Source organism: Biomphalaria glabrata, chromosome 9, assembly GCF_947242115.1.
Source record: "Biomphalaria glabrata chromosome 9, xgBioGlab47.1, whole genome shotgun sequence".
Lineage (NCBI taxonomy): Eukaryota > Metazoa > Mollusca > Gastropoda > Planorbidae > Biomphalaria > Biomphalaria glabrata.
The window spans coordinates 40,838,677-40,965,357 of record NC_074719.1 but is presented as its reverse complement, the minus strand read 5'-3'; the positions used below and the strand labels follow the sequence as shown (position 1 = coordinate 40,965,357).

General features: G+C 37.5%; 1 protein-coding gene across 3 annotated transcripts; it reads left to right on the top strand.

The window, feature by feature from the left end:
• Positions 1–15,115: 15,115 nt before the first annotated feature.
• On the top strand, positions 15,116–104,240 carry LOC129928294 (uncharacterized). 3 transcript variants are annotated; one of them, XM_056042057.1, is made up of 5 exons: positions 15,116–16,088; positions 52,243–52,360; positions 53,062–53,172; positions 96,715–96,840; positions 99,646–104,240. In XM_056042057.1, exons 2-5 carry the CDS (start codon positions 52,293–52,295, stop codon positions 99,977–99,979), a joined length of 639 nt encoding a protein of 212 aa, XP_055898032.1. In that variant the 5' UTR covers positions 15,116–16,088; positions 52,243–52,292; the 3' UTR covers positions 99,980–104,240. The 3 variants fall into 3 exon arrangements, with proteins under 3 accessions (XP_055898032.1, XP_055898033.1, XP_055898031.1); XM_056042058.1 differs by having other exon boundaries at positions 15,117–16,088; positions 52,264–52,359; positions 53,067–53,172; XM_056042056.1 differs by having other exon boundaries at positions 15,117–16,088; positions 52,264–52,360.
• Positions 104,241–126,681: the final 22,441 nt, after the last annotated feature.

Genomic DNA, 126,681 nt, shown 5'->3' with positions numbered 1-126,681 from the left:
AACAAACAAAATGTAGGCTCAAGGCGCTGTAATAACATTACAAACACAAACACGACAATAGAAATCAAAAACTAATCTAAAAAAGTTTTGAACAAGTTTGTCTTAATGTTTTTCTTAAAAGTGGTATAGCATGTTGTCTGTCTGAGATCAATGGGAAGTGAGTTCCAAACCTTTGGTCCGTGCACTGAAAAAGCCCGCAGACCGTAGCTTTTGAGGGAGAAACGTGGCACCACTAAAGCGTTGAAGTCCGTTGAGCGCAGGGCTCTCTGGGGGACATACGGAGTAACCAGTTCTCTAAGGTACAAGGGCATCTCATTGTTATATAAACACTGATGACAAAGTGTGGCGACCTTGTAATCGATTCTAGCTTTCACGGGAGCGTGCGCTAGAGCGTAGTAGCAGAATCTTGACTTGTTTTTCTAAGTACTATTCGTGCGGCGTTGTTCTGTATACGTTGCAGCTTGGCTATTTTGTCATCAGGTATACCTGCCAGCACGGCGTTACAGTAGTCAAGGCGGGAGAGTATGAATGCCACAGCTAGCGTTTTTGTTGACTCCGTTGTTAAACATGGTCGGATCTGGCCTAATCTGCGCAGCTGCAGATAAAGACCCTTGCAGAGCTGACTTATGTGTGGGTCGAAAGATAGTGTTGAGTCAAAGAAAACTCAAGATTCCGCACTACATGTACATAAGGAAGCTGGCAGTTCGTGATAAAAAGAGAATCTGTGCTTTCAACTTTTGAGACGTTGTTCCGAGTGCCAATCTTAATTATTTCTGTCTTGTCTTCGTTATCTTGAGCTTATTTTCATTATTTCAATATTTTTATTTTTATTACATCTGTCCAAAACTTAACTAATTAGTTAATCATTTAATCGTTATGAATTAATTTTGTTTTATGTAGGAATGTGTGATAGTAAGTGTATGTGTTTTGAGTGGCTGGTAGTGCAGTGTGTGTGCCTGTGTATGAAATGACCAGTGGACCTTGAGTGTACATGGTTGAGTGAACAGCAGTGTGTCAGGACTGTGTGTAAAAGGAAGTCAGTTTTAGAGAACAAGTGGCTGGGGTAAAGAGCATAAATAAAGACTAATAAAAGCATTGTGTTTATTGAAGCTCATGTTGTTTTAGTGTCTATTAGACGGTGACAGATGGACAGACACTCCACCCGCCACAACCGCTGGAATTAAATGGCAACGTAGCAGAAAATTGGAAAAGGTTCAAACAATCCTTTCAGATATATTCGATAGCAAGTGGACTGGATACAAAAAGCAGAGAAGTCTATGACATTATTGCATGTGATCGGCCAAGAAGCAGTGCAAGTCTATAACACTTTCCAATGGACGGACAATGAATGTAATGAATGTGAGATTAGCAAGTCCTTCCACACACTTCACTGCATTCTTAATAAGTTTGAGAAGTACTGTCTACCAAGAAAAAATGTTACCATTGAAAGACATGTTTTTTTTTCCAGCGATCTCAACTTGAAGGAGAGTCATTTGACAGCTTTGTCACTGACATCAAACTCAAGGCAAAGACATGTGAGTTTGATTTGCTTAAAGATCCCCTTATAAAGGATAGGATAGTTGATGGCATAAGGAATGAGAACACCCGAGCAAGACTTTTGAGAGAACCAGATCTAGACCTTAACAAGGCAGAAAATATATGTCGGGCAGCTGAGGCAACTGAATGGCAGCTTAAGCTCATGAATGAAGAAAGTGGGGTACAAGTTGTGAATTCAGCTACCAATGTGAGTTGTAGCTATTGTGGCAAGGAACACAGACCACGTCAGTGCCCAGCTTATGGGGAAACCTGTCACGAGTGTCATAAAAAAAGGTCATTTCTCGTCAGTGGGCAGATCAAAGCCTGTAAAATATAGTGAAGTCAGAAGGTCGAGATGACTCCGTTGAGGAAACATTTTTCATCGGCAGTATTGGCTCTCATAGTCTAAGCAACGAATGGAACTCACTCATTACTGTTGAAAACAAACAAGTCACATTCACGTTGGATACTGGAGCACAAGTCAATATTCTCCCATACAGAGTCTTCAAGCAATTAAAAAGAAAGAAACTTCTCAAATCAACATCCAGACTTACTACTTACAGTGGAGAAAGATTGAAGGTTGTTGGCAAAGCCCACATTAAATGTACTAAGGGAAGGGTAAATAAGCATTGCACAGAGAATTATATCATTCACTTACATTTCTTAAATAAGAATAGTCTCCGAAACCTTCTATTTTTATAAGTACTTGGATAGCTTAGTGGCTAGAAAGTCAGCCTTCCACCACGGTGGCTTGAGATCCCGAGTTCGAATTAGCACTTGTTTATATTTGTTTGATTACTATGCCTCCCCACGCATGACCATTCACCTTTCAAGCCTCATAATTTCTAATTGATTTCCAGAGAAAGGCTAATTGGTTTGATGTGCAGACAAAGATTGCATCACTCCTATCACTCCTGTAATATATATTGCGGGGCCCTGTATATATTGTAAGCACAAGATTAGGAATTAGGCGCGAAAAGTAATTTGTTTCATCGAAAGCGTAAAGTTTTGCTTAGCAACTATGACGTGAATTGTAAAAACAAGGCTGGGATTTGAAGTGTAACGAAAGTAACCACAAAATACTCTTGGCAGCTCTAGGGACATGTCGGCTTTAGTTTCTGGAGTAGATATTTAGCCTAGCTAGATTCAACACACAAGACACAGCGCTGAGGCTCCTAACAGTATAAAACTTAATTTGTAAAAGAAATCTCAAAATCATTTTTTTAAAGTGACGGACATGTTACAGAAACTAATAGCGGTTGTCCCCCTTTTGGGAACACTAAAAAAAATGTTCTAATCATTATTAATTCAGAACTCGTGCTAATTAAATTTTGTTTCTCGTCAATTTCTTCATTTAAATTTGCTTTTACCCGATCGTTTTTTGTTATTCATTAAAATAATAGTTCTTCTGTTTATGTTCCATTAAGCTAGTAATATTTTCTCTTGTCAGAGTGCTCGTTTCATTCTATTTCTGTTCTAAAGGACAATCTAGTTGTTCATTTTCTATTCCCTGACATCTTTTAGTAAGCGCCGAAGTGACATGATAAAATGTTTTGATTAATACAACTACTGACCCGACTGAAGTAAAGATCCATGAGTTTGATATAGCTGAAACTATAACAATGATGTGAAAAGATTTAGTGTTAGGGTGTGTTTGAATAAAAGTGTTGAAGCATTTCTTTTTAGCATAATTTACAAATAAAAAAAAATAAAAAAAAAAAAAACAAGGTTACAGAGACAGTTTGTGTGAAACACAAACTCAAAATCGGCCCCCGAAGTGGTCCACCTAGAGTCTTCACCAGGATTCGAACACGGGACTTTCTAGTTCCAAGTGCTTTACCCCTCAGCTATAGCATCTCCATATATTCATTTAGTGAACACTTATATTTCTTAAAATAATAATTATTCACCTTATCCATACATTCAAAATTATAACATGTTACATTGTAGTAAAGAAAAATTAAAAAAGGTTTATTCTTCTTACAAAATTGGATAAGTTGGCAACAAGAAAAAAACAAGGTTACAAAGACAGTTTGTGTGGAAACACAAACTCAAAATCGGCCCCCGAAGTGGTTCACCCAGGCAGGTAAAAAGACTGGTATCAGTATTTTCAGAAAGAACATCAGAATTAAATTCGATCAAAGACAAATCTCCCTTTAGTTGAGTATGGTGTCTGGTGTTACTATGGCACGTAGTAGTTCACGCGATAATATGAAAAATTACTTATTAATTGTTGTTGTTCAACTTATATGCATACTAAATAGATTTTTTTCTCTTTAAAAAAGTAAAAAAAAAAATTTCCTGTAAATGTAGTAGTTAGTATGATAGAACTTACAAATCTTAGCAATACAAATGTAAACATAAAAAGCTTTTTTGACAAAAAATAAAAAACCGTTTGCATAAATGTGTTTAAAATATGACAGACAATAACCTCCCCTACTAAAGAGCCCTCAGTGTTTGTTACTATTAATAGTGAATAGTTATAAATTGGTGTATTTTTATGAAAAAAAACTGCTTGCATAATAATTTTAAAAAATTAGATTTTTCGCTTTTAGAAAAGAAAAATGTAGCCGTTGCATCAGAACTTTGAATGAACTAAGAATATTATGATGTCGGATTTTCACTATCTTTTCTAGTTTACGAGATCTAAACGGGACGGAAGGACAGACGGACAGACAGGCCACACAAAACTTATAGCGTCTTTTCCCCTTTCGGGGGCCTCTAAAAGTAATTCTTGACCTACTTTAAGCTACAATTGTGTACAAATGACTACAAGACTTTCCTCTTGCAAATAAAAATTAATATCTCCATTGTCATTTGTCATACAAACTAGATATAGTAAATTATATATCAAGATCTAGCCCCCCCTGGGCCCCCAAATGATGACGAATTCCTAGCTACGCCCTGGTTCCAACATTCGCCATTCCTAAGCTCGAATCTGTTTTGGATGCTGTTTATGATATTATTTATAAAATTTAAAAAATCTAAATCAACCACAGGCGGACAATGATTATGCCTGCACTGGATTTGAAGACAAGCTTTATTAATAATATTATTATTACTATAAAATAAAATGTGATTTTAAACGTCTCCAAAACTGGTTTGTGTGTTAATGCACAAATAATAATGAATAATGCGAATGTCTACTATTCCGAAGATAAAGGATAAGTGCAGTGTTTCTCATGACTATGCAGCTGCGACCTGCATATTATTTCACATATAGTGCAGACAAAGCCGTTGCCTGTCTTCAACAACGGAGTAGGGATAATGTTTTTACTTTCCCTCCCCCCCCCCCACGTGTGTGTATGTATGTTTGTAAACGTAATTAATCTTCATTACATTCTTATTCTTCATTTTTTCGGTCACTATTTGTAGGTTCTTCCTAGATTTAGTGATAAGACAGTAGACACCCTACCCTTGCCAGCTAGGCCCATGATAAGTATGATGATCAACCTATCTTAAGGTATAAATTACCACGGTTGAAAAGAGCGATGGTAAATGTCACAAAGTCTAGAATTACACCGTGAATAAGACCAAACAGAACAGACTTTGTTTTATTTCATAACCTTCGGATGTTTCTTTAGAAGTGAAGATTATCCTGTTCCTGCAGCAGTGAAGATTATCATGTTCCCCGCAGAATTGAAGATTATCATGTTCCTGCAGAAATGAAGATTATCATGTTTCCCGCAGAAATGAAGATTATCATGTTCATCGCAGAATTGAAGATTATCATGTTCCTGCAGAAATGAAGATTATCATGTTTCTGCAGAAATGAAGATTATCATGTTCCTGCAGAAATGTAGATTATCCTTTTCCTGCAGAAATGAAGATTATCTATTCCCCCCAGAGAAATGAAGATTATCATTTTCCTGCAGAAATGAAGATTATCATTTTCCCCGCAGAAATGAAGATTATCATGTTCCTGCAAACATGAAGATTATCGTGTTCCTGCAGAAATGAAGATTATCATGTTCAAGTCTCAAAGCTGCAGCAGGACGACAGAGGATGGAAAGCTGACAGTGTTTAAACTCGGTGACATTGTGACGACCGCCCAATCCCCCTGGATTTGCCTGTGGCTGGACCTGTCAGTGGCTGTACTGACTAACAAGGACAGATGCAATCCATTTTCACTTCACTCTTTATCAAAAAATATTTCTTTTCTTTATCTCAATCTCGCCGTCTGAGCTAAAAAGGAAGTCTGCTGTTTTTATGTCCAAGCCATCTGTCTACGCGTGTCTGTTTATGCTTTTAAAAAAAGACATAACAATTCATATACAGTGCAGTGTTCCGCTAACTTATATACAATATACAGTTTTTGCTATTGCCACAATTATCGATGTTATTAATGCTGGAGTTTCTGGCGAACGTATTGATTCTTCCCCCGGGTGTCCACTGCGTGGCGTTGAGTTCCTGGTGATTAGCAGTTTCCTTTTTAGTCGCCTGGGTTTAATTCTCTTTTTCCCCCTTTTTTTTCTCTTTTCAATCTCTTTTTGTCTTGGAGTTCCAGATGTTTCTCACATTCTGTGGGAATCTTAATCTTGCTATTCTGGTCTTTTTGATAGTGTTTTGTTATGTTTGTTTGATTCTCTTTAATGCCATCTCTCTCTCTATCTTAGTCTTTCTTTCGCGCTGTTTCTTTTCTCTCTTTTTCTTTCTTTTTGTTATTTTTCCTCTTCTTTTTCTATCATTTCCCGTGTCTTGTTTTTCATCTCATTCTTTCTTGTTTCTCTCTTCCCTTTTTGCGTCTTATTTCTCATTTTCTGGACTATGTAAGACTTTACTCTACTTTTTAAAGAAGTCGAATTTCTTAGAATTGTCCGATTAGGAGATTCGGTGCTACTTACAAGTTTTATGCTAATTGTAACTAATGAACTTGAGAACATATTTTCACTTTGAAACCTTGTAACTATTAGGTTTATCTAGATAGATACTTACTTTCTCTTTACCCCCCTCTCTCTCTCGCACTCTCTCTCTTTCTTCTATCTTTCTTTCTCTCTCTTTTTTTCTCTCTTTTTCTCTCTCTCTTTCTCTCTTGTTCTCTCTCTTTTTCTCTCTTTCTTTATCTCTCTTTCTCTCTTTCTTTCTCTCTCTTTCTCTCACTTTCTCTCTTCCTTTCTCTCTTTTTCTCACTTTCTTTCTCTCTCTTTCTCACTTTCTTTCTCTCTTTCTCTCTTTCTTTCTCTCTCTTTCTCTCTTTCTTTCTCTCTTTCTTTCTCTCTTTTTTTTTCTTTCTCTCTTTCATTCTCTCTATTTCTCTCTCTTTTCTATCTCTTTCACTCTTTCTCTCTTTCTCTAAAAGACGGAGATAAAAGGTAGATACCATATTCTATTTTTGTTTTCTTTCTTTTTCTTTCTTTTTTCCCTTCTTTCTTTTTCTCTCTCGTTTTCCAATTCCTCAGACTATATTATTATTTCGCATTCAACGTAATAACACCCTTTACATCCTAGCCACTCTCTCTTTCGTGAGACACATAAGACAATGTGAGGCAAGCTGGTAACTAAATCTCTGAGCTGCAATTATTTCAAGCAAGAACTAAAATTATTTTATTGGAGAAGAGGGGGGGAGAAATATTTCACTAGTCAACTCGTCAAAATTGTTCTAAATGCGAATTTCGAGAAGACAAAAACAACGTAGGTTACTGCCCTGACAATAAACTCTACGCACTAAAGATGGTTTAAGTAGCCTATATTGTATACTGTTATAGACATACTAACTTACAAGACTCAAAAAAGCTATGTCTGTATAGTATGACTTGAGTACATGGAAGTAATGAAACAGTACACATTTTTACATTGTGAACTTGATATAATCTATCTATCTTCTATCTATCTATCTATCTATCTATCTATCTTCTATCTATCTATCTATCTATCTATCTATCTATCTATCTATCTATCTATCTATCTATCTATCTATCTATTTAATTCTCTTCTTCCCTAAACAGGTCAAACAAGAAGTAAAGGAAAGACCACTCTCTTATTTCTGCGGATAGTCCCCCCACGAAAAAAACAAGAGGGGGGGGGGGGAGAACACGTTTTCACAGCTCGCTACGGATGGCTGCGCGCTGGACTGTCAAACCCTGCCCGCTCCCATCCCATGCGGGAGGTTTGGACTAGGAAGTAAACTATCGTCAACTCTGAAGTAACATCCGAAACTTGTAAAACATTTTACAAACTCTAAATAGCAGGGCCGGACTTATGCATTGTGGGGCCCTACTCGAAACGGATTTCGCCTGGCCAAGTTCGGGTAGGGAAGTGGACAATAAGTGAAATTTAAGAGTTTGTATTAGAAAATAATTACTTTACGAGCCTTGTGTTTAGCAAAGTCATACAGTATATCATAATAATTCTGTTTCCCACATATATCCCGCTCAATAGCAAGAATTACCAAATGTTTCAATCTATCTTTGAGAATTGTTGACTTCAAGTAATTCTTCATTAGTTTGAGGCGCGAGAAGCTTCTTTCACCTGATTAAACAATTACGGCAAATGCATAATGCCGTTTTTATTAATAGCGCGTAGGAATGACGTTTTCCATATTGAATGACACCCCAAAATGACAATTTTTTTAATGTATTTCCGTATATTTTAAGGACTTTTTCGTATATTTTGCAATTTCGGGAGATTTCCAGGAGCTCCTGTTACATCGACAGGAGTGCGCGGGAAATCTGTTTTAAGTTATAAAATGGTTTAATTTAATAATTTATACACCTTGAATTAGCGCGGGTTCCATGAAAGTGCGGATCCTTCGGTCACATAGTAACCTAGTAAGTAAATAAATCACTCTAACGTGTCCATTTGAGGCTGCAATTTGTCTTTGAAGACTTCTGTACAGATTATATCTACAGACTTAATGTGTTCAAGATATTCTCTAGTGAGTCCCGTTGAAACTAATATAGTCCAGTATAACCTCAAAATATTGTCCAGTATGGACCTAAACGCATTCCAGTATAAACTCAAACATGTCAGTTATATTCTATAACAGCGGTTCTCAACCTTTTAAGGTCGGCGACCCCTTTTAGAACCCCCCACTCTACCGCGATCCCCTAACACATACACACACAGCAATAGAAGAATAGACAAAATGCAATCCATATTTTCGATGGTCATTGGCGACCCCTGGCAAATTGTCAATCGACCCCCAAGGGGGTCGCGAACCACATGCTGAGAACCCCTGTTCTTTAATGTATATGCTTCAGTTTATAGAGTAGATTATTTTAAATATAGATCTGTGCACTTTAGTTAGCGGCGGTTACGCTCTCACGTGACTACACAGAACGAGAAGCATCGGGAATTATCTGATATAGTTAGATAGGATGTGTGATGGCTGAGTGGTAAAACCCTTGACTAACGAACCGGTGTCCTGGGTTTGAATCCCAATTTTAATTCAGGGTTTTTATTTTATGATCTTTGGGAACCTCTGAGTCCACCCAGATCTAATGGATCCCTGGCATTATTTGGGAAAAAGTAAAGGCGGTTGGTCGTTGTGCTGGCCACATGACACCCTCTTTAACCGTGGGCCACAGAAACATATGAACTTTACATCATCTGCGCTATAGATGGCAAGATCTGAAAGGGGAACTTTACAAGTAATAAATAATAACGGCTTTAGCGAAAGGTGACAGATCATCCCACGGTATAAATAAACATAGTTGGAACTCTTCAACGAGTTATGTTTAAAACATCGTTGTCTATATCCGTTAGTCGAGAATGTGTCAAACTCGTGTCTAAAATACAGCAATCATGAAATCAGCGTAGTCAGTAATCTTGTTCGCATCAAGATTAGAGTCAAGCCAGGTAAGAGCCTCACAACAGATAAACACATTCGTCGAACAAGACTCTCACGTCTCTAGTATAGTTCCTAATGTGTGCCTTAGGCAGTAACATTCCATGTATAAGATATAACCTGTGCAGTAGTCATTCGAACGTGTGTGTGGGGGGGGGGGGCAACACTTTTACTTGCCGAGTATAAACTTTAAAAATCAATATATTTTCATCAGTGGCCAGAAGTCAGCAGATTATCTTGTGGCTGCCAGAAAATTATAATTTACTGTGGGTTTTTTTTTGTTGTTGTTTTTTTTTTGTATGATTGAAACATATAAATGAGTTGTATGACAGTTTCGTTTTGAATTGAGAATTTGAGGTTCAAATCCCGTCGACTGAATAAAATTTTTAATTTTTAATTTGGATTTTTGAAGATTTTAATTATGATAGATAGATAGAGATAGAGATAGATAGAGATAGATAGAGATAGATAGAGATAGATAGAGATAGATAGAGATAGATAGAGATAGATAGTTAGACAGACAGACAGACAGACAGACAGACAGACAGATAGATAGATAGATAGATAGATAGATAGATAGATAGATAGATAGATAGATAGATAGATAGACAGATAGATAGATAGATAGATAGATAGATAGATAGATAGATAGATAGATAGATAGATAGATAGATAGATTGATTGATCAATGTCACCATTGACCACCACTTAGTTAAGCCTGCGACCTTTTAATAGCTACGACTTTTATGGGAAAGTGAAGGCGGTTGGTCGTTGTGCTGGCCACGTGACACCCTGCTCATTAACCGTTAGCCAACATAACAGATGATTTTAAACTAAGCTCTACATTTTGTTATTTGTTACAAATTAATTTTTTTTTAATGTACTAAAATGAAATGTTAAGTCTGTGTGCAGCTGTGTTCAGTACTTAACCCATATCCTACTTTGTACACTGGCAGTGTACGTTTTTCAAAAACTTATATAAAAAAAAATATTAAAGTTTTTTCTATTTTTTCTTTTGTTTTCGTTTAAGAACATGTTTGTCTACATTTTGCCACGTGCTGTTTGACTTTTACAATTGCGTTTTAGTATTTTATTGCGCTTGAAAGTGACAACATTGTCAAAAATTGAAAAAAATGAAACCTGTTCGGAAAATGTAAGTAATAACACATTTATATAAATATTTTCAAATAAAACTACTTGATTTAGAAACATAAAGTATCCTAGTATTATAATTAATTAATAGATTTAACATTTATAGCGTGGTCTTTTCAAATTTTAATTTTTTGTAACGTACACTCCCAGTGTACATGGCAGGATATGCCACTGTAGGAATCGATTACTGATATATGAATCGAAATAAATCAAGACTTCATTTAGAACATAGATATGTTTGTTTTAACCAATATTATCATATATTATTGCTATACATAATGGATACCCTTATAATTGCAAATTTTAGAACTAATAATGATGATTATAAGGTTATTATTTGAAAACATATAAACAATAATATAATAATTCCTTTTATATATTTTCTTTGTTTTGTTTTATTTTACTTCATGCAGTTCTCCTAGGCTATAGTATTTTAACTGACTATCTTATCTACTTAGAAAAATATTTGTCCCATTAGCAAATTATAATCCTATTGATGTATGTTTTTTTGAAAAAAAAATTATAATAATAATTATAGATATTTATAATATTTTTTTAGGGTCTCAAGTAAATATTAACAGTTCACAATGTCATCATTAAGAATCAAGATGAGAACCTGATATCTAATGTGATGTTGCTTATTCAGGCTGTCTTGAAGTCAACCAATTACTCTGCAGGCGTTTGGGTGTAATTGTTCGGGTGTATTCCGTGTAGTTGAACAATATAGACAGGAATAATTAACATCGGTTTTTTAACAAGTGAAGAGATGTAGTCAACGATGATGAACAATTGTACATAGGTTTATTCTGATAAAAGGCCACAGTAGAAGTCTCTGTCACTAAACACGTCGTTACCCTGGAGTGTTCTATCGCTAACTGATTTTCCGGTCTCTAACCCAACATATCCCAAACGTCACTAGTCCCGTTCAATATGCGTCATCTATGGTGCGTCGCTAAATAACTAAACTATAAATAAGGTGTCTAATACTAATAGTAAATAAATAAATTAGACAAAAGCATGATTGAGTTTCAATGACATTAGAATCTTATAATTTGTTATTAGGTCCTTGTGTTATATCATAACATAATATGTTTACCTCTATGACACCGTTATTTATTATGTATACTTATTTTTTTACAATTTAGTCACAATTTAGTATAGCTAATTAGCAGAGCTAATATCACAAGGGAATTAAGTCTATAGACTTTATCAAAGCTAACAAACTTGAAAATGCCAAAACTATGACTGCGACCCAATGAAAAGAATTCGAAAAAAATGGAATTTATGATTATTACATAACTGATAAGCATATGAATATACGAATATACGAATATACCAATATATAAAGTATGTTTGGTTCAACCGCACTTCAAATATTAAAATCTTTGCTTATGGACATGATCTTTGAATATCTCACTATTGTAGTATTATTTGTTGTTGTAAAAAATATAGCTGGATTGTACTGGTTAGTAGCATATAATGTTGTACATTTGATGCCTATTTTTTTACTATATTGTTATAATTTTTAGTAAAAAAAAAAGCATTAAAATATACTTTTTTTGCATTAAAATGCTTATTTGTGTGTTTTTCAATGTTATTAACTAAACTGTTTTCACTTAAAGATTGTAAAAAAAAAAATATTATTTTTTTTATATAATGTTCCTCACGGGGCCACTTCCTGCCACGTACACTGCCAGTGTACATCTCACAGAATCGTTACTATATGGAATTTTTCAAAAATTCTTTTTGCAGTGTCTTAGTTTGACCGATAGAAATTGATATTTAATAGAAAATTTATATTTAATACAGTAATAAAGTTTTGGTAGTTAATGGGTTAAATAAAGGCCACGTCTGCCAGAATAGAACCGTTATACACTGCCCACCGTGAGAATCACTTCTGCTCCACCGCTGTCCTCCTGTCAGGTGAACGAAACAACTTGTGTTTTGTTGCTGTGGTGGTGGTATTGTTGTGTTCTGACACTGTATGATGGACCCAGACTTTGTCCGACGAAGCAGATTTGAAAATCCGAATCGATATTTTCATTTCTCTGATTTCTCTGAGATATCTCGTTGACACGGAATCGTATTCGCTATTTTAAACCACGATACCTTTCATTTGAAAATGCGTTTTTTTTACTATCGCGATTTTTTAATATAGTTTTTTTTTTTTATTTCGTTGACTTTGATTTATGACCTCAATCTGTTAATCATCTTTTGAATGTTAATTCAGCCATTTTATTTAACCACCACAATTTCAAATCATTTTGTTCTTGATAAATAGTTATTTACTATCTTCTACCCGCCGGCAACGCTCGCTATTCCAAACCCAGTTATACATATAAATGAAATACAGAGATAGTTTCTCGACCTTTGAAAAAAAAATAAAACATAGTACTTCAAACAACAAAATTAATAGTTTCGTTCATACTTTTTTGCAGGGCAACATTTGCAGATTTATACATGACCAGTTTACATGCATAAATTCGGTCTGTTAAATGCCATGATTTAAATTTGCTGTTATTAATTTAAATATCATAGTCTATGTAAAAGCAATGATAGAAGGTGAAGCAATGGTGGCTAGTTTCTCGTATAAAGTGTCTAAAAAAATGTTTCGTGACCGTCACATTGACCTCTGACCTTTGAGTATGCGTTGCCAACGAAGTGTAAACAAGAAGTTATTGAATTCTAGTAGTTTCCAGTTTCTATGCAGTAGAGTAAATAATAGGGATAACAATTATTGGTTTACAGTACCAAAAATAAATATGAAAATTATTATTTTGATTTCTGAGTTTATGACATGGGAAATTAGCATATATAAGGCTCCATTTTGTTCATATGCATCAAAATTTATGATAAGTCTACTTATTGTTAATCTAATATTCTATTTAAATTAAAAGCTGTATTATGGCTTGATATATATATATATATATATATATATATATATATATATATATATATATATATATATGGGCGCTGTGACTGAGTGGTTTTAAATTAAAAGTAAATTAGTAATTTACAGCAAAGTTATCGCTCTTTGAAAACGTCATGAAAGAAAAACAAAATGTTTTTCATGTTACTTGTTATTTATATGAGTGGTTAAGCATAAGCTTTTCCCTTCCGAACATAGGGTCCTGGGTTCGAATCTCGGTAAGGGCTGGTATTTTTTTAACTTCGAGATTCCATTGATGCTCTTGACTCCACCCAACTCTAATGCGTACCTGACTTTAGTTGGTCACATGGCACCCTGCTTGTTAACCGTTGGCGAAAAGAAAAGGATGACCTTAACATCATCTGCCCTATCGATCACAAGGTCTGAAAGGGGAACCTTTTACTTTTTTACTTTCATCATATATATATATATATATAATATATATATATATATGACCTGAGCGGTAAAGCGCTTGGCTTCCGAACCGGGGTCCGGGGTTCAAATCCTGGTGAAGACTGGGATTTTTAATTTCGGGATCTTCGGGCGCCTCTGAGTCCCACCCAGCTCTAATGGGTACCTGACATTAGTTGGGAAAAGTAAAGGCGGTTGGTGCTGGCCACATGACACTATCGTTAACCGTAGGCCACAGAATCAGATGACCTTTACATCATCTGATCCATGGACCACAAGGTCTGAAAGGGGAACTTTACTTTACTATATATATATATATATATATATACGTAGTGTGCAGAATCTTTTAATACTTTCAACTAGAAGAATCGAAATATTTTATTTGGAAAGTGGAATTTCGTTGTGCTATCACCAAAATAACAATCTCCGACATTCAAATGAATAATAAATCATCAGCTATAACTTCTTGGTCTTTAAACATAACTTCTGGGTATTTAAACATAACTTCTGGGTATTTAAACATACACCAACCACCCAATTTCCTTGTAACAACGTAAAATTCGGTATACTCACTGGAGCTGAGAGCGGACAAGTGAATGTCATCAACAGTCTCAGTCATATTTCAGAATGTTAAAATGATCTTGAATAAACAAACATTTTTTTTTGGTTAGGAAACATTTAACCCATTTATTTAGTCGTATATGTCATGAATAATTTATCTAGTGAAACCATGGAGAAGTTACCTTTACCTTTACCTATCCCTTAGTCTGTTGGACCGTTGGGGCACCAGGCGAGACTCGTCGATCGTCTTTCTCCATTCCTCCCTTTTTTTTTTTGCCTTGTTTAGAACCTCTCTCAATGGCAGGCCCGTCCATTCTTTAATGTTGTCCTCCCATCGCTTTTTCTGTCTGTCTCTTCTTCTTTCCCTGGCAATGTTCCCTGAAGGAAGGTCTTTGCGAGCCCCGTAGATCTTGTAATGTGGCCAAAGGTTTTAAGCTTTCGTCTTTTCACAATAGTTAGCAGGTCGTCATGGGCTCCGATCGCTACAGTAACCCTGTCTCTGATTTCTTGGTTTGTGATGCGGTCTTTGAACGTGATGCCTAGGATCCTTCTGTAGAAGTTACTGATCGTTTATCTTGAACAATGTTGCCGTATAGTAAATAATAAAGTCAATAAACCGAAGATTCAGTTTTACTTCCTTTCTATATGATTTCATTTGTTTCACAAAACGTACAGAAGTACTCTTAATATAACAAATAACATCTCTCTCACTCCCTCTCTCTCTCACCTCCTCTACCTTTCTTTCACTCCCTCTTCCTCTTATGCCCCATTCCCAGTCTCTCTCTCTATTTCTGTTTTTTTCTCTTCTCATCTCTCTCTGTCCTTTTTCCTCTCTCACTTTGCCTCCCTCTTTCTTATACTCCTTCTCCCTCTTTCTCCTTTAACATCTCCCTCTCTCTTTTTCTCTCCCTTTCTCTCGCCCCCTCTTCCTTTTCTTTTTTTTTTCTTTTTTCTCATTATGAATATACATCTCTCACTCCCCAAACATGGTCTGTCACTCCTACACACACACTCGCTCTCACATACGCATTCGCTCACGCACACACACATCATCGCTCACAAAAACACACTAGCTCACACACACTCGCGCTCATGCACATGTATGTCCTCACCCAATCCTGAATTCCCCATGTAATTGTCCTACCTTGAAGACTTCAGACTCAAGGCACGCCATCTCGAAGACAACAACGACGACAATCGATAATTTGAGTTCACTCTCTTCGCAAGCCCACCTCTCTCTCTCTCTTTCTCTCCACCAACTTCTCCTCCCTCTCTTCTTCTCTTCCTCCCTGGCCTCATCTCTCTTCCGCTCTCTATCTCTCTCCCTCCTCACCGTTATGTCAGTCTCATCTCTCTGCTCACACGACAAAAGGGGCCAGAGAAAACCAGTGACACTCGGGCTGTCAGTGATCTAGTGACATGACAATTTAGTTGCCTGACTAAGACAGAGACCGAGAGACAATACAAGGACAGAAAGACGCCAAAAGGGAAGAAGAAACCCAATGCTTTCAATGAAATGAAGGCCGATGCTTTGGGTGTTCCGCTATGCTAAAACTTTATCGCCTATGAGCCAATGTTTCATTTTGTGTACAGCTATTAGCTGCAGTTTTGTGCGTGTGACATTGTGACAGTTGATGGTGTAGATGTGACAGTGACACTGCTTGATATCACATGATTGTCAGGACACATTTCATATACACTTTAATCTAAAAGGTAAGATGTTGTATTTTTTTTTCATTTACTCTCGACTATAAGTACTTGACATTAGTTGGGGAAATGTAAAGGCGTTTTGGTTGGTTTGCTTGCCAAATGACATCCTCGTTAACTGTGGGCCACAGATGACTTTTACATCATGTGCCTTATAGACGGCAAGGTCTGAAAGGGTAACCTTCAGTTTTTTTTTACTTCACGACTTCAGCTAATGACAATGCGTATGTGTTTTTGCTTAATGCCCATAGCTGAGCATTAATTTTTAGCGACCCCCGAAAGGGGAAACGACGCTATAAGTTTTGTGTGGCCTGTCTGTCCGTCTGTCCTTCCGTCCCATTTAGATCTCGTAAACTAGAAAAGATAGTGAAAATCCGACATCACAATATTTTAGACCATTCAAAGTTCTGATGCAACGGCTACTTTTTTCTTTTCTGAATGCGAAAAATCTAATTTATTCAATCACTTATGCAAGCAGTTTTTTCATAAGAATACACCACTCTTTACTAGATCTAGATTCTATATATATTCTATATTCTAGATATAGTCTAGACCTATGAAATAAATAGAACGCTTATGATCAGGATTAGTAGGCTTACTAGTGGGTAATAGTATAGGCCTATGCTGTTCTTATGGGAAACCTGTTAGGTTGTGCAGGCTCATTTTTTTTTTATTTCTTACTACGTCTACTCCAATATATTAATCGAAATTGTTGGGAAGAAGTAGGTATCTTGGAAAAAATAATAATAAAATCTCAAGATATATCTTGGAGCAGTGGCGTCACTAGGGGGAGGGGGTGTGAGAGTGCGGTCCGCATCAGTCGACACCATTTTGGGGGGTGACAACCAACTTGGAAAAATTATAACTTAGTAAAAGCAGACACATGGGAAAAGATAATAATCAAATCTCTAGATATATGCCCAAATATGCCTAGACACATTTAGATGGTAGTGATACAGCACAACGTTATACCATTTCTGTCTTAAAGTGTAACAAAAGAAACCTGTTCATATGATGTTATGTCTGTTTATAATTTCAATTAAATATTATTGTCAAATTTGCACTAACATTTGAATAAATCAATAAAAGTAGGTAAATAGCTCACTGTATTGGTTCAACAACAACAACAAAAAATAACTAGCAATAGTGTTGATTGGAACATATTTCAAGAAAGTTTGATGGGGAGGGGTGACATCCTGAGCTATCGCATTAGTTGCCACCAACACTGTATCGGGAGGTTTCCATGCTGATCTTAGGTGTCACTTCACGCTACCCTACTTACTCCAGAAGAGTTAGAAGATTCTTATCAAAGACTTCGTGTTGCACTGTTTGCTTTTATGTGAAAATAACGCCAAATTTTTAAAATTTCTTTAAACGATCAAAACAAGAATATGGCTTGAGCATATTTCTCTTCCATTGGTGAATTTGATTTGATTTGTTTAATATTCAAATTGTGCGAAGCTTTGAGGAGATAAGCCCAATAGAATTAGGTCGTTCTATTAACAAAAAAATGTAAAATAGGTTTATAAAGCCTTCTAATTGTTTCAAGTATTTGAAAAGCTAGTTACTAGCTTGTAGCTTCCCATCGTGGAGGCTCGAGACTTCGAACTCAAATTCAGACTAGAGCAAACGTTAAAAAAATAATCCATTTTCAACATTATCTTTATCAACATGTTTAAAACTTGCCAACTGCTCTCAGACTGCATTTGCAAACATTCGTCGCTGACAGGCTTATCATTGAGCATCTCTACTACTTTCCATTCCAGTGGCGCTACAGCCCATGGAGACCCCTGGCCTGCTTTAGCACATCTCTCCATTCTGATCTATCCTGGGCTTTACGTCTCCATGCCTGGACTTTAAGCTTTTGTAGATCTGCCTCTACGTCATCGAGGTCTGCCTTTTGGACGCCAGCTTTTGTTTTTGTTTGCTGATGAACAATCTTTGTTCCTCTGTTCTCTGACAATCTTTCGAGGTGACCTGACCAACGTCATCTGTTCTCTCTTTTATTTCCGTTACTTTGGATAGGTCTTCACACAGCTGATATATTTCTTGGCTAGTGCGAATCCTCCATCCGGTTTCCTCATGTATGGCACCCTGAATTTTTTCTGACAAGTATTTTTATTACTGCCAAACTGAAACAAAATTTTAAAAAGTATAAGTAAGGTTCCGATCTCAGACCTTGCGATCTATGGGACAAATGATGTATAGGTCATCTGTTTCTTTAGCCGACGTTTAACGAGCAGCGTGTCTTGTGGCCAACACAACGACCTTTACTTTACCCAACTAAAGTCAGAAGTTGGGTGGACTCAGGGGCGTTCTTAAATCCCAGTCTTCACCGAGATTTGATCCCGGGACCTCCCGCTTCGCAAGCCAAGTGATCTACCCCATATCCACCACGTACACCGAACCACAATTCAACGATAATTAAAAGTTGGCTTTTTAAATAAGCCAAAATTGTAACTCGAACTGGACACGCTCAAATCAACATTAACGTGTTATCTAAGTTGACAAGAATACTAAGTACATCTATGCTGGCAAACCGTTGGGTTTATTGTGCAATATATATAAGCAAAATCAATAGTGCTATATCTCTTGTCTCCCCTTTCCCTCGAACTCAGACAGAAATGTTGATGATAATTGCTCTAGAGTCTCAGATTATTGAACAGACAAATGTTTAACAAACACTTTTTTATGAACGCACAGGCTGGCTAATAAACGCTAGGTTTGAGCCCGGGACTATCGTGATAGCTATAAAAACATACGTAATTCTAATAAATCTAATACATATCTAATATATAAAACCATTGTCAGGTGTATGTATGTATGTCCCGAAAAGAAATCAAAGTCGGATGCTAAATCTTGATTATACTTGATCCATCTTCCTTAGGTACCAACTATAAACCTAAGATGTTACGTAGCCCTATCAAAAGGTAGAGACGCACAAGAAAGTACAGAGTATAAAAAAAAATACTAGATTTATCTCAATTAAAGAATTAAAAACGGTTTCAAATTGGGTAAAAATATTTTCACAGTCTATTTTTATTTTAGTATAAAAATTAAATAGTGTTAAGAGAAACAGTTCGCCATGTATAATATAGATCTGATTCCAAAGTTTTACTCTCTTAAAAAAAAATATGTGTACTCTATCATTCACTTTTTGTTGTCATTCATAAAAAGATTCCTTCTTGGTATAAAATCCTACCCAACGCCGCCCCTCGTCCCGGGGGGGGGGGGGATTGAAAGAAAAGTTCAGGGTCAGCCGAGGTTGAACTCTGTAGTTTCCTGTTGTCCAAATTCGGCATTTCAATTGCCCCCGGGTGTTTGTAATTAGGTCATTTCCTCTCAATGGGAAAAGAAAAAAAAATGGGGTTTGGGGGTTCAGACCATATTCCTAGATAGAAAAAATAGATTTGATATAGATCATAATTACCCCTGACCAGGTATGAGTGACAGTCGTGTTGCCAAGGGATGTGTTATTAGTGTTACCATACACCTGCAGGAGTAAAGGAGACTAAATCCATATATACATATCCACATCTCTCATCATTAAGTAGCATTTATTCCCCTTATTTCAAAATCAAACAAAACAAGCAAAATAACAAAAAAATACTTTAAAAAAAAAAAAAAAAAAAAAAAAAAAGCTTATAATAGATTTAGACTAACAATACAAAATCTGTGCGATTAGAAATATTTTTTTCATCAATTTTTTTTGGTTTAGTGCAATTTCAAGTTTGTAGCGTTCTCAATTCCCTATCATCCTATCACTTCTCTGGGCCAGTTTAAAAGGGGTAGTGGGAGAAAGAACATGTTATCTGGGTGATCGCTTTTTAAATGGGTTAAAAAAAACACACACACACAAAAAGTAAGACCTGAATTCGACCTTCCCAGGCTTCTCAAGCTAACGCGGTAACCACTCTGCTGGCGAAGAGTCATATGAACATGGAAGATTGCATATCTAGTTATCTATTGTTTCTATTCCATGTTAGTGTTCAGTCAGACGACACGCTAAATAAAGAAGACTAATTCAGCTTACACCACCACTATTTCTATCCCTTGTTTGAGATACCAAACAAAATACTTTATTGCCAATAGTTTATTAACTGATTGGTTGTTCTCTTTCTTATTGACCGTTGTGTTGTAAGGTAATAGAAATAATTGTGCAAAAATCTTAACTTGATCAGAGAATAGGAAATGAGAGAGAAATCATAGAGTGAGTTGATATAAGCTTTGTAAATATAATTAAAAAAAAAAATCAAAGCTTATATAAAAGAAAGAACTGTACATTTACAGTCATATATCTCAATACTGTAAAATTTATTTCCCTTTTGAATATCAAAACAAAATTTTTCATAGTAAGTAATTAAGTACTTAAGTTGTTTTTTTGTTATTAAACTGTTTCATGTTTTGTTATGGTCAATGACTAATTGTGCAAAAATTTAACTGTCCCGACGCAATAGAACCAACTATGAATGTTTTCATGAAATAGTTGATAGTAAAGTAGTAAGATCCCCTTTCAGACCTAGTGGTCTATAGGGCAGATGATGTAGAGGTCATCTGTCTCTGTGGCCTACGGTTTATGATGATGTCATGTGGCCAGCACAATGACCAACCATTTTTACTTTTCCACAACTAATGTCAGTTACCCATTAGAGATGTGACGGCCAAAGATTCCGATATTAAAAATCCCAGTCTTCATCAGGATTCGAACCCTGGACCATTATTTGTTGTTTTGTGAGCACCCTGAGTTTTATAGAAAATAAAAGTAAAAAATAGTATGATTCCAGACCTAATATTCAATGAAAAATTAGCTGAAATGTTAAATTCTAAATATGTAAAGCTATTTTTTAAAAAGAAGTATATTCATATAGGTAATACTGTCTTTTTATTCAAAAGTAAATAATTACTATACAATTTTACGTTGTTTTTTTTTAATACGCCACCTCATTGCGTTTGTATGTGATTATTATTCTCACATTTTGTTGTGCTGTGTTGAAAGTTTGAAGTGCAGTTAGGTACTTACATAATATTTTACTCATAAGAATTCGTCCTTGCATATGGAATAAGAAATGTGCCTTTATCTTTGTGTCTTTCTGGGTATTTTTATTATTTTGTGTGTTTTTATTTGTAATGTATGATTAAGTGTTTTCTGTAGTATTGCTACTTTACATTTGTTGAGGCGCTGTTGCTGAGCGGTAGAGCGCTTACTTTCTGAACTGGGGTCCCGAGTTCGAATCCTGGGGAAGACTTGGATTTTTAATTTCAGAATCCCTGGGCGCCTCCGAGTCCACCCAGCTCTAATTGGTAGGCCTACCCGGCATTGATCGGGGAAAAGTAAAGGCGGTTGGTCGTTGTGCTGGCCACATGATACCCTCGTAAACCGTAGGCCACAGAAACAGATGTTCTTTACATCATCAGCCCTATAGATCACAAGGTCTGACAGGGGAACTTTACTAACATTTTTGTCTTCTGTCTTGGGGGTTTAATGATTTTGCTAACGGTGTCACTGTTATTAAATGTCAATATTCATTTGTTCTAGACTTCACGGTTCATTTCGCTCCCATTCTGGGATATATGTGCTGAGTTGGCGTGTTTCAAACAGAGGACGCACATTCTAATATTGGTCTAATAGGTTGAATAGAATTTTTGTTTTAGGTACTTGATTGCTTTTTTATTAATTTCTCGTAATTAATCTAGAATGAGTTGTCTGCTGTCTTTAAAGCTGCTGTTTGATTGTTTTACATGTTTCGGATGTTCCTTCAAAGTTGAAGATAGTTTACTTCCTAGTCCAAACCTCCCGCAGGACGACGGGGGATGGGAGCGGGCTGGGTTTGAACCCGGGACTATCGATAAATCCTAACGACAGTCCAGCGCGCAAACCGCACGACCAGGCTGCCATCTTTATCTATGTATATAAACTGACTTAACATTTACGTCAGTGCGAGGTTGGTTTCCGTTATTTAAATTAATTTGCTACAAGACAGCGTCTTCTGTTCCGACCTGGTTCCGTCCTCAAGGGCCCTCAGAGATTTCACAAGCCATTAAAGGAAACGTCGTGTCCACGTCGTCTTTCTGTAATCTGGCCACGAGTCTCATTTAAACCTGGCCAGTAAAGCCGCTAAAGCTTGCAGAAGTGGCCAGTTAGGCGCATGGTTAAATCTGCCACCAAAACGATATCGATCTCATTTCTATGAATAAAATGGAAGGAATAACATTTTGCATTGTTGACAGTTTATTTATTTATCTGGCTTACACGCGCAGCTAACACTTTGATTCAACCAGAAGATATAATGTGAAAACAATTCTACATTTAATTGTCATATATCTTTAAAAGCTTTATGATCTATTGTGCCAGATTTGTCAGTAAGCCTACTTTAACCATTGTTAACTCACTTTTCCAACATAATTAGATCTACTCTCGGCTGACAGAAGCGTGGGTAAACATAGGTTGGCATAGCGACATCGTGTAGCGTCGTGGCCCAGAGGAAAGGAATCCAATTATCTACACTGGCTAATGGGGATCAAATCGAAGCTGTAATCGCTGAAGTGGCGGAAACCTCACAACTCCTCAAGTAGACAAACTTCCGCTTTGATATAGTCTGCTGTCAGGTCGTCTGCTATTTTAACACTCCCCATAGCTATAACATTTTTACTTAACAGGTATCGATCTCTTTGCTTATATTTTAGTTAACAGGTATCGATATCTTTGCTTATTCATAAGAATATATCTCAAGCTATTTTTAGTCATAGGCGTAGCTAGGATGGGAGAAGGAAGGGGAGAATTTTAACCTCCCCGACCGGCCCTTACTTGAGCGGGGCCCCCTGATGAGTGTTTTTTACATTAAATATTAAATATTAAGCAAAATGCAGGGGCCCCAAAGAGGTCAAGCCCTCGGGCCCCAAAATGATGGCGAATTCCTAGCTACGATACTGCGTTTAGTAGTTATGCGTGTCGTATCTATACGTATCGTATCTATGCGTTTTGAATGCCCACTTATTGTGTGTAGTATATTTGCGTATCAAAACAACTTGTACCATAGCTTTGCTTATTGTATCTGTTTTCCTATTATTCGTGTCGTATCAATTCGTATCATATCTTATTGTACAACAGCTATGCCCATTTATTTGTTCCCATGATTTATATTGTTTATTATGGCCGGAACATCCCATTCGTTTCGATTTTTTTATATTCAATCAATGGGCCACATATTATCTAGCCCCTTAATTTATTTTTTAGCTCGAGAATTAGTGTATTTGTTACCATGAAAATATCGTCTCTCTCTCTCTCTCTCTCTCTCTCTCTCTCTCTCTCTCTCTCTCTCTCTCTCTCTGAAACCCCCATTTTTTCTAAAAATTATTTTTACCCTGCCCATCGTAATTTCTCCAACACATACTTTTGACTTGAACGCCAATAGCGGTGTTTAGCTTGCGAATCTGTTAAAAACCGCGTCCTAGTGAGAGCGTAGAAGGTGTAAGGAATCCCTTTTCTACTTTACGAGATCTCTTGATCAATCAGTCATTCAATAAATGTAAAAAAAAAAAAAGTTTCGATCTCTGGGGCTCATGATGTTAAAGTCATCTGTTTCTGTGGGCCACGGTTAAAGAGGGTGTCATTTGACCAGCACAACGAACAACCGCCTTTACTTTTCCCCAACTAATGTCAGGTACCACACTAAGGCTGGTTGGACTCAAGGCGCTCGGAAGCCTAGCGCTTAATTAAACACTCAGCCACAACGCCCCTCCGTCAGAATAATAAAAATCGAATACAATTAATTTAATCAAATTGATCTTTCCTTATACATTATATATATATGTATATATATAATATATACACGTATTGTTTGTATTCTTTCTTGTTAAAGAATTCTTACTTATTACATTTTGCATTCCCATATGATAACCTGTTTATGTATTCAAATATATATATGTATGTATGTATGTATGTATGTATGTATGTATGTATGTATGTATATGTGTGTGTGTGTGTGTGTGTGTGTGTGTGCGTGCGTGTGTGCGTGTGTGTGTGTGTGTGTTAACATATTTGTGTGTGACTTTCTGTGAGTTGTGATGCTGGTGTTCCTTTCTACCGTACTGTCCAATCAGACTTTAATGCTGGTTTTGATAGCGATTGTCAATAGACATTGTTTTTGTTTGGATTTTCATTTAGTTGTGTACAACCAGAGATATCTGTTCCAGTCTCTCTCACCCACGCCCCAGACACTTATCATCATATTTACTTATAACTCTTAAAACTTATTATCAAGGTTATGAGTTGTTGTTTTTTTCATCTTTGCAATTTTGAACTGCGTCCCAAGGGGGACAATCCGCCTTTGGTTTTGTTATTGTCTGCCAGTCACACTGAAATCTTATAACTAAAAGCTTTTTTTTTTTTTTTTTTGGTACAAAATTGAGATTTTACTGACATCTGTTTCCTAATTAGTAGAGAAGCTGCAACTCTTCTAAGCAAAGTTTTGTTTTTGTTAGTGTTTTTTTAAGTAAATATCAAATTTTTTATTGTTTTTGTACTCGTACACCTTTTTTAAAACAAGATTTTAAAGTGTTATATTTACACTTCAAAAATTTAGGTAAGCTCAAGGACGGCGGCTCTGCATGTCTGCCTTTATGTAAGTTAAGAAATAATTGGGACGGATGGGGTTGCATATACCTCTCGACTCCCTAAACAGTTGGTCCTGAGTTCGAAAGGTTTAGTCGAGGTTTAGTTCCAGTATAGAATTTTAGAACTATAAGCTCATGATGAGAGCTGAATGAAACTTAATTTAAACCAGTCCCATCACACACTGTTGTTGTAACTATGTCCCGCGCAAAGCCCCGCATGATCTCGCGCAATACTCGACGCAGGACAAGAAATGGCTGTTTAAATAGATAGAAGAGCCCCTTCACGCACAACGAAAGAAATTAGTAACTCTGGCGTTATGGAACAAGAAGAAAGAGGCGTCATTTGTTGTCGTATGGTAACTTAGGAGTCTGTCGCCGTGAACCGAGAATAACACTTGGATACATGCTGTTGGTGCTGCACTGTGGATAGGCAGAAGGAACTTAGGAGTCTGTCGACGTGAACCTGTTTGTGCAGTCACTCGACATGTATGGTAGCCATGAGGCACTACGTCGGACGGCTAAGTTTCTTGCCAGAGCACTACGGGAGGACTAGTCCTTATTGCTCTGATTTTTCAATAGGAGTTCTCTCAGGTCGCCGAGAACCGAGAACAACACTTGGATACATGTTGTTGGTGCTGTACTGTGGATAGACAGAAGGAACTTAGGAGTCTGTCGCCGTGAACCGAGAACAACACTTGGATACATGTTGTTGGTGCTGTACTGTGGATAGGCAGAAGGAACTTAGGAGTCTGTCGCCGTGGACTGATAACAACACTTGGATACATGTTGTTGGTGCTGTACTGTGGATAGACAGAAGGAACATAGGAGTCTGCCGCCGTGGACTGATAACAACACTTGGATACATGTTTTTGGTGCTGTACTGTGGATAGGCAGAAGGAACTTAGGAGTCTGTCGCCGTGGACTGATAACAACACTTGGATACATGTTGTTGGTGCTGTACTGTGGAGAGGCAGAAGGAACTTAGGAGTCTGTCGCCGTGGACTGATTACAACACTTGGATACATGTTGTTGGTGCTGTACTGTGGATAGACAGAAGGAACTTAGGAGTCTGTCTCCGTGAACCGAGAACAACACTTGGATACATGTTGTTGGTGCTGTACTGTGGATAGGCAGAAGGAACTTAGGAGTCTGTCGCCGTGGACTGATAACAACACTTGGATACATGTTGTTGGTGCTGTACTGTGGATAGACAGAAGGAACTTAGGAGTCTGTCGCCGTGGACTGATAACAACACTTGGATACATGTTGTTGGTGCTGTACTGTGGATAGGCAGAAGGAACTTAGGAGTCTGTCGCCGTGGACTGATAACAACACTTGGATACATGTTGTTGGTGCTGTACTGTGGATAGACAGAAGGAACTTAGGAGTCTGTCGCCGTGGACTGATAACACCACTTGGATACATGTTGTTGGTGCTGTACTGTGGATAGACAGAAGGAACTTAGGAGTCTGTCGCCGTGGACTTATAACAACACTTGGATACATGTTGTTGGTGCTGTACTGTGGATAGACAGAAGGAACTTAGGAGTCTGTCGCCGTGGACTGATAACAACACTTGGATACATGTTGTTGGTGCTGTACTGTGGATAGGCAGAAGGAGCAAATAAATCTAAGAATTGACTCAGTCTTCAATATAAATAAACATCTGTCTTACTCTTTTGTTGAGTTGAACTTTAAAAAAAAATATTCTTATATTCGGGAGATGAAAAAAGACAACAGGAAATTTAAGTTTAGAATGCTTTCTAAATATGAAAGAAAAAAATGACTTTCTTATCTCTTTTCCAAATCGATGTCACTCTATGCGGGTCCGCCCATCAACACTCCCCCTCCTAGCCACGCCACTGAACTGAACATACGATGAAGTGTTCTACTGTAAATAAGTATCACTTTCAGTCTCACTTTGTAATCTTGTATCTTCTATTCCAGTTATAATGACACTCATTTCTCGTCCTTGCCCTTTACATCTGCTATTACCTGGAGGCCTGTCATTTACGTAAGGTCGTGAAGAAATACGAGTTCAGCCTAGAGTTATGACAATAATCTACCGCCTTTTTTATGGGTCAACGAGTTCACAATAAAACAGCTAGACAGATTTTCGATTCCGTTTTTGCCAGTCCAAGTTTGAATATTTAAACACAATGGTGTGATAATGGCATATGTTGGAAAGGTCAAAAGGCGTTCAAAAGTCATGGCTGCCATGTTAAACAAGATCGATGAATTTGACATTTTTGCACTGAGAAATTGTTTGTGTATCCATTGTAGAGTTAGCATGAAATAAACTTGCAATATATAGGAAGGAAGTTGAAAACTTTAATTCTGTCGGAACGTCACTAAGCCAGACATGGTCCTTAGGGTTACTAGTCTGTTATGCGTTTCAGGGAAGCATTAGTGGTATAGATTACATTATTTAGCGTTCAGAATCCGACTACAAAGAAGCCCCGGACAGCATGTACATCCCAGACCCCACACCCTGCTGACTCCGACCCTAGCCAAATGAGAACATTAAAGTAACGGGCTAAATCCCAAAGGGATGACAAAGGGTTATTTATAGTTACAGGAAAGGGGAGATAAATAATCAGTGCGTGTTATAAATCAAAATTGTTTGATTTTGTATATTAATTACAGTGAAGATATTAGAAAAGAATAAATACATCTGACATTTAAATGTCACACTAAAGTGTTAATCTTCTAGAAAACCAATTTATCGTATGAAGTTGACAGCAACTAATCTATAAGTAATTTGTTACTATTGTTGACAATTGTTGTATATACAGTTTCTTATTTATCTTATAGATAACAATTATGAAATTTAACCTTAAAATTGAAACCATAAAATTCAAAACTCACAGACCCCACCCCAATCATGCACATTAATCAGTGACTTAAACTCTGCTAAGTCGTTAGCTTTCCAGATTGATTCAGGCAACCCATTCCATTATCTATTGGCACTAAGGAATAAAAGGGAACTTGTACGAACTTGTCCATGCAAATGGAATAAGAAATGTGCCATTGTTTTGTGTCTTTCTTATTTGAAATATGTTGTTGTTAAAGCAGCACTCCCATGATCCTTTCAAGATACATCTAGTTTTAAAGATGATCATGCCAATGCCTAAGCCCGAAGATATAAGATGCGTCTTCTTTTGAAGATATAAGACTCCCTTTAAGATCAAAAAGATATTAGATGCAGCTACTTTTGAAGATGATTATGTAGATAGCTTATCCCGAAGATATTATAGCACCGTCAGGAATGACAACGGGTGGGATTTGAACTCTTGACCATTGTGACAGTCCGAAGTGCATACCATCCTCACAGGAGACAATTCTGAACATATAAATAAGCGAAAAATAGTTAGAGATTTTGTTTTCTGAACATCGCAGTTGTATTTATTGGTTGCTTTCCATGTGTAGGTCCTTAAGGCTTTTTTTTGTATTAGCTAGTCATGTAGATAGAATTAATACCATGTGAGTGGGTCTAGTCTCAGCAGTAATTTCACTCCCACACGAAACTCTGTATCTTCTGGCTAAAGAGTGAAAAGAGGATTAATGTTAGGTGCTGGGGAGGGGGTGTATAAAAGCTACTGTCACGTGTGATACGCGGTTGCTTGAGAAATGTAAACATTCTAGTAGCTTCTAGTTTCTACCCAGAAAAAGTCTGTATCTTCTGGCTAAAGAAGAGAATTGGTTTCCTGTCCCAGAAAATTTCGGGGTCGGCGTGGTGGCGGATTATTAAAGCTCTAGGCTCCCGAACAAAGAGAACGTGGCTTTGAGTCCCGTAGAAGACGGGGATTCGAATTTCCAGATTTTTAGAGCTCCCCGGAGTTCACCCATCTTTAATTTAAAAAATAATAATAAAGTTCCCCTTTCATACCTTGTGATCTATAGGGCGGATGATGTAAAGGTCATCTGTTTCTGTGGCCACGGTTAACCAGGGTGTCATGTGGCAAGCACAACGACCAACCGCCTTTACTTTTCCCCAACTTATGTCAGGTACTTATTAGAGCTGGGTGGACTCAGGCGCCTAAAGAAATTAAATAGCCTAGTCTCTATCATGATTCGAACCCGGTACCTCTGGTTAAAAAGCCAAGCGCTTTACCACTCAGCCACCTCGTCGCCTTTAATGGGAACTTAAAATGAGCTACGGAACCATAAAATATATAAATATATAAATCACGATTGAACTTCACGTGCGAACGACAGCTAATGTAGGCGTGGTATGCGTGAACGACCGAGTGTCTCTGTACCCTATGGGTCTTAAAGCCTTGATTTACCAGTTGAATGACTTGTTGATATTTCTGATTAATAGTTTTGAAGAAAGGTTAAACAAAGAGAAAGATTCGCAAGACAAAAACAAATGTTTATTCACGTGATCCACATGAAGATTAGAACCCAATTTAATTACATTTTAAAAATAATAATTCTGTCAATATGATCTAGATTCCGATCTAGAGAGATAAAATGTTTTCAAAGGGATTTTCATAGTTCAGTTAATCACCCTTTATTTACATTTTAATTACAAAGCTTACATCAACTCACTCTGTCTGCGTGTCTGGTAAAAAGTTTGTACATGTTATTTCTCCAACACACAGTCTCGGATCAAGTTGAAATTTAGCACAATTATTTCTTGTACCTGACAAAACAAGAATCAATAAAAAAAAATTGACAAATTAGTAAATTTATTTAAAAAGCGATCACCCAAATACCTCCTTATTTCTCCCCAACCCCTTTCCAACTTGTCCAGATAAGCGATAGGATGATAGCGTATTGAGAAAGTTAAAATCGTGAAATTGCGCTAAACAAAAAAAAAAAAAAATACAATAGGCAAAAATATTTCTAATTGATTTATTATTGTTAGTCTACATATTTTAAAAAATTAATTACATGACTGATTGAAATCAATTGATAGAACTACGCTTAATATAAGTTTGTTTTTTAAAGTATTTTTTTCATTTATTTATTTCATGAAAGCATGTTCCAAAAAGCAAAATTTAACTTTAAGAGATTATGTTTTTAAATATTTAGCAGTCAAACCACAGTTTTTAATGTGTGGCCAAGTAGCTAATAATTGTTTTCCCAAAGAATCACAGAAACTGTTAAATTTCTAGGAAAATCATTAGAGCCGTATTCTAAATACCCGACCAATACAGAAACTGTCAAAATTATAGGAAAATCCCTAGAGCCGTATTCTAAGTACCCGACCAATGTCCATGCTCCAGTTCCACCCATGAAGAGTTTGCAAACTAATTTGATGAATGTAACAAAAAATACTGTTTTCAGTAACAATGTTATAGAGTCCTAAAATTTAGGGTACAGAGACCAACACGTGACCTACATGTTTTGTCAAACCTTACTCCGTTGTTGTGTCAAGGGTATATTTTGAAATCCGTTTTGGCAGTCTGGTGTGGCATTCACTGTACGCACAGAAAGAAGCGCGAATTTATATTGAACTGAACGACGTCAATGTATGAATGGACTCGTCGAACTAAGGAATCCCAGAATTCTCCGGGGAAGTAAACTGAATTTCACCGTAAACATGGACAAATATGGCAGCACTCAATTACCAGCTTCTCTTTTTTTTTGTTCAAGTCATGACACCCGAGCATAAGAAGTTCTGCGATTGTTGTTGTTGAGGCGCTCAGTTACTCGCTGTCGCCCACGTACCAGCGCAGGTCTCCTGCTCGCGTGGGAGGTCAACCTCCCAACCTTCACCCCCACAGCTGAACTAATGATGAGTTCTTCAGATCGTCAACAAAGTCTTACCACAGGGTACTGGTGACATTGAGGGGAGCGGGGTAAGGGGGGCGGAGGAGAGGGGAAGATTTAACTCTTTCTCTCCTAATCGACGATATCATCGTCGATTTTGACCTCATAAAATTAAATTAATGTTTAATTTTTTAAACTTGACTTTGAACTATATAAAAAGAGCATGCATTTTCCTTTAATTCCAGACCAAATACAACATTTTCTGATAACAAACAACAAAGCTATTGAAGCCTAATCATAACAGGGGTAGTGAAATAGTAATGAGCAAAATGAAAAATTCCTCCCAAAACGTGGAAAATTAATTACGGAGAGAAAGAGTTAAATAACTGGGCGGATGATGTGGGGTGCCGAGTGTTGAAGGGCGTAAAACAAAAAATTGAAAAATTATTTAAAAAATAATTTTAAAGCGTTGCAAGATTGTTTTTTGTCTCTGCGTAGGCCGGTCGCTGTTACGTAGAAAATAACGGTTGGCAGAATGATAAAAATCAGTTTGTTAAGTTCAAAATTTTATATACTAGTCATAACTTTCTACTTCACCAATCCGTTAGTCTGTGACATCGTGGGGGGCACCACATAGGATCTGTCTACGCTCTGTCTTTCTCCATTTCCTCTCTGTCTTTTTGCCTTGAATAGAATCTCTTTAAAGGACAGGCCGGTCCATTGCCTGACACTTTCCCCCCCCCCCACCCATTGTTTTTAAAACGTGTCATACCATTTACTTGTTGTACAGCTATAATGGGCTGATGTAATATTGCAGAGTACTACACAATATTGTTAACTGTGATGAGGTAGGCCTACTGACTACTGAAGTGTGAGAGTCTAAGGCAGCTCACCCCAAAAGTAAAACAGTTGATATAGTTTATTTAGTAACGAATGTGAGGCAAAGGTTAATTCACATTTACGGAGTCGATTGTCTCTGTGAAGTCCAGTTTCAGGCCTCCTGCAGTCGTAGAACGACTATGGTTCATCTCGAACAATTTTTCATGTGACTGTGGTGCCCTATTTTGGAGAGACACTCCCTGCCAGATATATTGCAGGTTAAGGTTGCTTTCGCTTTGGTGGCGGAGGAGCCGATCATTTTTCGTATGACACGCTTCTCTTCCAGACCCGAGGCCAATGTTTTTTCACTGTCCATAGCTTTCTCGGTCACTGTCTCTCTCCATCTAGTGCGGTCTAGGGCTATGTCTTGCCAATGGTCAGTTATTAATTTACTATCCTACCTAGTGGCTATAATAACTCACCTAACGTAAACACACCTCGTCTTTGCCATTTATTTTCTTTTTCATTAGTGCGACGCGTTTTTTTTTAAATTAAGTACATAACAATTTAGAGTACAGGAAAGATATTAAAGAGTTACTAAGGGAATGGGGAAATGTATTCTACTTCTAGACATAAATACCAGCACATATAGAACTAGAAGAAAATGAAAAGACTGACACACTTGCCAAGAGTGGGAGAACAAACGCACAAGTAAACATTGCACTCTATCCAGAAGAAATGAAGAAACTAATAGTTAATAAAATAAATGAGAAATAGACAAGCTCTCATCCGAATCACAAGAAAGATGATGCCTATTATAAGCTATCCCGACAAGATCAACGTCTAATTTTTCGTCTCAGGACCGGACACAACAGAATGAGACAACATATGTTCCGAAACCTAAATATCGAAACTATCAAAGTGCCCTAGTGGAGTGTCACCTAACAATGTTGACCATACCCTCCAGAACTGCTCTCTTTACCAAGAGGTCCGTACAAGACACTTGCCCTAAAACAGCCCAATAGAAAGAAAACTATATGGAGAGCTCCTGATTTAGAAAACACTGCGCAGTTCATCTCACTTACATTGTGTGTCTTGCTTTTGTGTGTCTTACTTTGTATGTCTTACCTTGTGTGTCTTACCTTGTGTGTGTCTTACTTTGTATGTCTTACCTTGTGTGTCTTACATTGTGTGTCTTGCTTGTGTGTGTCTTACTTTGTATGTCTTGCTTTTGTGTGTTTTGCATGTGAAAGAACCTTATTTTGATTATAATTTAAACTTTAAAAAAGTAATAATTTAAAAAAAAAACCTCAAACTTTACGAATAAATCAAATTGCATTGGATGGTACTGTCATAAAAAAAAACGTGTCGGTATGGTGCATCAAACCCCCGGCATCCGTGTTATTAGCTCGACTCTTTCTTTCCAGTATCGCGAACTTTTTCATTCATTCCTTCATCCTTCCTCCACCAATGAAAAGAATGTAAGATAGAATTGATAGAAGATACTTGGGGACAGAAGTGCATCAACTAGAAACAGAAATTGGAATAAAATCTGGTTCGGTCACATGGTAGAAATAAATGATAGTGCAATGAAAGTAATATGCATACTTAAGATTTATACATAATAGTGTTACAAAAATGTGACTCCCAACCCCTTCTGTTCAAAGTTTTTATGGCTATTTCTTTTTCTTTCTAGGCCGTGTCAATAATATTATAAAAAGTTAGTGTAACAATTTAGAAATTCGAAAGAATGAAATTATTCGTATCTGAAATGTTCTCATTTCCTACCTTGCGATCTATGCGGCAGATGATGTTAAGGTCTATGGCCAACGGTTAACGAGCCAGGGTGTCATGTTTTACTTTTCTTGTTTTACTTTCTCCAACTAAAGTCAGGTACCAATTACACTCTGAGCTGCCCCAAAAATCCCGAAATTCAAAATCCCAGTCTTCACTGAGATTCGAACCCAGGACCCCAGTTTCGGAAGCCACTCAACCACCCCATTCATATCTGAGCAATACTATATTTACAACTTCATTTATTGTAATTAAATCCTAAACAATTAAATTCCAAATACTTTTATCTGTCTCTTTAATCGTTGTAAACGCTGGATAGCACTTCCATAGAACTGGCCTCAGTTAACAAAATGTATGTAAATATATATGTAGAATAATATAAGTAATCCAGACCAACAACCCGTTGTATTTCGTTTGTTTGTTGTTGTTGTTTTTATTTTGCCAATAATACATATCCCAAACAATTTAACAAGACCCGCGACAAGAGTCCTTTTGACCAAACCGAGGACCATTTGAAACCACTGCCGCAGAACATAAGAAAGCAGCAGTGGCTCCCCTTCATTTCGGTGATGCGGCCCGCAGCAGGCTTGCCCGAACTCAAGGTGGCTCACCACTGTTCTTCACCAGCTTGTGAAAGACCTTAAATAGGCGAAACGACTGGATAAAAAAGACACACAAATAAGCGATGAAACGAAATAGGAACTGTTTTAATTTATCAGCTTAATTGTTGATAAAAACGGCTTACGTGTCTTTCGCAATTCTAATGGATGCAACTGTAGATGTCCTTGTGTGAATTAATAAAACTAATTTTCCCTTCGTTAGCGCTTCGTAATCCCAATCATGGAAGCTTAAATCAGACAAGGGGACATTACCTCGACCTTACAGGCTATGGTTAAGTTCTAATGAAACTAAGGAAACCAGAGTTAATGGGTCAAAAATAGATGAAATAAGATATATGCTATTTTAAAGAAATACTACAATTTTTTTTTACGCGTTTCTTTATAATGGAAGTCAGTGTTTCCCAAACTATGTTCAGAGGAACCCTGGTGTTCGGCTAGGCCTGAATAGGTGTTCATCGAACGGCTTGAATAATTAACTACTAGGCCACCACGTGAATTGATGTCTCTAAAAAAAATAAGCAAAGTGTTTCGCTAAATACTCAGAATGAGCGAAGTGGTCTGTTAAGGCAAAATGTTTGGGAATCACTGGTCTAAGTAATCATTTCATTAGATATCTTGTATTTCTACATGCTGTTATTTCATACTTAAAGTATAATTCTGGTGCTATCATTTTCTCTAACTCAGCCTATTTAGTGCTAACAGCCTTTCTGTGCTTTCTTGTCTTCCTGATGCAACCTTTCAGACGCCATTAGTTTTTCAGCTGCTATCAATGTTACAGAGGTCATCTTCTGCCAGCCGCTTTTCTCTATGCCAGTGAGTGCGAAATGGCGCCCGAGTTGATCTTTATATCGCTTACGGGAGGGGGGAGGGGAACACCACCATTGCATAGTCCTCCTTTAAGATCGCCTTTGACAAACAGGTCGTCTCCCATGCTGGATAAGTGTGCGATCCAGAGACGCTGTCGAATGGTAAGTAGTTCTTCTTTACTGTCCCCACACCTGCCTCCTTCAGAACATGGCTATGAGGTAGTCTTGCCAACTTATGCCTATTATGGAACGAAGGCATCTTTGATGGAAGCGTTCAAGAAGCTTCAAATGCCTTCTATTACTTTATTGTGTATATAGGGATATTTAAATATACTATATCTTGTCATTGCGTAAGTGGTAATGCATATAATTACTCCATCTATACTATAAAGCATAAAGTAAGGCGTATGTGTGTATGTATGTTCCGCATATCAAAACAGTTTCACCAATCTTGATAAAACTTGGCATACATGTTCCTTGGGTACTCACTGGAACCGTGATCTATGTATAGTAGCCTTAAAACAAACTTAAGTCCCTCAAAAAAAATAATTGCCCAACTCTATTACAATTTCATGGATCTAGGCAATGTTTACATTAGAGAAAATCGAAAGGATCTAGATCTAATTTTAAGAACTACACTTTGCACAGATAGTTTTTTACTTTGACACATAAAAATTACATTTTCATTTCATTATTTAATAAAGTTAAGCTTCAAATTTGTCTTACAAAAAGCCTTTTTACATAAATTCGTTAATTATATCTGCGAATTTAGAAGTCCTGACGTGCATTCTTTCATTAGACAAGACCGAAATGTTACACATCTCTCTATTCCTTACTTTTAATTCAACTCTAAGATGTTAGAACTTCTCTTCGAAAATATAGTTTTGTACTTTAACACGTGTACGTAATTATAGGCCATTCATTTCATATTTTAATAAAATTAACCTTCAAATTTGAATTTCTAAAGCATTTTTTTATACATTCGTTCGCTGCGAAGCCGTGTTGAAATACATTTTAATACTTCCATTCATGAGTCGCGTACATCTAACAGCCGTTTCATTCATTCCTTCATTAGAGAAAGAAATGTCAGCATGCGCAGAGCAAAGGCGCCACGCACGCGCAGAACGAAATCTATCCACGCCAATATTTAACTCTAGATCTAATTCAAAGATGATAAATCTACTTCATACTTTAACACATGAACATACAAAATAAAGTCCATTCATTTCATATTTTAATCAAATATATGTAGGCCCACAAACAAATGTTTTATTTGAAAAAATGGATTTAGGTCGATAAACTATTTTGATAGCTCCATTCATACTACTTTACATCCACGCATTCGCTTTACTTATAACATTATTATTTCGTTTAATTGTTTCCAAAACACTCTCAGTGACTATATCGACAGCGATACGCAAATTAAGACCAACGTGCCGCGGGTAACATATGGCTAGTTTCCTATAAAATGCTTCCTAATAGCATGCCTTAATGTGTGGCTTAGATATTGTGTTCGGTGGAACTTTTTTTTTTACTCAAAATAGTAATGGCGAAGGTGAGTAGCTGGTGCTTAATTTAAGCCAGTATGCTTCTAGTAGGAGTGAAAGCTATTAGCCATGGCTGACTACCCACCTAGGAGAAGGAAAACTCTGAATTCAAACCTCTATTGCATTGCAGCTAATCCCAAACCTGGGAAAGGCTTCGGGCGGCAACCCTGAAGAAAAATCTGGAGCCGGCGACCCTTAGGCAGCTTGCAGCACTCGGTGCTACATCCTGGCAAACCCAGCGACACCGGCTGATCCAAAACTGTATCGGCACTTGCTGTTCCTTTATACTTGAGATACATTAGCTGCGTGGAGGGAACTGAAGTGTGGGCGACAACGTTCCGACCACAGCTAATGCCAATACGTTCATCTCTTTTCCATGACTTGATTCATAGCCGCTTCGTGACTGAAGGAGTCCGTAGTACATTATATTTAGTTACACAACATTTATTCGCCTCTTATTTCTTTTTAATTTTTTTTTTTAAATCCCATTCCTCTGTCAGGTGGGCCTTGAATTCAGAGATGGCTGTTTCCGGCCCGCACACGTCTACCAATATCTACTTTCTTCACGTTCGTATAAGGCTTTGAATTCTCTCCAGTTGGTTTCATTTCTATTTTCACATAAATCCGAGATGATCTAGACCAGTGTTTCCCAAACTTTTGACCTATGTGTACCCCTTTTATAATTTTTGTAATGCTGAATATCCCTCACCCCCCCCCCCAACACTTAAATTTTTTAACATAACCTAATAAATGGGTATTTAAAAAATAAGCATAGTTAATGAGTAGCAACGTGTACCATTTCCAAAGTCTTCCTGTGCCCCCTGGGGGTACGTTTACTCCACTTTGGGAAACATTGATCTAAACTTTAGTATTGTTTCGTTTCTTTGCAAACAAAGATTTAAATAATTTTTTTTTCTGTAAACGGCTTCGAGATGGTGACAGCTACAACTTGGTTGCTGATTGGCTGAGACCTCGGGAAGACAGATCACGTGTTCACTCTAAAAATAAAGACCAAGAAATGAAGAGAACAGAACAAAGAGAAAAAAAAAAAAAGAACGTGGAAAAAAAAAATCGGCGTTTTTGATTGGAAGACGAGTCTGGTTATATCCCGACTAGCAAATTGATGTTATTATTAGAAGTCATTTTGTTTAGAGAGTTTGTTAACAGTATTCATGGTCTTAGAGATGAACTGATAGTGTTTATGACTTGAGGCCCAGGTAATAGAGCATTGTTTCCTTGAGGCTTGGAAGATAGATTTTTTTAAATACAAGGGGTAGACCGAAATAAAATTGAAAAGTTGGTAAAAAGATACAGTTCAAATCCCAATCATATGATATCTTAACAACGACATTTTCTTAAAACATCAATCGCCCAAGGTCGTTCAATAAAAAAACCAACTTGTCGTTATTATAGCTTTTGTCTTGCTCTTTGTCAGTGGATTGTTTGGGGGTTCCAATGCTGATTCTTTTTACAGCTTAAGGCCATTATGCTAATTATTCACAACGAGAAGGGGGGAGTTTCGGTGACAACTCATAAAAACAGGAGGCGCGGTGGCTGAGCGGTTGGCTTCTGAACCGCGGGCTCCGGGTTCAAATCCTGCTGAGGACCCTAATGATCGCATGGACTAAAAGTGGACAGTTACTTTTGATATCTCTTTGTCCACTCGTCCTCTCCTCTATCATTTTCTTCTTCAGAGAAGGAGTAGAAACACTCGTCTCCAACCCCGACTTCACCTGGGCAAGCTCCTTAACCTCAATCTTAATAATCCGGACGTACGTCAGACATTGTGAAACCGTCTTTCCTCGGCGTCATGACAGCCGCTGACAGTTTGACCAACATCCAGATGATGTAACGTCATCTTAGTTCACTCCCGTCTGCTATCCATACTTGACCTCTTTCACGTCAGATAGAAGAGATTGACGTCTTGCTTTCAGGTTGACAATATTTCTTAATGACAATCTTATCATAGAATAATGTCGATCTTAGCAACATCGCTTTATAAGACTCATACAAGTGCTAAATATTTTAATAGACAAATTAATGCATTATACATTTACAAAAAGCCCTGATTTAATCACTCATCACTCTCCCACTTGCCGTGGTGGAAAGTTTAACCTGTTAACACTTAACTTTGGTTTAGGACAAGTAAACTTTCATGACCGAAACTGCAATGATTAAAGTTATCATATGGCTAGGCTTTATTCGCAATTTCGACCCAATATGTTTTTGGAAGGCGACATAATACAAAATTTGCACTTCCTGTTTTAATAGCTCAAAAACTCCACTTCCTGTTCGATACAGCTTATAGGCCTAATCTTAATTCTACAAATTTACTCTTTTTCTTTAACTCTTTCTCTCCGTAATTAATTACCACATTCTGATGGAATCAACGTTTGTATCGTCGGTTAGGAGAGAAAGAGTTAAACCATGTAGATCAGTGAATCTCAACCTTTTTTTTTTTTAGCTCGGCGACCCCCTAATACGATTCTCCAGTTGGCGTCGACCCTTTAACCATAAAATTTGTTTCGGCCTTGAATGTGATTTTCTAACGTTATTAAATCATAATCAAATTTTTAATTTATGATGTTTTTAAGCTTTATATGACAGACAATCATTGTATTAAAAAAAAATGTGTGCTTAAATAACTAAAAGAGAATTACTGTTGTGTTCATGGGTTGTTTCGTCATGAATATATTTTCACCGGTAACATGGACTAGAAAACGACTACGAATTATTATTTTTTTTTTTGCAATTAATGGTTTCAAGACCAGTTTAAATCTTCACCAATAAAATAATGTTTGATTCAGCAAAGCGTTTGAAATAAGAACTAACTTTCAATGGAAAAAAAATGTGTCTACCTTCAAGCAATGGTGTTACCACTCACTAAAGGTGCCCTCTGTATCGTCTGTATTTAAATATGTTCCCCCCCCCCCCCCCCAATTTTTATTTCATTTAATTGGTGCTTCACGATTGTTTAATCATTTATCTTCTAAAGTGCCAATGTGAGTAATATTCCTTTACTGTGTACATTAGATTGTACTTGAAGACCATCTCTGGTACAAATCTGTTTGGTACAATACGTAAGTTAGGACCAAAAAGAATTTTTTTTTCAATGTAAAATTAACGAAAAACCAAAATTTCCGATGGTCTTAGGCGACCCCTGGCAAATGGTCATTCGACCCCCAAAGGGGGGACCCCTGATGTAGATCTAAACAAGAAGTCTTTAGCATCTTAAGTACTATTTTATCACGACTATCTTCTTTTTAAAGTAACATCTGTAATTTATAATGAAAGATAAGTTCTAGATGGACATATATTATAGATCTAAAATTAAAAAATTAACACATTCTCAAATTTCTCTGTGCTCGTAGAAATGATGCTAGAAAAAAAAATGATTTGGACTTGCAAGTTACTTGTGAACAAATTGCTGCAAAATTTGACCGTATTCTTGTTTCAAGTTAATCTGTAGGGCTCTCCATAATGTTGCTGTGTATTTCGTCGTAAATTTTGAAATGTTTTTAAATGAAAAAAATATTTTCTCTGGATTTAATTGTTCATCGTTTTGTTTTGCTGTCTTCATAACTCGGTCAGCGTTGAAGTCACGTCTTTCACACACATTCAAACCACAGACACACACACACACAAACATCCACACCCGTCACACACACACACAGAACTCTCCGCGAGGTTGTCCATAATAGATGTTAAACATCGAAAAACACGAAAACTATGCGGTCTGAAATCTAAAATGTAACGTAGTTAGACACAACAGCAGCTTTATGTGTATGTCTTGGTGACTGTTTGGACACTGACCTTTTCTTATGAACCATGGCTCTTCCTAGGTCAGAAACTTGCTCTTTGTTTGGGGTTCCTATGCTTATTCACAACGTTACGCCATTAAATTAACTGTTCACAAAAAGTACGCTAATGATTGCCCAGTTCACTATCATTTAACTTTTTTGTTTTCTTTTCTTCCACCCGGTACTGTGCTCTGTAGGATTGCTTATTAAATAAGTATTTATGAGTTAAAAGATGCTAACACTTAACGCAACTCTATGCCGTCTCCTCTCTAATATATCCATCTGTGTTGTTGGCCTTCCAACCAGCTGTGAAACGACAATATTCCAACTCATTATATAGTTCGTCCATCGTGGTTCGATGATGACCACTTTGTCATCCAGGGGGCTGAGGGCTTTGCACTGGGGTTTTATGCCTTCTCATGTGGCTGGAGAGACCGGAATGTTCGGCTGCACACTGGGCAGGTTATTCCAGCTGTAGCTAGTGTCGTTTGCCTTGCTTTTCTTCTCTGGCTTTTTTCTTCAGCCAGCGTGGTTCTCTTTTCCTCGGCAACCTGTGCGCCAGTTTTCACAGCGCGACGCCATGATGCTCTGTCATGTGCCTTTGTCTTCCAGTTGGCTGGGTCTATGCTGAACGCCTTCAGAGAAACTTAGAGGTGAATGCCTCGGAACGGTGTCACTTACATAAAATTTCCTCCCTCTCTACGTAGCTGATGTATCAAAAGGAACAGCAGGTATCCGATACAGTTTTGTTCGGTATCGTAGTAGCTTCTGACAGGGTGTGTGTGTGTGTACTGCAACTACCTCACCGTCGCTGTCACCTGGTTTTCTTCTAGGTTGACTCCTGAAGCTATTCCCATGTTTGGGTATAGTCACGAGGCAGCTGAGCTTTACTTCTCTTAGGTAGGTCGCTAGCAAAGGCTAACGAGTTGTTCCTTCTTCTCGAAACCTTTAAGCTGTCAATGATAACAGTTCCGCCGGACACAATATCTGATCTACACTTCAAGGCCAGGATTGCATTGATTGTCAGAGGCGTCTTGAGACAAAGTCATTGGAAGCGTTTTATAATGTATTGGAGCGCTTATGTTCATTACCACTTAGGCCAATAACTACCAAACTTTACATCCACCTGTGTGTATGCTTACAAATTGTGAGAACTCCATGATTGTAAGAAATACAGACCTTTTGCTGTAAGCTAATCACTTAATGAGTACTGTCGCTTACCATGAAGCAGCTATAGCATTAAGTTTATTTTTAGATTGTATATTTGCAGCGCAAGGTCATGGTTGTATGTTTTTGACAAGTTTATTGAAAACGATGACTGGTTTATCGTAAGCTTTAAAAAAAATAGTTTGGACGTTACTAGAATGGGGGCAAGAGGTAGTATATAAAGACTTCCATATTCAGTTTCGATAGAGATCTGCCACAAGAGTGAATGGATTTAGATTCAATTGTATTTTAGATTTAAATAGTATGTATACTACTAAAGTGACACCTAGTTCCCTAATAAAAAAAAGTGAAGTTCCCTCCTCAGGCCTTGCCATATACAGGGAAGATAATGTAAAGGTCATTTGTTTTTGTGGCCCACGTTAACGAGGGTGTTGTGTGGCCAGCACAACGACCAACCACCTATGTTTTTCCCCAACTGATGTCAGTTACCCAGGAGAGCTGGCTGGAATCAGAGGTGCACAGTAGAGTGGACTAAGAGGTGCCCAGTAGAGCTGTCTGGACTCAGAGGTGCACAAGATCACGAAAATTAAAAACCCCAGTCTTCACCGGGCTTCGAACCAGAACCTGCGGTTAGAAATCCAAGCGCTTTACCGCTCAGCCACCACACCTCTTCCAGAATAAAAACTGTATTTATTGTTGAGGGATCTCAGTTTTAAATTGATAGTTTACATTTGTATCTCCGGCATATTGTTTGAGTTTGTTCAGTAATTGTTTAAAAGGAAAGAACTATACACAATTATAACATCAGAAAGGCATTGTCTGACCAACACTGTCTCATCATAACATCAAACAAGACATGGTGACAAAAAGTATCATGACATCTGGCACTTAAGCCTACCGTCACATGTACAAAAGAGTGCAGTTTATTATAGCATGATAGAGGCTATTACATTAAGACGGCAAATATTTTACTCGCTATTCGAGGCTTACCATTCGGAGGCGGACTTGTCGACATTACTCTCAGTGTCCGCACTGCCTCTCCGCCCCTGAAAAATAATACTATAAAAGGCATATAGTGTCGAGAACCTTATAACACATGCCTTGTTCTATCTTAATTGTGGAATAGTGCTCTCAGTGGGAGACAACGCAAGGAAAAAACAATGGCTTTCTTGAGTGATTTCCCTTTGTTGAATCGCAAGATTGAAATGGAAGTTTCCTTTCTTATACCCCGCAGTATGAGGCCTTGAAAGGGGGAGAGTGAGAGAGAGAGAGAGAGAGAGAGAGAGATGGATGAAAAGAAGTGGAGGAGAAAGAGGATTACTCTGTTTCGTGTAAATTGCTTTCGTGACCAGGAAATGAGCGAGTAGGAGGAGGCAATGAAAATAGCATAAAGCTTCACAAGAAGAACTGGTAATAGAGGAGACCAGGTTTATTACACGGCTGGGTTCTTTGTCAAACTCAAGATGGGTGGAGGAAAAAAACAACAAAACCCCAAACTTTGAGTCATCACGAACATAGATAACTTGACTTATGACGGGCAGTCATGCCATCTTTGGGGAGATCTCCTTAACGCTGAGCAGAGTCTCACGATACGTTAATTACAAGATTTAGTACCAACTTTTAGTCTGTACAAATTTCTTGAATACGAGTGGGTGTAAGTAAAGTTCCCCTTTCAGACCTTGCGATCTATGGGGCAGATGATGTGAAGGTCATCTGTTTCTGTGGCCAACGGTTACCGAGGGTGTCATGTGGCCAGTACAACGACCAACCGCCTTTACTTTCCCCAAATTATGTCAGGTACCCATAAGAGCTGGGTGGACTCAGAGGCGCCCAAAGATCGCGAAATTAAAAATCCCAGTCTTCATCATGATGCGAACCCGGTACCCCCGGTTCGGAAGCCAAGCGCTTCACCGCTCAACTATCGCTCCCCCCCCCCCTTCCATGTGTGGGTGTATGATATATCAATGGATTAACCAATAGTACGTTGTGAAAACACAGTAAAATATTAGCATGAAACTAATTTTGTCAATTATAAACTTCATAAATCTGAATTGGTCTTTTAGGTATCATACTTTTGAACTGACATTTTAGACATCATATATTTGAAGTGACCTTCTAGACTTAATAGTATGCACCCTTAGTTCAAGAGCGATTAAAATAATAGTAACAACAAGAAAAAAAAAAAAAAAAGATTTTCAATTAAATAGATTCATTTCTCTCGGAATCGGAGTAGGGCTATAGTGGACGATTACCCCCCTTTACTGCTAACGGTTTGACCCTCATAATATTATAGTGCATTCAGTACAGCCGTATCAAGTAACCATTAGTTTAAATGCCACCATAATCGTTTAAAAGTCACGTTAGTTCTTCCTCTTGTTGGCCTCCTTCAGTCGTAACGACTCTGGTTCATCTCGTCGAACACTTTCTCAAGTGACTGTGGAGCCCTATTTCGAGAGACACTCCCGTCCAAATACATCGCTGGTTAAGGTGGCTTTCGCTTTGGTGGCAGAGGAGCCGGCCACTTTTGGTATGGCTCGCTTTTCTTCCAGAGCTGAGGCTCTTATGGATGGCTGCCTGGTCGTGCGGTTTGAGCGCTGGACTGTCGTTCAGATTTATCGATGGTCCAGGGTTCAAACCCTGCCCGCTCCCATCCCCCGTCGTCCTGCGGGAGGTTTGGACTAGGAAGTAATTATCTTCAACTTTGAAGGAACATCCGAAACATGTAAACATTTTACAAAACATATGTTTTTCATTCTCCATAGCTTTCTTGGTCACCGTCTCTCTCTATCTAGTGCGGTCTTCCCAATGGTCAGTGTCAATGTAAACGGTATTCAGGTTCCGTTTTGTTACCTCTAGCTCTTCATTACGACATTGATTTACAACAGTGGCGACATGCATTCCATGCGGACTGAAGTATTACATCCGTTCCTGCCTTCGCACCGCTCTGCACCTCATGACACAGTCAACGCATACGAGAGTGTGAAATATCGGTGTGAAAGTTCATACAATACTTCACAAAGAAATTGAAACCTATGATCACTTTTCTTATTGGCGTTTCTAGAAAGTGAAAAAAAAAGGAAAAGAACTAGAAAATTACTCGTCAGCGCAGATCGATTGGTCACTAGTGGTCACTAGTGGTCATCCTAGTAATCTCCGGTAAATACGCACCTAATCGAAGTCCACCGTCCACCGTACCGTTCAAGGAGACATTTATTCCATTTGGCCAAGCGGAAGAGGATCAATATCATCTGTCAGTTACTTAATAATTAAGGGTTAAGTATTTACGAGTATCTGAGCTCGGTAAGAAGATTATCAGGAGCTGGAGTTGATATTCATTGGCGGAGGCATTGACAGAAATTAGAGATCTAGAGGAGTGTGTGTGTTTATATTGTTACACAGTTACACTACTAAAAGAGAAGTATATATGTGTGTGTGTTTATATTGTTACACAGACTCACTACTAAAAGAGAAGTATATATGTGTGTGTGTGTTTATAATTATTATATTGTTACACAGACTCACTACTTGAGGTATATGTGTGTGTTTATATTGTTTTACAGTCTCACTACTATAAGAGAAAAGTATGTGTGTGTGTGCACTAGCGGAACCAGAACTTTGGAGTGGGGGGGGGCGATTTTTTTCCAAACCCTAACCCTTACGCCCAGTAAACCCTAACCCTATGCATAAACGTGTGTACAGAACACACACACATACACACACACACACACACACACATATATATATATATATATATATATATATATATATATATATATATATGTATATATATATATATATATATATATATATATATATATATATATATATATATATATATATATATATATATATATATATATAAGCAGCATTTCTCAACCTTCGGCGAAAAAGTGGGGCAACGCTATAAGGTTCCGTAGTGGGGTTTGGGGCAAAGCCCCGACGACAAAAGCATATTCTTGTATTCTACACTGTAGAAACGCATTCTCCTGACTTCTAAAGCTTATTATTCATCAATGGAGTTCGGGGCGAAGCCCCGACGACAAAAGCATTTTCTTCTATTCTTCACTACAGAAACGCAATCTCCTGACATCTACAGCTTATTATTCATCAATGAAGTTCGGGGCGAAGCCCCGACGCTAAAAGCATTTTCTTGTATTCTTTACTGCAGAAACGCATTCTCCTGACATCTACGCTTATTATTCATCAATGGAGTTCGGGGCGAAGCCCCGACGACAAAAGCGTTTTCTTGCATTCTTCACTGCAGAAACGCATTCTCCTGACCTAAAGCTCATTATTCATAATATTTAAAAAAAAGGACCTTTTGAATAATATTGTACTTGAAAGATATTCTAATATGAATTTATAGGCCCTTAAAACATTGCAAATAAAATCGATTTGTTCCTTGAAAAGATAAGATACCCCACATATTTAGATTTTGTCTTTGAGGATCGCCGCCGAAAAAAAAATTATTCGATAAATAATATTCAATAACATTGTAGTATAAGTTGTGAGTTATAGTCCCAAATTTATTTAACTAGAAAAATATCCGATTGAGTAAAGGTTGGAAAAAGGCGACTGTAAATGTATTTTTTTTCGGTTTAGAACTCATCTCAATCATGATTCTTATACTGAAAAATAAATTTCGTTTGAATTCTAACTTTCCAATGCAAAGTCTTTCTTAAAATAATTATGATAAATTCATGTGAAATTACATAAACTCTGGAAATGGGAGGGGCGGTAGAATGAAAACGATTAATCCTCGCTCCTTTAATAATTTCTGCTAAAGATTGCATTTGGCATTAAAGAATAAAAAAAAAAAAAGTAGGGCGACTCGATATAAGAATTTAATTTATAGTATATATAAATTATATTAGTGGCAGGTTTTTTACATTTTGTAATTTCCAAACTATAACACTAAAAGAAAAAGTATTGGTTTGTCCGATGGGGGAAATGCAATTGCATATATCGCCCTTCCCACCTGGTGCAACCTTTTTTCATTTAAATTTACTAATGATAAAATTTGAGATTAGAGTATGGTACGACATAATATACAATGAGTTTACATATCAATACGTAGTTTATATTATATAGATATTCAACTAATTTTGTTCACAAACTATGATTCTCCATAAAAATAGGACCGCCCCCCCCACTCAGAGGGCTAGAGTGGGAAGGGCAGTACTTGCAGTCGCCCTCCTCCCAACCCCACCGAATTGACCAAGATACCAGAAAGGGAGTGACATAAAATTTATAGATTAATTCAACAAATTTTGTTCACAAACTATGATTTCTCCATAAAAGTAGGACCGCCCCCCCCACTCAAATGGTTTAGGTGGGAAGGGCAGTACAGGTATTCGCCCCCCCCCCCAAACGGTAAACAGGGAACGACATAATATAAAGATCGGTTAAAATATCAATAACAAGTTTTAATCATATAGATATTTAATTGATTCTGTTAGCAAGCTGTGATTTCTACAAATAAATTGGACCGCCCCCCCCACTCGAAAGTGTATGGGGGGGGGGGCAGGATTGATACCATTGCCCCCTCCCGACCCCACCAAATGGGTCAACATACTAGAGGAGGGGGCGAAATAATAAAAAAATAGGTTGAAATATAAATAATTAGTATATATTATTTACATAAGTAATAAATTTGTATACAAATTGTGTGAATTCTATACTAAAATTCGTCCGCCCCCCCTTCGGGGGGGGGGGGTCGGCCAAGTGGGGGGGAGGCGATCGCCCCTACCGCCCCCCCCCCCTGGATCCGCCAGTGTGTGTGTGTTTATATTGTTTCACAGTCTCACTACAAGAAGAGAAGTATATGTGTGTGTGTGTGTGATTATATTGTTTTACAGTCTCACTAATAGAAGTATATATGTGCGTGTGTTTGTGTTTATAACGTTACACAGTCTCAATACTAGAAGTATACATGAATGTGTGTTTATATTGTTTCACAGTCTCACTATTAGGAGAATATTACATGTGTGTGTGTGTTTATATTGCAGCACGGTCTTACTTTGAGGCTTGTGGGTGTAAATTATTTATCATAATTGTAACGTCTATTATTTGTATATCTCAACGGTGTCTGGCTGAGCTACACATGGCACTTGACCAACTGAGAAGGTTTGGGTTTAAATCTCTGAAAACACAATTTTTTGTATTCTTCCAAATTTCATTGATGATAGTCGAAATTTCTGAGTGGAATGTAAATTAAAAGAAAAAAAATACAAACAAAATTTAAAAAAACAAAAAACAACTTTAAAACAAACAAAGCTTATATAATGGAAAAAAAAAACTGCACATTTACAGGAATATATCTTAATAATGTAAGATTTGTTTTCCCTTTTCTATATAAAACAAAATAACCAATTACAAATAATTCATTTATTAATTGTTTTTTTTTTTGGCATGTTTTGTCAGAGACATTTAATAATTGTGCAAACGTTTGTTATTGATTTGAGACTGGGAAGTCAGAGAAATAACGTGTATTCAATTTAAACCAGACAGAAAGAGTTGAAGAAGCTTTGTAACAAGCAAAATAAAAAAAAAAACTTTTTTTAAAGATAAAGCTCATCTAAGGGAAAGAACCGCACGGCCTTATATATATACTGCAGAAATAAGTTCCCTTTTTATATATAAAAAAAAGATTAATAAATTATTAGTAAATGATTAACTAATTGGTTCATGTTTTATTGATTCATGTGTTTTCATCGACTATGAATAATTATGCAAAATTTCAACTTGATCTGAGAATGGGAAACGAGATAAAAACACGTGTACAAAACGTAATAAGGGAAATAACAACGTATACAGCCACATCTCTCAAGAAGTCGCATTTATTTCAATACCAAATCTAATTAATAATAACCAACAATTAGTTCATTCGGTTATGTACATTTGGATTGATCCCAGTTTTTATAAGGTACAACTGATAATTGTGTAAAGTTTCAACTTAATCTGCGAATGGGTGTGGGGGAAATAGCGTGCATAAATATTGTACCAAACAGACAGACAATTGATATAAGCTTTGTACAAATGTGAATAACGACTGTCATAAAGAAAGTTTGAAATAAACCAGCAAAGAGGAGACTATAATGTGCGATTTATACAAATGTAATATTATCTCCCTTGACAGCGCCATTAAATTAATTGTAATCATTCTTTGATGAACTGAAAGCGCAAGTATAACAAGGTCATGATGTCCTAATATTTGACATCCTAGCTCTAAATGTCAGCCCACGCCTGGAATCTGGGGAACATGTAAAGATGTCATGGTGACATTTTATGACATGTTATGACAAGACAAATGAATTTTCAATTATATTTTTATAACTACTATGTGTAGTGTGTGTGTGTGTGTATCTAGAGGCTGGTGAAATTTTGAGTAGGATTACAGTAGATGAGATGACAAAGGAGGGGGGGGGAGGGAAGAAAGGCTGGGGGAAATCAAAGAGGGGGCAGGCGGAACCACGTGTGCTAATTGTGCGGTGATGGCGGTAGTTGTGAGTTAAGAGATACATTTTTAAATATAATTTGTTCTCAGCAGCAGACGCCTTGACTAGCTTGGTCACGTTCATAGAATGCCACAAGGTCGCTTACCACAAGACATTCTGTATGGTGATCTAACAGAAGACAGAAGAGCCATTGGTTGTCCACTTTGACTGTGATTCTATAAATAGATTTTTTTAGAAATGTTTAACTCAAGCTGGGAACTTGTATTTCAAATCAGAGTTTGTAAAGGTCAACTACTGATCAAACTCCGAGTTCCGCTGACATCTCAGATCTATTCTTATTAAGCCAAGTTCATACAAGTCCTCAGAAATCAAAGACCTTAGAAAGAAACCCATTTCCGCTCAGTGGTCATGAATTTTTAATCGTCAGAATCGCTTTCTAGTATCCCACGACACTGACTTCTTTTTGTATCATACTTCATTGATCAGCTTCGTACTACCTTAAGTTTGTTTTCAAGGGGAAGAATTCATTATAAGGGGACATAATTATGCGTCGTAAGGGATTAAGGAAGGCATTGTTTAGCACTCTTCTACCGTTCTGTGCTTCGACATTACATTTCTTTAAAAGAGTCATTATATTTTATATGCTTTGATTTTTACAAAGCTGATATCAACTCACTCTGTCTGTCTGTCGGTCTGTCTGGTAAAAAGTTTGAACATTCTTTTTCTCACTTTTCCCATTCTCGGATTAAGTTAAAACTTAGCACAATTATTTATTTTGACATGAATCAATAAAAACAAAAATTAGTTAATTAATAGTTGGTGATTAATTAGTTTGTTTGATATCAAAATAAAGGGAAATAAATGCTACTTAATGCAAGATGTGGATGTATATTAGGATTTAATTCCCTCATTACGTTTGACCTTTTTTCTTTCCACTTTCCAATCTCGGATCAAGTTGAAATTTAGCATTATTATTCATAGTCAATAAGAATACAGGAATCAATCCGAATAAAAACTAACAGTTAATCATTTAGTAATTAGTACTCATTTTTATTTTATTTAGTAGTATGGGATTAACTCTTTCTCTCCTAAAAGACGATATCATCGTTGATTTGACATCATTAAATTAAATTGTTTGATTTTATAAACTTTAATTTGTTGCTATATAAAAATAACATGCCTTATCCTATAATTCTATACAAAATTAAAAAAAAAATGCTGATAACAAACGAAAACGTTATTGAAGTTTAATCATAACAGGGGAGTGAAATAGTCATGAGCAAAATGAAGAATTCTGTCAAAACGTGGACAAATAATTACGGAGAGAAAGAGTTAAAACCCTTCGATTTTCAGTAAATAGCAGTATTTAGCGGTTCTTTCCCTTAAAAAAAGGTTAGTTTATAAAAGTATTCTATTTTCTATCGATTGTTTCTTTAAAGCTTATACTACTTATATCTACTTAGTAACAGTGGTTAGTGCAGTACAATTCTGAGCGTTCTTGGATTGTGTGCGTCACTTGAAAGTTTAGCACAGTTTTTCACAAAATTGATATCAACTCCTGTTTCTACACGTTATTTCTCCTACACCCAATCAAGCTGAAATTATTTAACAAATATTTCTTTTACCTGACAACATAATAATCAATAAATAAAATTGATCAATTATTTAATAAGCTATTGGTAATTAATTATTTTTATTTGGTACCTCGGGCAAGAAATAGTACTTGACTGATGTGGTGGTATAAGTTGAATTAGTTTTCTTTATCCTTTGTAGGTCGCCGATTTAAAGTCTGAAGCTAACAACAGATAATTATATAACCTTTTTTATTTCTATAAGCGATTCGCTGACGTAGTGGTTAGTGTATTGGCATGAGGAGGCTGAGGAAGATTAAGCACTCGAGTTCCTATTTCGGTCGTTCTTTTTTTATTGATGCATTTAAAAAGCGATCACCCCGATACACCCTTCTACCTCCCCTTTCAACTGGTCCAGACAAGTGATAATGTCATATCATATTAGGGAAAGGTGTTTGCAAGATTGCGCTCAACAAAAAAAAAATTGTTAAAATATTTGTAATCGCACAAATTAATTAATGTTAAAGTTGTAACAAATTTTATTAAATGACTGATCCAAACTTATTGATACAACTACGATGAATATAGGCTTTGTTTTTCAAAAAAAGTATTTTTATTTATTCAACGTAAGTATTTGTATTGGTGTCAGGGGCGGATATGGTGAGAGTGAATATTTTATTTCTTTGTTGATATTTTGGTATGTTTATATACTTCCAGGCTATGAATGTGAACAGACTGCACGTGTTATGTACTGAATGCTTTAGTTTTCCTTGAATGTTAGAGAGAGTGCGATAGTCAGTGAGGTCTTGTTCCCTGTCCAGGAAGGTTGGACAGTTGTTTCCTCGACTGGTGTTTGTGTGGTTAATAGTTTTTGAGAGTGTTGCTGTCATTTTGTATTTTTTTAAATATTAAACTTATTATTATATTCCTGGATAGATGGAGTTTCTTTGTGGAGTTTATTAGTAGTAATTAATTGTTCGTAAGTAACCCCTTGAGCCAGGTGAGAAAAGAACCTGACAATTGGTATTTGTGTGATACCATTGAGTCCTGTTTATACCCTGCGGGTATTTCGTGACGAAATAAAACTGAATCGATGTTATGAAAAAAGCACAAGAAGAAGCATATTTTTTTCTCATCACATGACTCACACCAAGTAACAGATCGCTTACACCATCTCGCTGCGACACCTTCTTTGTGGAAGCGGAAGGAGAAGGTAAATATATAAAGAAATTCAACATTGTATCTGCTAAACAGAGGAAGTAAAGTGTTTCACCGAACTGCTGGGAAACATCGCCTTATGACGAAACTTATTCACTGGTTCATTTCCGGTCAATACTCTTGGGCCCATTCACAGAACGCTGACCACATCACTTCCCTTCACTGTCCAATACACATGGGCCCATACACCGAACGCTTTCTCCATTTGCGCTTTCCCGACTGTCCTAGAAGACAATCCATTTAGCTTCAGTTGCTTTTCCGCCACGTTCTCGTGGTCTTCACTTCTGCTCTTTCGCTTGGGTCACCAGAACCCGGAAAACACAAGGTCGTGTCATTGACCTCAGACGGAGGTTAAAAAATCGAAATGATTTTTTTTTCGAAACTAGATTAAAAAAAAAAAAAGCAATTGGATTTTTTTTTCATGACTGACAACCCTAGATATAGTTGTTTTTTTTTGGTGAAATTTACTTGCGTTAAATCACAACCCCCTAGTAATTACTCTATTAAAATGACGAATTGAATATCAGGTATAAGGCTAATCGCAATTGAAAAAATATTATAGAATGATTGTTTAATGCAAAGGTTGGATTAGGAACTGTACATGGAAAATTTGTATTTAACTCTTTTACTCCGTAATTATATTCAATGTTGCGATGGAATTCTTCATTTTATCATTTGTGTTTTGTTTTTTAACCGTTATGATTTAAGCTTGAATAACTCTCTAGTTTGTTATCAGAAAGTGTTTTATTTGGTCTAGAATTAAAGGGAAATAAATGCTCTTTTGATATATAACAAAGAAAAAGTTTATAAAAATCAAAACATAAATTTCATTTAATGAGGTCAAATCAACGATGGTATCGTCGATTAGGAGAGAAAGAGTTGAAAGTCCAAATGCTCGTTAAATACGTTTAGAGTATCTTTCCTCCACTTCGTAGAATTTTGTTTACATACATTGTAATATTGTAAAATCACCCCAGAGAAACTAGGGATCACTTTACATTTAAATAGTCACATCTTATTATTTACAGATCCTTGTTACATTGTTCCAGGTAATCTTTGGCAATATTCTTTTGAAGTTATGGCTGGGGACTGTGTCACCGGGACTGAGTGTACAGCTAACAGCAATACAACAGCAGCTGCTACCAGTAAGTACTGACTCCTCGTAACCACTCGAACACTGACTGTAATCATAGACCCTATCCCGAGATGATTACTGACTAGTTCTTAGCACTGACTCTAATCATACACTCAATCCAGAGATTATTATTGACTAATTCTTAATACTGACTAATCATAGACCCAATATTGAGATCATTACTGATTAAGTCTTAGCACTGACTCATAGACTCAATCCCGAGATGATAATTGACTGATTCTTAGCAAAGACTAATCATAGTCCCAATACCGAAATGATTATTGATTAATTCTTACACTGACTCTAATCTTTAAATCCCACCTTGAAAAGTTTTGTCTGACATTGTCATTGGACAACAAGTGAAAAAAAAATTAACCAGTGAGAGTCCATTCATTATCAATTTGTGTCCATTTACCGTGTGCAACCCACGATGACCTGCTGACTACAGCTAGAGTACCGACATTTGACCTACATAATTTGTCACATTAAATCATTGTCATCCGATAGGTTTATTTAAGTCCTGGGTACAATAATAAGCTTGACTTAAATGGCTGGTCAGTGGTTCACTCTGTTAAAAGTTTTCTAACTTCAATTTCGTCCGACAAATTAAATTCCTTTTCATGTTATGAACTTTTTGTATGTTTGATATTACATTAGAGATAAGACAAAACTATGACAAAAATATCTGTGAAATATTTTTCTGTTTTTCTGGCACAGATGGGCTGCCGTACTTAATTCTGATCATCACTCTGGTCCTGTGCTCTATCCTTCTGGCGACAATTGCACTGATCATCATAGTCGTAGTTACCAGATACAGGAGAAAGTAAGTATCAGTAGGTGTAGGCTCGTAATCTTTTTAATAGGTACTTACATCCAGTAGCGTAGGTAGGTGCGGGCGAGAGCTGCGGACGGCACAGGTGACAACCAACTGTGGTTCTACCAAAGTAATAGTAATAATAATAAAAATAATTTTAATAGCTTGTTAACAAATATAATGTCGGCTTAAGTCGTTAAAAGAACATAATAAACATATACAGGATGGCTGCCTGGTCTTGCGGTTTGCGCGCTGGACTGTCGTTCAGATTTATCGATGGTCCCGGGTTGAAACCCTGCCCGCTTCCATCCCTTGTCGTCCTGCGATAGGTTTGGACTAGGAAGTAATTATCTTCAACTATGGAGGAACATCCGAAACATGTAAAACAAAACAAAACAAAAACATTACAAATATAAACACGAGAGCTGAAATGATAAACTAATCTAAATGAGTTCTGAACAGTAAGTAAAAAAAATAGTAAAGTTTCCCTTTCAGATCTTTTGGTTTATAGGGCAGATGATGTAAAGGTCTTCTGTTTCTGTGGCCTACGGTTAACTAGGGTGTCATAAGGCAAGCATAACGACCAACCGCCTTTACTTTTCCCCAACTAAAGTCCGGTACCCATTTAGAGCTGGGTTGACTCAGAGGCGCCCAACGATCCCGAAATTAAAAATCCAAGTCTCCGCCAGGATTCGAACCCGGGACCCCGGTTCGGAAGCCAAGCGCTTTACCGCTCAGTCACCACGCTTACACCTAATCTAATGAAGCACGTGACTTGTCTGACCCCAAAAGAGGGCAAGTTCCAAACATTTGCTCCATGTGCTGAAAAAAAAAGCCACAAACCTTTTTTTTTTCGGTAGGGGGGGGGGGGGGGGGGAGGGGGGGAAACGGCTAGCATCTCTAACACCATGGAGCACAGGGCTCTCTGAAGGATATATAGAGTGATTAATTCTCCAAAGTAATTGGTAAAACCGGAACTATTTTTTTAAGATAACATTTTTTTAAAGATTTGACATTATATAGATACCCGAATAAACCTCAGGACTTTTAATGGATATGAAAGCTTTACTTAGGAAAGCTTTGGTAAGCTGTGATTGTGGTTGGGGTTGACATCATTGGCTAGCCACAATGGGGTGGCACCAACACATGTAACGCCTCTGCCTAGACCAAGACTCATCCAGTACTTATATACGTTTTGTCTAGGTTATACTCCTATCAGCCCTAGCGGTGACTGGAAGAGAATTAATAAAATGGGGAATCTGTTTGTTAGCGCCGCTGGGGAGGCACAAGCTAGGCGCCAGAGACCACATCGGATGTTGCCCAAAACATATGACTTTAGCAAAAGCAGAGAACTGTTACAAGAAATGAAAGTAGCTAGATAGTAGAGGTTTACAGTGCTGCCCAACCTTTTTAGCCGCTAAGCACAATTCTGACTCATGTCACACTGGCAACATCATTACGAAAAACAAAACAACAATTTTTGACATTAAGGACTGTAGAGTCGAGGTGTCTGAGTGGTGGGAGACATAGCTTCTAAATTGGTGTCTCGGTTTCGAATTTAGTGAAGACTGGGATTTGAGTTTCGGGATCCTTGGGTGCCTCTGAGCTCACGCAGCTCTAATGGGACATTAATTGGGGGAAAAGTAAAGGCGTTTTGTCGTTGTGCTGGCCACATGACAACGAAGTTAACCGTGGGTCACAGAAACAGATGACCTTTACATTATCTGCCCCATAGATCGCAAGGTCTGAAAGAGGAATTTTACTATACTTTTGTAATAGTCACTGTGGGCGGGGTTTTGGAGGGGCTGAACTGGGCCGCCTCACAGGTCATGTGGAGGCTTCATGAGATCATCGCACTGGATGACACCAACCTAGCAAGAGTATGGAAATATTATCTCCCTTTATTTAACTAAGGAGACGCTGAGCGGTAAAGCGCTTGGCTACCGAACCGGGGTCCGGGGTTCGAATCCTGGTAAAGACTGGTATTTTTAACTTCAGGAGGGGTCGAACTGTCCACCCAGCTCCAATGTGTACCTGACGTTAGTTGGGGAAAAGTAAAGGCGGTTGGTCGTTGTGCTGGCTACATGACACCCTCGTTTACCGTTGGCCACAGAATCAGATGAACTTTACATCATCTGCCCTATAGACCACAAAGTCTGAAAGGGGAACTTTTATTTAACTAAACATAAAATAGAAACATTATCTTCCCCGGTAGATGTAAAAAAATAGTTTTCGCCTCCTAAACATTAATGAAACACTGGACTATTTACTTATGCCTTTTTTTTTTGTGCGTGAGTTCCGGGTGTGGGTATTATGGGACGAGCGAGAGAGTGGGGGGAGGGGGGGGGTTGGGTTTTTTTTTTTTTTTTTTGACTAGCGTCATTATCACTTACCACATGTGACCCATTCATCTTATCGGGTGGTTATGTCCTGTGAACAGGCTGTCTCCATATGTTGTCTTTCGGCTGCGTACACCCTTGGGGCATAGGGGACATTGTGGTCAAATTTATTCTCGGTATAACGCCTACTCTGACCATCGATTCTTTCGGAAGATGAAGAGGGGACACTCGATCTCTCTATTTTTCAACTCACTGTCTTTGTCTCTGTCTCTGTTTTCAGTTTCTCTGTCTTCTATCTGTCTTCAGTCTGTCTTCAGTCTGTCTCCATCTCCCTGTCTGTCTATATGGCTCTCTCTATATATATGTCTTTCTGTCTGTCTGGTAAAAAGTGTGTACACGTTATTTCTCCCATACCCATTCTCGGATCAAGTTGAAATTTCGCACAATTATTTATTTTACACTCAAATACAAATATCGTTACAAAATTGTTTATTGTACCTAACAAACATGAATCAATTAAAATTAATCAATTAATTATTGATAATTAATTATTTTGTTCCATATCGAAGACTTCACTTAGAAGACGATGCGCAAAATTTTCCTGAACATTAATTTATTAAACCCTTGAGTCAATAATGCCTTACATTCGGAAATTCCCGAACGCAATAGTTTACTCTTGACCTAGATCTAGTTCTCAAGCCAAATTTAAACGTAATTCTTTTTTTTTTTATTTGAAAAATGATAACGGTCAAGCTAGAGTTTTCCCAGTGTGGCCAACGGGCTACTAATTCTTTTCTCACAAATAGACATCAACTGTTAAATTACTAAGAAAGATGTTAAAGCAGTTTTTTTTTTTATCAGAGTCCACCCACCTCCCGCCCTACTTTCCACTAAGTTCTGACTTGATTAGAGGTAGTGTAAAAAAAAAAAAGAGCTTTTGAATTTACGTGTATAAAGTCTGACCAAGTAAGAACCGAACCCAAACTGTTCACTTTGAGATTGTGAACTCTTTCATGCGGTCTTGTGGACACAGTCTGTACCAATCGTTATCATGTTATTTTTAGAAAGGAACTGATCAACGCTTATGTCTGCTTGAGATGGCATGTGTGTGTGTGTTTGCGCGTTCCAAACCAAGTTATTTCTCTCCAGTTCGCCCTCAATCTCTTCGTCCCAGTTAGTGGCCATGAATTATGCAAGGGCTGCAAGTTATTGAAAGTTTCTGCTGCGTTCATCGATCACGCGGGCTTTCGCCTGACCTTGAACTTTTCACATCCTACAATGGTGTCAAGGTCTTCGTTCAAGCCCACGTGCCCTAATTTCAATAGCTTAATGTCAGTGTCTTTATTTTATCTTCGAAATTCTGCTGGACTTAAGCGGTGCAGAGAGAAATATACCTCTATTAGACCTAAATAAGGTCCCCCGAAATGGTAAAGGTTTCCTATTGTTATGAATTTAGGAGATCTTAAATAAGAACCCCTTCTCCCCCCCCCCCCAAAAAAAAAAATCATTAGAAATAGGTGTACATAAATTACATTTCTTTGATCTTCATTATCTGAAATTTAAATACGTTTTTGTTAGAAGGTAAGCAACAGTCAGAGGACGCTAACAAAACAATCATAGAATAAAATGTTCTTCACAAAGATTTAAAGTAAGAAAGTCAAGCTTCCCTTTCAGAACTTGCGATCTATAGGGCAGATGATGTTAAGTTTCTTTGGTCAACGAGCAGGGTGTAATGTGGCCAGCACAACGACCAACCGCCTTTACTTTCCTCATCTAAAGTACTAAAAGTTCTGAAATCCAAAATCCCAGTCTTCACCGCGATTCGAACCCAGGACCGCAGACTCAGAAACCAAGTGCTCAACCAACCCCACCCATAAAAATATTTTACCCTAAGAATTGACTTTAAAGAGTCTCGTAGAAAAGATTTTCACCTTTAGCCATTTCATTCAATCAAAGTGGGGGGGGGGGGGGGATAACGTCTACTTATCGAAGGGGACGATATACAATGGATATACCTAAATACTGAAGGATTAATTTCATAATCAATTTGGTATTAAAGAAACTAGTTACGAGTGTTAAATTGACTAGTACGTTTTGTTTTGTTTTTTATTTAAATTGATTTATGTAATCGTCTGCTCCAATGATTAATTGTGCACAGGTTCAATTTGATCTGAGAATGGGTGTGGGAGAAATAACGTGTTCACATTTTTGTACCAGACAGACAGAGTGCATTAATATACGATTTATAATGAGATTAAGATAAGATAAGTTTATTGATCCAAATGGAAATTCACTTTAATAATAATAATAATAATAATAATCTTTATTGTCCGTATGGAAATTTGTCTTACAATTTGTGCATTACACCAAACGAAAAACATTATAACTATAAGAAACCAAAATGGCCATTCACACCAGACTCACGCATAATTTACATGTGACAAAGTTTATATCAGATTGTTCCTATAACTGTCCACACCAGCTGAACTATTATGACAATAACACCGTAGATGCAAAGACGAACAACAGACACACACACAAACACACGACCAGCGTTTTATAAATTAGACTTCTATGTACTGCTCGGTGACCTTAACTCTTTCTTTCCTAACTGACGATACCAGCGTTGATTCCACCAGAATGTGGTAAATAATTACGGAGAGAAAGAGTTAAAACACCCTGTTTGAAAGTGGAATAAAGATTTTTAAAGTCTTTCTGTTTAAGACTTAATGAAGAGGAGACGACCACTACGTCCAGATCTGATGTGACTTTGGTTTAATGGGTGCACAGAGTGTACAAGACCATCTACTTTAATGTGTCATCAGCTTAGCATTGTGCTAGATCTATTTTCATTAGAATATTTATAAAAGGGTAAAAGGTCTACAACATAAATACTGCCCAAGGGCCTCCACACCTTTAAATCCGGCCCTTGGACTTCAAATGATGTTAAACAATGAATGCGACAGAAAGCAACATTCAGACAGCATGCAAACATCAAGGCGTCGAGAAGCTTTAAAAAACACACAAACACACGCGTGCACACATACACACATCCCACTATAATGACACTTCCGATCAGCTGGTATCCTACCACCAGCGGCAGTGTAGCCAGTATTGACGGGCAGTTTTTAGTTTGTGTTGAGATGAGAAGAAATATTTAAAAACAAATAAACAAAGAAAACAGAGTAAACAAATAAACAAAGAAAACAAAATGAAAGAGAAAAGGGGGTGGGGCTTGGGGAAGTCAGAGAAAACTGCTCAGCAAGGGGAGAGAGGAAATCAATATTTGTTGGAGTTTTGGTTTAATAAAAGAGAGAGAGAGGGGATTGAGAGAGAGAGAGAGAGAGAGAGAGAGAGAGAGAACGGGGGGTCGGGAGAGAGCGAGAGGGGGAGGAGAGAGAAAGAAAGAAATATTAAAGAAAAAAAGTAATAAAGAAAGAGAGAGAGAGAGAGAACAAGGAGAGAAGATTGGGGGGGGGGGGGAGGATGCAGTTCAAAAAAGATTGTATGTGTGATTTGATTAGTATGAGTGATTGAACTCATGACAGAGATAGAGAGGGTGTGTGTATGGGGTGCTATGCATTTATAAGCAACACGCTGCACTGATGACAAACGGAGAAGGCTTTAAGCAGACGACATTTAATGAATAAAGAGGGGAGGGCATTGGTGGGAATGACTCACTTGCTAAAAAAAAAAAACACGCCCAAATCTCTCTAATGGAATACATTGTCGGAAACCAAAGCTGATTTTGTTTACTCCTGAGCTGTTATTTCCCATTCACGCATAATTATATATTCTAAATTATTATTTTTTCTTAAACTTCGCAAACTCTAAACAATCAAAACTTGATCCAGTCCATGTTTTTTTGTAATGCTGCATGTTTCTCGAGGAGTTATCTTCCATGTCATAAAGAGCTAAAAAAAAGAAATCCACAAGTTTAAGTAGAAGGATTTGAGCACATAGAAGAACGTCTAGTTCTATAGAAAGACAACGAGAAATGAGACTAAGACTAAGACTAAGACTGCTTTATTGATCCTTACGGAAATTTGTTGTGATTACAAGGACTCGTTTCTCATATAAAGACAACACAACAGAAAAATACACATAAATACAACAGACAACATAAAGAGTTCATTCAGCGACTACACACAGGTATCTTGGTGCATTTCATGTTCCCTGATCAATGAGTGGCGGTGATGGAGTCTGACTAAGTGAGGTACGAACGAGTTTTTGTATCGCTCTGTACCCTAATACATTCGATGATTTTAAATACTGTGACTCCATTATTAACGATCCCATTAACAAGTCAAAGTGTATTGGGCTGTAGCTCTAGATCAGTGGTTCCCAAACTTTTTTGTCTCGTAGACCCCTTGCCATGTTTTCTGATTTTCGGTAGACCCCCTGCTTAACTTATATTGCATTTTTGCACATTCACAAACTCATTTTTTAAACTAATTTCTAACTGCAGTGAGTCAAAGAGTGAAAAGTAATGTAAAGCTACATCATAAGTTAGAGAGATCTATCTTTTTTACAGATATAATTCAATTTTAAACCTATTAAAATAACAATTAATATGTATTGCTGGAATCACCATGCACATTGGAAATGTTTTTTTTTGTGTTTTATTTTGTATGTTCATCATCCGTTTCTACGGCTATTGTTTCATATAGGAATTCTTTGTTCTATGAAGTAGTCCTTCAAACATTAACTATTAATTTATTAATTTGCCTTATGTATTATTGTAAAAGAGTTTCTCATGTATTTCTTGATCTTTCACGTTTGGCTCAAATATTGAGCCTGCGGAGCTGTTTTCACTAACAGGAGAAAGGGCGGCGCATAAACCAGTAAGCTTCGGGCAGGAGGAACTCATTAGCCTTGGCTTGCAGCCTACCTAGCCGAAGGAAAATAGAATTCAAACCTCTGCTGCTTTGCAGCTATACACCCAAACATGGGATAGGTTTCGTGGGTCAGCCCTGGGGAAAAATATGGAGCTGAAGACCATTAGGCAGTTTGCAGCTTTAATGCTCATCCCACCGATGTGCCCTTGAAACTGTAGTGTTACTAAAAGAAATTCGTTTCATAATATCAGATAAAGGTTTGTGTAAAACAGTTTTTAAAGCTACTTCAAGGGCTGGTAAAATCAATGTTTTATCTACAGTGTTTTCCGTATTTGACTATAGGTAAAGAGATCTTGTAAAATGCTCACAAACCACCATCTTTTCTATATGATGTTGAAGAAAGATTTTGTGAGTCTATTCTGAAATTTTTTCTCACTTTTCTCTTTTTATCAGGGTGACATTGTCTCCAATAATCCTCGTGTGTAATTGGTTTCAAATGGTCATAAAAAAGCTCTTATTATAGACAACCGCTTATTTAACAAGGAAATAAATAATCAACCCTTTAAAATCAAGATTTCTTTTTGTTAAACATTGGTTACATGTAGACAAAATTATCTATTTAAATAAGTATTGAAATTAAATACAACTATTTTACTTTTGAAGATCGGAACGGATATTTATAAATAAGGTATAAATCATTTATAAGTGTTTGAAATAGTTACATTAATGGGGTGTGAACATTAAAGTCATAGACCCCCATGGACATCTCATAGACCCCCAATTTACTTTTTCACTTTCGTAGACCCCTTGGAAGTCTTCGTAGACCCCTGGGGGTCTATATAGACCACTTTGGGAATCACTGCTCTAGATCGAATTCAGACCTGTAGGACTATATTTTAACCTTTAGATATTAGTATTTTTAGAAATAAGCCAAAAATAAGAGTAATAAGACAAAAATTCTGCCCCGGGGCCTGCGCATGCTGCTCTTTCAAAGTTTTTCACTTTTAACACAAGAACATATACAATATAGTAAATTCATTTCATTATTTAATAAAATTGACCTTCAAATTTGTGTTTCAAAACATTGTTTAAAAAACTATAGATGCGACATATATTGTAATAGCTCCATTCATACACCGCGCACAATTAGCATGCGCAGTGTAAAGATTTGAAACCTCAGAAGGTTTCAGATGAGGCTCTATATGGGGGATATTAAATGTACTAACATAAAACACTAAATTAATAAGCTAATTGTGCCCTTCCATTCACTCTTAAGCTGATAGATAATGATTATATACTGAAAGTAAATGTAGTCTACCTAATTTAAGTAAATGAAAGTAATTTAAATATGGGTTTATAACTATATTAGGCATCTTAAATTTAATTACAAGTCTTTCTTTTGGATTTCGTTGTATGTAGATCAATACGAGTTTAAAGTGTTTTGTTATTGAATAGGATACTATGGTATTCATATTTCTTATATTTTAATTCGAGACATGAGTAAAGTTAATATAGTTAGAAGTCCCTAGATTTTGATCTGAATATTTTTTTTTTTTTTTTTTTAAGGTATGAATATTTCTTTTTTTTTATTTTTTTTTAATATGTTTTTATTTGTAGGTTAATCAAACGCAAAAACAGGATATCGACAACAAAAAAATTATTGTTGCAGGGTAGTTATATCTATTGTTTTTGAGTTATTATTCTGGTTTATTTGTTTATAAATAATTCTCTCACATTTTCCTTACAAATATAATCAAAGTTTAGCTTCATCGACGATATAATAAGATTTCAATTACTGCCTTACCTCTAGAGTCTAGATAATCACAGACCGATTTAAAGGAACGAAACTAATTATAATGTTGCTCATTAACTAGTGAGCAGTGGTGTAGCTAGACTTGGGAGAGGAGGGGGGGAGAAATTAAAAATCTTCTCGGGCCCCCACTTGAGTAGGCCACTAAATGAATATTTTTTTGGGAAAAAAAATTACGCAAAATGCTGGGGCCCCCATATAGTTCAAGCCCCCCCCCCGTCCCCCAAACGATGGAAAATTCCTAGCTACGCCCCTGCTAGTGAGTGTTAATCAGTTGTCTGTAATTAATAGGGGTGCACCGGATAGTACTTTTTGATATCCGACCGGAGCCGGATATGACCGGATAGTAAAATTTGATATTCGGCCGGGGCCGGAGCCGGAGCCGAATACCTAAGTGTCTTGTAAATAGCTTGTATTGCTGAGCATTTTACGAAACTGTTAAATAACATACCTATATTTGTTGGTATTATTTTTTTTCCTTTTATATACCTTATTGTTTTAAACTCTGTTACTGATTGATTTATTCAAGCTTAACAGTATTTATAAACAAAAATTAATCTGTATAGCATGTACGAGGCCACCAACCATAAAGGCTGTGTGTTGGAGGGTCAATGTAAAATATGTTAGTATATATTTAGCTAGTTACTAATGTAAATCTCTCATCTGGCTTGTATGGTGGTTGGATGTATGTGTTCAAGAATTTCTGACCAACAACTGGTCATCAGACTTGTAATTTTAAGTCCAAAGACTGATTCTGGTTCTGGTTTCAAGGGCTTAATACTGATAGCTGTTAGTTAATAGTTGGAATCTGAAGCGTAGTAGGTCATATATTTATTAATCCATTTGCTGCAAACGATATTTTATTAACAGCAGGAACATCTATTATACCTACTCATAGCCTGAGCCTTAAATGTTGCGAAGCATAGATTTAATTGTAGTCTGTAGGCCTATTATTGGTATCTATGTTTAGATCTACTGTTATATAGATCTAAGAAAATCAGGAAAATCAACTATAGAAGAAAAAAAAACTCATTCACACCCTCCGTACCAAAAAAAAAAAAATAAATAGACTCTGTGTTCGACTGATAGTAACAATCTGGTCAGATAGACGTAGTGAGCCTACACATGTAGTCCTAGTGTAGTGTGTATAGATGATGGTGTTGACCATCACGCGTTTTTGTTCTTGGGCATTCGCAATAGTGTTTAGTGTGCAGGCGAAAAAAGATAACACATTGGCATGGTCAGTCAAGCATAGGCCTATAGATAAATTATATCTGTACCTTAGTTACAGAGGTCAAGTGTTTCTTAATATTCCAGCATATTTTTTTCTTTGTTTGCTAGATCTAATTGTGGTGCTTTAGATCAATTTATTTTCTGCGATGTTAAATGTTACTGTAAGGTTTTCCTTTGTACATTAAGTCAATAGATTAAAACAATGATATTAGTTTTCTTTCTAAAAGTTTTAATACAAGGGGAAAAAATACATACACGCACACATGCACATATTTGTTTTATTTTATTGTGCAACGAACGTGTGTTCAGCGCCCTAAATGACATTTCTCTCCAAGTAAACAAACTTAGTCTCATTAACTAGTCACCTCTAGACAGTGTAAATATTTCTCAACAATCTGCGTTAATCCATTCTGGCTTAAGAATGGTCAATGTCTATCAAAACATTGTCATGGATTAAACAAATAAGAAGTTGAGCGTGTTGAGTCTCTTGAGCCCTCCCTTTAAAGATACCCCTGGTCAGTGTCTGTTTGGCTTGTAGTCCAGCCTCCTAATTGAGACTTTAAGTAAACAAACTTATTGTCCCTGCCAATAGTATAAAAGGTGTGGGTTGTGGTCCAGACCCTTGATTGACAACCTATCTCATAATAAACACACTCATACCAGAGTAACCTTATGGAGATTTGGCTTGTAGTCCCGCCCCTAATAAAAATTCTTCTCCAAGTAAACAAACTCAGTTCCCTCATAAGATGTGACCTCTAGAAAGTGTCAACACGTTGACATCTGGCTTAATGTGGTCAGCTGCCTATCTGGGAACTCAATGTTATGGACTAAACAAACAAAAGGAGGTGGGGGTAGCTCATCTCTACCTCTGGAGATATACCCGCACATCTAGACAATCAGCTTGACATAGTTAAGAAATACTACATGGTTACTAGACCACTCAAAGGTCAAGACAAGCTTTTAAAGTGTGCCAGACATCGCTGCTACGTATGTAATACGAATTTATAATGTAAAGTCTAGTCCACCCCCCAATAACAAACCTAGTTCCCTCGTGTGACCTCTAGAGAGTGCTTACGTCCATCGTATCTGACTTGGGTTCACCTGTCAATCAATGAACTCAATGTGATGGGCTAAACAAATAAAAGGGGGAGGGAGATGTTCATCTAGAAATATACCTGTGGCTCTTGTAGTTCAGCCCCCCCCCCCAATAAAGATTAACTACTAAGTAAACAAACTCAGTTCCCTCGAAAGGTGTGACTACTAGAGAGTGTCAATACGCTGACATTAAACCTACGTCCATCGTATTTAACTTGTGGTTACCTGCCTATAAATAAACTCAATGTGATGGACTAAACAAATAAAAGGGGGTGGGAGTTGTTCATCTCTACCTCTGGAGATATACCCGCACAGCTAGACAGACGTCTGGTCAGCATGACGTAGTCAAGGAATGTAGCATTTTAACATGTTAACTAACTTACTCAAAGGTCAAGACAAATTGAAAAAAGTGCCAGCCATTGCTGCTCTGTATGTAAAGCGCATTTATGATGTAAAATTTCATCTCTATTTATATTAAGTTATTAACATGCCTTGTCTTTTTATAAACGATGTTTGGTGCATATTCATAATGGCTCTATTTTTAAGCACATTATTTTGTTTTCATATAAGCATTAATACATTCTATAACAGACAGTAATGGAACGAGGTCCACTTTATGCATATTAAATAGGTGTATTTTTTACTATCCGGTTTACTATCCGGTAGTGATATCCGACCGGAGCCGAATAGCACCGGATAGTAAAAAATGCCGGATAATCGGCAGAGCCGGAGCCGGAGGGACTATCCGGTGCACCCCTAGTAATTAACATCTAAGCTTAAAACAAATCTACTGACCTTCCATTCATTAACATAAACATGGAGCAGACATTGCAGCACGTCGCCAGAAGAGGATAAATTAAAGCAAGACTTTTGGGGGGGGGGACTTGTTACAAATGAAATGAGGTTGCTTGTAAGACTACCCCATGTTACATATTAATGGGGATTGATTCTAAAAGAGCACCCCACTCAATATAACAAAATTTTTATCAATTAATTTACCTATTAGCGGGTATAGCTAAAAATATTCAATTAGAATTATAGCTAGATTTAGGTATTTAGATCAAAAGGTCAGTGTTAAGTGTGCTGGCACGTTCGTCCAGAGGTGTGCTGGTCCCTTCTTGTACTGCCTAGGTTATTAGGTATAACCTCCAGGTATACAATTCAACTAATGTATGCAACAAAAGACTTTACAAAGTCGCAGGTAAACATATTTACAAAGTTTATTTACATGAGAAAAATAAATGGCCATCAACTCACAGGCCGACACAACAAAAAGTAAACAAAAGATACTCAAAAATAATATGGCACACAGCCCTAGTCATATGTTACATTATCATCACATTCTGGTTATCAAAAATACAGGTCACAGGCCTCAGGTCAACACATGACCACTTTTGACCACTGGGTTACAAACTTCCGGCTTACACAGCCAACTGAAGGTCACAGGCCTCAGGTCGAAACACGACCACTTTTGGCTACACTATGGTTACAGGCTTCAGGCTTACACTAGCCACTTTTAGCCAAAAAAAAACAACAAAATGGTCATGATGAACTATAGGCTTCAGGGAAATCTATGAGCCTACAAGCTTCACAGAATCCCACCTATAGATCCGTTTGGTAAAGCCCATCTGATGATTCAATACGGGTTGAATCCCTCAGAGACAAGGCTATAAAAATATGTAAAGTCCATCTGATGATTCAATACAGGTTGAATCCCTCAGAAAAAGGTTACACAAATATGTCAAGTTTGGGAGTACCCCAGGATGCAGAACATCAGGGTAAAAAAAATATACTGCCTGGAAATCATTTGGGGCTATATCTATTAATAAATACATTATATAAAATACAATAATACTAAAGACATACTTAGCCCAAAGATCTCCAGAGCAGGGCACACTTCTCCGAGTACCCCATGACACACGACCAATAACAGAAAAAAAATACTATTCACAACACAGGTCCAGTGGTCAAGCTGGTAACTCAGGAGCAAGTGGCAACTAAACACAGTTTGCAAGGCCTTTTATAAACTACATAAGGGGAATCACTCCTAACTATACAAGTAATCAAAAATAGTTATTTCCCCATTATGTCACAGGACTGAAGACAATTTTTAAGGAAAACAAAATGACCCAGATTTAAAAAAAATAAATTTACACAATGTTTATTGCTTAACATTTAAAAGCTTCTAAAGGGCTTCAAGCTTGAATATTTTGTCTCAACACTCGCACGCGGTAAGATTAACTTTATTCTAAAGTTTTAGATTAGGAAGAAGCAAATTAAAGCAAGCAAAACATGAATAGACTTCAGTTTAATTGTGGTTTTAATCCCATTTCGTTTCTGGTTATTGATCAGGACCCCATGTTTACAAGTGCCCAGAAACTATTTCAAAGGTACGACTGGTCTTGTAAACGAGGAAACTGCTTGCCCTCTACGGATACAGGCACGCCATACAGAGCACTGCCAGATACCTGGAAATTTTTTTTTTATATACAAGAATGTATTCCTTCCTGTGTTTTCCTTCTACCCACCCTTGAAGAGTCTGTTATCAGAAGCTAATAGTGAAACTAATCCTAAGGCTTGTCTTCGAGTCCGAGGATTAATAAATAAAATGCAGTATTTCCCGTGGCTAGGCAGCCCCAGCTATCACCTACATATTTGTGACATCTAGCGTGGTCGATTTTTTTCGCCGTTTAAATCTGTCCTCAGCAGCAGATTTTCTTTTGGTCTCAAATGTGTATCCCGCGGCCTTTGTAAGTGACCTCCAGCTGTCTCGTTCTGAAGCCAACTTCAACAAGTGCTCTTTTCTATGTCGTCAGTTAAAGCAAGTTGGCGCCTAAGCGTTTCCGTGGGACACCTATGTAACGTCGACCACCTTTCAGCTTACCAAAAAAGACTGCTTTTGGCATACGTTCGTCCCCCCCCCCCCAGCATAACTGTTGGACCATACGAAGTCTCTCTACATTCTATACCGTCGACAGGAGTAATGGGCTGGATAAAAAATGATTTCGATAAAATAAAGCGACATTTTACAAAAGTACAAGAGTGAGAGAGCTTTCGAAAGAGAGAGAAAGAAAAAGAGAAACACAAAGAGAGAGGACAGAGCGACAGAAAGAGGGAACGAGAGAGAGTAGGGAGGAGGGATGTATGTTCGTATGGAGGTAGACGGGAGAGTCAGAGAGATGGTCAGAGTGAGAGAGAGATGAACGTCAGAAGTAGAGATCGAGAGAGAAAGAGATAAATTAAAACATAGAAAGAAAACAACGGGGAAAAAAAAACTCATAATAGAGAGAGTGTGTGTGTGTGGGGGCTGCGTGTGTGGAGAAGGGATGGGAGACAGTGCGTCATAGAGGTGGTCCTTGAGTGAGAAACCTCTTGAAGGACCACACGACAGAACAGAGAAAATACATCATAAGATTAATGAATACAAATCAGCAATATTTCAATGGAGAAACTTCGTTTTATTCAAACAATAGATTCCTTTGAATGCCTGCGTTGTGTAAACACAAACAGAGAATTAATCACATAGACTTTAAATAATAGCTATTGAAAACATTCGTCTGACAGAGTGGCATTATAGCAACAATAACAGTTCCTCATTATTAACATTGATGAATTTCTCTCCAGAAATCACGTGGAATCTATTTGTGGAACACGGGATCTCACACTGCGTTGAACTAGATCACCTGTTTTAAGTTGTACTCTAGTTCAATCATATCAACCCTAATTCTTTTATACTACAAGCAAACACAGAATATAAAAATAACAACAATAAAACTAAAATAGCAAAAATACATAAGATACTGAACTATAACTCCCAACCATCTAACTTCACCCTTAATAAATACTCAAAAAGGCATAAAGATAAAAACATTTTTCCAAAGATAAAAACACTTTTCTTATTCTATATACTTCCCTAATGCCTAGAGCATGGCACAAGTTGTCTAAATCACCAATGAAAACCGACTTCGCAGATTTTAAGTCGATTTTTCATTTATTCTTTCGTATGGCTCAGATATTGGGTCGGGCGGAAGTATTTTTACTAACTGGAGAAGGGGCAAAGGCAAGTAACTGGTGCCTAAACCAGTAAGCTTCGGAAAGAAGGCGGCTCGTTAGCCTTAGCTAGCTACCCACCTAGGAGAAGGACTTATTACCTCTGCTGCCTTACAGTTATTATCAAACATGGAAAAGGCTTAGGGAGTCAACTCTGAGGACAAAGCACACAGTACTAGACCCTGGCAGAACCTTCAACGACGCTGATGTAAACTGTCTCGGCACTTGCCGTTACTTTAGATCAGGGGTTCTCAACCTGTGGGTCGCGACCCCATTGGGGGTCGATTGAAGATTTGCCAGGGGTCGCCAAAGACCATTTGAAAAAATGGATGTTATTGTCTATTCTTCTATTGCTGTGTGTGTGTGTGCGGGGGGGGGGGGGGTCGCGGCTAAGTGGGGGATTGTAAAAAGGGGTCGCCGAGCATAAAAGGTTGAGAACCGCTGCTTTAGATACATCAGCTGCGTGGAGAGGATTAGAGGATTTGGGACTGCTGTGTGAGCGACAACGTTCCGACCATAGCTTATGCCCAGGCATTCATCTCATTTTTATGAGGTTATCCATAGTCATTTCACCATGGAAGGAGGAATTTAAAAAATAAAACTCTCCATTTATATTGAAAGCTCCTCCTTTGCGCGTAAAATTACTTTTAAGCGTTGATTATAAAGGGGACTAATACCTGGTACTGAAGTCCTTCGAAGAGCGGGCCTGCAAAGCATCCACACAATCTTGATGCAGTCCCATCTAGAAGACTCCCACATCCCTAAACGACTACTGTATGGCCGATTAAGGGAAAGAAAGCGCTCACAAGATGAACAAAGAAAACACTTCAGGGACACCCTCAAAGTTTCTCTGAAAACTTTCAGCATTGACCCAGCCATTTGGGAGACAGAAACACATGACAGAGCATCATGGCGCCGTGCTGTGAAAACTGGTGCATAAATTGCTGAGGACAAGAGAACAACGCTGGCAACAGAAAAGCGTCAGAGAAAAAAAAAGCAAAGCCAATGATACTAGCTCCACCAGGAATAACCTGCTCAGTGTTCAGCCGTAGCTTTCTGGGCTCACATGGGTCTCACCAGTCACATGAGGAGGCACAGAATTCCAGTGCAAAGCCCACAACGACAAAAGTGGTCATTATCGAACCACGATGGCCTAAGGCTTCCTTCTGTGTCGAAATAATCTCTTTATGTTACAGTTTTTCATTTCAATTTTCCGAAACTCCTTTCCCTTAGCAAGCCAATCTGAGCCAAATTTTATTTTCAGTCTACAGAAAGCTGTGTTGTTAAATGTAGATGTAGTGGGAAAGTAATTAAGCCTAAATAAGAAAAAAAGAAGTAAAAATAGGGTAAAATGTTTCATAATTATTAGATATTGCCCTGAGTTGTTTTTTATTGGGTTTTTTTTATTCACGTTCTTTTTTGGTTTGGTCCTATGACTCACTATCAAAGTCACTCTTCAAGGTGGTGGGAGCACGAAGAAAGGGTCTTCCAAAGAAAATCTGGCAGGATAACATAATAGAATGGACCGGTCTCTCTTTTGATATCGTGCTAAGAACAAGCTGCTGACCAGGAAAAGTGGTGGGATTTGGTTACGTGAAGTGTCACAGCACCCCCTACGACGAAATTCAGGGGACTACTCTGTAGTACGGTCAAAATGTATGCATTCTTCTGTTCTACTGCCACTTCTAGATTGATTTTTCTATCACAAATATTCCACTGAGAAAGTTTAACACGTGCTGAGAACCTTCAGTTTGAACTTTTAACAGATAACAAATGACTCTCAGCGTTATAATTACATGTTATTCATAACGTCACCCACCTCATAAAGCCGCCCACGTTCTACGCTTTATTATTGACCCTTTTTTTTTCAAGCGGATACATTCGATTATCTGCTCCTGTTTTTCTGTCCGCCACTATACAACTCTTTAGAAGGATTTTCTTTCGGACAAAGAAAGACGCACGCAGATCTAGATCTAAATATATGATAATTAAAGCCGGACGTATGACAAAAGATATTTTGAGAAATATGGCCGCATTGAGCGAGAAACTAGGATTTATGAAAATAGGTTAATATTTCTTCAATAACAAATTTAAACAAATAACACTTTTTTTTTTTAATTCGCACCAGACATAATTTTAGGTGATGTCTTTTACCAAGTGGAACTAAGATATTTTTTTTTAACTACGTCAGGATTGTGGTTATTGATAGTTTGTAGCTCATAGCTTTAATATTTTTGCAGAAAAGATTGAAACTCTTTTAAACTGACTGGGGTCCGCTAATGAGTTTGTGTTTCGACACAAACTCTCTTGGTGATTTGTTTTAAATTCCTCTGCCGTTATAGAAGAATCATGGGAATCATAAGAAAGCAGATTTCTTTTTGTAGAGTTACTTTCATCCCCATCATTGCATCGTTCCTTTAAAATGAGAGAATTTCTGAAATTTCGATGCATGAATTTGATTGGCTAGTGCTCACTCATTCATTGTTGTGCATGAATTTGATTGGCTAGTGCTCACTCATTCATTGTTGCGCATGAATTTGATTGGCTAGTGCTCACTCATTCATTGTTGTGCATGAATTTGATTGGCTAGTGCTCACTCATTCATTGTTGTGCATGAACAGTAGAAGAAGGTAAAACAAGAAAAACATTTTAAAAAATATATTTTAAAAGCCTATACGAAGTGTCATTGTATCAATTAGTTTGGTTCAGACGTGTATTTAAATTTGTAATAGATCGTGACCAACAACAATAAACCTGTGCGATTACAAATACTTTTACCAATGCTTTTAGCTTTCTCAATACGCTGTGAGCCTATCACTTATCTGGATCAGTTGTGAAACAAAAAAAGGGGGGGGGTGGAAGTAAAGGGAAGTCTGGGTACATTTTTACTGTAATAGTTCTCTTTTTAAGCATTTATATATAAAAAAATAAGGTTGGGGGGAAAGACCTGAATTCGAACTACTGACTCAAGCCTCTTCAAGCCGACATTCTAACCACTCTGCTAGTCAGGTTCGTTTGAAAAAAGTGAATCTATTGTTTGTTTTAAACTTACATTAAAGCGGTGGTATAAGTTGAACTAGAACCAATCATACTTTGTAGGTCGCCTCTTAAAAGCTAATAATTCATAAATATAAAGCCTTCTATTTTCATAAGCAATTCACTGGCAGAGTGGTAAGCGTATTGGCTTGAGGAATTCAGGTAATTTATCTTTTTTTTTATAGAGGCATTTTAAAAGCAATCACCCAGATACTCCTTTCTCTCCACCCCCCCCCTTTTTTTTTTTCCAACTGGCCCAGGCAAGTGATAGGATTATGGCATATTGGGAAAGCTTAAAGCATGAAATTTAGCTTTAAACAAAAACAATTGGTAAAAAAAAAATATTTGTAATCGCACAGATTATTAGTCAAGATCTATAGAAAATTTAATTACATGACTGATCCAAATTAATCGATAAAACTAAGATTAATATAAGCCTTTTTTTTTAAAAAGTCATTTTAAAATGTTTTTCTAGTTAAGATGAAAACGCCCATGATTGTTACTGATTTTTCTATTTAAATGGGGAGCATCGCGCTGACAGATTCGGGGGAGGGGCACAAAAGGGCGGCTTTAAAGTTCAAACATTCACTCGACGTCCTCCCCCCCCCCACACACACCCACACATTGTACTGTTGGTTTAAATGAACTTTACACAAATACTGCATTAGGGCATGCTAGGCAACCCAGACGATTACTGCTTGAAGGTTAATCAAGAAAAACAATGTGACATAGTCGCCAGTCCTCACATTTCTCTTCACTCCATTGCCCTGAGGATAGTTCCTTCCTCCATTCACTCGATACTCCCTTCCTCATTCCGTAATGTATTAAAAAGTAAAGGTTCGTCTTTCCGACCATGTGTTTAGCTAATATACAGCTCCTCTCGGTGGACAATGGTGTCCCGTGGTCAACTCAACGACCTGCTGCTTTTACTTTCCAGCGTCTAGATGTTGTCAATTAAATGTTTTGGTGGACTCGCGAACCCATAAGACTTTAATACCTCATTATTTACCGAGATTCCAACTTGTGACATCTCGGTTTAGGTTTTAACCACTCTACCCTGCACATACAAATGAATACTAAGATCTGCTTCTAAGTCTAACCTTTCGGATTCACCTAGATCAGTGTTTCCCAAACTTTTCACCTATGTGTACCCCTTTTATAATTTTTGTAATGCTTCGTAACCCTCACCCCCCCCCCACACACACACACACTTTAATTTATAAACAGAACAAAAAAATGGGTATTCTTAAAAATCAGCATAGTTAATGAGATGTAACGCGTATCCCCCCTCCAAAGTCTTCCCGTACCCCTGGGGGTACGCCTGCCCCGCTTTTCACAACACGACCTAGATTGTTTAGTTCATCTTTTATTTCCATCAAGATTTGAACCCCTGCCAAGCCCAAGACCAGCGTGGTGTAGGTGAACATGTGTAGCAGTTTTAATAAGCGCTGGCCGTAGTTGAGCTGTTGTGATGTCGTTGTCGTTGTTGTTTCTAGAATCTAGATTCAGAAAAGTTTGAATAAAAATAAAATAAACTTGAAAGAGCTTACAATGGGTCAAGTTTCAATGACCTCTATATGAAGGAGGATGACGTAGACATCATGTGACTTTACGAGCACGGGTTCACGAAGGTGTCAGCAGGATATCGCAATACAAAAACTGCTCTTACTCTGCTCGGCGAAAATTGTCTGGAAGTCCCAAAATGCCCTACTTATCTTATTTTATATTATTATCTTATGAAACACAGACGTTACTCCGAAAAAGAAGATGGTTACGTCCTACTCGTGTTCCTAGGTCAATCTAGGCGTGCATGTAAATTAATGTCTGGATTTAAAGTCATTTCTTTAGCTTGGGTTTGAACTCGGGATCTTTGGAATGATATCTCTCCCACTCCGTTTGGCTCTATCTCTATTACCTTTGCTATTTTTTTCCTCTTTTTCTTTTCTCTCTTGCTTCTATTTCTTTATCTTTCTTTGATTCTCTAGCCCAGTCTCATTCGCGCTCACAGTCTTACTGTCTTACTTTCAGTCTCTTTCTTTCTCTCTTTCTTTTTCTCCTCTTTTTTTCTATATCTCTTTTTCTCTCATACTTTTCACTATCTTTTCTCTCTGTGCCTCTTCCTAAGTCACTGTCTCTCTCTCCTTCTCTCTCTCTCTCGCTCTCTATCTTCCTTCTTTTGATCGACCTCTTGTCTCTCTTTATAACACTCTTTTTTTTTCTTTCATTCTCTCTCTCTCTCTCTTTTCTCTTTCATGTTTTTGTTTTTAAATGTTTTGTTATGTTCCAGCTGAGAAAATCAATGACAAAATTCATTGGAAGTCAGAAAAGGTCATTGCAATTATTTATCCCAATCTTCTTCATCAAATCCACCGTCCTCCCCTCCCCCTCTTCCTCTCAGAGACCCCCCCCCCACCACCCTCTTACCACACATTCTCATTTAAACCACAAATACACATTTTCCCCCCAAGTTAAGCCTCCCATAAACCAGCACCCACTGAATTCCAATTCCAGGGACGGCCTTCTCCTTACATCCCCCACCCCCCAGAACGTCTTCCCGCCTGTTCTCACTAGGTCACCCAGTGACAATGTCACATAACAGCTCTGACAAAGGTAATCTGACATGACAGCATCCATCTATGGAATGTCGTTTGGTCTCTAGTCCTTCCTAACTGCCCTGGCCTCCCACGCGATAAAAATAAAATGGCGGACTTAACTTTTATTTTTCTTTTTAGGTTTGTTAAAATCATTATCAAGTGGATTTTTTGTTGTTGTTCGATATTTTCCTTCTTCAACACGTAGATACACACACAGTCACGTAGATACATAAGAGGGCTGTACTCTACACACACACACAGTCACGTAGATACATAAGAGGGCTGCACTCTACACACACACTCACAGTCACGTAGATACATAAGAGGGCTGCACTCTACACACACAGTCACGTAGATACATAAGAGGGCTGCACTCTACACACACAGTCACGTAGATACATAAGAGGGCTGCACTCTACACACACACTCACAGTCACGTAGATACATAAGAGGGCTGCACTCTACACACACACTCACAGTCACGTAGATACATAAGAGGGCTGCACTCTACACACACACTCACAGTCACGTAGATACATAAGAGGGCTGCACTCTACACACACACTCACAGTCACGTAGATACATAAGAGGGCTGCACTCTACACACACACATTCACGTAGATACATAAGAGGGCTACACTCTACACACACACACAGTCACGTAGATACATAAGAGGGCTGCACTCTACACACACACAGTCACGTAGATACATTAGAGGGCTGCACTCTACACACACACAGTCACGTAGATACATTAGAGGGCTGCACTCTACACACACACTCACATAGATACATAAGAGAGCTGCACTCTACACACACACTCACAGTCACGTAGATACATAAGAGGGCTGCACTCTACACATACACAGTCACGTAGATACATAAGAGGGCTGCACTCTACACACACACAGTCACGTAGATACATAAGAGGGCTGCACTCTACACACACACAGTCACGTAGATACATAAGAGGGCTGCACTCTACACACACACATTCACGTAGATACATAAGAGGGCTGCACTCTACACACACACAGTCACGTAGATACATAAGAGGGCTGCACTCTACACACACACTCACATAGATACATAAGAGAGCTGCACTCTACACACACACAGTCACGTAGATACATAAGAGGGCTGCACTCTACACACACACTCACATAGATACATAAGAGGGCTGCACTCTACACACACACACAGTCACGTAGATACATAAGAGGGCTGCACTCTACACACACACAGTCACGTAGATACATTAGAGGGCTGCACTCTACACACACACAGTCACGTAGATACATTAGAGGGCTGCACTCTACACACACACTCACATAGATACATAAGAGAGCTGCACTCTACACACACACTCACAGTCACGTAGATACATAAGAGGGCTGCACTCTACACATACACAGTCACGTAGATACATAAGAGGGCTGCACTCTACACACACACAGTCACGTAGATACATTAGAGGGCTGCACTCTACACACACACAGTCACGTAGATACATTAGAGGGCTGCACTCTACACACACACTCACATAGATACATAAGAGGGCTGCACTCTACACATACACAGTCACGTAGATACATAAGAGGGCTGCACTCTACACACACACAGTCACGTAGATACATAAGAGGGCTGCACTCTACACACACACTCACAGTCACGTAGATACATAAGAGGGCTGCACTCTACACACACACATTCACGTAGATACATAAGAGGGCTACACTCTACACACACACACAGTCACGTAGATACATAAGAGGGCTGCACTCTACACACACACAGTCACGTAGATACATTAGAGGGCTGCACTCTACACACACACAGTCACGTAGATACATTAGAGGGCTGCACTCTACACACACACTCACATAGATACATAAGAGAGCTGCACTCTACACACACACTCACAGTCACGTAGATACATAAGAGGGCTGCACTCTACACATACACAGTCACGTAGATACATTAGAGGGCTGCACTCTACACACACACTCACATAGATACATAAGAGAGCTGCACTCTACACACACACAGACACGTAGATACATAAGAGGGCTGCACTCTACACACACACAGTCACGTAGATACATTAGAGGGCTGCACTCTACACACACACTCACATAGATACATAAGAGAGCTGCACTCTACACACACACAGACACGTAGATACATAAGAGGGCTACACTCTACACACACATTCACGTAGATACATAAGAGGGCTGCACTCTACACACACAGTCACGTAGATACATAAGAGGGCTGCACTCTACACACACAGTCACGTAGATACATAAGAGGGCTGCACTCTACACACACACACACACACAGTCACGTAGATACATAAGAGGGCTGCACTCTACACACACAGTCACGTAGATACATAAGAGGGTTGCACTCTTTACACACAGTCACGTAGATACATAAGTGGGCTGCACTCTACACACACAGTCACGTAGATACATAAGAGGGCTGCACTCTACACACACACTCACAGTCACGTAGATACATAAGAGGGCTGCACTCTACACACACAGTCAAGTAGATACATAAGAGGGCTGCACTTTACACACACAGTCACGTAGATACATAAGTGGGCTGCACTCTACACACACAGTCACGTAGATACATAAGAGGGCTGCACTCTACACACACAGTCACGTAGATACATAAGAGGGCTGCACTCTACACACACACACACACACAGTCACGTAGATACATAAGAGGGCTGCACTCTACACACACAGTCACGTAGATACATAAGAGGGCTGCACTCTTTACACACAGTCACGTAGATACATAAGTGGGCTGCACTCTACACACACAGTCACGTAGATACATAAGAGGGCTGCACTCTACACACACACTCACAGTCACGTAGATACATAAGAGGGCTGCACTCTACACACACAGTCACGTAGATACATAAGAGGGCTGCACTTTACACACACAGTCACGTAGATACATAAGTGGGCTGCACTCTACACACACAGTCACGTAGATACATAAGAGGGCTGCACTCTACACACACAGTCACGTAGATACATAAGAGGGCTGCACTCTACACATACAGTCACGTAGATACACAAGAGGGCTGCACTCTACACACACACAGTCACGTAGATACATAAGAGGGCTGCACTCTACACATACACAGTCACGTAGATACATAAGAGGGCTGCACTCTACACACACAGTCACGTAGATACATAAGAGGGCTGCACTCTACACACACAGTCACGTAGATACATAAGAGGGCTGCACTCTACACACACAGTCACGTAGATACATAAGAGGGCTGCACTCTACACACACACACACACACACAGTCACGTAGATACATAAGAGGGCTGCACTCTACACACACAGTCACGTAGATACATAAGAGGGTTGCACTCTTTACACACTGTCACGTAGATACATAAGTGGGCTGCACTCTACACACACAGTCACGTAGATACATAAGAGGGCTGCACTCTACACACACAGTCACGTAGATACATAAGAGGGCTGCACTCTACACATACAGTCACGTAGATACACAAGAGGGCTGCACTCTACACACACACAGTCACGTAGATACATAAGAGGGCTGCACTCTACACATACACAGTCACGTAGATACATAAGAGGGCTGCACTCTACACACACAGTCACGTAGATACATAAGAGGGCTGCACTCTACACATACACAGTCACGTAGATACATAAGAGGGCTGCACTCTACACACACAGTCACGTAGATACATAAGAGGGATGCACTCTACACACACAGTCACGTAGATACATAAGAGGGCTGCACTCTACACACACACACACACACACACAGTCACGTAGATACATAAGAGGGCTGCACTCTACACACACAGTCACGTAGATACATAAGAGGGTTGCACTCTTTACACACTGTCACGTAGATACATAAGTGGGCTGCACTCTACACACACAGTCACGTAGATACATAAGAGGGCTGCACTCTACACACACACAGTCACGTAGATACATAAGAGGGCTGCACTCTACACACACACAGTCACGTAGATACATAAGAGGGCTGCACTCTACACACACAGTCACGTAGATACATAAGAGGGCTGCACTCTACACACACAGTCACGTAGATACATAAGAGGGCTGCACTCTACACATACACAGTCACGTAGATACATAAGTGGGCTGCACTCTACACACACACAGTCACGTAGATACATAAGAGGGCTACACTCTACACACACACACACACACAGGTAGAACTACATAGCTACATTGGAAATAGGGAAATAAAAAGGAGGTAAAACATTGAAATCCTATTAGTAGTGGAAATAAAACTGAGACTAACTTCGAATCTTATCCACGTTTTAAAAAAAAATTGGCGAGCTAGAAATGGAAGAGAAAATTGGAGAAAATAAATGGGGTGGGCGGTGGGCGCTAATTGAGTACTGAAAGTGAAAAACAAAAGGAGACTGAAGGGGGGGGGGAGAGAGTTCTTGCTTGAGAGGGGGGGGGCAGTGAGACTCTTGGAAGAGCACGAAAGATCAAGTGTTTGTTGAAATTTTTAGATTTTTAAAAGATGTAACATCGCTGGCGCTCGCTATCTTACTGTCGCTCTCTCTCTCTCTCTCTCTCTCTTTATCTCTCTCGTGTGCTCTCACTCTTTTTCCCTCTCTCTTGTTCTCTCAATCTCTGGCTCGCTCTCTCGTCCTCTTTCTTGTTTGCTCTCTAACACTCTCCACCCGCTCTTATTTCTCCTGGTGTGATAAACAGAGTCTCAGGACGACGTCGTGACGTCATTGCCGAGATGTTTTTCATTGTTTCTAAGTTGTTGTTTTTATTTTTCATTGTTTCTAAGTTGTTGTTTTTATTTTTCATTGTTTCTGGGTTGTTTTGTTTTTTTATTTATGTTTCTGTTTTTCCTTTACATTGTTGCTTCTTTTTATTAGTGTTAGTATTTTTTTATAGTATTTTTTTTTCAAACCAAAGAAAGGCTTTTAAATTATTGAATGACGTGATTCCATTTTAGTATAAATAGCAGCCTCTCCAAAACCCACAATGGAATGGTAGTTAGATGGAGCGTATATTGTTGAATTGAGTGTTCTTCTTCTTCTTCTTCATCGTTCTCATTGTTATGTTAGACCAATACATGAGATGAACTGCGCAGTGGTTTCCAAATCAGGGAGCTCTCCATATAGTTTTCTTTCTATTGGGGTGATTTGGGGCCAATGTCTTATACGGGCCTCTTGGTAGAGAGAGCAGTTTTGGAGGACGTGGTCGGCATTCTCTGGTGATACTCCACATGGGCAGATTTCACTGGTTGTTGAATTGAGTGTTTCGAGATCATTCGTAACGTGTTTAATGGGCGCATGAAGCCCATTTCCCCTCCCCCCCCCAGTGGGCACCCAACATTAGTTGGAAGAAGTAAAAGTAGCTGGAGTCGTTGTGTTGGACACATGACACACTCGTTGACCGCCGGAAATTTATTCGCTAACGTTTTTTAAACATACAACTTAATAAAATAAAAGAAATAACGAAAAATAAAATGTTCTATAGTCGAAAGATAAAATGTTCTATAGTCAAAAAATAAAATGTTCTATAGTCTAAAAATAAAATGTTCTATAGTCGAAAGATAAAATGTTCTATAGTCGAAAAATAAAATGTGCTATAGTCGAAAGATAAAATGTGCTATAGTCGAAAGATAAAATGTGCTATAGTCGAAAGATAAAATGTGCTATAGTCGAAAGATAAAATGTGCTATAGTCGAAAGATAAAATGTGCTATAGTCGAAAGATAAAATGTGCTATAGTCGAAAGATAAAATGTGCTATAGTCGAAAAATAAAATGTGCTATAGTCGAAAGATAAAATGTGCTATAGTCGAAAGATAAAATGTGCTATAGTCGAAAAATAAAATGTGCTATAGTCGAAAGATAAAATGTGCTATAGTCGAAAGATAAAATGTGCTATAGTCGAAAGATAAAATGTGCTATAGTCGAAAGATAAAATGTGCTATAGTCGAAAGATAAAATGTGCTATAGTCGAAAGATAAAATGTGCTATAGTCGAAAGATAAAATGTGCTATAGTCGAAAAATAAAATGTGCTATAGTCGAAAAATAAAATGTGCTATAGTCGAAAAATAAAATGTGCTATAGTCGAAAAAAAGAAAACAAATATTTCGCATTCAGAAATGTTTTGATGTTTACACATTTTGACATGTTTCTTAGTAGTATTTAAAGAAAATTATTAGCTTTGTGTGTGTGTGTGTGTGAAAGAGAGATAGATAGGGAAAGAGAGGGTGAGAGGTAAGAGAGAAAGAAAGTGAGAGAGCGCAACGAGACAGAGAGAGCAAAGAGAGAGAGAGAGAAAGAAACAAACATGAATAGAAAGAGAGAAATGAAAGGAGAGATATGGAGATATATATGTTGATTGAGAGAGAAAGAGATCGGCAGAGAGATAGAGAGAGAGAGAGAGAGAGAGAGTTTTGGATAGAGAGACTGAGAAAAGGAGACAGAGAAAGACAGAAAGATTGGGAAGAAGAGAAAGACACACATAAATCAAAGTGAGAGAAAGTACGGATAGAGAGTCATAGAAAGAGATAGAAAGAAACAAATAGAGAGATAGTGAAATCAAAGAAGAAGAGCGTAATATATAGAGAGAACGAGAAATAGAGATAGTGAAAGAGAGAAAGAGAAATGGGGAAGAATCTAATGTTTCTTGTGCACTATTTGCATCTCTCTAGTGTTATTCCAACGTTCAAATGACGTATGACACATGACATGTCAACAGACAACAAAAGAAGACATCTCCGGTTTTGTTTACCTGTTTCAAAACGTTTGTAAATTATTATTTTTTAACCAGCCACTCATTTCACTTCACTAGCGTCTCTCCACTTCCCATAAATTCACGTCTGCTGAAGGCACATACAAAAAAAAAAAGATTATCCTAAAATTTATTTTGTTCCATCTTGATAGAATAAAAAAAAAACAGATTGAAATCAAAGAAGCATTGTCTCCGTGGACAAAAACACAGAACTTCATTAAAAATATCCACAGACAGTTTATTTTTAATTATAGCCAATCCAGAATCATGTTTACTTTTTGGGGTTTCAAGGTTTGACCTTGACCTAGACATGTGTAGTGGGGGTGTCGGGCTATAAATATGCTCGGAGCTGATATGTTTGAGTGTGTGGGTGTTTGGTTCATTTCCGGTAAGATAAAAAAAAAATATGGAAAATATATCTGAACGAAACAAACGGTTTCAAAACTATGTTTTCAGCAGCATCGCTAGTATAGTGTTACGGGGTTCGGACCTCACCGGGTGCTATTTGTCAGGGTTCTTAATTTAATATATATATATATGCTGCTGCTGCTTGTCTCTTGTTCTTGTTGTGTTACTTAACTTGGCTCACTAGGGGTTTCTTGAATATGAAATAATACTTGCTTGGTACCTTCTTGGTTACTCAATTATAATTCAATACTTGCTTAACTCAAATACGAACACTTAATATACACCAACTCTAACTCCTTATATTCACGAATATCGATAATATTTTAATACTTAATAAAGCACACAATTATATCACTCTTATGAAATAGTAATACACAAAACACCAGTCCATCTACTTATAAATATATAAATGCATAAATACCAGTCCAGGAAGTAAACGTCCAACCTTCCTGGACCGGGAGCAAGACCTTACTGACTAACACATTCTCTCGCACATTCAACGAAGACTAATTCATTCAGTTCACAACACGTGCAACACTTCGCATTCATAACAAGGGGATATAACAATCATACCAAAATATCAAACTAACATTCATTCTCGCCATACCTCTCCCTGACACTATTCAGCTGAGAGCATTCGATATAACGATGAGTCTGGATTCAGTAGGGTAAGCACAACGGACGAGCATTGCCGAGCAAGCTTCAAAACGTTTCTGAATATCTATAAATTTATTGGAAAGTTTATTTTGGGTAGCATGTGATTATTACCATGGTACCATTAGTTAACCTTTTCTGGTGACACCAACCCTTGCATCGCCTCTGCCTGTATTATAAGCAGTCTTGCTGGTTTTAATAGTTCAATCCTTTACAAAGAAGACAGACTGTTTATCAAGTAAATGTGGTTGATTAGGCATCAATAATCATTATTGTGAATGCGGATTCTACAAAAAACAAATGTTTGTGACCATATTTTAAGAAATTCACCAGTAAATTACGCCCCTTGGTGCACCTTTCCTTTTTGGTAAAATAGTGCAACGCGGGCTTTAGTTGAAACAACAAAATGGCTCAAACAGAGAATGACGTCAGAAAGACAGCAGCAGACGAGATTTTAGGCCACCATTTTGGTTGTTGAGGATTTTAGTTTTTCTATAAAGTTTTAAGATTCATAGATGTCAACTCCTCATTAAATATTAGGATTTATTTGTATGCTAGTGGTCCTACTGGAAATATAGAATCTGATTTTAGATTTAGATCTAATCGGTAGAACAATCATCATAATCATGATCATTATCTTGGCCTGTGGTGGTAATGTTGCCACAACTATGAATCTAGCAACCAAAGCTTTCCACTCCTCCCAGACACTGGAAGAGACTCGATTACCTTGGTCAATCTGCCTTTCTTCTAGTTAGTTTGTCAGCCTGTCGCCGAACGTAAACATGAAGGATCATCATGACCAGTGAATCGATTGTTAGTGTGAGCTTTAACCAATTCACTTTTTTTGGCATTTGACAACTTTAAGTACATTTCTCCGGTTTTGTTTACGGTAAAGACAAGCGAACACTCCTAGGTAAATTTCAATTCATTTTAAATACAGATCTCTTTTGAAGAAGCATGTATTACTCTGGTGTCGAAGAAGTGATTCCTTATTCCATAAGCAAGGACAAATTCCTATAAGAACTATTGACTGAGTTATAACATTTACTTTACACGATCCACTGACTTAACACGTAGATACATACATGAAGCAATACTTCTTTATTTTTAAACAAGAGTATATAAAGTATAGGGTTTAATAAAGGGAAAAAAGTAAAGTTCCCCTTTCAGACCTTGCGATCTATAGGGCAGATGATGTAAAGGTCATCTGTTTCTGTGGCCCACGGTTAACGAGGGTGTCATGTGGCCAGCGCAACGACCAACCGCCTTTACTTTTCCCCAATCATTGTCGGTTACCCATAAGAGCTGGGTGGACTCAGAGGCGCTCAAAGATGGGGTAAGATAAGATGTGGGATTATTGCTTCTACAATTTAAATTAGTGATGTTAAATTGGTGAATTTTCTACAGTGCGTTTGTATTGCTGAATACTGGTTCACGGATTCTTGGCTGCGCTTGTAGGGCTACGTTGTATCAGTACATTAATGTCTAGAACATTGTAATCTAGAATTACTCTTTTGTAATTCAGGATTTCGATACATTTTAACAGAATAATCTCCACTTTGTTTAACTTTCGATTCTTGAGATCCGGTTTCCATTATATAAGCAATTAAAATTCATAAACATAGGAAAAGAAGAAATTGGAATATGGAGAAATGTAGTAAGGTAAATTTAAGAAAAATGTAAAAAAGATGAAAACAGACATTTTAAGAGAAATTTTGAAATAAAGAACTAACTTAACACATAAAATAAAGAACTAACTTTACACAAGAAATAAAGAACTAACTTTACACATGAAATAAAGAACTAACTTTAAAAATGAAATAAAGAACTAACTTTAAACATGAAAGATCACTGTTATCAATTAAATAATAAAATATATTCTTTGTATTATAACCAAACGATCTCAGAAATTTGAATATCCAGTAGTAAAAATGCAGACCAAATTATCGTAAACATTTTTAAAAAAACATAGTTTATCAACATTTCCTATTCTCTGCACACCGGATACGGTAAAAAAAATCTTGCTAATTAAAGTTATTTGCTCTACTAATCAAGCTGCAGACGCTGTCATAAGACTAGAGCACCTGGCACTTAACATCCTTTAATAGAGGTAAATTTGTGGTAAGAAAAAGTCTATACATGTAGATACAAATTAATGAAATATAGCTTGGACTACCAGTAACGGAGATGACAGTTGTGTTTTTTTTTAAGCGAGCATATAATATTGGTTTAAATTTTTAAAATTTCCGCATTGTCTTCCCGTGTATAGAAAATTTTACTCTTACGGGGAATAATCAGTGAACTAGATGTAGTGCCTTGTTCTCCAGTTTCCTGGTATTTCTGAAAGATGATGAATTCAGCTAGAAATTGAGATGGAAACCAAGAAACTGAATCGTAAAATGCAAAAACATAAAAACTAACTATTAATAATCTAAACACTACTATATTTCATAATACAAAAAGTGTGTATTTTTTGTGAATGTTTCCACAACCCGTTGAACCCAAGATACCTATCTATTCCTCACGAAATGTAATGTGTCCATTCAAGTATGTCGCGTTTTTCTCATCATAGTAGACTAAACCATTTTACAAAGCAAAGTAGTATAGCTAGTAAGCTTTTAGGTATTAGGAATTAAATTTCAACCATAATAATAACAGATAATTCTATCTATATGTTTCTAAGAGATTTTCAATACATGCGCTGCATGTGTGGATTAGAATAAAAAAATTAGCATCTAAGAAACAAAACAGCTAAAATCCTAGACTGCTTATAATCTTCAATTTTACTCACGTAATCAGTTATTATCAATTTACTATCTTAATTTGTATTGCTGGTCACCTACTTTTAAGAAACCAATTTTTTTTTTCTGACATTAATTTATGATTTATCTTATTGTCCATCTTAAAGTTGTGAGATTAAAGGAGGCGCGGTGGCTGAGTGGTAAAGCGCTTGGGTTCGCTTTCAAACCGAGGCCCCAGGTTCGAATCCTGGCGAAGACCAGGATTTTAAATTTCGAGATCCTTGCGCGCCTCTGAGTCCACCTAGCTCTAATGGGGGCCTGACATTAGTTGAGGAAAAGTTAAGGCGGTTGGTCGTTGTGCTGGTCAGATGACACCCTCGATCGCAAGATATGAAAGGGGATTTTACTTTATTTTTAACTTAGCTGTAAGTAATTTCGTAAACCAAAATATAACATAATAGCAGGGCAATGTTCTCATAACGCCATAAATGTATCTACTTCAGCCGGGTCGTTGCCCTGTAGGATTACAATGTATAAACACATCTGTACCTAACTAAGCCTGTTCATCGTCTCGTAGGATTACGTTGTATAGACATAAGTGCGCCTACCTAAGCCTGTTAGTTTCCTTGTAGAATCACATTGTATAGAAATAAATGTATCTACCTAAGCCTGATCATTGTATTATTACAATGTATAGATCAAACTGGGTGCTTATATCACAACTTTAAGACCCTATGATTGTTGCATCATGTCTATACATAAATATAAAGGGACAAGTGTAAGGCTTCAATCCACAAGCATATTCATATGTGCATTGTACTACTATAAAGAAAAGTCGACGAAGTGATTCTAGGGCCGGCCTTCGGCATAGGCAAACTAGGCTGCTTCAGGGGGTCTCCGATTGGTGGGGACCTCGCACAGGATTCAAATTTTATTTTATAAAAAAAAATTGCGAAACATGGATTAAATCTCAAGTATAGCAGGACTTTATGGCTCTATGTCTACTAGCTCGCTCAAAGTCTCTACTATTATTCAAAGTTTATTTACCAATATTTAGATCTACTTGCTATACTCCATAAGTTAGAAGACATTTGTTTCTTTCTTTCCGGTGGAATGTCGAAACAATATTTCTAGTCCGGCGATTATGAAATGTCCATAACGAAAATTCGTGCCTTCAGCGATTTATGAATGTAACTTACTTGTTGATTTAGATATAGACAAAGAAAGTTTTTTATTCATTGCGTATCTTTCGCCTTTATTTTTTTTTTCTATTTCCTTTGGATCCGCCCTATTCACTTCGTCTAGGGACCTCCAGTTACCTAGAGCCGACACTGGTGGTTCACTAAAACTGAATACAATAACTTCAAGTCTATCATGAGAAAATTATGTTGATTTAAATTACATGGCACAAAAACTGTATAGAACACGAGTCGAAACAAGAGTCTCTCGTTCAGGTTGAAATGTAATTCATTATAGAGACTTGCCAAGACATCAAAGCCTAATTACCTGCATAATTGTTACCCATTAGAATTATAGGAAATTTTTTGTGTTCCAATGCAAATAGCTTTGCCAAATGTGAACATAACAATTAGAGAGAAAAAAAAATTATGGCCAGAAAGAAAAATCTAAACGTTTTACTGAGCATTTGGCATACACATTTTGTGTAAATAGCTTATTTGTGTAGCCTAAATAGCTTATTTCCAAACAGACAATAAATGTGTGTATAGCTTGTTTAAACTAAACCTACTTGGACAGCAAATCGGATGAGTGGACGAAAACCTTGTAGTGGCGTGTCTATATAAGACTTCTCTTCAATCATCTGAAAGTTTTCTTTAAGTTACATTTAGCACTGATCTTTTGGAATAGATATTGTACATCTTTTATATTGTTTTTTTTATATTGGTTTATGAATATATATATAGTACACTCAATTCTTTCCACATTTGTTTTATATGCATTGCCTCTCATCAAGTCTTACGAGCTAGATCTTACTTAATGAACTGAAGGTGTACAAACAAATAGGGATATTGTGAAGGGTGGAGGTGTTAGCCTTGAGAGCAAAGCGAGACTTGACCACGATGACGTCATTTTGGGGAGATTCGATCTTTTCTTTCTCCTAATGGTCCTCGTTTGTAGTGGACATTTTATTAAGGAACTTTTGATTGCCCATCTTACTGATGCTCCTTTCAGACATTGCGATCTATGGGGCAGATGATGTTAAGGTCATCTGTTTCTTTGGCCAACGGTTAAAGAGCAGGGTGTCATGTGGCCAGCACAACGACCAACCGCCTTTACTTTTCCTAATTAAAGTCAGGTACCCATTAGAACTGGGTGGACTCAGGGGCGCCACTAACGTTGTTTACATGCGAAACTTAGAAAGAACGCTATACATCAGAATATATTGACTTGAGGCAGACAAATAGTGGACCCTTTAGAAGAAGGACCTTTTTGGCGCAGCCGTATTGGAGCAGTCCTCGTTTTTGACACGAGCGTCCCAGGAAACTTTCAGTACATGGGATCTCGATGAAGGATTCCGTGCTGCCAATAGACAGATGACAAATACAAACACGAGTCAGGTCCAAATGAAAATGTCCTTGTCTATAACAAGATTCTAATACGAGCCCCTTTTGTTAAACAAAGATTTTTTTTTTTTTTGAATTCCCTAACATTTCAATAAATTGTATTGATAACGAAAGAAAAACTTGCAAATCAAGACTTAAAAGATTTTTTTAAAAAGTAACATTCAAGAAACTAACGAAACAAAATCTCTGTTTTTTTTTTCTCTTTTGTTTCTATTTTTTTGTAGACGACACAAAACATGGAATGAACCAAAATCTTATGTGCCAATCAAAAAAATATGAATCTGTCTTATTCTTACTTCGTAATAAAGTCTTTCTTTGAGACTCAGGACAAAGTGTGACTTAGAAGGAGAACAAGAAATTCGGAACAATTATATTTCTTACTATACATACATATTTCAACTATTTAGTTTCCTAAAGAACATGCCTGTTTCAGGCAAATTGTACCTCAGTTTGATTTTCTAAACGGACAAATCGTACCTCAATTTGATTTTCTAAACAGACAAAGTGTGCCTCAATTTAATATTTTAAACGGACAAATTGTACCTTAATTTAATTTTCTAAACGGACAAATCGTACCTCAATTTAATTTTCTAAACAGACAAATTGTACTTCAATTTAATTTTCTAAACAGACAAATTGTACCTCAATTTAATTTTCTAAACAGACAAATTTACTTCATTTTATTTTTCTAAGATGTTTTCTTACAGACAAATTGAGCGTCAGTTTAGTTTCTCAAAGAAGACAACACTAAACACCAAGTTTAAAAAAAAAAAAAGAAAACCTCAGAAATTCTGACCAACTTGAGGTGATACATTTTCACAGTCTGTGAACTCTTTTCACTTAGTGGTGGGATCGCATTGCCTAGGACAGGGTTTCCCAAAATTTTTTCTTAAAAAGAAACTTCGTCTATTCTGAGTATTTAGCGGCACATTGTTTTAGAGCGGTTAATTCACGTGGTGGCCTATTAGTTAATAATTCCAGTAGTTCTTGGAACACCTATTCAGGCCTAGCGGAACACTAGGGTTTCCGCGGAACACAGTTTGTGAACCACTGGTCTAGGACCGGCTTAGAAGGTTGTAATCCAGTATTTAGCTCAGTCAGACCTCCAGACATCAGAACTCGTAACATTTTTTTTTCGCCTTATCTCTTCTACCCACCCCCCCCCCCCTCCTAAAAAAATGAAATAAAAAAAAAAAAAACTATAGTTTATATCAATTTTGAAAAGTTACTGGATAATGTTTTAAAGAATACAGGAGAGGAATAGGACACACATTTTTTTTTCACTAATTGGTTAAACATTTTAAAATAGAAAAGATGAATAATTTAGACCTTCATATGAAAACGTCCACATTACCAGGGCCGGCCTTGGATAGTTGGAAGCACTAAAGGATGTGAGTTCCATGGTCCTAAATGAAAAACAAAAAAATAAATAAAAAGAAACAGCGAAAAAATAAAATTATGTCATTTATTTAAAAACCTGAACGTCTCTATATCTAAATATACAAATAACTGAAATTCATTATTCATACATCTCAGTTTCCGTAGTAAAGACGGACTTAGCTAGTAAACATTGAGTCATAGTGCTCTACTATGTGTGAGATCTGATCCATATTTCGCAATTTTTTCTCTAAATTTTTTTTCTAGTCCAGTGCGAAACCCAATCATTGGAGGCCCTAGTTTGCCTGTTTGCCTATGCCTGAGACTGGCCCTGACATTACTATTGTTACATGATGTAGTTTATATAATTCACCATAACATTGAAAACATGTGTGATATTTGTTCATTGTAAAGCTGTCCATAACAAACTTATAAGTTAAAATAAATAAATAAATAAGTTAATAAATAAGTAATAATTAAGCAAACTGACTAAGTGAGTTTGTGTTTTCAATATAACTGAAATGTAAACATTGAACAAGCAAAATATAAAAATCCTTTTTTTAAGAAAACAAAGCTTATCTAAGGGGAATAACTCCTCACTTACCATTGTGTCACTCAAGAATGTTCAAGCTATTTCCTTTTTTGATATGGAACAAATTAATTAATTAACTAATTGGTCAATTTAAAAAAAAAATTGATTTATGTTTTGTTATGTAAAATATTTTGTTTTAAAGTTTCAGCTTGATCCGAGAATGGGTGTGGGTGAAATAATGTGAAATTATTTAAGGGGATTAAACACAACATATTTAGCTATATCTGTGAATACTACAGGATTAATCTCTCTTGCTGTTATTAAATATAATCAATAACCAGTAACTGATTGACTTTTTTGGTTATTTTTTTTTATTAATTAAGGCATTGACTATGCCAATGATTTATTGTGAAAAGTTAAGACTTGACTCGAGACTATTTTGAAAGAAATAACGTGCACAAAATTATTACATGACAGACAGACAGACAGAAAGCCAACTAAACGTTTGTAGCGATGTTTCACACTTCGAACTTAAGATATTGTCCTTTTGGGCGTTCGCTGTTACTGAAAGTAAATAATTCTTTTATATATAGGTTAAAATTACTTCTTGACAATATTGCTCTTTTGTTAAATTAAAACGATGGTAAAAATGAAAATAAGAAGAGAATTGATCTGTGAAGTTAAAAAAAAAGTTTCAAAATAGTTTTTTGTGGATTTATTTTTTAAAAAATTACGTGTATATCTATTTATAGCCCTAGGCAAGTCCGTGTGTTGGCATGTCATGTGACAAGGAGGTCACAGCCGGACACCGAGTTTGAACTTTTTTTTTTTATTTTCACTAAAAGGTTTCCTAGGTCACGTGGGACGGAACTACGTGGGGCGATGTTTCTTTCGGTTGTCTTCCCTTCTTTTGTCTTCAATAAGGTTTCTCTCCCATTACTTACGTACCATATATTTATAACATCTTCAGAAAATGAAAAAAATAGTAACAGTTTCTACATAATATGTTCTTCAGTTATATAATGATCTAAAGTACTATAGCGTCCATTTCCTTTTAAAGATGGAAAAAATGTCAGCTCCCAGTCAGCTCTCAGTCAACTCCCAGTCAGCTCCCAGTCAACTCTCAGTCATCTACCAGTCAGCTCCCAGTCAGCTCCCAGTCATCTACCAGTCAATTCCCAGTAAGCTCCCAGTCAACTCCCAGTCAGCTCCCAGTCATCTACAAATCAACTCCAAGTCAACTCCCAGTCAACTCCCAGTCAGCTCCAATTCAACTCCCAGTCAGCTCCCAGTCAACTCCCAGTCAGCTCCAATTCAACTCCCAGTCAATTCCCAGTCAACTCCCAATCAGCTCTCAGTCAATTCCCAGTCAATTCCCAGTCAATCCCAATCAGCTCTCAGTCAATTCCCAGTCAATTCCCAGTCAATCCCAATCAGCTCTCAGTCAATTCCCAGTCAATTCCCAGTCAGCTCCTAGTCAACTCCCAATCAACACCAGGCAAGTCCGTGTGTTGCCATGGCATGTGACAAGGAGGTCACAGCCGGACACCGAGTTACATAATGTGTCCTTTATTTATATAATAATCTAAAGTACTATAGCGTCCTTTTCGTTTTAAAGATGGAAAAAATGTCAGCTCCCAGTCAGTTCCCAGTCAACTCCCAGTCAGCTCTCAGTCAGCTCCCAGTCAATTCCCAGTCAACTCCCAATCAGCTCTCAGTCAATTCCCAGTCAACTCCCAGTCAGCTCCCAGTCAACTCCCAGTCATCTACCAGTCAGCTCCCAGTCAGCTCCCAGTCAACTCCCAGTCAGCTCCCATTCAACTCCCAGTCAGATCCTACTCAACTCCCAGTCAGCTCCTAGTCAATTCCCAGTCAGCTCCCAGTCAATTCCCAGTCAACTCCCAATCAGCTCTCAGTCAATTCCCAGTCAATTCCCAGTCAATTCCCAGTCAACTCCCAATCAGCTCTCAGTCAATTCTCAGTCAATTCCCAGTCAGCTCCTAGTCAACTCCCAATCAACACCTAACGATCATTTCGACAGAAGATGTTGAGTTCAACTGCTTCTAATCTGGGCAGAGGCGTAGTGAGTAAAACATGCGCCCGGGGCAAGGTACTTTATTGCCCCCCCCCCAAAAAAAATTTTCCATGAATATCACATAGAAATATAGGCTGCGCCGCCCTTAGGATGTCCCCCCCAGGGCATCGTGCCCCATTTGGCCCCCCCTTACTACGCCCCTGAATGTGGGTACTATGAGGTCACAACAAAGACAAACCATCTCTAGTTTGCACTACAGTGATCAAGATCTCATTAACGTTTTACTGATCACATTTTGACTAAAGATTTAAAACAAAAAAATGAACATAACTGCAATCACCAATCGAATAGCGCTCTTCATATTTCAAAATTTAAACGTGAAAGGGCTGAATGCGCAAACAAAATAGTACCACTAACATCATAACATTAGTGAATGTCAACTTGGATGTTACGTCTGACCCACTTGGCCAGTTAAGAGTTCAACTCTTACAGTGCACATCCACAAAAAAAAAACGAAAACAAAATAAAACGAAACGCTTTCTTGATTAATGCTTAAATGGAAAAATCTGGTCAACTTAATTTGAACTCCCCATTTAACGATCTATTGAATGGTGATATTGATTTTGTCTTTAGGGACATCAATTTCCAATGTTGATCCTAGCAATTTTTTTGGGGGGATCAAGGAATAGAATCTCTAGAAAGAATCAAAGAGTCGACCAGAACTCATCAATAGTTTGTTTTTAAGACAAAGTTGATTATACTAATACTAGTTGACAGGCTGCGTAGCATACGCCGCTATTTTGCAGGGCCGGCCTTAGGTGACCGCAGTGGGCTCCGCACTTATTCGACCACAGTGGGCCCCGCACTTTGATAGGACCTGCGCTAATTCTAGGTGTATAAATTATTAAATTAAACCATTGTATAACTTATAACAGATTTCCCGCGGCCTCTTGTCAATTTACCAGGAACTCCTGAAAATCTCCTGCAAAATATACGAAAAAATCCTGGAAATATCCGGAAATTATTAAAATCTTTAGAAAGCTCATACGAATCTCCTGAAATATATAGACAAAAATTGTCATTTTGGGGTGTCATTCAATAAGGAAAATGCCTATCCTACGCGTGATTAAAAAAAACGGCATTATCCCGTAATTTTGGAATCTGGTGAAAGAAGCTTCTCGCGCCTCAAACTAATAAAGAATATCTTTAGTTCAACAATTCTCATAGACAGATCAAAATATTAAATCTTGCTATTGAGCGTGATCTATATAGGAAATAGAATTTTTATGATATACTGTTTGACTTCGCTACACGCAAGGCTCTTTAAGTTCGTGGGAAAAAAATAGTGATCTTTCCTTTACTTCTTCTTCTCGTCCAAACGCTTGAGCGAAGAAGAGAACTATATATATATATATATATATATATCTTGCAAATGATTTCATAAAAAAATAAAACACAAGAAACATTTACGGCATTTGTTTAAGGCTTTTGTTTACGACATTTGTTTAAGGCTTTTGTTTACGGCATTTGTTTAAGGCTTTTGTTTACGACATTTGTTTAAGGCTTTTGTTTACGACATTTGTTTAAGGCTTTTGTTTACGGCATTTGTTTAAGGCTTTTGTTTACGACATTTGTTTAAGGCTTTTATTTACGACATTTGTTTAAGGCTTTTATTTACGACATTTGTTTAAGGCTTTTGTTTACGACATTTGCTTACGACATTTGCTTATGACATTTGTTTACGCATTTGTTTACTACATTTTTTTTACGACATTGATTTACGAAAATTGGTTTACGACATCTGTTTACAAACTTAGATTTGTACACGGTACAGTGTAATTGACGCTTGCAGAAGCTGGTATAGAATGAACTATATAAGACACCGATAGCAAAGACAAACAGACACAAACACTCTTTTGTTCCCCTGGCAATCAAATCATTAAATAAGAACAATCTGGTATAAACTTTGTCACATGTAAATTATGAGTGCCTCTGGTGTGAATGTACACTTTTGTTTCTTATAGTTATAATGTTTTTTGTTTGGTGTAATGCACAAATTGTAAGACAAATTTCCTTACGGATAATAAAGATTATTATTATTATTATTATTATTATTAAATGAAACTAGACTAGAACTTTAAGATTGGAAGAGTTCTGACATGTTTTTGAAGTTAGTTTATAGTTTGTCTGTGTGACGTGACAATGGGAGCTAAGCTTAGAGTTTCGTCAAAAAATGATATAGAGAAAAAGAGAGAGAGAGAAAAAAGAGAGAGAGAGAAAGAGAGAGCGAAAGAAAGAGAGGGAGAAAGAGAGAGAAAAGAGAGAGAGAGAGAAAGATAGAGAGAAAGAAAGAGAGGGAGAAAGAAAGAGAGAGAGAGAAAAAAAAGAGAGAGAAAAAAGAGAGAGAGAGAGAATAAAAGAGAGAGAGAGAAAAAAAAAAGAGAGAGAGAAAAAAAGAGAGAGAGAGAATAAAAGAGAGAGAGAGAACGAAAGACATAAAGAAAGAAAGCGAAAAAGAAATTATTAAACAAAGCTGTCGAGACAGAGAAAGAGAAGAAAAAGATAAGAGAGAGAGAGAGAGAGAGAGAGCGAACGAGAAAAAAAAGAGAGAGAAAAAAACAGAAACAGACAAACCAAAAAGAAATTAAAAGCAAGAAAAGAGAGAATCCGACAAGGAAGAGAACGAAAAAGAGAAGAACACGGAGGACTGGTAAGAGAGGGCTAAAGACAAACCAGAGATACAATGAGCTAATTAGAGGAAATACTTTTTTAAAGCTTTTAGAAGTGAAAGAGGCGCAGTGGCTGAGCGGTAAAGCGCTTGACTTCCGAACTGGGGGGTCCCGGGTTCTAATCCTGTTGAAGACCAGGATTTTTAATTTCGGGATTTTTAGGCGCCAGTTCTAATGTGTACCTGACACTAGTTGGGGAAAAAGTAAAGGATGTTGGTCATCGTGCTGTCCGCCTGACACCCTCGTTAATCGGGGGCCACAGAAACAGATGACCTTTACATCATCTGTCCCCATAAGTGAAAGAATTACACATTTGCAGCCATACATCTCACTACTGTAAGATTTATTTCCCTTTTAATATCAAACAAAATAAATTTATTAAAACTTGATCCTAGAAAGGGAAGTGGGAAAAATAAAGTGCATAAAATTTACACCCAGACAGACAGACAGATGTTAAGACTTAACAAATGCTTTTTAAAAAAATATATAAAAAAAGACCCATAAATAAATGTTGTATCACAAATGTGGAAAGAAGAAGCACGCCCTATCGGAAAGACACATTATTGGAAACACAAAATCATAACCTATTAAAATGCTCAGAGAACAATATAAAAAAATGTTTTAATACAAATCCAGTAGGGAAGGTGGGGGGGGGGGAGGGTTTAACGCTTCTGAAGAAATGTAACTCCATAAAGACTGGCCACAAACGTGTGAAAGAGCAAGCCATTAACTGTACTTTATGGGTGTATATTATCATCAATTGGAGTTATATCTCTTGGTAGGGATGGCCAAGGCCTGATGGGAATGAAATCCTATGAACTAGTTTGAAAAAGAAAGATCAACTTTTATTCATTTTTATTTGGGCTCAAAGTGTTAGCGTACAAGATAGACTTGCCGAAATTTTACGATTGATAATACAGAAGCCTAATATATATATATATATATATATATATATATATATATATATTTAAATTGTTATGACAGACAGACAGACAGATAGATAGACAGACAGACAGACAGACAGACGGACGGACGGATGGATGGACGGACGGACGGACGGACGGACAGCCGGACAGACAGACAGACAGACAGACAGATATATGATGTCAGGTGGTCTCCAGTTAAGGTTCATGCCTCCTTTATTTTCTCAAATACGCCCACTCACGCAACACTCTTGACTTTTGTCCTCTAAACGTGCATTATTAAAAAGGGGGAGACGAGAGAGCAAAGTTTAAATTTATTGACAAATGTAATTTATTAACACTTTTAAAATGTAACACGGCATGCCAAACTATACACTTTTTGTTGTCCTTGTTAGAATTCCACCATCGCATTTTGTTTCCTTATGTTTCTCTGTTTGTTGCCAACTCTGAAACAATAAATCTGCTTCTCGACACATAAGGACGAGAAAATCGATGCCCCAGATTTTTTATTTTGTCTCTTTCACTTTGTCATCTTCAATGTTTTTTGTTTACCGACATTTATAATAAACTGTTCGATCTTTAGGAAATGAAATGTAATCAGAACAAAACAGAGAAAACAAATACAGAAATCAGTTTCAAATTTTAATAGAAACAAAAGCCATTCTCGTTCAAAATCGGTTTTTAACCAAACTCCTAGTTTATTTAAAAAAAAGGGGGGGGGGAGGGGGATGGAACAAATTGGTAAATAGATACAGTCTGCGAAACAATTAAAATAACATCATCCAAGGGGGATAAGTCAGTGGTGTGGTTTTCTAAGTGGCCTTGGTAGATACGAAGAGGATCGTACTGCGAAAACCTTTTGCTTTCAGCACGAATTTTTTACAGCTAACTTCCTCCTTTGCTTGTGGCATTGTTTATTTATAAGTCTCTAGCCCTTATTTTTTAATGGGAGAATGGGGCTTATGCTTATCTTTTTGGGGGCCCTTTGCCTCTTTTCGGTTATTACGGCCTAATGCGCCTTGTTGTGTCGACATCTGCCGCCGATATTAATTGTTCCCAATTTATATTGGGAAGATTGAAAGTTTTTAATTCATTATAGTTTTCCTGTTTCACATTGTCCACAATTTTATGACTTTATCGATTTTGCAGTATCAAGTTATAATATGTTAGTACCAGATGGATATATTTAGATATAATTGATTTTTTTATGTGCATTTCCAAGGATAACAGCTTTTATCAGAACACGGACCAAAGGTTTGGAACTCACTCCCCATTGATCTCAGACAGACAACATGCTACACTACATTCAAGAACTTTAAGACCTATCTGTTTAAAACTTTTTTGGATTAGTTTGTCATTTTAGCTCTCATATTTATGTTTGTAATGTTATCACAGCGCCTTGAGCCTACATTTTGTTTATTATTATTATTTGCATTGAAGGATAAAATCTACATCTGCATATTAATCAAGTAGTTTTCAATTTATTTTAAGTTCTACTATTTTCAATACCATATAATACGCCTACATCGGTTTAGTTAATATTACTGTTTGGAGCTATAAGCCAATGACCGACCAACAACATATGGTTACAATATGGTATAAGCTGTGAAAGCCAATTTAACAACAATACAGCCACTCAGTTCACAATGTGTACAGTGAGGTGTTGATGTATCATCCTTTAACGCCTGAAAATGCCTTGATCTATTTGAAACCTAATTAACATAATTCCCTTATCGCTTTACTCATTTCAGGAGACTGGACTCTATAGAAGAGACAGCAATCAGCTATGATGATCTGGCGAAACCTGGACTGACCGCGATGGAGGTCCAGCCAGATATGAGGACACTGGAACCACGCGGTGACCCAAGGGCGTACATGTAAGTGTCTGACAGAGCATGTGTTTGCTGGGGGCATAGATGCATGCGTGCTGGCTTGAAATCAGTTTTAAAATTTGCTTTTAGTAGAATCTAAAGGTGGCTTAAAGTTGTTTATGTTATAGTAATGTAATATATATATATATTGCTATACGTTATACGTCAGACCCAAGGGCCGCCCAAGACTAATATATAGAGATACTGCAAGCGAGACATGAGAGCCACAGGCATCAGCGAAAGTATGTGGGAAAACATAGCCAAAGACCGGAGTGCATGGAGACAGACTGTGCGTGCTGGGACAACCCTTGCTGAGAACAAAAGAATTGAAGCGGCCTTAATCAAGAGGGAAAAAAAGAAAGCTGCCCAGCCCTGAATCAGAGGCATACACATGTATGAATTGTGGCAAGTCTGCCGCTCTAGAATTGGCTTGATTAACCTCACCAGATTCTGCCCCGTCTCAAGATTAAACCAAAACCAGTGACTCACCTGGGCGCATCCATTGCCTTTCGAGACAAAAGGAGCCATATATACACGCTATATAATATATACTAGTTTTATTATATATCTTAAATATATCTAAGTAAAAGTACCAATTTCAAATCTTGCAATCTATAGAGCCTTTACTTACCCTAACTTATGTTAATTTTGGACCCAATGGAGTTTCCTTTATCTCAATTTAAGTAAGTTTATAGGCCTACAGTTTAAAAAAAAAACACATATAAAATCTAGGCACGTCATCAGTATGGAAATAACAAAAGCCATCGCCCATTTTCCCAACTCTAAGAACAGGCACTGACTTCATTGTTACATTTCATTCGTCTGTATATACCGTACATTTGACTAAAATCTTTAAAAGCATCCACAAGACATTAACTCTAATGGATCCGTCTGCTGTCAAGTTGATGGGTTTAAAGACTATTTGGTTCCGAGACTTAAGAACAGATATTGATTGCGTCATCAAAGGTTGTTTTTTTTAAAGATTTTATTTGATGAAATATTATTAATAATAATAATAAAGAGACTACATTGAATTGTGTTTCTCTTTAACGAAATTCGACCCTGTCCATGCCAGAGAATGAATACTCGTTCGTTTCCAACATAATAATCATAATAATAATACCCCATTGTTATATCAACCGAGGGGATAATAACAACTGACCCCACAGATACCTTCAAGGCCCTTAACATACCTTGGAACATTCTCATTGCCTGTCAGAGGGCGGTACTGCTGCAGACCTGCCACGAAACTCGACCCTGGCAGCGCCAGAGAATGACTAACATAATAATAATAATAATAATATTAATATTAAGGTTTCTCTTCGAGTCCAAATTAATAAGGAATGCAGTATATATAGTACTCCCAAATTCAAATCGCAGTAGTAGGCTATTGAAGTAGTATTGGGACATAGGTTCCGCAAGGTTGTTAACGCCGGAAGTGGCAATGGTCTTAAGCCCATCATCTATACTATAAAGTGCTTCCAATGGCATGTGTCTCAAATAGTCTCTGACAACCAGTCCGACTCCTGGCCTTCACGTGTGGTTCAGTTACTGAGCCTGGCGGAACCGTTACCACAGACAGGAGAAGGGGCAAAGGCGAGCAACTGGTGCCTAAACCAGTAAGCTTCGGGCAGGAGGGGCTCGTTAGCCTTGGTTGGCTACCCATCTAGGAAAAGGAAAACTCTGAATCCAAACCACCGCTGCCCTGCGGCTATACCCAAACACGGGAAAGACTTCGGGAGACAGCCCTGAGGAAAAATCAGGAGCTGGTGACACTTAGGCAGACTGTGGCACACCGTGTTACAGCCTGGCAGATCCTGCGGCGCTACTGAGCCCAAACTGTATTGTATGTTCCGTTCCTTTAGTCACATCAGCTGCGCGGAGAGGGGGGAACTGCTGTGTGGGCGACATCGTTCCGACCATAAACAATGCCCGGGCTTTCATCTCACTTCATAGTCGTTCTACGACTGAAGGAGGCCAATGATTGGGACATATCAAGCTCAGGACTGTTTGAGATTGTGATAGGAAATGGCATGGAATGTGTTGAAGAGAAACAGCTCCATTTTGTGTCATTCATTGATCTAAACATCCTGAATATACAATCCTGGTGATCACTTTAACCCTTTCTCTCCTAACTGACGATACCAGCGTTGATTCCACCAGAATGTGGTAAATAATTACGGAGAGAAAGAGTTAAAATTAGGGCTGACTGCCTGATAAAGAAAACAGATAGGAAAAGCGAGATAAGAGAAGAAAGGGGGGGGGGAATAGAAACAGGAAGAGAATGAAACAAATAAGGGGGGGGGGAGAAAAAGAATTATTTATTTGTTGTTTTTGTTTGGGGGGGGGGGATTCTTTAGTTGTTGTTTTTTTTATTATTTATTTTTCGTTTTGATTTGTCTTTTTTCTTTCTTGTCAGCAATTTGGTTGTACATAAGTAAAGTTCCCCTTTCAGACCATGCGGTCTACAGAGCAGATGATGTCAAGGTCATCTATTTGTGAGGGCAATGGTTAACGAGAAGGGTGTCATGTGGCCAGCACAACGACCAACCGCCTTTACTTTCCCCCAACTTAAGTCGTGTACCCATTAGAGGTGGACTCAGAGGCGCTCTAAATATCCCGAAGTTCAAAATTCCAGACTTCACCGAGATTGGAATCAAGGACCCTAGGTTTGGAAGCCAAGCGATTTACCACTCAGCCACCGCCCCCCCCCCCCCCCCCTCTTCCGATTTGGTCGTACATAAATAATGAAAATTGTTATTTAAAAAATATTTCAAATTTTAAAGAAATGTGTCTTTCTTTTCTTTTCAGGCCCTACGCACCCCTCCCGGCAAGACGATTCGGCCCACAGAACCAGTTTGACGACAAGCGGCGGCTCATCCCTGTACCGGAAGAGGAAGGCAGCGCTGACGAAGGGAGACAATCTCAGGAGGACCTCTTCAACTTCCCTTCCTTCGACTACGGCAGCGGTGGCAACTTGGCGGACAACGGCTTGGGGGACGGTAACCTCGGCGACGCCGATGGCGAAGGGGAGTGCGACGGAGACTCGGAGCAGGCGCTGGCTTCAGCGTCCTCTCTACGCCACATGCGCCAGCCTGGGTACATGAAAGGGAAACAGAGGAGCCACTCCAATTCGGGAACCTGAAGGCGGCGTCGAAGCATATGATTGCAGAAAACAAAAACAACAATATTCAGAAAACTCTCTACCACATTATCCCGTTGTTTCTCTGTATTATATAAATAAAAATACGACATGTGTGTGTGTATGCGTGTGTGTGCATGTAAGCCGAAACATCAACCAAATCACATCCTCTTCCCAAATTGATATTTCCTATTATTATACATATACGTTTTTAAACACTTGAACTTTGATGACCGAAAGTAGCCCGCGTGCCATAGTTTGTAAACCACTGCCCCAAACCAAAGTCAAGAGTAATTTGTAAATAATTGAATTATGATATCTACAGGAATCAACTTTTTAAAAATATTTATTAACGATTTGTCTGGCATAATATTTAAATCGAGATCTTGTTTTAACCCATTCTATGTGAGTGTAGAGCTATGTACGGATACAGTTTATGATATAGATAATTCTACCGTAACTCTGATAGATCTAGATACACGCGTTGGACGTAATCATCTTCTTCTGTAAAGTCTGTATTTTATAAGATAAGATTTATAAGATAGTATTGTTCTGAGGGACCACAGTCAGAGATGAGATGATGTACAGCCGTGTTTCCCAAACTGGGGCACGCGTACCCCCAGGGGTACGGGAAGACTTTTGAGAGGGGTACGCGTTGCACCTTATTAACTATGCTGATTTTTTTAAAATATTCATTTATCATCGTTTGTCAATTAATAAAATGGGGTGGGAGGGTGCAAAGGGTATTCAGCATTACAAAAATTATTAAAAAGGTACACATTGGTCAAAAGTTTGGAAAACAATGGTGTAAAACCTTTTTTTTGTTACAAATAAGTTTGTTCGCTTGTTATTGAGATCGTCTGTTCAACTGTTACCAAATCCCACGAGTAACTTCCCTTATCCACTTCTGTACGTATTGTTAATGTATTGATATGTTTGTTTTTTCCCGCCCTTTTTGTTTCTGGGTCGCTCACCAATAGCTATCTCATGACACCACAAATACTTTTTCAGAGGATGGAATACTTTATTGGATTTGTTATTGTTTGAATCGCATGCCATTGACAAGTTATATTAAGATGGCTGGTGTAATTATATTCTTTTCTTTTCTTTTTGTACCTCAATTTTTTTCTCCTTTATTCTCTCTCTCTCTCTCTTTTCTTCCTCTCTTCTTCTCTTTTTTAATCTTTTTTCTCTTTCTCTCAATTCCCCCCCCTCTCTCTCTCTCTTTCACTTTCTCACTCTTTCGCATTTAATCTCTTTTGCTCTTCTTACCCCTCTATTATCCCTCTTACACTCATTCTTGCTTTCTCTCTTTTAGCTTTTTCTCTTACTCACTCTTTCTCTCTCTATCTCACAATTACAAAAAATGTTTTTCGGGTCAATGTATTTTCAAGTAACCTCTAAAATATGTATGTCCTAAATGGGAAGAACCTAAAAAAATATTTTGGTTTAAAATTCATTTCAATTAATTCAAATTAGGCTTCTATATTTTATTCAAACATTTGTGTAAAAAGATTCCACAATTCTTAGTGGTCAAGTGTAGAGCTTAAAGATTCTTAATTATCAGCAGATTTGTAAGTTTTTTAATGTGAATTAAAAGACTTGAAAGGACAGATGCCTAATTCAATATTATAAGAATAAAGTTTAGTTTCAAAGATGCTTATTAACTATTTGGAGACCTTATCGGTAGCCTGTGCACCAAAGACGCTTGCCTAATTACTCGTTAAAATGGTTCGCTTTGTATAGTTATTGTAGAGTCGAAATAAACTAATTTGTTTACATTGAAATGACCTCGTAAAACTTATTGAATGTTTATCTAAGCTTAAGTCAAAACTTTATTCAAAATGAATTTAGTGACTTTATCTGCACATGTAATAGAAATAAATTATAAATTTATGCTATCTCATAAACCACATCTGAAAAGTTTAAAAGTCAAAGGGAGGACACCGAGACTATTGGCATGTTAAACATTTTCATTATTTGTTCCCCTTTGATATTTTCACAACTATTATATTATGTAATATATGTGAACAAAAGTATTTTACATATTTTTCTAATGTATAAAAAAAATGTAAGATATTTATTGTTTGTCACCATAGACAGAAACATATGCTTTACAGATTTAAAAATTTGGTAGTCCCTCATTTAAATATTTAAATATTAATAGTGATTGATATTTGATAGTGAAACACAGCACAACTGTTTAAAATTATTTATAACAGATAACAATAACTACATCAATGTCAATACATATTTTAAATTTTATTTTTTCTAATGACCAAAGTCCGTCCATACCGGATGTAGACAATGAGAAGCTTTTAATTCTTATCAATATTTTAAATTTAATTTATGAGGAAAGCGTAAAATAAAATGACTGAACCTCAACATCACATCAAATCTATATATATAATTCTCTTCTTCCCTCAACAGTTTAAACGAGTAGTAAGGAGTAAAGGAAAGATCACTCTGCGGATAGTCCACTAGAAAACAAGAGAGGGGAGGGGGGAGAACACGTAGTCACAACATAACAGGGCAGGACCGTTGCAATAGCACTCTTTTTTTTTTATTTATTTCTACCTCACGTTAAAAAAAAGGGGGGGGGGAGTAAACTTCTTTGTAGTAACTATCGAGGCGACAGAGCACGCTCAAGAGTTTGGACACAATGGAAAGATCACTCTTTTATTTTTGCAACTCGGACGGAGGGAGTTATGCTAGGTAATTTAAGAGTGAACAAAAAAAAAAAAACAATTTTCGTCTGTATATTTCAGGAGATTGGTATAAGTTTTCAAAAGATTTTAATAATTTCCGGATATTTCCAGGACTTTTTCGTATATTTTGCAATTTCGGGAGATTTCCACGACCTCCTGTTAAATCGACAGGAGGCCGCTGGAAATCTGTTATAAGTTATAAAATGGTTTAATTTAATAATTTATACATCTAAAATTAGCGCGGGTCCCATAAAAGTGCTGGGCCCACTGCGGTCGCTTAGGTTGCAGTGGCCTAAGGTTGGCCATGCAAAATAGCAGCGTATGCTATCTCGCCGGTCGACTAGTAACATCTTAATTCTCTAGATGAAATCCTATAGCGTTATAAAAATATTGTGCGCTCGATCGTTCATTGTCGCGTAGTGCTATTCAAGCATTGAAAATATCAAGGGATTACTTTTTGTTTTTAGGTCAGTCACTTTTAACTTTGAATAGAATAGAGTCTCAGTTTAGATATAAACGTGTCGTTCTAGTGGAAGCTAATTTTCATGACATTATCTCTTAATAGCTTTCGAACTCTTGTTATGTAGAAATTGGGTGGGGGAACACGGATTCTGAAAAGGGTTCTTACGACTTTCATGGAAATTTGACAGTTTATGTGTAAATTTATTGGGCGGGGGGGGGGGAAGGAATTAGTAGCTAATTGGCCTCACAGTAAAGACTTTAGTTTGACCGTTATAATTTTTTTCAAATTATAATCATCTTAAAATTACATTTGGCTGAACATTGCTCAGTGGGAATTTCCGCAATCACCTCAAATGTTTCATTGATTTAATAAAAAGTTAAATGAAAAAAAAAATAGGCTTGCGTTTTGAATTCCGTCTTATGTAGAAATGAGCTGTTAAAGAACTTGATTGGACTAGGTCACTGGAAATACTTGTGTAATATTGAAGCATTATAAGAAAGACATATAATGTGAAGTTATAGGCCACTACCAGCTCCGAAAATAAGGAAAATAATTTATTTTTTTTAAATGTTCGTCTCTTGTTTTTGCATAAGCTAAAGCTAAAGTCAGTGAAGCTTCTGAATGTCGAAAATTTGCGATTTGTTACAAATTACATATGACTAGCTTTCTCTCTCTCTCTCTCTCTCTCTCTCTCTCCCCTCTCTCTCTCTCTCTCTATTTGTCTATATAGGTCTATGTTATATTAATTTACAACTTTTTTTTTAAAGGAAAAGAAAGATGCGATATTTGTAAAGTTTTAATTCCTAATTTCTCCTCTGTATTTCAAATGTTATTTACATTTCTGTCATGTCAAAAGAATTGATGACACTATTATTGTCCTATTGTACATAAATGACGTAGATGTACTGATGTATTCATCAATTGATGTCATGTCATTGTTTTTATTGTTATCGTAATACAACACAGTGCCACTCCATGTCGCCTATGTCCCTGCACTGCTTTCGAAACACAAGATGGCGTACAGCTGACATCATTTCCTCGACTCGCCTTCAAAAAGCTTCAGGCGCTTAAAACCAAAACCAAAATTTAAAAAGCAAACTGTAGCTAGATTGTCTGTTATAAAGTATTTTGTTCTTATATATGAAACGATGTAAACATTTTCTCCTAACAAGGCAACATCAGATTGAAGTGATGTATGTTAGACCAGTGTTTCCCAAACTGTGTTCCCGCAACACCAGAAGACTGAATAGGTGTTCCACAAATAATTAACTAGCAACCCACTACGCGAATTAATCTCTCTAAAAAAATAAGCAAAGTGTTCAGCTAAATACTCAGAATGTGGTAAGTGTTCCGTTAAGGAAACCGTTTGGGAACCACTGGTCTAGTCACATGGTCCGGGTATGTTCGCAATGCGTACACCTAATTAAGCGGATGTTCGTGTTCAGTATAACATTTAAACAAATAGACACAGCTAAGTGTAGTTATAGCTTACCTCCCCCCCTCCCTCCCCCCCCCCCAATACTTTTAAAACTCTACTATTCATTATCCTATAACTATATCTGCTTACTTACTAATACTTACATAGCTTTGCTTTAATGCATATTAACGTACACTTCTCATAACTAACACAAATAAAATTAAAGTTCTATCATAATGAATGATTACTAAAAGAAAATAATGGAAAAAAATGAACCAATTTGTTCACATTTTCATAGTGTAAATTAAAAAAAAAATGTTTTTTTTTTTAAATAAATTGTATATAGTCTAATGTTTTTCCGCCACTATTATAGCATGTAATTGTTTTACAATCATCAATTTCATGATCTTATTGTTCTATTGTTTGGAAACTAATGGACTTTTATGGGAAATGTGTGGCTTATAATTTGAAGGAACATCTGAAATGTATAAAAATAAGTTTTAATAAGTGTGTACATTTTCGTGTTTCTACAAAATTGATTGTAATAATCCACTGTAAACAAAACCAATCGTCACAGTAAGCCGGACACTTGCATGTGGTCAGGGTAAACCAATAGCTTGTTGCCACAACATACGTCTGACGTACAGACATGTGAAGTCACAACATGTGGGTAGTGAAGACCAATAGCCACGTCACAGGTCTGTCAGTGTTGCGGCCTATTGTGACCATCGGTCTCGCTCTAAATCGCTGGACCACCACCTTAGTGGGGTGGGAAAGGTGGATAGGATGAAATTAAAGACATTTTGACATTTTTTAACAAATATTTTTCCAACGATCAATTGTATTTCTGGTCTGTTATTAAAGTGACAACACTCTGTCCAGGCCCAGATTTAAGTATTTAGAGGCCCCTACACTTTTTAGAAAGCTTTAATAAAAATCCACTTATCAATTTTAAAAAATAATTATAATATCTAAAAACCATGCCATATTATGAAAGAAACAAAATTGTAAATTAAATTTAATTTTGCTTCGCTAAAAAAATAAACATTTAATATTTATATTTTAATACAAAAAATGTATTTGGTTTATCTTAAGTATATTACGAGTATACAAGCACACTATAAGCGGACACTTTTAAACCACAACAGCGTTGCCGGCTATGAGATTTAAAAACACATACATGTTTTGACCCGTCGAAATTTAGGATTTTTTCTATTTTGTATGGGTACCTCGTGGGGTGCCCCACCGGCACTCTTCTGTATAGATATTTGTTCCAATGATTTCTGTGTTATACAAGGTGTGAGACGACCAGCATAATTTCCTTTCACGTCTCCTCTTTATATTTTATATCAGTTGTGACACTGTTATGTGTTGTTCAAGTCACGTTACTGACCTATATCGTGTGACACTATATCAGTATGTTATCCACTTCCTGCTGTTTGTTGTACTACGGGGTAAAAAAAAAAAAGAAAAAGAAAATCGAGAAAAAAACAACACAAAGTATCGATATTAAAATATGTATCGATATTAAAAGAAATATCGATATGTTTAAAGTTAAATAAAACACGTTATTGGAGACAATCTGTTGTTGTTGTTGTTTTATTTTGTATTGACTTTCTGTTTTTCGATGTTGTCACGTCTTTATTTTGAAAATTAGTATGATCGTCCCAAATTACATGACATTTGCAAATTCGGAGGTGCCTCTATGTGTCTTTTTGAAGATAGACAGAGTAGAAAATATTTTCCTTGAGTTTAATTGAGACCAGTCGTCATAGAAGGCCTGAACACTGACCTGCAACGTCACAACCTGTGGGCTGTCTAGACCACTAGCTCTTTACCAAACTTGACCCAGCACCGGTCCGCAAAGAACGAGTTCACCTCTGCCCCGGAAAGGCATCCAAATCAACTCCGGCGTAATGTTGGTCTCACTGGAAGAGGAAGAAAGGAAGAATCCATGTGGCCACTGTCCCTTTCTGCTGACACCCCTTGCTGAAGCTTGGTTTCGCATCTGCTTCTTGATGTCACATTGTGTAGTCCTTTTGTACAAGTTTCATTGTGTTGTTGTATGTCTGCCGGTTTGTTTGTTTTTGTCTGTAATTGAAATTTGAAAATGAACTTCACCTTGTGTTGGTCATTTATTCAATTCAGTGCCAACCCACTACATATGTGTGGATTAAAACAAAGCTTATAAAGGCGATTTGAATCAGCTTCAAAGGATGGGTGAAGTCAGCATTTATTACACTCAATAACGTATTATCTCAAGGCTTAAAGTGGCGCGGCCCAAATTCCAGAAATTATGATTAACAAATAAAGATAAAGTGAAAGATGACCGTCAGGAGATAATTTATCAGCGGCATGATCATAAGTATTCTAAATCGTTCTCATCTTTCAAGAGATCTCCTTTACTTCCAACACACCTTGGGCTTAGATTTTAGATCATTACGTTATGCCGTATGCGTCGGACAGTACTGACATCCCTATGCGTAGGACAGTACTGATATCCCTATGCGTAGGACAGTACTGATATCCCTATGCGTAGGACAGTACTGATATCCCTATGCGTAGGACAGTACTGACATCCCTATGCGTAGGACAGTACTGACATCCCTATGCGTAGAACAGTACTGACATCCCTATGCGTAGGACAGTACTGACATCCCTATGCGTAGGACAGTACTGACATCCCTATGCGTAGGACAGTACTGACATCCCTATGCGTAGGACAGTACTGACATCCCTATGCGTAGGACAGTACTGACATCCCTATGCGTAGGACAGTACTGACATTACTATGCGTAGGACAGTACTGACATCCCTATGCGTAGGACAGTACTGACATCCCTATGCGTAGGACAGTACTGACATCCCTATGCGTAGGACAGTACTGATATCCCTATGCGTAGGACAGTACTGACATCCCTATGCGTAGGACAGTACTGACATCCCTATGCGTAGAACAGTACTGACATCCCTATGGGTAGGACAGTACTGACATCCCTATGCGTAGCATAGTACTGACATCCCTATGCGTAGGACAGTACTGACATCCCTATGCGTAGGACAGTAGGCATCCCTATGCGTAGGACAGTACTGATATCCCTATGTGTAGGACAGTACTGACATCCCTATGGGTAGGACAGTACTGAAATCCCTATGCGTAGGACAGTACTGACATCCCTATGGGTAGGACAGTACTGACATCCCTATGCGTAGGACAGTACTGACATCCCTATGCGTAGGACAGTACTGACATCCCTATGCGTAGGACAGTACTGGCATCCCTATGCGTAGGACAGTACTGGCATCCCTATGCGTAGGACAGTACTGACATCCCTATGCGTAGGACAGTACTGACATCCCTATGCGTAGGACAGTACTGACATCCCTATGCGTAGCCTATGCGTAGGACAGTACTGACATCCCTATGCGTAGGACAGTACTGACATCCCTATGCGTAGGACAGTACTGGCATCCCTATGCGTAGGACAGTACTGGCATCCCGTACATCAAAAAGAAGCAATATAATTAAATCGTATATACACACCTAGTTTTACAATATATTAACTTATTTGCATATATACTATTAGATTTCTCAACTAGAAGAGGGGGAGTGCGAACACTCTAAACATTATAATGACATGTCAAAAATATCAGCAAAAAAGCATTGTAAATAAACATATTTATATATATATATGTTGAAATGAATGCTTAAAGTCTCAATTTCACAATTACATAATGACTAGAAAATATTTAATTGGGGATGAAATTACACCCTAAAAATGGACTAGAGAAAAACGACGAAAAACTATAAAGAACAAACAAGCAAACAAACAAAAGTCTAGTCTCTAATAATAAACATTTAAATAACAGAAAAACAAGTCACAACTGTTCAATGTATGATAAACTACAGGTAAACATCAGATAAACTACAAGTAAACACCAGATAAACTACAAGTAAACACCAGATAAACTGCAGGTAAACTTTAGATAAACTACAGGTAAACACCAGATAAACTACAAGTAAACACCAGATAAACTACAGGTAAACTTTAGATAAACTACAGGTAAACACGAGATAAATTACAGGTAATCCATTACATAAACTACAGGTAAACCTCAGATAAACTACACACCAGCAGCAACTAAACTAAAGGTAAACATAAGATAAATTACTGGTAGACATCAGAAAAACTACATGTAAACATTAGATAAACTACAGACTAACATCACCTAAACTAATGGTAAACATCAGATAAACTACAGATAAACATCAGATAAACTAAAGATAAACATCAGATAAACTACAGGTGAACACAGATAAACTACAGGTGAACATCAGATAAACTACAGGTGAACACAGATAAACTACAGGTGAACATCAGATAAACTACAGGTGAACACAGATAAACTACAGATAAACATCAGATAAACTACAGGTGAACATCAGATAAACTACAGGGGAACACAGATAAACTACAGATAAACATCAGATAAACTACAGGTAAACATCAGATAAACTGCAGGTAAACCCCAGATAAACTACAGATAAACATCAGATAAACTACAGATAAACATCAGATAAACTACAGATAAACATCAGATAAACATCAGATAAACTACAGTTGAACACAGATAAACTACAGGTGAACATCAGATAAAATACAGATAAACATCAGATAAACTACAAGTAAACATCAGATAAACTACAAGTAAACATCAGATAAACTACAAGTAAACATCAGATCAACTACAGGTGTACACAGATAAACTACAGATAAACATCAGATAAACTACAGATAAACTACAGATAAACATCAGATAAACTACAGATAAACATCAGATAAACTACAGGTGAACACAGATAAACTACAGATAAACATCAGATAAACTACAGGTGAACACAGATAAACTACAGATAAACATCAGATAAACTACAGATAAACTACAGATAAACATCAGATAAACTACAGATAAACATCAGATAAACTACAGGTGAACACAGATAAACTACAGATAAACATCAGATAAACTACAGATAAACATCAGATAAACTACAGGTGAACACAGATAAACTACAGATAAACATCAGATAAACTAGAGGTGAACACAGATAAACTACAGATAAACATCAGATAAACTACAGTTAAACATCAGATAAACTACAGGTAAACATCAGATAAACTTCAGGTGAACACAGATAAACTACAGATAAACATCAGAAAACTACAGGTGAACACAGATAAACATCAGATAAACTACAGGTGAACACAGATAAACTACAGATAAACATCAGATAAACTACAGATAAACATCAGATAAACTACAAGTAAACATCAGATAAACTACAAGTAAACATCAGATAAACTACAGGTGAACACAGATAAACTACAGATAAACATCAGATAAACTACAGATAAACTACAGATAAACATCAGATAAACTACAGATAAACATCAGATAAACTACAGGTGAACACAGATAAACTACAGATAAACATCAGATAAACTACAGGTAAACATCAGATAAACTACAGGTAAACATCAGATAAAGTTTAGGTGAACACAGATAAACTACAGATAAACATCAGATAAAACTACTGGTGAACACAGATAAACATCAGATAAACTACAGGTGAACACAGATAAACTACATATAAACTACAGATAAACATCAGATAAACTACAGATAAACTACAGATAAACATCAGATAAACTACAGATAAACATCAGATAAACCACAGGTTATTAATAGAGAAACTGCAGATAAACATTAGATAAATTAGATGTAAATAATGGATAAACTACATGTAAACATCAGATAAATTACAGGTAAACCCCAGATAAAGTACTGGTAAACGCCAGATAAACTACAGGTAAACATCAGATAAATTACAGGTAAACCCCAGATAAAGTACTGGTAAACGCCAGATAAATTACAGGTAAATGTCAGATAAATTACAGGTAAACAGGTAAACTAAATACAAACAACACATGAGAGAAACCACTGACAAACAGATAAACAGACAAGCATTAGATAAGCTACTGAGAAAATTTTAGTTTGGGTGATATTGCTCCAGATTTCGAAATATTGAAAGATACTACTCTAGACTAGAATAATAGATCTAGTTAATGATATAGAGATGAATCATTTTAGTTTGGTGATACAAATAGTCATTTCAATAATTGATACAGCTTTACACGCGTACAGTTTATAAATAGAACAAAGGGACAGAACCATTTAAATATTTAAAATTTGTTAATACATTTAGTTACGTCCCATTCACGTCGAAATTTATTTATTGATCTACGTACCTTTGTACTCCCTGTGTGGCAACGTCAATTAAGAATTCAACAAATACAACTCAAACAAAGTGTCTAGTCACCCTAGTGATTCCTAAAATGGTCTATATAGACCCCCAGGGGTCTACGAAGACTTCCAAGGGTTCTACAAGACAAAAAAAGTTTGGGAACCACTGGTCTACATTAAACTATAACTTACACTATGAACTTACCACTACTTTATAGATATTGACAATGTCTTCAAATCCGAAGATTTAGGATGAGTGTAAAGAAGATCACTTTTGGCATGCGGTCATCTCCCATACGGGATAGATGTCCAGCCCAGTGCAGCTTTCAAATGGTATGTGGTACTCTTTTACTCTCCACACCTGCCTCTAGCAGAACATGGTTATTTGTCTGGTCATCTTGCCAGCGTATGCCTTTATGGACCGGACGCACCTTTTAATGGAAGCGATCCAGGAACCCTAGATACCTACTATAGATCACCCAGGTCTCACATCAGTACGGTAGTGTAGTGAGAGCCACTGTATAGTAGGCAATGATTTTCGTTGGTAAGTGGAGAATGGCTCAGTGCCTAGCCTAACAAGTCGGCATTCCTCTGTGGAGGGTCGAGTTCGAGAAGTAAAGCAACCCCTTTCAGACCTTACCATCTATTAGGGTAGATGATTAAAAAGGTGATCTGTTTCTATGGCTGACAGTTAATTTGTTCCCGTCATTTCATCCCCAGTCACTTCATCCCCCGGTCACTTTATCCCCGGTCACTTCATCCCCTGGTCATTTCATCCCCTGGTTATGTCATCCCCCAGTCATTTCATCCCCCGGTCACTTCATCTCTGGTCATTTCATTTCCTGGTCATTTCATCCCCCGGTCATTTCATCCCCCAGTCATTTCATCCCCCGGTCACTTCATCTCCGGTCACTTCATCCCCTGGTCATTTCATCCCATGGTCATTTCATCCCCTGGTAATTTCATCCCCCAGTCATTTCATCCCCCGGTCACTTCATCCCTTGGTCATTTCATCCCTTGGTCATTTCATCCCCTGGTCATTTCATCCCCCAGTCATTTCATCCCCCGGTCACTTTATCCCCGGTCACTTCATCCCCTGGTAATTTCATCCCCTGGTTATGTCATCCCCCGGTCATTTCATCCCCGGTCATTTCATCCCCTGGTCATTGCATCCCCAGTCAACGGTTAATTGGACTGCCATGAGGTCAGTACAACAACCAGCTGCCCTTTACCAATGTCAGGTACCAATTACAGTTTGTTGGACTCTGGGACATCTTGAAATTTCCCCCAAAATTCAATATCCAAGCATTCACTGAGATTCAATCCCGAGAACCATATGTCTGGAAGCTAAGCACTTTATCGCTCAACCACCACTCCGCGACAACCTTTATATGTTGACTCAAATATCATTCCATTTTGTGTTTCCATCCAACATTTCTCTAAAGAATTCCACTTTCTAATCGATTTGCGCGTATCAAATTTATTTCAAAACGATTTGTAATACTTTTTTAAATGTAACTATTAGCACCATTAAGCATGGTCACTCTACGCTAAACAAACTTTCTGGGGAGAAGTTGGAAATGATACAAAAGTTTTGAAAATGTCTTGATACAAAGTAATTGTAAATTTAAAGAAAAGCATCTTGAGTTTTTCCTTTCACAGAAGTTATTGATTTGCTCATCGTATTGATTTCAGTCTTTCAGTACTCGTGTGGTGCTAGATACTGGATCTAGTTACTTCCACAGCGTCCATGTTCACGCTTTTATAGTCATTTGTCAAATGACCAAGTTTAAGTTTATTGGGGTTTTAATAGTTTTATTTTTCTTTATAGTTCTTTTCCGCTTCTTGGATTGATTTTTTGACGAATTATTACATGTATTTACATGTATATCCACTTTGAAAATTGATTGCATAAAAACATCACAAATAGTCATGCATGTCTTCTTGACAGTTATTAATGTCAGGAGATATGTCTAATGGCATTATTAACTACTGTTCATCAAATGCCAGGTATGAGACATTACAGAACTCATATATGGCGGTGGTAAGCCGGTCGCTCTGATTATTTGTCGACTGTTAAAATCTTCCATTGACATCAAAAGTGTGAGAATTCTAATTGTGTGTACTTTGCTTGCTTATATAGACTGTAATGTAATTGTGGTTCCCGGTCATTTCATCCCCGGTCACTTCATCCCCGGTCACTTCATTCCCGTTCACTTCAACCCCGGTCATTTCATCCCCGGTCACTTCATCTCCGGTCACTTCAACCCCGGTCACTTCAACCCCCCGGTCATTTCATCCTCTAATCCAGGGCTGGCGAACCTTTTTCAGTCCGAGTGCCAATTAATTTCAATTTAAAAACAATGAAGATTGTTGCGTGCCCAGTAGGTCTTCTAGTGACGCACTATATAAAAGAAGTGCTACAACCAGTAAGTCAACTGCATGTATAAAAACAACTTAGTAACAATATTACTTGTTTATTCAATTTTATTATCCTGACCTACAGATTTGAAGTCTTAGGGCAGGTCACTCAGTGCGACTTCTGCTGTTGTGTGGTAGACGATAACAGTTTGATATCTGGTGTATACCGTGTATTCTTCAAAGTTACACACGCCGCACTTAGTTCAAGCAATTTCTGGCATCTGATTTAATATAATTCATTGTAGAAAATAAAGATTCGCATGAGTAAGTAGACGAGAAAATTGACAGAATGGATGTTGCTACTTTTATCAGAGTATTAAAAGTTTTAGGCTGGTCATTCCAAACTTGAAGAATATCATTTTCTGCTAATATCTGAGGTTCTAATGATCCATTTAACCGTTCACGTTCAATTAATTCAAGTCGTATTCGTAAGTAAATACATTTCTGTCTCCAAATTGCTCTGGACTGAAACTCAACAAGTTGCATTTCAAAGTCGTGTAATCCCATCCAAGAAAACATGGTCAAATCCATTGTTTTAAAATCTACTGTATCTGGATATTTTATAAATTAGGAGGTGTTCTCAAATTTTCGAAATTGTTCAAAACGCAGTGAAAATTGTTCAGCAGTTGTGTCAATCATCTCTAAAAACAATCTTTTCTGATAATCTTTGCCGGTAGTATCATGAACTTTTAAATCATCATAAAATTTCTTCAGTTTGTTAAAATATTTAAATTCTTCTCTATGTCACGTTTGTAAATCTTCAACTTTTTCTCAAATGCTGTCAAGATGTCAAATGCCTGATCGACAGATTTTCCGAAACCTTGCAACTTCGTATTAAGTTCATTTAAATGTGATGAAAAATTGGTAAAAAACATTAGTCTGATAAGCCAGTCAACATTTTTTAATTCTGAGCAATTTTGTTTGTTATCATCCATACAGATTCGAATTTCATCAAGGGATTCCACAAACCGTTCCAGAACGTGACCTCGGCTTAGCCAACGTACGTTGTTGTCCATTAATAAGCCAGAGTAACTGGACTGAACTTCAATTAGCAGCTGTTCAATTTTTCTCTTATTCAAAGCAGGGGCAGTAATGAAGTTTACGGTTTTTGTTACACATTTCATAATGTCTTCAAGTTCCTTTAAGCCGTTTTTTGAACATAGGGCTTGGTGGAGCACAATGCAGTGAAAAGTTATTAGTGGGTGTCCAACATGTCCTGTAAACAAAGTAACGAAACCTGCATCTTTTCCAGTCATACTTGGAGCACCATCAGTTGTAACAGAAACTTTTTTTTTGAGATCTACACCTGCATTTCTGAGTTCAGTCACAACAGTTTGACATTATATCTGCACTTGTTGTCGTTGGTAAAGTTGCTAATTTTATTAGTTCTTCGTGTATTTCATTTCCTTTGCTATATTTGGCAATGATGGCCAGTCTAGCGGACGATATCACATCAATACTTTCATCAAGGCAAATAGAATAGGCTTGACATGCATTAATATCCTTCTTTACTTGTTCTTGAATATTAACGTGCAATTTCATGACTCTTGCTTTAACCGTGTTTCGGCTTATTGGCAAATCCTTTATTCTCTGAATGACTTTATCCTTGTTTTGAAAGTCTTCAAACAAATAAGACGCACATTCTAACATTGCTTCCTTGATATAATCACCGTCACTTAAAGGTTTTCCATGCTTAGCTATAATTTTGAAACTTCAAAACTTGCAGCCACTAAGCTAGAAGAACTTTTAACAAAGTTTACAAAAGAACTGGATTGTGAAATCGCTTTCTTTAACTCACGCGATATATGTTCTTTTTGCTCATCCTCGCTTTTGCCTCAAAGCCAGCTGTGATTGGACTCATAATGACGTTTTACTGATGATGTCCGACAAACAACACTTTCCAAACACATGGCACATAAGGCTTCTTGTTTTCTCTGTGAATCATTCCATATCTTTCAGTCCACCACTCTTGAAAAGGTCTACCACTTCCTTCTTCTTCTTTAAGTTTTCTTTTTTTTATTTTTGAGAATGACATGTTATGGTAATTATTCTGATAAAAATTTATTGATGGCAACGCTAGCAATCGATCTAAGACCGACACGTTTTAAACATCAACAAAATGGCGGAAGCTAAGGAGCTCTCGTTCAAATACGAGATTTGTCTTGAAAAAAAATTATTATGCCCTATGCTCCCCAAATGAAACAGTCATATAAAAAAAAGTATATGGAATATGATCCACTAGCGCTTCTTCCATATTATTTACAGTTCTCGGAAATAATTGAACGTTATTAATTATGGTAAATTGAGATATCCGTGATTTAAAAAAAAACAACACACTTCTTAATATCATCGTCGTCGCGTGCCACACAAAATCGTTTCGCGTGCCACCTTGGGCACGCGTGCCATAGGTTCGCCAGCCCTGCTCTAATCCATCAAATAATAATTGTAAAAATTATAAAATTAACAGTATTTTATATATTTATTTTTATTTACATGACAATAAGCATTAACATTAATAAATAAGAATATAGTAAAATGTCATTAAAACTATAAATAATTAGCATCTATAGATATAGAGCTAATGTAAAAATTGTTTTTTTGCGTGTTAATTGAAGTCAATAAGATAGGCTATTGATAAAGGTACAGAAGACGATTCTCCGATTCGTATTGCTGTACATCATTTGTAATTTCTTGGCCAGAGTTGCGTTTTACTTGCAGTCAGCGTTTCTAGAACAAATAAAACGTTCTATCGGGGTTGGAAATGATAGGACAAGAAAGATTGATAAATAAAGTGAAAGATGGCTTTCAGGAGATAAGTTCTCAGCGGCAAGATCAGAAGTATTCTAGTCGTTCTCATCTCTCCAAAGATTTCCACTACTTTCACCACACCTTGGCCTTTCATGATAAATAATGAGCGCAGAGCGACCTTATCATAATTAATAATAATAATAATTGTATTTATAAAGCGCTGTGAACAGAACAAAATGTAGGCTCAAGGTGATGTTACAACATTACAAACACAAACACGACAGCTAAAATGACAGTTAATCTAAAAAAGTTCTAAACAGGGAGGTCTTAATGTTCTCCTTAAAAGTGGTGTAGCATGTTGTCTATCTGAGATCAATGGGGAGTGAGTTGCAAACCTTTGGTCCGTGCACTGCAAAATCCCGCAGACCGTAGCTTTTGAGGGAGAAACGTGGCACCACTTAAAGCGTTGAGTCCATTGTACGCAGGGCTCTCTGAGGAGCATATGGAGTGATCAAATCTCTTACGTACAGGGGCATTTTTTAGGTGTAGATACACTGATGGCAAAGTGTGGACACCTTGTAGTCGATTCTCGCTTTCTTATAGCTCTCAAAAGATTTACCCTACTTCCAAATATTTAATTGGGGATAGAGTATAGAATAGTATTGTGTATATGACCAGTCACCTGGATACTCTAACTCTAAATCTTAATTCTTGTATCTCACGTGAACAAATACCGAAATAGTAAATCTAAAATAACAATTATTTAAAGACAAACATAATATAATATCCACCGAGTATCGAACCCGTTGCTTACGGGTCGAAAGCTCAGGTCGCATCATGTTGTCATATTTATACGCGATGCCGCCAGAAAATTTAGATAATAGAGAAAATTTGTCTATTTGGACGGATAAATTCTTCATTGTCGTTGGATTTCGACGGAATCTGTCAAGATCTTCACCCGCAATGTCCGCCACATTGATGACTTTAAAGATGTGAGAAATGACAGAGAGGTCAAAGGTCACCCGAGTCTCAGACTGAGTACATAAATCGTGGTTTGAGTAGGAAAGATCGACAGATCAAAGTTTTGGATAGATCTGTCATTCTCGGGGGGGGGGGGGGGGATGTCGAGAAGGGAACTCACATTTAATGTCTTAATTATTTGATTTCTACATTGACCGCTAATCTTTGACCCCCCTCAGTATGACTAGGTCACGTCATAAAGACAGGCATGGGGTCGGTCAGGGTGAGCTTGATGAAGGCAGAAATTTGTAGATTTTTGTGTCTACTGTCAGTATCTGTCAGAGTGTCTGTCAGTGTCGGACAATTATGATGTGAATTGATGCATCTTGTTGTTTACAATAACTCTATTCAAACCACTTTCCCATGGAGGGTGGACGCTGATCTCGAATACTGCTCTAACGATTTTCCTAGATATTTAACACTTGATGTATATAGCTGAGAAAAGAATTACTAGCTCGTTGGCCACTTGGGGAAAATTCTAGTTTAACGTTATTTTTTTTTATTTTAAGTGAAAAATAAATAAAAGTAAATTTGTCTAGAGACTTACAAATCTATCTAGGTCTAGAACCAACATGGTGTAGTTAGCCGTATTACCGTCGCAGAGTGGAGATTGTAAAAAGGGGTCGCCGAGCTTAAAAGGTTTAGAACCCCTGGTCTAGGCAGATGTTGGACTGTTGCCTGGTCTCTCCTAGGCAACGGGGACGGATAGGGGGGAGGGGGTCCGTGGTTCGAGTCTTCCTTGCAGCTTATCTATGTTTCACCATTTCTTCACCTTCTTCTCACAATAATCTTGGTACCTTAGTGCTGTTTTTGTATGTTACAGGTCATGTTTGGGCTACGAGTAAATTACTAATCATATTTTTTTTTTGAGGGAACATGCAAAATGAACATGTCAATACGATGTAACCTTATTGGAAGATTGCTTGTTACCTAATTGGAACATTGCTTGTTACCTTATTGGAACATTGCTTGTTACCTAATTGGAACATTGCTTGTTACCTTATTGGAACATTGCTTGTTACCTAATTGGAACATTGCTTGTTACCTTATTGGAACATTGCTTGTTACCTAATTGGAACATTGCTTGTTACCTTATTGGAACATTGCTTGTTACCTAATTGGAACATTGCTTGTTACCTTATTGGAACATTGCTTGTTACCTTATTGGAACATTGCTTGTTACCTAATTGGAACATTGCTTGTTACCTTATTGGAACATTGCTTGTTACCTAATTGGAACATTGCTTGTTACCTTATTGGAACATTGCTTGTTACCTAATTGACCACTGTTACGTCCACTTGCTGCAGAGCCCTAACCCAAGTATCCTTACACCAGCACAACACGTGAATATGTATTTCTTTCGGACAAGATTTATCTTTGATAAGGCTCATGGGTTATTTAAGATATGGGACTCCTTAGAATCATCATAAGGGAATTGTTTTCCATTTCTCTTATCTTCTCTTATATAATACAGACGTGACTTTAAAAAAGACGATGATTACGTCCTACGCGACATGCATCTAGCAAGAATGATTGAAAATATCACTGTAACCATTTTTTACCCCCCCCCCCTTTTTTTTCCAAAAAAAAATAAAAAATTCACACACACATGCCCGAAACAACTGGGGACTCTAAGCTATAGTGTGTGTTTCGTATCGGTCAATTCAGCACTGATTTCTATATAAGTTTATACTAAGTAGTGATATGAATTCTGCCTCCCAATTTGAAGCTCTCAGGTAGAGTTGAGCCATAGGCTCTTGAAACTCAAAAGCGAACGAGATCTCCCTCTCACCGGCCTGATTGAACAGTGTGTTCTTTCAGGCAGAGGGTCTTACTCGTGTCTATTTTGACGCTGTCATTTCCAGTGACACGGTCACTCCGGACTCGCTTACTAGAGACGCGGCCGAAAGCCTTGTATACCTGGAGCCACTGCCATTTTCCTATACTATACCAGGCTAGCCGTACGGGACACGCCATTTAGGAACGGCGCCATGATTGCTGACAATGTCGTGGGAGCTCTTTGACAATGCCGCACAGTGCAATGAGGATACTCTCGCACTCCCCTTGGGCACTCCCACGGAAATCTTGTTTCGCAACCCATTTGGCCTTCTCGTTTCCTCCTACGATCGTTTCCACCAGGGCGCCACAATGAGGCAGGGTTGTATGCCGGGGCTTCTGCTTCCCTACAACACATTTAGATACCAGTAGCAATACTAAGCAATACGGTCATATTGCAGTGTGCTATGCTATATAAAAAATTTGAACTTGGACAATCATTACTACCAATGATTCGAAGTTCATTATAAGTTTTTTAAACACTGCTGTCATCTAATTTGAAAACCTACGCCAGTGTCGACAAGGGAAGATAAAAATTGTAAAAATTTCATTAGTTCTTTCCCCTTGATTAACCTTCTTTTTCGCTTCAAATTATTTTTCCTCACCCTTTTTTTTTTTTTGGTTCATATTTTCATTCCCATTATTATCATTATTACCGCTCCTGTTTTCTTGAATTTTTTTTTATTATCTCCCTTTTCCCCTTCTCTCTCTCTCTCTCTCTCTCTCTCTCTCTCTCTCTCTCTCTCTCTCTCTCTCTCTCTCTCTCTCTGGCATTACAATGTGAAGATAGAATTGAATTAGTGCGCGCTATGTGTAATACAGTCTGATGATGGAGCTAGACTAATTACATGGGGGGGGGGGGGAGGGGGGCCGCCGCGTCAAGTGTTATCTGTCGGAACATCAATAAAGAATGAAATCGCTATGACAGCTAGCCCTCCAATTAAGGCCAAGCCACACACCCGCTCGTGCGCGGACACACACGCTCAAATAAGTATCGTGTTCCTTGTGTTTGCGCGCGGGGGCTACCATTAATAAATCATTAGCGGGGAGGGAGACTTGGCGTGAGCTCGGCTGAGGCGTAAGGGGAGGGGGGGGGGTACCAATGATAATTGGATAGGGGTCCTATGTTGTCTTTCTTCTTTATATTTAACAAGCGGATATGATTGAGTAAGCGTATTGTCTTAATTGTATCTTAATTGTATATATCTATACTATGAAGCAGAAAGTAAGGCGTATGTATGTATGTCCCGCGTATGTTCCGCATAGAAATCAAAACCGTTTGACCACTCTTGATAAAACTTTGCATAAATGTTCCTTGGATACTATTTGGAATAGTAACGTATGTAAAGTAGTCCTAAAAAAAAGTTATATAAAGTTATATAGGCCATGTTTACTTGAGACAAGATCGAAAGGATCTAGATCTAGATCTTATTTTAAGAAATACACTTTGCGAAGATAGTTTCTTACTTTGACACATGAAAATATGAAATGTAGTCCATTGATTTCATTATTTAATAAATTTAACCTTCAAATTTGCATTTTTACATAAATCCGTTCCTTATATCTGCGAATTTAGACGTCCTGACGTACTTTATAATTCTATTCATTTAACAAATCGGGTAAACCAGTTTTAATAGCTAAATTTATCTCAACTAAAGAAACTTTTAAACCAATCGGGTATACATGTAATCACAGTACTTTATATATGATATGAATGTATCGGCTTAACGGGTAAACCCAGTTTAGGGAAAGTAAAAGCGGTTAGTCGTTGTGCTGGCCACAATACACCATGCTCGTTAACCGTTGGCCAAAGAAACAGATGACCTTAGCATCATTTGTCCCATAGATCGCAAGGTCAGCACAACGAAGAGCCCCCTTTACTTTCCCCAACTAAAGTCAGGTACTCAGAGTTTGTTGGACTCATGTGCGCCCTAAAAATCCTCAAATTTAAAATCCCAGTCTTCAACGAGAATCGAACCCAGGACCCCATGTTTATCAGCCAAGCGCTTAACCACTCAACCACTAATAATATAACATAGAGTATTGTTCAGAATTGGAATGTCTCAAAGAAACTTTTTATCCACACATTGGGGGAATGGGTTTAGTTTAATACAAAATCGGATTGTTGCGTTTGTTTTCCTCAGAGGGAACTATTTTGTAGGCCCCATTCCCAAACATTGTCACTGAATAAAAGAAATGTATTCCTCTGTTTCCAACAGAGTGTTCGGTCCAGGATTAACTCTTTCTCTCCGTAATTATTTACCACGTTCTGATGGAATCAACGTTTGTATCGTCGGTTAGGAGAAAAAAAGTTAAGGTTGTGATTGCTAACGAGTTCATAAGAAGTTCTGCACCACAAAGTTGTTCTACATCTCCTGACCCCACATCACGTGACAACGAGTAAAAACAAACTACAGTCTAGAAATAGATGCACTTTCTATTTTCGACTCCGCTATTCGGAAGTTAAGAAAGCATCTCAGTTAGGCCGTCCTCCTTTAAGCTCGACAAAATAGATCGCCTGTAGCACGTAGTCCTCCCCCATGAGGGATGAGTGTCCTACCCAGCGCAGCTGTCGAGTGGTAATTAGTGCTTCTATACTGTCCACACCGGTCGCCAGGAGAACAAGGTGATGTGTAAGGAAGTCTTGCCAGCGTATGCCCATTATGATTAAGAAAGCATCTTTATTGGGACACAAAATGATATGCTTTATTTCACTTTAGATCGTGACGCTTTGATAAAATCATTGAACTAATATTAAGTGTGGTTTCATTTCTCTGATGAGGCCCGCATAAGACATTGGCCCCAAATCACCCCAATAGAATGAAAACTATATGGAGAGCTCCCTGATTTGGAAACCACTGCGCAGTTCATCTCATGTATTGGTCTAGTCATCTGAACACTCCAGCATAACAATGAGAACGAAGAAGAAGAAGAATTTCTCTGATGTTGAGTTGTCTGCATCAGTGGCGTAGCCAGGAATTTTCCATCGTATGGGGGGCCCGGGATGCTTGACCTCTTTAGGGGTCCCTGCATTTTAACATTTTACATCATGACATGAGATAATGACGTAATTTTAATATTTAATGTAAAAAAAAAAAATTAAAAACTCATTTTTGGGGCCACCCTCAAATGGGTTTCCGGGGGGAATTTTCAAATTCTCCGCCCGTTCCCACACCACAGCTACGCCACTGGTCTGCATTTTCAATTTTCAATTCTTTCAGCTGACTTTGTTTTGTATTGACAACATCATCTTCTCGTTCATTATCTGGTCCATGATCAAGTATACGTGTTTTTGTTTTTCAGAGGCGTTTCTTAATTTTCTTCAGCTGGTTCTGCAAACACGGATTGAGGTTTTTAAGCACTCTCCGCTTTGTAGAACCTTTTAGAAGTCAACACTCTGACTGGCAAGAAGGAAGAGCTCCTCAACACTGTGAAGAGGAAAAAGTTTGGAGATGGTCTGGGTATATTGTCTGGGTATATTGTCTGGGTATATTGTTGGACATGGCTCACTATCAAAAGTCATTCTGCAAGGTACAGTCAAGGAACAGATGATGATGATGATGACAACAAACACTTTTCTCTTCATCAGCTAAATCCAAAGATGTGGGCCTAACCCAAACTCTGTAATTATTATCATTAGGTTTCAGTTCCATTTCGAGGTAGACATTTAATGAATGGAATATTGACCATCTTCAGATACCTCTACAAATACCATATATAGGTATATATTGCATACAATTTTTTTTTAAATATCTATTTGTGGTTTTCCGTCTGCAGATACAAATAGTGTTTTAGACTTTTAAATTATAATACTATATTACGTAACGTAACAAGTAAACAAGAAATTAATATTAAAAAACGAAATTAATAATCATCTGTTTAAAAAAAGAAAGCGTATATTATTTAAATTGTTTACTTTTTATTTGTATTGATTTTATTTTTATTCTAATCCTTGACGATCAAACACATTCCTATTTATTGTAAATCTGTATAAATAATTATGGAGTTACTTCCCTTTGAAATATTTTATGCTAAAGTATTAAGATTTACACCTTACAGATTTGTGATTTTATACCGATAAAAAACACACAAGTTGTTAAGTAAAATAATGTAAGAGTTTAAAACAACGATAGTTTATAGTTAAGACACCTTTTTATTTTTACAATGGCACTCGTGGGCTTCTTGGTCAGACTCCTGGACCTCGGAGAGGCGAGCCACTTAGCGTCATGATTGTCATGCCACTAGTGTGATATGGACTTCTAGCCGACTACCTTATTGCTGTACTAAAATAAAGAAAAGAAGCCAATGAACAAAGAAGAATTGTATTATTGAGTTGTTTCGTTCAGAACCACAACTAGAAATTGTGTCTTTCATAGCTCTAATTCTATACCAATTGGAGGGGGGCGTGTTTTCATCTTATACAAATAAACATTTTTTTTTTCTGGTCATCCACATGTTGAATATGAGGCAACGGAAATGGTGTGTGTTGGGGGGGATGTGGAAGGGGTATGAGCTAGTCTAGGAGTGCTAATGTTGTGATTGTCTTGTTCAATATTTAATGGGCGTCACTCGAGGTGGTTCGCTGGAACATTCGACACCGTCTTGTGTTCACGTTATGTCCAGTGATCGTATGTGTTCACTGGACTGCGTGTTGTCTTTAAGCCCCATAAGTTAGGCTGTCTTCACTGGGGTATAGGTGAAGATCCATCGGAAGTCAGAACACTGAGACATCTTGCGTAGTTACTGGACTATGAGTTACCTTAAATTTCCTCACGTTGCGCTGTTTTAAATTTATTTAAGGAAATCGGAAAGTCAGGTCACTAGATGCACTGTTATCCAATGGCTGGACTATGTGTTTACTGGACGTCACTTGGACTTCCCTCGCCCAACTTTGTCCAGCTCAAATATTTACCCAGCTCAGAGGAATACTTCAGATTTGTTTGAAAACAAGCAAATTATAAAAAAAAAAAACTTTTAAAAAACAAAGCTTACCTAAGTGGAGGAACTCCGCACTTACAACTATATCTCTCAATAATGCAGAAGCTATTTTCTTTATTCGATATTAAACAAAATAGTTAATTACCAATAATTAATTGACTAATAGATTAATTATTTAATTGGTTTATGTTTTGTTAGGTGCAATAAATGATTGTTTAAAGTTTCAACGTGATCCGAGAATGGGTGTGGGAGAAATAACAAGGACAATTATGTGAGGGGACTAAACCCTACATATTTAGCAACATATGTGATTAGTGAGTAATTAATTCCCCTTGTTAGCATACAATAAATAACTAATACCAGTCATTAATTGATCAAACGTTTTTTTTTTTATATTTTTATACATGTTTTATCTATGCTAATGATTAATTGTACAAAGTTTCAACTTGATCCGAGCATGGGTGTGAGAGATATAACGTGTACACACTTTTCACCAGACAGAGAGTGAGTTGATATAAGCTTTGTAAAAAAATAAAACTGGCCGGTCGTTGTGCTGGCTACATGACACCTTCATTAACCCTCGGCCATAGAAACCATGAGCTTAACCTCATTCACCCCCCCCCCTTGTGTCAAAGGTTTGAACGAAGGAAATTACTTTGATATTTGTGGCAGTGTTTAAAGTCTTACCAACGTGTTTGTTCCGAGTAGTCTCCCATTTACCTCCCTCTCTATTTTTCTCTCTCCCTCTCTCTACCACTTGAGCCCCTCCACCCCTCACTTTTCTTTTCTGGCCACCAACAAAAACAAAACAAAACAAAACTAACAGAATTAACAACATCAAATAAGGAGAAAATGACGCATTGATTCCAATGCAAGTTCTAAATCTAGTCCAACTGCTAGTCTTAGGCTGTTTAGAAGTAACGTGAGGTTTAAGAAAATAATTTCATTGCTTCAAGATAAATATCATGCTAACTGATGGTTTATATTTCTAATTAATTATAACGTCAGATAACAAAAAAAAATATAATTGATGTTTGCTTTTTATATTTGACACATGATAAAAATTGAACTTTAATTGATGTAATTATTAGAGTTGAATCTGTCTTTGCTTAATTAAATTTGACTATTATTGAAATATATAAAAAAAAATGAAACGACCTTTAAAAAAAAAGTCGAATTATAATCAAGCTTGAATTTAAACAAAAAATGAATTCATCCGTTAATTGTATTAAAGTTATCAGACCTTTGGTTTGAATAGGGGGAAGAGGTGGGTTTAAATATCATATTCATACATACATTGGAGAAGCTTATTAAATTGTAATGATCAATTGTTAAGGCATTTCTGGGATCTGACGATTTGTTTTGGGCTCCAACCTATTGTTAATGAATTTCTGGGCTCCAAATGATTCTTAATGTTCTGGTCTCCAATGCATTATTAATTAGTTCTGGGGTCCAAATGATTCTTAATGTTCTGGGCTCCAATGCATTATTATTAGTTCTGGGCTCCAACTCCTCCAAAGCATTGTTGATGAGTTCTGGGCTCCAATGCGTTATTAATTAGTTCTGGGCTCCAAAGCATTGTTGATAACTTTCTGGGCCCAACGCATAATTGATGAGTTTCGGGCTCCAATGCATTAATTAGTTCTGGGCTCCAATGCATTATTAATTAGTTCTGGGCTCCAAGGCATTGTTGATGGGTTCTGGTTCAATAATTGTTAAGGAAGCTCTTGGTTTTGACTCCCTGAGTCTTCTACAAAATCTCTAACATCTTGTTCTCCAATTATTGCATCTCACAGAGTCAAATCTTTTGTTTAAAAACCTTGCGCTGTCTTGTTGGTCAAAACATATCTTTTTAGAGCCCTGAAGGTCGTCAAGAAGCCTTTCAAGTAAGAGCACATAGACAAGGGCAAAATGAAACGAAAAACTAATCTGTGCACATAACAAAACCTGACGAGGAACCGATAGTGTGATTTATCTTGATAATTGACTATAAAGAAAAGTTAAGCTTCAAGACAAACACAATACCTGCTGATCAGATCTGGACAAATTAAAAATCTATGCACTTTAGTAAATGGTTCGTATTAACATTAATATGCACATTAGGTTATAGGTTGTAACAGAGGTCGAGACTTTGTCTCTTAAGACCATTGATAAGACTGCCAATCATCGGACTAGGTCACTAGAATGTCACTAGATGAAAGTCAATTTTCCAAACAGAAGATGTGTCGTCACACTTTGTTTTTTTTTTTTTTTTTTTTTTTCGCGAATTTCCTAGGAACTAGAAGCGGAGGCCCCAGGGAGAGGCTCCGCCGATAGCAAAACGTCCCTTTGTGTTCTGGATCCTAACATGTTTCCTCCATCACCTCCAAATGCAATGCACTTGGTTCCATATGGCACATCGCCGGGTCTACTGCTTCACTTCCTAACAATGGATTAAACTAATTGGTTGCTTGTCGTAAACACGTTTGATATACCTAGAGTTACTCACTACTGTGACGAAGAAAAAAAAAAGGTTGTTATTTAGCCTCGAAAACAAAAAAAAGTTATTTTATCATGGATTTGAACTAGCGACCAATTAAGAGGGCAGCCATCGTGCTGTCGCCATTTGTCGCCCTTGTTTATTGAATAACATCGATAATTATCGCCTGAAGGTTTGTCCTTCTTCACTAATGACTCTCCTGTAAAGAAGACGAAGAAAGGTCTAATTAGTATTCAGTGCTAGACCCCCACCCCCCACCCCGGCTCTTCGTACACCGAAACAGTGACGGGGGTTCAAGGGCGGATCCTGGCTTGTGGCTTAGTTAGAACTTAGAACCTCTTTCAATTGCTGGCCCGTCCATTCTTTTA

Coding starts and splice junctions, on each gene's coding strand:
- LOC129928294 (XM_056042057.1), top strand. CDS start 52,293: ATGGCTGGGGACTGTGTCACCGGGACTGAGTGTACAGCTAACAGCAAT. Junction 52,361..53,061: donor ACAACAGCAGCTGCTACCAG/TAAGTACTGACT, acceptor CTGTTTTTCTGG/CACAGATGGGCTGCCGTACT. Junction 53,173..96,714: donor GTTACCAGATACAGGAGAAA/GTAAGTATCAGT, acceptor TACTCATTTCAG/GAGACTGGACTCTATAGAAG.